The sequence below is a fragment of the Aethalodelphis obliquidens genome, unplaced genomic scaffold (genome assembly GCF_003676395.1).
Source record: "Aethalodelphis obliquidens isolate GAN/ISIS:26980383/991018 unplaced genomic scaffold, ASM367639v1 scaffold100, whole genome shotgun sequence".
NCBI classification, from domain to species: domain Eukaryota; kingdom Metazoa; phylum Chordata; class Mammalia; order Artiodactyla; family Delphinidae; genus Aethalodelphis; species Aethalodelphis obliquidens.
The window spans coordinates 2,465,221-2,607,204 of record NW_020838044.1 but is presented as its reverse complement, the minus strand read 5'-3'; the positions used below and the strand labels follow the sequence as shown (position 1 = coordinate 2,607,204).

Sequence of the window (141,984 nt, the reverse complement as noted above, 5' to 3'; positions counted from 1 at the left end):
ATGACTTAAATCTGCATAACAACCTTTCCCTTGTTTACTGTGCTTTTCCTGGTAACCTCCCATAACTGACTCTCACCACCCTCAACATCCTTTTTTATTTTTAGCTGGGGATGATATTTAAGGTGAGGGCTTTGGCCATTTTGGTGAGTTAACTCAGCTTTCCTGGGTCTCTTTCATGTATACATGTTATTAAACTTTGTTTGATTTCCTCCTGTCACTCTGTCTCATGTCAATTGAATTCTTAGGCCAGCCAGAAGAACCTAGAAGGGAAGAGGAAAATCTCTTGCAATTTCCCTGACAATCGGCCACGAAGTTGGAATGCAACTTACAGGTTGTGTTGCAGGAAAGAAAGTGGGGCCAGAGAGGATGGTCACATCCCAGGTCTCAGGCAAGTCCTTGGAACGGCCACCGAGTGTGGGTTCTTGGCTTTGCGCAGGAAAGAATTCAAGAGCGAGCCATGATAAAGTAAAAGAAGGTTTATTCAGGGAGATACACGCTCCATAGACAGAATGTGGGCTACCTCAGAAGGCAAGCGGCACCAGGGTGTGGGGTTGTTAGTTTTTATAGGGGTGGGTAATTTCATAGGCTAATGAATGGGAGGAGTATTCCAGCTATTTTGGGGAAGGGGTGGGGATTTCCAGGAATTGGGCCACCACCATTTTTTGACCTTTTATAGTCGGCCTTGGAACTGTCATAGCACCTGTGGGTGTGTCATTTAGCTTCCTGATGTGTTACAATACTGAGGCTCAAGGTCTAGTGGAAGTCGACTCATCTGCCACCTTGGACCTGGTTGGTTTTAACCAGTTTATGTCGTGTCTTCAATGGCTATGTCATTCTTTTAAAGGCTGTGCCCTGCCCCTTCCTATCTCAGCCGGACACTACACGCCCCAAAGCTGCTGCAGTTAAGAAATCCTAGGACACCTAACAAAAGCCGGCAGTAGGTAAGAATTCTTACCATGTCAATCAGTCTCCCGGATCTCTGCCTGCAGGGTCTGTTGAAAATAAGAGTGGCAAGAGTTTTTCTCTTTTTAAAATTAGATTAGTGGAAGAAAATATTTGTAGGGCCAATTCCTTGGACTCTTGGTTTGAAATCTGATAGAGTACCCTTGGTTTGTTGATTCTCCTCCTCCCAGAGATGGTCACTGTCTTTTTGTGTCCTTTGTCATAAAGAGGAAAACCATAGGTCTGATTAGGTTTTCCTTTCATCTTGTTATATGTCCTGGGAACTTGACTTGTTGACCAGTGAGGATATTATTCTCTCTGGTCTCCGCCATCTGGCAGGTGTACGTACTGGTGTGCATTTGGCAGTCAGTTGAATAGACTGGGATTCTGAGCCTACTATTCATTGTCCAACCATGTCAGCTCTCAGGGGAGTTCGTCACAAGGGATCTCAGTCCATAAGGGGCCTTTGTGGTCTCAACCTTTGTTGTTTCCACTTGTACATGGAAGGTCTTTACTGTCTTAGACTATCCTTGGGAATGAACTTTCTGGATCTTACGAGGGCTGCATCCTTTGCACTCTCTTGTGGGATGCCTCTTATGTCCTTGGTTAAGCCATAAAAAGGCTTATTGGTTTGAGTAGCTATTAAGATACTAGTTGTCAGTGGCCAGACAATGGATTCTTTGAATTGGAAAGACTTCTAAATTGTCAAAATTTTAGAGAATGATCATCTTAACCAATTGTACCTATTTTAATTGTTATGCAAAAGCCCCCAAAGGCTTCAAATTTTCAAAATAGCTTCATTGAAGGATTTGTTGTAGAAAGCTAATGAAAGATTAAAGATATAATAGGTACCTAAAACAAAAAAACTATAAGACTGATGTAACTACTGCTCCCCTCCATCCTCCTTTGCGTACTCATTCTAGTAATTCTCTGTCTGAACTGCCTTTCCGCTTTGAAGACTATTGAAAGGGTACCTTTAGAAATGGGATCATCTGAGGCTGTAGGTGATTCTCTTCAGGTCAAAGGCTAAACTGAGGACCATAGTTAAAGTCTTAAACCCAGGGAAGATCCTCAAAAATTTCTGTAAATGGATTACCAAGATGAGTGGCCACGGGTCTATCATTTAGGTGGCCACCCAATTCTTTGAGGAATTAAAAACAGCTGTCCTTGATTTTACAAATCTAGTCTTTACAGGACCAGAGGTGTGGCTCCAGAAACAATTTAAAGCCCACTATCCTTTTTACCACTCCCAAAACCTCCCCTGTTTATCTTAAGAGGCTTGTAAGTATTGAAGAAAAAAAAAAAATTCTGGACTTATGGGAACAAAAGTCCTCCTAGGAGGAACTTCTATTTCTCTCCCTGTACCTTTGAGATGTAAATGTTCTACCTGGTCTTCTCCAGGAACTCTTATTTAGGCCAGCTCTTTAAAATGCAAATTTCAGGAAGGTAATTCTTATCAAAAGAAACACCAAAAGGGGGATGTGTTATTGAAACTTGACTTGTCAAGGACAAATATAAATCTTATGTCTTCCCCATAAATGTTAGTAAAGAGGGTTTAAAAATCTAAACAGATGACCTTGATTTGTTCCATCTTCCAGAAATCCACCTTGAATTCAACCTCTATTGTAACTGATGGGTTTTGTATTATTGTATCTGATTCATGGCTGAAATTCTGGAATGGGACTGTGTGGTTTCTTTGCATCTGTTTGTGTGTTTGTATGTGTCTATATACATGTCTATGTACATGTGCTATAGATGTGTGGTAATTTATACCTGCAGATGGTATTGCCAAAACTAATTTGTAAAAGAGCTCTATTTTGTTGGCTTAAAGAAAATTAAGTGCCTATATAAATTCTCAGAAATATAAGAGAAACTAACCCAAATGAATTCCAGCTTCATGTGATCTGGGAAAATATTAAAGCTAGTTTAAGTTTCTTGGTTCAAGGCAGACATGTCTTTAGAGTCATCAACATTAAGTATAATACTTTTATTGTACCTAGGTTTACTGGAAGTCAGATAAGATCATGTTACCTCTGTTACAAAATTTGTCAGGAAGAAAAATAGCTTGGGATGATGGTTGACTTTGTCTAATGTCTCATGAAGTTTTTATGGGTAATCTAAACATAATTGTTGGGAAGAAATAAAATAAATAAATGTAAATGGGTTAAGAGTTTTTAGGTGAATTCTTTAAGAATAATTATGTTTTATGGTATGTCTACTTAAAAATAGTTTCTTCCCTTTTTGGTAACTTAAAACTTTACAGTTTGCTAAGTTAAATGATGGAAATTTGTTGAATGTCTAGATCATTTCCAAATAAGATAAAATACTGAAACATTAATTGCTAAATAAGTCTAAGTGTACCTATTTTTGCCTTATCATAGAAAAACTAAAGATGTTTGGGTTTATTGGAAACATGTCTTGTACCACACTGGAAAAAACATGCTATTGAGGAATGTATGGTTTTTAGAAATTATGAGACATATTCATATTGTCAATCAAGAAAAAATGCAAGTATAGCAGTTTACAATTGCTTACTTCTTAGTTTTCACTAGAAATTAATGTTTCTAAGGGTTAAAAATTCTAATTAGTGTATGTAATTAAAAGTACTAATTAATAAGAAAACATTCATATACAAGGAAAAAAAGGTAAAAGGAATGGAAATGCATTTTGTTAAGGGAAAAGAAAGTTTGTCCTATAGAGAGACTAATTAAAAAAAGAGAGAAAGGGAAAGCACAGGACAAAATCAGAAGGTAAAAAAGGAAGTTATAGAAGGTTTGTGAAAAAGGAACCCTGAGGAAAAAGTCAAGCTGGTTAAGACTGGAATGAATTTAATTGAGTGAGTGAATTTTTTTTTTTTTTTTACTTTTTTATTTTTGGCCATGCTGCACAGCACATGGGATCTTAGTTCCCTGACCTGTGCCCCCTGCCGTGGAAGTGCTGAGCCCTAACCACTGGACTGCCAGGAAATTCCCGAGTGAGTGAATTTTAAAATCAAAAGTAAGCTGGTGCAAAGCTGGAATTTTATTTTCTCTGTTGAGAGGACAAAGTTTTCTTGAACTATTGATCTGCCTTTGATAACAGATTGTAAAAGCTTCTTTACCTTTTAAGTAATCTGCTGTAACTTTCTGTACTTGCCTTTGAAATCTTTTGTCACTTGGTTGAATAGATAGCTAAGTATTGTTTAACAGTGACCTATGATCCTACTCGACCAAGTATTTTAAAACATTTTTGATATGTTTGACAAACTTTGAAGAAATCAAATTTTAAATGAAATGTTATTGACCTGGAAATAATTTTGAGTTTTTATAGAGGGTCCCTGAAACACCTCAAGAGATCTGTTTTCTCTCCTTATTAAAGAGATATTAACTAATTAGGCTTATTTGATATGTTAAATTACATGGGAAGCTTTGTCAAATGAATGATAATAAACCATCTTCGGTTATATTGTATGGGTAAATTTTATCAACATAAATGTTTTAGAAATTATATGAAATTTCTAAAATTCTTATGTCCTAGTTTAATGCTATCAGTCATAATTCTAGTTGTTATCTTAAAATGTTACATACCAGAGATAACCAAATTTCTTTGTCAACTGCATTATAATCAGATCTTTAACCATGCCATTTTAAGTCTTTTATTCAAGCCAAACTGAGGACTATAGCCCAGAGACAGATTCAAGAAGCACTTGAATTGTGTTCTACCAGACTACAAAATGGAGGAGGCTTATATAGCCCCAAACTGCAAGACTTACATAAATTGTCAGAAATTAGGATTGGAGCTGGCAAGAAGTAACAGTGCTTGTTAAGCAAGGCTTGGCTGGGGTCTGAAATGATGCATAGTTACAAGGGGACACCTTGAGACCATAAGGTTGCAGCTGGCAGCTGCTAGCAGATATTGTTTTGACAACTGCTGGTGGTATCCTTAAGTCTGATACAGTTTAGAAAATTCAAGTTCTCAGTGATGCAGGAATGTGTCTGAATCCACATCCACAATGGCTACTTGGCTTCATTTTGGATGACTGAACAGCAGTTACTCCATTCCAATTCTTAAATGCATTATTTTCTTCATGGTTAAAGCAGATATATAACACATGTTTGACAGGCCATAGGACAGGCTGTTCTAGTTAGCATAAAGTTCAAGTCCAATCATGTATAAGCCAGAATGACTTCCCTTTAACCTCAATATGTGAAAATTTCTTCCATCAAGGCCTATGGACCCTTCTAGAATAAAGTTTCTAGTGTATTAAAAAAAAAATACATAGGATTATATAGGAAGTCAATTCCTTTGAGATAGTTATCAAAAATACTTTAAATTTTTATCATATAATATATATACTTCATTACTATCAAACAGCGTGATCTAGCCTCAGATCTAATAACTAATGTAATTTTGCAATAGTGGTGAAATATATGCTATTTCAAGGCATCTAAAACAACTGTAATGTTGAAAATGATTTCTATTGGTGACAAAGTCACAGGTATTGCTAATACTTCTGTAACTTGTTGCCTACATCCACGGTTGAAGTAAATGCTAAATTTTGGTTAGTGGTTAGTGAAAATAAAGATGTAATAGTTTTTTCCCATTCAAGTTCATGGAACCCAGGTTAAGATCCCCTGCCCTAGGTCTGTGCTTCTCAAACTTTCTTGTGCATATGAATCACCTGGGGATCTTGTTAAAACGTAGATTCTGATTCTGTAGGTCTGGGGTGGGCCTGAGGCTCTGCATTCTTTAAAATGTCCTGCGATGCTAGGCTGATGGTTCCCCAGGACAGGGACACACTCTGGGTATGATGCGCTAGCTAGATGATGGTTACCACCCAGAACCATTATCAGGAATTCGAGAGCAGAAGCATCAGTTGCTCTGGGCCTGAGGGTGGGAGGGTGGGACGGTGGGGTCAGGGCCTCAAGTGATTCAGTGAATTATCACTTTATATATTCTCAGTATATCTCCTGAAGAGAATGCAGAGTATATTCTGCCTGGCAGAGCTTCAGGGAACCTGCAATCGCTTTAATGCTGGAGCCTGAACAGAAGACCTTTCACTTTGCCTGGCAGAAACCAGGCTGGGCCAGTTAGATAAGACCTGCCTAAAGGAATAACAAATGAAAATTAAATGCAGACAGTGAAACAGGACCATGCAACATGATTTCAAGATACCCTGCCCACTCAGGGATGGCCTTCAAAGACGGTCTTGTGCCTTCTCTCTGGCTGGACCTTTGGAAGTGAAAGCCCACAGAAGAGGCAGCAGTCATTATCCAAACATCCCCGGGGTTAGGTATGAATCTCTGAGTCAGATGCGGTGAGGCCTGGCCCCCTTACTACTAGTTTTGGAGGTCTGGAATTTTATTAAGGGAGATGGCAAGTTTTCCTGGTTCACTGGCCCTGCCCCCCCTTCCTGGTTCCCAGATGCTCCAAAATGGTGGATGCCATCTTCAAACCTACCTTCCCGGAGCCCACACCCGCACCCACTGCCCCACTCCCCAGATGGGGAGACCCCTCTGCATAAACCTAGGGTCTACCTCCTGAGTTCTGGTCTGAGAATCTTCTTGGCCCTCCTGACGGCTTCTTTCATGACTTTCACCCTACTGGGGGAGATCCTCTCTCTACCCACCCACCCAACCCACAGTCATGTTTGAATACAACACATTAAATTTAAATAACCAAGCAAGAGAATATACATATACATATACAGTGCAAGGAGACCTAATCTGCACCAATCTTGACTTTGCATTGTAATCTATACCTCTCTGAAGCCGTGGCTAAGAGCACGATCTTTGCAGCCACAAAGATCTGGGCTCCAAAAACACCACAGTCGAGCTGTATGACCTTAAGGAATTTGGTTAATTTCTCTGAGCTTCAGTGTGCTAATCTGCAAAATGGGGATAATAAAAATATCTACCTCACTGGATTGTTATATGGATTAAACAGAATGATGCTTGCAACCAGTACTCTGGCACACAGTAAATTCCCAATATTAGTTATCAATATGCTATCCTCACCTCCCACAGCAAAGTGGTTATCGTCAACATTTAAGAAAATTGTTTCTATCAGGGTGCGTATGATGCTTGTCACATAGTAGGTGCTTGATAAATGCTTTTTGAATAAATGAGGTAAGCATATTCAGTTTGGGAAAGCATCCCTTCAGGCTCCTGACTGATAAAGTCACCATAAGAACTGTGCTATTGTGATCTATAATGAGAAATACATGTTTGGTCTTTGTCCCATTACCTGGCACAAAGCTACTCTTGGAATTTCCTGTGACAAGAGCAATAAAGGTGTCTTCTGTTATGTTCATGGGGTGATTTTTGGAAAGCACCCGAGGAAAGGAGGCTGACTGCCAGGGAAGCCAACCACGCTTGTGATTAGAGAGTTGAAACCTTCAGTCTCCTTGTCCCCCTCATCTGCAGGAAGGGGAGGAGAGGGGCTGGAGATTGAGTTCAATCACCAATGCCCAATGATTTACTCAAGCATGCCTATGTAATGAAACCTCCATAAAAATTCCAAAGGACGGGGTTTGGAGGGTGGTCCCCTCAGAGGGCATGGAAGCTCTGAGCCTTTCCGCACACATGGTGCTATGAATCTCTTCCATTTGGCTCTTCCTGAGTTGTATCATTTTACAAAAAATAAACCAGTCATCTAGTAAGTAAAATGTTTCTCTGAGTTCTGTGAGCCACTCTAGCAAATTAATTGAATTCAAGGAGGGGGGTTGTTGGAACCTCCAATCTCTAGCAGTGTGGTCACAAATACAGGTGACAACCCAGACTTGTGATTGGCCTCTGAAGTGGGAGCTCAGGGGCAGTCTCGTGGGACTGAGCCCTTCTCGTGTGGGATCTGATCCCATCTCCAGGTAAATAGGGTCAGAATTGAGTTAAACTGTGGGAAACCAAGCTGGTGTCTGAGAATTGCTTGGACGTGTGGGAAACTCTACCCCCCCACACATTGGAATTGGTGTCAGAATCATAAGGACACAGTCCATTCCAATACATGATTGAGATAACACTTTATGGTCTCCCTTGATCCTCACATCTTGTGAGATCATTGATATCCCCATTTTGTCTCAAGGAAACCAAGCCTCATGGAGGTTTAGTTGCCCAAAGTAACACAGCTAGCAAATGGCTGAGCTAAGCCTCAAACAGACACCCAAGAGCACCCTGAAGCAACATAAAAATTCTGTCTGAGAGAGGGTGGCAAGGACTCTTTGTACCTAGGTGCTATAGAAAGATATTCCCAGAACCTGGAGCTTAAGTTATTTTCAAGAAAGTAAAACAGCTAAAATTAACAAAAAAGGGGATACGTTTAGCCATTTATAGAAAAAATCCATTCTAAATGATGCTTTGTAGATGTGTAATGAAGAGATTGGGAAATACTCAAGACCAAAAAATGTGACCAGGACTGAAATGTAGCTAAAGAGACTTGCAGCCCAATCAATAGTGCTGGAGCTGACCGAAAGAGGGGTATGCTAACTGAAGGTGTGATCTGCCTAGAGCCCTGGAAAGGGGGCAGTCAGTGTGGCTCCAGTTGCACCTTAAAGAGACACTGGCTCTGGATAGAGAGACTGCTGTGGGCCCGGCATAGTTCATTACAATTTTCTAATGCCTTGACAAAATGTCTCTTTGCTCTGCACTTACTAAGCAACCTTCTCTTTTTTTTCCCCCTTCCATTTTTATTGAGATATAATCGACACATAGCACTGTATAAGTTCAAGGTGCACTGCATGATGATTTGACTTACATATATCATGAAATGATTACCACAATAAATCTAGTGAACATCCATCATCACATACAGATACAAAAGAAAAGAAAAAAATTTTATTTCCCTTGTGATGAGAACTCTTAGGATCCACTCTAATTTTCATACAGAACATACAGCAGTGTCAATTATATTATCACGTTGTTATATCCTAGTACTTATTTGTCTTTTTTTTTTTTAGAGTTCCCTGTGCTATACAGCAGGTTCTCATTAGTTATCTATTTTATACATAGTAGTGTATATAGTTTTCTGGGTTAGCTTGATACTAGAAAGGGGATACTTGGTAGGAATGTCATCCTGTTTTACATTTGCCTTGAGTTTCTGTCTCTTAAGAATTTAATGATTGCGAGTCAATCCCTATTGAGCTCTGTTCCCTGTTTTTTTGTTTTGGTTTTATTTTTGTTTGTTTTTTTTTGCGGTACGCGGGCCTCTCACTGCTGTGGTCTCTCCCGTTACGGAGCACAGGCTCCGGACGCGCAGGCTCAGCGGCCATGGCTCACGGGCCCAGCCGCTCCGTGGCATGTGGGATCCCCCTGGACTGGGGCACGAACCCGCGTCCCCTTCATCGGCAGGCGGACTCTCAACCACTGTGCCACCAGGGAAGCCCTGTTCCCTGGTTTTATACTAGCCTCAAGTTCATCAGTGTCTTAGGAATTTACTGATAGTAAGTCAATGCCTCTAGAGCTTGAACAACTACAAACATGCTTAGAAATTTATTATCTGGAACTGCAAAGCAAAGCAACGGCCACCCCCTGGTCCACAGCAACCCTGCTAAGGTGCCTCTGCCCTGGGAGACTCTCCCACCCAACTTGCACACAAACCCTATCCCTCCTCCTTCAGCCTCTGGCCACATACCTGCAGAGTTGAGTGAGGGTCACAGGTCACTTCAGTGATGCTCTGCCAGAGTCCCCCCACCTGTGGCTGCACAGGGCTCCTTCAGCAGAACCGAGAGCTAAGGGAGGGCCAAAAGAACACAGACTTACTGGAAGAGAACAGTGTCACAGGCGCTGAAGTACCCAAAGGCAGAGGGGAAACAAAGAAAAGCTCTGATCTTTTTCCTATTTATGGTCAGACATGCGTGAGCCCTGCTCCTCCCCTTCCCCCCCCCCAAAAAAAAAATGGAAGCAGTGAGGCAACAGATGGAGTTAAAGTTTTGGAGACAAAGAAGAATTTGTAAATACTGGAGGCTGTCTCTCATGAAGGGAGAGAAGTCACACAGGTGGGGCAGGGTCCTTCAGCTGCACTCCAGGGATGACAGTTTCCTCTTATCTTTCTTCCCTCTGGGATTAGGGGAGTGATTGAGACATTTTACCATTTAATGTGGGCAGATGGCGTAATTAAGCTAAATCAAAAGGCATCTGCAGTGGCTGTGAGTGTGTGAATGACTCCAGGTGGGACCTGTCAGATGTGTTCTCACCCTCTGCTGGGTCTCCTGCTTGGTCCCAAGGCACTGGAGCGCAGGGTGCCATGCGTGACCCGCTTGGGAATTCAGGATCCTGACTTCGGAAGCAGGTTCCTCCTTCAGCCTCTGCCAGAGTAGCCTGGATGGGTCCCAGCTCACGTTTGAAAAAGGCCTCTGGCTCTGTGGGCAGCCTCCAGGTCTAGGGACACCGGCCGCAAACAGAAGCTAGCATTGGTGGACCCTCCAGAGGCTTCTCCTGAGGTTTCTGGGCGCTCAGGCACCCAGGGATTGAAGCCAAGTCCGGACTGAAGCCAAGTTCCTGCCCTCAGGGAGTTTATAGTCAGGTGGGGATTCCAAACTCCGGGACCTTTACAGGCAAGGCTGAGAGATTCTAGTCCTTCTCCTAAATTTGACAAATGAACACACGGAGGCCTAGACTGGGAAAGCAACTGGCTGACAGCGAGCAGCATAAAAGGCGTAAGAAGCAGCTCCCAGCTCCCGTGCTGTGAGCATGCGCAGGCTCATGGCTGCATGAGCGTGCGCGCACATGTGCGCATGTGCATGCGTGCCTGTGTTGGGTGATAAAACACCAAGGATTGTGGAATACAGAAATACGCCGCTTCTCCAATTCCTTCGCCCGCCCTGCTGCCTGTCTTCTTCAATTCATGGGATTCCTGCCTGAAGGCTGACTCCTTTCCTGTCTCTACAGTTATGTCTGAAGGGAGGGGTCGGAGCACCCCACAGGCAGTGAACTTCTAGTTTCCGCCAGCTCCAAGCCCCGAGATTTACATCCTTCAGGCACATGCTCAAGGGGGTGGCCGCACATCATTTCCTGGGTGAATGCTACTTCCACGGCTCATTAACCTATCCTGTCTGCAGTTGGCAAGTCTGGGGGAGAAACAATCCACCGTCCTCTCAATCCCCCACCCGCATCCTCGAAACACCTTAAAATGATTGTTTTGGTCCAGAGCCAGGGAAGTGATGAAGTTTTCCAAACAGTAAGGCAATGTTTCTTGGCTCATCACGTTGATTACTTTGCCGGCCAGAAGCCCCCTCATCACCCCCACAGGAAGCCTGAGTCTGCCGCCTCCCCTGGAAGGACCTGAGGGATTTAGGAAAGGATGCTTAGGTCCCTGTCCTCAGGGCTGCAGCTGACTGCTTCAAGGAGGGCTCCAGGAGAGGCTAAAATGGGGAAAGATCACCAGGCAGCTCTGGGCAGGCTATGTGACAGTTACTCAGGAGCTTCCACTGGGGGTGGTAGGGCAGTGGAACAGGGGATGGTGGACCAGTAAACTGGGAGATGGTGGGACAGTAGAACGAGGAATGTTGAGGCAGCCAGCCAGTAACGATGCTATCTAGTGGATAGAATTGCTACATAAAATATAGGATGGCCAATTAAATTTGAATTTCAGATAAACAATGAATAATTTCCTAGTATAAGTATATCCCAAATATTCAATGGGTCATACTTATACTGAAAAATTATTTGTTGTGATTTGAATCTCAGAGTTAACTGTAAAAATACAGGCCATCCTGTATTTTTTTTTTTTTTTTTTTTTTGGCTGTGTTGGGTCGTCGCTGCTGCGCGCGGGCTTTCTCTAGTTGCGGCGAGCGGGGGCTACTCCTCGTTGCAGTGAGTGGGCTTCTCATTGCGGTGGCTTCTCTTGTTGCGGAGCACAGGCTCTAGTTGCGCGGGCTTCGGTACTTGTGGCACGTGGGCTCAGTACTTGTGGCTCGCGGGCTGTAGAGCACAGGCTCAGTAGTTGTGGCGCACAGGCTTAGTTGCTCCACAGCATGTGGGATCTTCCCGGACCAGGTCTTGAGCCAGTGTTCCCTGCGTTGGCAGGCGGATTCTTAACCACTGTGCCACCAGGGAACCCCCCATCCTGTATTTTTATTTGTTAAATCAGGCAGCACTAATGGTGGGGGAGACAACCAGGACATGGTGGGACAGTACACCAGAGGGTGATAGCTAGTAGAATAGGGGATGGTGGGGCAGTAAGCAGGGCATGGTGGGGATGATGGGGCAGTAGACCAGAAATATAATAGACCACTCTGGACCTCTAAGTCGTCCCTCCGCCCCCAGGAGTTTCCCAGAGTTGGGTGCTAAGGATCTATTTCCTATCCAGGCCAACTCCATGGGACTGTTTTCTGCCTTCCCTAAGGTCTCAGGCCCTCAGCTGCTCCCCTGCCACTCCTTCCCTTGGGGTTTCTCTCTCCTCAAACTTGGCAGAGAGCCAGAACACCCTCTTCTCCCACCCTGCAGCCACCAGACACAAGCACTCGGACTCTTTCTGTTTGAAGGATTTGTGGTATTGGCTTTGCAAGCACACTGGCCTACTTACGAATCTGAGCTGAGTCCCCCACTAGCAGTGCATCTGGGCATGTAATTAATCACTCTGAGCCTTGGTTTCTGAGAAAAGGGGGTGAAAAGAGAACCGACCTTTTGTGATTGTCTAGTGGGTTAATGTTTATAAAGCTGTTAGAGCATAGCACTCACTAAATGATAGCTTAAAATACCTAAAGCTCTCTAATCACCACAGGAAAGGGATAATAAAAAATAATATATGTGGGGAAGCTACACAAGTACCAGATTCTTTCAAAGCTCTCACTTACACCTATTATCCCTCTTTTGGAAATAATGGAAACCATCATTCCCACAGTCCCCCTTTTTTCCAGAGAGTATTGCTCACTAAATCATCTTTCCTCCTTCCTTCCCTTCCTTCCCCAGGGCTGCTTTATCCAGCATTAGCCTAGAGCATGAGCTACAGATTAGAGTCCATTCACCCCTGGAGCCAAGCAGGCAGTGTGCATCTTAGGGAAACCAGGAGCTGGGAGGCTCTTCGTTCATTCAACAAACTTTTATTAGGCCACTCCTGTGCATTCTGAGGATAGACTAGTGAATGGAACAGACCATGTCCTTGCCCTCATGGAACTTACAATCTAGTTGAAGTTCTCATCCCCCTACCTTTGCTGTGTTTAGCCATGCTCCAGTTCAAATGGGAAAAGTTTTGTGATTGATTATTGATGTCTGCCATGAGTGCAGGAGGGAGAAGTGGCACCACATGTGCCATTGATATTCGCATTAAACATTTCCTTGCATTCTAAATCCCAGCTCACAGCTTGAGTCTTGATGCTCTCTTTAGGACTGTGAATCCAAGTCTCCAGGGAGAAGTGAAGAGCTTGAGTCCCCAGCTCAGGGGAAGGTGAGTCTTTAGAGCTGGCAGATCCTAGTCTTAAGGGGGGAAGAAATGGACACGAGACAGTGAAGTAAGATTGCACTCCTGGGTCCCTGGCAGGCATGGCTGACAGACAGGAACAGAGTTTACCAGATAATGAGGGAAATCTGGCAGTGAGAAAAGTCCAGTGACAAGTGTTAACCTAGCAGACTGATGGAGTGATGCCGTCATGGACTCTGTCCTTACCCCCATCAAGCTTCTCTAACTGAAAATGCCTTCTTTGACGATGAATGTTCTGCCGATGCTGGGGTGACAGATAAGATGGCAACAGATGGCCCTGGGTCTACTTAGCTTGGAAGGTGAACCCCAGGAGGTAGGGACAGAAGCAGGATGCCCTCCTTGTACTTGAGATAAGTGCCTTGGGCCTTGCCATCGAACACAGGGGGTCCTAATTACACATGCTTATGTCAGTTTTTAATACTCATGCAGAAGTGTAGATATTCTTATAGCTTGAAGGTAACTTAGAGATCATCTACTCTGGGGTTTCTCGACCTTGATACTTATTGACATTTTAGCCAAATATTTTTGTTGTTGTGAGGGGCTGTCCTTCCTAAGGAAACTTTGGTTTGGTCTTTGATGAGTCTCCCTGGAGAATTCTTTATCATACCTCTCACACAAAGAAAGCGCCTTGTAAGTATGCCCCTAGTGTGATCCTATAACTATAATACAACCATATAAAAATTTTTAGAGTCAGCCTACATTTGATCAGAGGTGGGCCCTCCTCCTGTACGCTCTCCCGGGGTTGCTGGAGCTGGGGCTCTTCACAGTATGGCTTCCTACTCAGACCTTCTCGGAATCTGGTTTAGAACAAAATGTACCAGGTTTTAGAGATGGAAACACTCACTCTCAGCTCCCATGGCAGTGCTGATGGCTTGACTGTCAGACTTAAAGGGGAAAGAAGGACCTAGGTTTTATCAGAAGGAAAGAACCCCACGGTTAGTAGTAGATGAGTTGTTAAAGGGGTGGATGAGGTGACCGACAAGGAAATGCGACGTGCTTTCCATTTCGCCAATAAATCTTATTTTCTTAAAGAAAAGAACATCTGTCTGTTAATTTGTTGGAGCCCGGAGTTGCCCAGGGCTTTAAAAGTGGCATAGGGAATAGCATTACATTTCTATTATCTTCCTAATGCGGGCATCATGCCGCTATGCTATTTCACATTCCCAGCTAAAAAGCAAGCCATTTCAAAGGCATTTTGCTGGCCCTGAACATTTTTAATGATGTGTTCTTTCTTGACTTCACTTATAATATCCCCCCTATCAAGTGAGTCTAGCCCCTGTGATTACTGACATAGTTGAAGGAGATGTCGCCAGCATGTGGGGTGGTAGGTGATGCTGAAAGCAGAAGCTTCAGAAGAGGACAGTCTACAGGTCCTTAGCAATTTAGTTAAACTTGAATCTCTAACGAATTAAAAATATGTGAGCTGTATTGGTAAATACATGGGACCCAGTCTCAGCACCTTGAGAGCTTATTGAGGGAACTGCCTGTTATCAAATCACTTTTGCAGCTTTCCCCCTGCCGTTCCACGTTTGTCAATCTTGAGTTTGTTTGTGGCTTGGTGACATGATGCACCATTTCTGCATGAGATATTAGGCTGCTGGGGCTGTTAGGATACTTGGTTTCATGCTGTGTTGAATACAAAATGTCCTGCTCTCTCTGCCTGGAGGTGATGCTGTCACATTTAGATGCACTAGAGGACTAACTCATGCCAGCTAACCTCCTAAGAGATTGATGGTAAGTCGGAACTGTCTTGAGAAACGTTGCTCCCAAACAGCCTGGAATCAGTTGTTTGGATGGTATTGAGGCAGAATGTGGGGGCAGGAGGTTGGTTTATGCTTTTAATGGTTAACATACCTGCCACAGGATCCAGGTACCTACGTCTCCGCTCTAGAAGAATTCCTGCCAACGAGCCCGGGTACCCATGGGGGTTGTTCAGGGCTCCCTCACCTCCTGCCAGAGTTAGAAACACTCATGTTCACTGGATTTTGTTTGCCTGGACACCATGAAAGCTACCCCATTTCTGCTAACTCATTCCTCATGTATACAGGTCATAAAGCATACATTCAGTTCTCAATGACATTTTAGTTCTGGGAATATCTCTGAATCTCACTACAACCCATTAGATTCTTAAGCCTGGTGACTCCCTTAGAAAACTTAGAGCATCCAATGAGCTTTGGAACAACTGGTTTTGCTACTGGCTTTATCTCCCAGATGAGTGGCTTTATCTGTATGTCCCGGGGGACCTCTCTACAGTACCACTCACCCACACCCAGAGGGCATGTATTTTGAGTTCTTTCCCCAACATGGATTTGAGTGGTTTTAACCACCTTCCCCACCCCTCTGAAGTGTCCTTTTGTGACCCAGGAGCACAGATTTCCAAGATTAGCAGGTCAGGGCCAGGGTCACCATCAGTGGCCATCGAGGAGCCATACAGTTCAACCCACACCCCAGACCCTGTAGTCAATTCTCCAATCACTTCCTGGGTGCCGGGCTCTGCACAAGTCTTGGTAGGGGAGAGAGTTGATAACCAAGGGTCCCTGTTCTTTCTGGACTGTTCATCTCACAGACAAGACAGACACAGAGATAAATAACTCTCACAGAAGACAGACCCTAACAAAGGCTTAGTTGCAGAACCAACCAACCAAGTGCTAGCACGTTTGCCTCCCTCACTAAACTCTGAGAAGAAACTGTGTCTTTATTTCTCTGTTTCCTCAGCACCAGACCCAGGGTCAGGCCCACATTTGTGCACAATAAATGTTTACAGAATGAACGAAGGGACCAAGCCAAGTCGATGGAAGACACTTTCCATCACTAACTAGATGCCCTCTTTTGGCTTCCGGGCTCATTTTCTCTAGGAAACTTTTTATGCAGTTATAGAAGTGGAACTTTCCTCCTTTCTCGCCTCACTCAGCTTCTTAATGGTCTTTCATTCTGCCAAGGCAATTGTCATGGGAGCTGTAGAGACTTAGACACCACCACCAACTCCAGGGCCATCCCTTGGAGATTTGGGAACGATCATTTTAATAATATGTGAAGTCAGATGACATGAAGATAAAGGCATCTTAGGATGGGTTTACTGGATGCAAAGAATGGAAAAGCACTCGTGCAAGCCAAAATAAAGGAGGTAATTATTATAAGGTTACAGTGCAGCTCATGGAAATAAAGCCCAGTCTCTTGGAAATTGGATCTGGGAAATCCGAGCTCTTAGAGCTCAAGGTAGACAGTCTCTTTGATTCTCTTCCTCTGAGACCTCCACGGCATCTTGTCTATTTACAAGTCTATTTTGTCCACTTCCCTCTCTGCAGCTTATTCAAGAAGCTTCTCTGCTTCCTGATACCTTCAGCCTGTGGTTTGTGGGTGAAGTCCCCACAATAATCTGAATTCCGATTGAGTTCTGGCTCTGTACTTTAAATTCTTGAGAGGGTGAATCTGATTGGTTATTGACCAGCGATGGGGTTCAGGGCAAGCTGCCCCCCCATATGCCACTTTGACATATTGATTATTTTGAATTAAAGTTACTTCAGCAGCCAGTGCAAGAAGGACACTCTGACCCTCCTTTGCTCCCTGAAAGCAGAAATAAATCTCCCATATGAAAGGTACCTTCCCTGTTCCGGGAGATAGAGGCATCCTTATTACCAGAGACAGGGAATTTAGAGCTGAGAAGCCTATACAGGTATCCTCTACTTTTGGAAAGTTCGCTTTGCACCACTTCACTTTTACGAAAGACCCACATTTGCATCTGTTTTTGCTAACTGGAAGAAATATGAAGAAGATTTTCGCCTTTATAAAAATGTGTGAGGGCTTCCCTGGTGGCGCAGTGGTTGAGAGTCCGCCTGCCGATGCAGGGGACACGGGTTCGTGCCCCGGTCCGGGAAGATCCCACATGCCGCGGAGCGGTTGGGCCCGTGAGCCATGGCCGCTGGGCCTGTGCGTCCGGAGCCTGTGCTGTGCAACGGGAGAGGCCACAGCAGTGAGAGGCCCGCGTACAGCAAAACAAAACAAAACAAAGCAAAAAAGTGTGTGAAAAGCAAAAACAGCATTCAGCAATTGTTTTGCAGTGGGCTGTTATAGAGGCAGCGTGCACCCCGAATGGCAAGAGTGGTACCGCCAAGCTCCTCCCCCAGGAAGTACATTCAGCATCTTGGAATCAAGCTGCCGTAGCTTTGAACTATGTCTGTAAGCATCTGTGCCTTATCTCCATTTATTTTGTGTATTCGTTAGCAAGATATGTCCTAAGGTAGTGGCTTCTTTGCTTTATACCATTTCCGTTTATGAAAGGTTTCATAGGAATGCTCTACTTTGGGACAGCAGAGGAACCTGTACGAACAAACTTTGTTACTTCTTCATCAAGTTACTACCCCAATCCCAAACTTCTTTGTCTTGTCAATTCCTCACAAATTTATTGTTTCTTTGTCTAAAAGGTATAAAAGCTGCCTGCTTTGGTCCCTTCTTTGTGTCTCATATTTCTATGAGCTCCTGTACATACAGAATTATAGTGTGTTTTTTCTCCTGTTAATCTGTCTTGTGTCAATTTAATTAATAGACCAGCCAAAGAACCAAGAAGGGAAAAGGGGAAAAGGTTTCCTCCCCTACACCAGCCAATAGATAGTTCAACATTGAGACAGGATCTGATTCTGGTCCAGCCAGCTGTAGCTGGGGGTGGGGGGGTGGGATGTGGAGTCACATGGGACAAATATGGCAGCTTGAGCCTGTCCCTTCAGTAGGTTTTATAGAACAAGAAAGAGCTCGACGTGGGGCGGGGCAGCGGGGGCAGAGGGGGAGTTCTCCAGAAAACAAATAACTATGTTAGATCTGTCTTGAGGTCATTAAAGGTCCACAACTTTAGGGAAAATCATGGCAGAAGAGGGGACATGTCCAGGTCATGGTGTAGATAATTTAAAGAAACGTAAGGTAATTGCGAGCGATTGTGTGGTTTGGCTTCAGGTCACTCTTAGCCTTTTATGTGTGAGCAGATCCTCCTCCTCCACCACCAGCTGCCTCCCTGAGTCACTGTACAACTGTCAGTGAGAGGGAAGGTTCCTGAAGCATGTGGCAGGGACAGTCTCCTACCTCAACCCATAACCCACCCCGCTTCTGCCATGCCCTAAACTAGAAACAACCCCACATGGTTGCCTGCTTTCTGGCAAATCTGGGCCTAAATATTTCCAGGAACAGCTAGCCCTCTTTTCGTTGCAATGTCCTCTAAAGAAGCAGAAACTCTCCCCTTGCACCACACTCGCAGGCTTAAACCCCTGTAGCCAGAGGCTACACAAGAGCAGGTATTTGGGGTAGGAATGAACCAGTCCAAACAGATCTGAGCTCAAATGCATTTTGCTTCCTATTTTTAGCTTTTTGCTCTTTAAGAGAAGTTTTCTGTACTGGATTTTCCTGATGAACAGGCAGGTTTCTGGATTCAAAATTCTCTTCTAAGAGTCCAGAGACCTAGGTTCCAGTTTTATCGCTATTACGTTAGTCATGTGACCAGGGCCAAGTCCCTTCCCCACCCTAGACATCAGATTCTTCATCTGTAGGAGAGGGAATTTGGAATAGATGATCTCTACGTCTCTTTTCTTCTTGACCATCAGTTGCCCAGCCTTTACCGGGACCACACATCAGTACTCAGCCTCCTTACCTCAGCGGGTCACCCTGAACTCACAGCCGCCCCACCTCTGAAGGTTTAACTGCTCTCTTCTCTGCTTAATTTCTCTGGCACCCGGGTGGCCTCTGACCCTTGGAGCCTGCACAAGGGGATCGAAAAGCCCTTGACTCTGGAGAGTTACTCTTTGTTTCGTTTTTCTGCCATTTCTACCCTCCTGCAGGACTGCAGTCCTCAGCATCCCTCTGCTTGCCCCCATGCCCTCCTGAAAAGATCCTTCAGGAGAGTTCCATTCAGCTCCCCGGTGTCTACACCTACTGAAGGGCTGATCTTCCGTATCAGTAGACTCCTCCATTGTCCCAGAATGTGTAACTGAACTGAGGCGACTGCAGAGCCGCAGAGTCTGCAGAGGATGAAGGATGCACTGCAGCTGCCAGGCGAGGCCCCGCATCCTGCAGTCAGGCCCTCAGGGCCCTGATTGGCTGCTGCCCTCTGATGTTGTGGGTGGATCAGAGGACCCAGGCCTGCTCTAGCAGGCAATCCCTCCCCCGCTTGCAGCCTTGGTCCCCCGTCACATAGTGCTTCTGCTTGTCTTCCTTCTTTCTCTGGGAGTGCATTTGCTCACACCCCCAGTTTGTGCTCAGACCCTCCAATGAGCAGCTTGTCTCACTGAAGAAGCCCAGTGGCCACACTGTGGGATGACTCACAGGACTCATGGTGAATGTGTGAATTCAGGGTCATCAGGCTGCTGGGCTGTCTCTCTCTCAGTCCACACTGAGGTATCAGTATATCCTCACCCAGCTCCTTGGCTTTGGTTTGAACTTTCCAGGCAGAAGCATCTGTCCTTCATTATAGTTCCCTCTTAATCCCACAGTCCTCATATCTCCCCAGTAGCTCGTCCTCTGGGGGACCCACTGGCCATACCTGGTAATGGAGGGTCTCTCTACATTCAGTTTATTCTCAAAGGAATGAGGCTAATGCATGGGCAGCACCCTAAGAGAAAGGGACCGGGAGGGGACTGTGTGGGTGGCATGACTTCAAGAAGGGTGAGGAAGAGGTGGACCAGGTATGGCCCCATCACTGGAGGGGACGTGGTCAAATCACAGTTTTCCAGGTGAGAGTGATGGAGCATCAATAGCTCTGTCCTCTAGAAACTTCCAAGCAACCTGGAAAGTGTTCATTCATTCATTCATCCATTCAAGGTTTACTGAGCTCCTACCCTGATGTCGTTTGTGTAGGTAATGTAGGAATAAACAGATCCCATCTCCTGCCTTCTAGGCTGCCACTTGAGCTCAAGAAACACAGAAATAGATGATTAAAGTACCATGTAGCACATCTTTAGCATGGAGGAGGGTGGGCTGGGGAAACTGGCAGTACCTAATACTGGTGAGGGTGTGGGCAACTGGGTCTTTCACACAACACTGGTAGAAATGCAAAATAATACAGCCACTTTGGAAGACAGTTCAGCCGTTTCTTAAAAGTTAAATGTATGCTTACCTTACAACTCAGAAATCCCATTCCTAGGTATTTACCCAAGAAAAATGAAAACATATGTCCACATAAAAATCTCTACATGAATGTTTATAGCAGCTTTATTCATAATTGTCTAAAACGGGCAACAACCCAAATGTCCTTCAGCTGACAAATGGATACACAGACTGTGGTACGTCCATACTTTGGAATACTACCTGGCATTAAAAAGGAATGGATTTCAGATACATGCAACAACTTGGATGAATCTCAAAAGGATTATGCTGAATGAAAGAAGCCAGGCTCCAGATTCCATTCATGTGACATTCTGGAAAAGGTAAACTAGAAGGGAAAAAATAAAGTCCACCCAGATTGGTGGTTGTGAGAGGCTGGGGGTGGGAAGTGTGGTTGACTGCAAAGGTGTACGAGAGAACCTTTTGGGGTGATGGTACTGTTCTGTATCTTGATTGTGGTGATGGCTACACAATCATTTGTGTTTGTCAAAAATCATACAACAGTACACTAAAAAGGGTATATTTTACTCTGTGTAAATTGCACCCCAATAAAACTGACTAGAAAAAAAATATGATATGGTTTAGATACTATGCTATAGGAAGGCCTAGCGGGTGTTTGCTTCTTCGGAAGGTGGGTGACCCTGTCCTGGAGTTGAGGTAGATGGGAAGTGTGTCAGGGAGGATTAAAAACGGCCACTGAATTTAGAGGGTCACATCCTGCTAACAGGAAGAGAACAAGGTCGTGGCTAATGGCATGACCGATCCTAAGAGAGGCTGAAATGAAATTTCCCTATTCAGAGAAGGAAGCAGGAGCCAGATTCTACATGTATTTAGGAGTGTGCTCCTGGGGGGCGCGGGGAGAGTGGTAGTATCTGGAATGTACAGATTTAGGGAGGACCCATGTCCATAAGCAGTGAGGGGTGGGCGGTAAGGATGGGCCTTGGATCAGCTGAACCCATGTGTGTGAGCACAGCAATGAGCCAGAAACGTACTTACGTGCCTCAGAGTTTACCTCTGCTTCAAAGAAAACCCCTAGACAGCACCTGCAGTATAAATAGCAAACAAGCAAACACAACATTCTTCCCCATCATAATGGAGCAAAGATGTTGGCACTGAAGCAGCCTGAAGGGGTCCAAGAGCAGCCCCACTCATCACCAACCCCTCCCAGTTGCCCCCTCAGCTCCCAAAAAGCTAGCGCCCTTCATCCCAGCAGACCCCACCCCACATGGGCTCCCGAGCCACCTGCAGCCAGACACGTGATGAATGGCAGCCCTGCCCAAGGGCGCTGCCAGCGGAGGCTTGCAGGCTGCCTGCTAAGCGGAAGCTTCAGAGGCCCCGGGGGCTGCTGCCGTTTGTTCTGCTACAGGCCCCTTGGTGGATGCTGTTTGCTTGGCCTGCCCAGCGAGCCAAGGAGAGAAAGTGGGGTGCCCTGGGGGAACTAACCAGGCAATGGTGAGGGGACCTCAAAAGGAGCAAATGCCGCCACGACAAGAGTGCATCAAGGCCTGTGGCCCTCAGGGGTGAGGGAAGCCAAGATTTCAGATATCTCCCAGTAGTGAGGTCCTTTGGGGTACAAATGCCAAGGACTTCAGGGGGAGAATCGGGGCCCATCACCAAGAGTGAATTTTAGCAAAGGGGCCAGTCAGGGCCAGGAATAGCAACAACAGCTGTGAAAGTCTCAACAATAGCTGAGAGTAGACTGGAGCTAGGCTGTTTGAGTTCAAACCCCAGCCCTGTCCCCTATGGGGTTTTTGCCCCTAATGCCCTGAGGCAAGTTGTTTAACGTTTCTGAGTCTCCGTTTTCCTCACTGGCCACGTGAGGATAGTCATAGTACCTACCATCCAGGGCGGCTGGGGAGACAAATGAGTTATCCTGTGGAAAGTGCTTAGAGCAAACCCAGCCAATAAGAAGGACCCGAGGAGGGTTATCCACAATGAAGGATGATGCTGGCGGAGGAGTTCCAAGCACATTCAGGGGTTGGATTTATTCGTGGGACCAGATTTGTTCTGCACTGTGGTCCTCCCATCCCTACCCCAGGCTATGAATATTTCAAGGTCTGTTTAGTTCAGTTCAGCCTGCAGCAGTGTGGGAATCTGGACGACACAAAGCCTGATTGGCTACTTAAATTTCTTAGCTCGTCATTTCTCCCCGCTGTTCCACAGGCTGGAACCGATTGAGTGAATTGCACTTAAGCATATGAGTGCCTGCTCCATGGTGCTCCTTCTGTCCTCACGCAGAGCTGGGGAGCCAGTCCCCATTCTGTCCCTAGCTAATACCCCTGCACCACAGCCTGGCATCACCATGTTTTCAGGAGGAGAGGGTCTAGTTCTGGGCAGGACCTAACCTGTCCTACCCACCTCCCAGGGCCTCTCTGAGTTCTTCTTTGGGGCCCAGAACAGGCTCCCTGGTGCCGAATGGAAAATGATGTTTCCTTGGGCTCTCTCCCCAAACCAGTGAAGGTTAACATTTTGACATATGCATGTCGTAATCCAAGGAACCAGAACAGTGCGGGGTGAGCATGCCCAGTGCTGCCTGGGGAGAGGGGACCGAATGAGCCTCTTGGGCAGCCCTGTCTAAAAGCCCCTTTGGACTTTTCCAGCAGCCGTCGGTCCCAATGGCTAGGGGCTGTCCTCCGGGTGGGATGGCTTTTTTTTTTTCCTGCTGCTGGAGACCCATCAAGACTGATCATTCTCCTGTTTACCCACCGGCCATCTACAAACCTGTTTTCCAAGGCTTCCAGCTTAGGAAGAGCCTAAACACTACAAAGGAGAGATTTTTCTAGGGATTTTCAAAGGGGTTGGGGGGAAGGCACAGGGTAACACAAGTTCTAGTGTAGCATCAATAAATTATATTTGGATACTGCAACTGTTTGTGTACTTATTTTCTTTTCCTCTTCTACTTTTTAAAAATTATTTTGGTCGAATCCTTTTTAGAATTTCAACCTGCCTCATTGTACTGAGTCCAATTCATTTGACCAGAAGAATGGGGTAGTTTTGTACTCAAAGGGGAGGCAAAGCCCAGAGGTAAAGAGATGCTTACAAAGTGGCCTCTTCCGTGCCTCCCCTTCCTGATCACCTTCCCTCACTCAAAGCTCCAAAGAGCTTGGTTTTGTTTCAGGAAGGAAGACTGTTCCCTTACCGACCTTCTTTCTTCCCCCAAAGTAGACCTCCTCACTAGAAGAGCTGTTTCTTATTCTATGCCTAAAATTAGATTTTGAACCTATCAGTCCCCCACATGAAATGTCCCCCTTTGGCTGGTCTCCTTTGTGTAAGGGCCACCAGAAACAACCATGGGTCAGATGATGGCCTGGTTTGGCGTGGCCCACATATTTCTGGGCGTCTGTCTGTCTGTGTCACCCAGACGTGCTCCTACTTACCCTGGTAATCCCTTCTGGACCAAGAGTGCCAAAGTAAATATCATTCATTCTATCTCCAGCAGCAATCTTAGATGGCCAAGGAAACGTCAGCCTTGGAAAATAAACAGCCCTAATATTATCCCAGACATGTGGACATGTTTCCCCAGCAGGGGTGGAAAAAAAAAAAACCCTTAAATTCTCATGTATTTTTTAAAGCATGCCTCCTGCACCCAAACCTCCCATGGTGCCACTAAAATGTATTTTGGCCCAAACAACAGTAACTCTTGCCCAAGGGACGAGCCAGCATCCAGCCCTCGGTTCCTTGGGCTGAGGGCAAGCAGCTGTCCCCAGAACAGGTTGAGCAGCTCACGTCTTCTGAACCCACATGTCCCCTCTGCTGGTGGGGGGCAGGGTGCAGCAATTCTAGGGTCATGGCACATGGCCTCTCCCCCCATCGTAGAAAAGTGTACAAGTGACAGATGAAGACAGGTCACTGTGAGGATCCCAGATGGCACGCTGTCACCAATGAGCACTCACTGCACACAACAGCTGTCATGCACAGTGAGTCATGAGGCCTGGGTGCAGCATGTGCCGTTGTTCACAGGGCTCTGTTCTCAGCACTGAGGCTCTATAGAGGCTCACAGCCCAGTGCTCACAGGTCTGACAGTCCAGTTGGAGCAGCAGGACATCCTCATCGTGATAAGAGCTGATAGTGCCTGACTGTGCACATAAGTGCTGGAGAAAAGCTCTCACAGGAGGGGCAGCCCAGGGAGGACTGCGGAGGCCAGGGCCAATGAGGTGCAAGAAAGAAATGGGATCTGAGTGGGGTCTTAGTGCAAACCTAGACCTCAAGTAAGTAGGGAGGAAGAAGGCGCCTAGAGCAGAATCAGGAGAGGCAGTTTTGGTGAGTCTGATAGAAACCAGGTAAGGCAGAAGCACAGCGCTACTCTTGGGTTGGCCCAAAAGTTCATTCGGGTTTTTTCCCTAAGGTGATATGTGGAAGCTAGACTTTATCGTGTGGACAACAGGGGATCAGAGTAGGTTCAAGAGACAGGTCTCAGAATGTAGGCTAGAAGACTCAGGCAGTCCCTGCTGACCTGAACTTGACGTTTGCATTAACGGATGAGGCACCTGCAGAACAATGGTAGGCACCAGGGCGAGGTGGAAGGAGAAAGGGGAGAGGAGAGGCCAGGAAAGGAGAACATGCATATAAGAAACAGCAAGCTTCCAGTTAGGTCAGAAGAAAAAGAGCACCCCCATGAGGTATAAGACAACCAACAGTATAAGGCAGTATACAATAAGCATCACATAATTGCTATAGTACCCAAAGTCTGCTCTTTTAAGCAAGCAGAAACACTTTTAAAATAATTTATTATATTTTTATAATTTTAATAACATGGAGTCAAAACTTATGGAACTTTCTTATTTAAATAATTTTAAAACAAGTTAGAAAATTCTGTTTCCAATTCTTTTTAAAGTGTACGGATACGAGAGATTTAAAGTTGTTACAAGCAGGGCTTTAGTCAAAATGGTGTAACAATGGAAACATCCAAATGTGTTTTCAAGTGCTCTTTCCTTAGCGTGAGTTTACTTTTTGAGACGATAAATCGTCACCTTTATCTTGAAGGGACAGATCAAGAGTGCTTATTAAAAAAATCTGACAGACATTTGTCATCCCAGAGAAGGGTAATAAAAATCGAACATCTGTCTGCATAAGAAAAACATGTGATCCATCTGTAAGCCTGGTAACTCTCTTAAGCAACTGTTTTGAGAAAACTGGAGAACTTCTATGTGATATGAAAGATCTTCCTGGTCACTCCATATCCCATTCCAAAGTAATGTAAAGACTCTATGACACTTTAAAGGCCTTAGTTTTACAAAATTAACAACATCAGTGATAACACTTCACCTTTTGTGCACATCTGGCTCTAACTTCTTTGCTGTTGAGTGACTGTCTATCAGGTGTGTTTCTATCTTTGTTAACATCGCCCCAGGTTCCACTTTTTATTCCAGTTAATAGTTATTATTACTAACAATTAAATAATAAAGCACTTTTTAAGGAAATCATTTACTCTTCTCTCACAGGTTTTTCCTTTAGTGGTTCAAAAATAGTCCTTTCTCCTGTGTTTCTAGTATTTAAACAAAATCTAGCAAATTCTATTAACTGAGATGTTAGAAATCTCTATACTTTTAATCAAACAAAAAGCAAACTTCCTATAAGGCATATTTTGCCTTAACATTTATTTCTTTTAAAATTTATTTTTAAATTATTTTTTATAGTTGCTTTACAATTAATATTTATTTCTTAAAATTTTCAGCAATGTTTTCTATGCATCTTTCAATAACCATATATTTTTTGTGCCGTATTTTTTTTGTGCATTATTTCAGTCTTTCTTCATGGTAGAAAAAACAAGTGTTTTCCTAAGGCCATGTGGGATTTTTGTGTTTTGCAATTACTAAGAAAGACCAAAAGACTCATATATGTTTATCATTACATTTAATGAAATCTGAAGTACCGGGGTAAGTATTGTAATAACTTTGAGCATCAATGAAATAATTAAGGAAGTTTATGTTCATGGTCTAGATGCTTAGTTTTTAAATAGCTTACTAATTGGATAGCTTTCTACTCTCATTAGCTAATATCTCAAGGTAAAAACTCTTAGGTCAATAACCTTTATTAACAATAATAAATGTCAAACATATTTCAGGGATTTATTACTTCATATCCAATTAGTTGTCATTGCTTTTGCCTTATAATATAACTAAGAAAGAGCTTAACCAAGAGGAGAAAGGCCATTCCAAACATTTTCTTATTGTTTCTTATGTTTGCATTATTGATAATATCTCTAATCAGGTTCCTCTGCAGGTATCTTTTAAAGCATTTGCTCATTTTGTGAAGATTATATAAATACATAGTAGGCACTCAAAAAGATGGTGGTTGAACTGAGAAAAATCTGACAGATGATACAGTCATCAAGTCATCATTTCCTCCTTAAAAAGCCTTAAGTCCTTACAGATCCCAAAGGGTTGAGATTCATGTTCGACGGAGCCATCAGTGGGGAGCCGTCTCATACCATCAATGGTTTGAAACAGAGAGAGAGAAGATTCTATCCCTGGGTTTGGGAAGATCAAGTTTTTAATTCTCAGGGACTTTTCAGCCAAGAAGCATTTTCCTGGATGCTATATTCTCCCTTGGGAGGAGTGAGAGCAGTTCATGAGACTTAATTCTTCACTTTCCCCCTGAGTGATATATACAGATGAACAATGGAGGAAGAGCTCGGCCGAGGCTGAGATGCACGCCCAGGCCAGCTGTGAGTTCTGCGGGGAGAATTCAGCCGCAGTTTCCCTCCCTGATAAATGGGGTGATCTGACCCGAGCTGACCCGGTTCTAACCCCAGAGGAAGTGAGCCTAGGGACAGAACCAAGACGGGAACTGCATATTGGTTGGCGAGGCTTCGAACACACAAAAAGGCACAGCCCTCTGGCAATCTTCAGGCATCAGTTAGGATTATATTCGCCTTCCTGTGTAACAGAAACCCATGTTAACAGACTTACCCAAATTGGGCTTTTATGTTTGTCATATAACAAGAAGTCAGGAGGTAGGGAGTCCAGGGATGATGTCAAGAAATTCCCAAAGGACCTCAGAGCATTCCAGCTTCCTGCTCTGCCATCCTAGCGTGAGGCTCTTCCTCCCAGAGTCATGAGCTAGCTGCTCCATTCCCACTCATCTCCTCATTCCAGGCAGGAAGAAGGGGGTGGGGACTGAGGCCCAAATGCAGTCTTCTCTTGGGCCCTTGCCTTCTATTAAGGGATGGACAGCCTTCCCAGGGACATTTACCTGTACTTTATTATCTGTCCCTGTGTAAATTTGCAAGTGAGCCTGAGAGATCAGATATTTCAACTGAGCACATTACTGCCCCCAAATAAAACTGGTGTTCCTTTAGCAAAGATTAAGTGGAGAATGGATTCTAGATACACTAGGAGGGTCTAGGCTATCTCGTCAGGGAACCACCCATACTTCAATTCCATACTGAATAGACCAACACTTGCTTTTCCACAGTCCCCTCTCTAAAATCTTTTCCTCATGCCTTGGACAACATATTACTTTAAAAATCTTGTCAAGAAGCATGAAATGGGGAGAAAGTCTTGCAGAGGGCTCCCTGTGAGTCCAGTCATGCCCCTGTGTTGGCCCGTAAATCACTCCTGAAATATTTCTGGGGCCATGGCAGGAGACGGGATGCCTGGACCCAGGCTTTGGTTTACTGTGGGCCTCGTCCGTGTCCCCGACCTACCTTGCAATTCCTTGAGGAGGACAGCTCCAGTTCACAGATAACCAGAGCCACCTGCGAGAGGCTGGGCAAAGGCTGAGCCTTGCTGGCAGACCCACAGGCTCACCCCTGCTGTTCCGCAGGCTCCAGGCAGGCGTGCAGCCCAGCAGCCCCAGAGGGCATTAGGTTTCAGCATCCAGGAGACTGTGTGTGGGAGGCGCTCCCAGACAAGATGAGCTGGGGGCCAGCGGCAGTGGAGGCTCAGGGCCGAAGGGCTAGCGTTGCATAAAGCTATGGTTTTCTCCAGCTCCTTGGTGGATTGCCGCTTCTACTCCAAGCCCCTTGCAAGGGTGATATCTGCAATATCTGTAGAGTTTGCTGTAACTGAATTGAATTGATATTAAGTTTGTTCAAACACTGTTTTAAGAATTTTTACTCTATCTTCATGAAAGTAGTATAACATAGATGACTCTGAGCCTGGCTAATAATCACCCGTGTGGATAACTAAAAGAGGGATGATGGGTAGTGGTTTTTTCCTCATTGTCAAATAAATATAGACACACACTGCTGAAAATTTAGAAAGTACAGAAAAGTTTAAAGAAGCAGGAAACAAAAACCCTTTATAAATCTTAGGACCAATATGTAGCATGTATACACACACATATATGTATATGTATATCTATGTGTGCGTGTGTGTGTGTATGTGTGTGTATAATATATATATATATATATATATATATATATATATACTGTTTGTGTGTGTGTGTGTGTTGTATTCCCATACAGTGCCTAGAAAAATTCTGCTTCCAATATCATTCTCCCATTCTTCATTCCTGCCATAACTCCAATGTTATTTAGGGTGCAATGTACCCAGGTAAAAGATGACATTTCTTAACCTCCCTCCTTTACAATTGGCAAGTGCTAATGGGTTATAAATGGAACTTAGATGGGCTTTCAAGAAGACCCCTAAAGGAGAGGTTATAAATGGAACTTAGATGGGCTTTCAAGAAGACCCCTAAAGGAGAGGACGGGGCAGACAGGGCTTGCATGCATGCCCTTTTGTTCCTTTCCTATCTCCCTTGTCCTGCCTGGAATGAGGATATAATGGCTAGCACTCCAGCAGCCATCTTGGGTGTTCTAGGATTGAACTGTGTGCTAACAACAGTGATGAAGAAAGCTAGAAGGAACCTGCACGACTGATGACCTTGTTGACCTATCATACAACCCTGGAATACCTGCTTCTGGACGTCTTGTATGAAAGAGGATAAACGCTTAGTTTGTTTTTTTTGTTTTTTGTTTTTTTTTTCAGTACGCGGGCCTCTCACTGCCATGGCCTCTCCCACTGCGGAACACAGGCTCCGGACGCGCAGGCTCAGCGGCCATGGCTCACGGGCCCAGCCGCTCCGCAGTATGTGGGATCCTCCCGGACCGGGGCACGAACCCGTGTCCCCTGCATCGGCAGGCGGACTCTCAACCACTGTGCCACCAGGGAAGCCCGTAAACGCTTAGGTTTTTTAAGTCACTGTTATCATGTCTCTGTTAACAACAACTAAAAGAAATTCTTAGCTGATCCAGTGCCTGACACAGAGCGAGCATCCTGTAAAAATTTGGGACAGCACATTTCCCTAGAAAGAGCTTTTGATGATGAGAAGCAGAGTGGGCAAAGAACCCTAGCCCTTGCTCTAGCATCAACTCTCTGAGTGACCAAGTTTCACACTCTCTCTGGGCCTCAGTTTATTTTCTGTGAAGTTCAAGGATCAGGCTAAATGCTCTCTAAGAACTTCTTTGGGCTCTTATCCCTCTGAATCTATGGACAGAACTGAGGGTTCTTCTGGTTCTACCTTTTACCAGTTTTGTAACTGTCTGTGGGTCACTTAGCCTCTTGTAGCCTCAGATTTTTAAATCTTGGTTGCCTAGCATATCTGGTACACAGGAAATATTTGTTGAATGAATGGGAAAATTGGGGACCATGCTACCTGTCTTGGCTGCCTCCCTGCATGATATCAAGGATAAAATAAGATAATCCTACACAGTGCCACTGGAAGAGTGGGTTACTATGATTCAACTGGCTCCAGGACTGGGTTAACCTGGCCTCCCCAAGCCCCACACAGAGCTTGTGTCTAGGTATTTGCCAGGACTGGCCTCTACTACAAAATGGCCCTGCCACCTTCCTCCCCAAGCAGCTTCCAGACTTCTTTGTGGATGGCCAAAGTCCTTGGGCAATGGAACACAGAGAGAACTAAATCAATCCTATGACAGGTGTGAGGGCGAAAGAGAATCAGTATCAATCCCTCCCTGAATGAAGTTCCAGACGCAGCATCCTCTATCTCCCAGCTAACCCCTTCTGAGGATACCAGGGACTCTGCAATCATTTGCCTTCAGGAGCAGAAGCTGTGGCCATCCATGGAGCTCCTTGACTCCCATTGGCTCAGACCTTTACCTGTGCCGCTGTTTCCCAACAGGAAGTTCAGTTGCCCTGCAGCTCAATCTCCATGGCAACCCTTGCTTTTGAGACACTGAATGGAAACTGCTGGTGTGGGGAGGCCAGTAGCAGAATACTGATTTGCCAAGGTGTCTGTAACAACGACTGCATCTCAATACCTTTCCAGATACCCAAAGAGCTAAAAATACATCCAGCTCTGTCTAGGGCTCTCCAGCCAGGCTAAGCATCTTAAAGTGCATCTGTGCTGACTCTGACCTGCTAACATTAGTTATCTTTGGTAACTTGGGCTTGGGGGACAGGGAGTGGAGAGCTGAATGCAAAATTGCAGAGCACAGGTCTGGGGGGGGGGGTATGTTAGAGAGAAAAAGGTGGAGGAGTGAGGAGGATCTCCTGAGAGGAAACCAAGGGGTTGTGGAGGGACAGCCAGCAGAGCACAGTGAATCCTGACTCTCTGCGGAGCGCCCGTGAACTAGATGGCCCAACTCAGATGATCCAGGCATTTGTTCATTTGCTCATTCAGCAAACGTACATTAAGTCATACTCTGTTCCAGATTCTGTGTCAGGCACAGGGCTTACAGGTGTGAAAAAGAATGCATATGCTCTCTGTTTTTAGCAGAATTTACAGAATGTTTTGAGATTATCCTGAAAAGTGCAGACATACTACACGTACACCTGGAGTGAGCTTCTTCAACTTGAAGATTATTTTATCAATACATATAACCTTAGCAGTGTTCCCAGCATATAGCAGGTGGTGAGCGAATACTGGATCGAATGTCACGGGATGGAATCTAACGGCATTGCTGCCGTGGCTGTGGCCTGTTTACCCCAGTGTAACAGCCCTCTTTGTGGGCCTCCCCGAGGCTCTGGCCCGCTCTGCAGTATGCACTCGGGCTATGGCTATGATGTACTGTATTGGGGATAGATGAGGTTCCTGCACCAGTCACCTGCTAAGGGAGCTCAGTGTAAGTGACAGGTTGAATTAATTCCTGGTCTCCTTGGCAGGATCTACAGACAGTCCTCCCCTCACCCCATTGCCATCCTGTAATCACTGCACATGTCATTCAGTTAATCCTGCATCTCCCAGAGCAGGAAGCTGTGCAAAGTTTCGAGCAAGCAGTTCATGCCAGGGCTGCTCTCAAAAAGCAGGTGTCACATACCCAGCCCTGGTCCCCGCTCCAACACTGGCTTCCTCCTCAAGGCGGATAAGCCACAGACGGAGAAATAGAAAGTGATCCCAACTCTTTGGGGCTGCTCTTGGATACACAGTAGGGGCTAAGCAGTCATATGAAGAGCCCACACATGATGCACCAGATCATGTGAGGATGCCCCCATGACCCATGTGAGGATGCCCCCATGACCCTTGCCGCCTTTCTAGCCTTAGGGAGTCAGACCTTGCAGCTGACTGGTTGGCTTGGAGCAGAGAGAAGGGGCTGGGCTCCTGGATGCCCCCCAGATCCTTTGGGCTGTCTGGCTGAGAATGTAACCATGTAACCTAATTCTCTTTTTTGGCAAAGCAGCTCTGGATATGCCCGATGGGAGCATCCACTGCCCGAGGCAGCAGCTCTGCTTCTGGTTCCCTCCTGCAACTCTGTGGGAAAAACCGCAGTGGCGTCTCCTTCCGCCTTATTTCCTCTTGCGTGTGAGGTGATAGCAGGTCTTGGGTGGTTTTCCTTCCCCACCCCCTGCCCTCTGCTGGAGGAAGCATCCTGTGGCTACCTGGGGATTGGTCTGGAACTGATCACCTGTGCTTACTGGTGGCTCCCTGCAGGGCCATGGGGTGGGACAGGGACTCTGCAGACCAAGACCCAGCATGAACCTTTGGGGGTTACTGGGAGGGTCCTCACTTGGACCAGGACCTCAGCCCTGCCAGTTGCTGGACTCACTGGGGGCTTCACCTGAGATGTTTCTTAACATCCCCCACTCTCTGACTCAAGCTGCCCCCAGGGCCCATCTGATAACACCCTCAATAAGACACCAGCAGGACCCTTCTCATGGCTGGGGTCCTGGGGTGGAGGAAGAAACAGTAGAGAAAACTCAGCTGACCAGGGATACCATTTCAGGAAACAGATGATCCTACATCTGTGGCCCGGCAGAGGAAAGAGCCCTCCACGTGGGAACAGAAAATCTGAGTTCCAGTTCTGCTCTTCAACTAACCAGCTAGTCACCTTAGCTACAGCTAGTCCCTCAGAACGTGTATACCCACCTCACAAGGTTCTCAGGAAAATTCATCAAGACAATGGATATCCAAATGCTTTGAACAGTAACACACAAATGTGTGGAATTTATTCAACACCTGTTTTGTGGTTGGCACTGTGCTGGATGATATGGTAGATACTTGTAACATCTAGAGTTGACCTCTCAGGGCTGGAAGCAACATGACATCTCAGATGATTGGTTGTTGCTCTTTATGAAACCGCACTCCTTCTACAGCGGGACTTGAACCCACAATCCCTGACTCAGGAGGAGACTCGAACCCACTGTGTTTTGTTTTGTTTTGTTTTGTTTTAACATCTTTATTGGAGTAAAATTGCTTTACAGTGTTGTGTTAGTTTCTGCTGTATAAAAAGGGAATCAGCTATACATATACATATATCCTCATATCTCCTCCCTCTTGTGTCTCCCTCCCATCCTCCCTATCCCACCCCTCTAGGTGGTCACAAAGCACCGAGCTGATCTCCCTGTGCGATGTGGCTGCTTCCCACTAGCTATCTATTTTACATTTGGTAGTGTATATATGTCCACGCCACTCTCTCACTTCATCCCAGCTTACCCTTCCTCCTCCCCGTGTCCTCAAGTCCATTCTCTATGTCTGCGTCTTTATTCCAGTCCTGCCCCTAGGTTCTTCAGAAACTCCTTTTTTTTAGATTCCATATATACGTGTTAGCATACAGTATTTGTTTTTCTCTTTCTGACTTACTTCACCCTGTAGGACAGACTCTAGGTCCATCCACCTCACTACAAATAACTCAATTTCGTTTCTTTTTATGGCTGAGTAATATTCCATTGTATATATGTGCCACATCTTCTTTATCCATTCATCTGTTGATGGACACTTAGTTGCTTCCATGTCCTGGCTACTGTAAATAAAGCTGCAATGAACATTTTGGTACATGACACTTTTTGAATTATGGTTTTCTCAGGGTATATGCCCAGTACTGGGATTGCTGGGTCATATGGTAGTTCTATTTGTAGTTTTTTAAGGAACCTCCATACTGTTCTCCATAGTGGCTGTACCAATTCACATTCCCACCAGCAGTGCAAGAGTGTTCCCTTTTCTCCACACCCTCTCCAGCATTTATTGTTTGTAGATTTTTTGATGATGGCCATTCTGACTGGTGTGAGAGGATACCTCACTGTAGTTTTGATTTGCATTTCTCTAATGATTAGTGATGTTGAGCATCCTTTCATGTGTTTGTTGGCAACCTGTATATCTTCTATGGAGAAATGTCTGTTTAGCTCTTCTGCCCATTTTTGGATTGGCTTGTTTGTTTTTTTGATATTGAGCTGTGTGTGCTGTTTGTATATTTTGGAGATGAATCCTTTTTAAGTTGCTTCGTTTGCAAATATTTTCTCCCATTCTGAGGGTTGTCTTTTGGTCTTGTTTATGGTTTCCTTTACTGTGCAAAAGTTTTTAAGTTTCATTAGGTCCCATTTGTTTACTTTGTTTTTATTTCCATTTCTCTAGGAGGTGGGTCAGAAAGGATCTTGCTGTGATGTATGTCATAGAGTGTTCTTCCTATGTTTTCCTCTAAGAGTTTTATAGTGTCTGGACCTACATTTAGGTTTTTAATCCATGTTGAGTTTATTTTTGTGTATGGTGTTAGGGAGTGTTCTAATCTCATTCTTTTACATGTAGCTGTCCAGTTTTCCCAGCACCACTTATTGAAGAGGCTTTCTTTTCTCCATTGTATATTCTTGCCTCCTTTATCAAAGATAAGGTGACCATATGTGCGGAACCCATGGTTCTTTTAATTGAAACCTCTCACCTGTGTCAGGACTTACCGAAGCTCAGGTTCTTATGTCTTGGTGCAGAAAGAATTTAGCAAGAGGCAAAGTGGCTGGCAAAGAGTCAGTTTATTACCATAGGATGCTCATGAGATATACCAGCGGGCAGGCGAGAAGGCTTTGCCCCAAGGACTGAGAGGACTTTATAAACAAAAGAAAAGTGGGAAGCAGGGAAGACCACCCTCTTCCTCATTCTTGGACAGACATCAAAGCTTGCATCATTAGTTCCTCCTTTGACCCTACATGGTTTGAACAAGGCTGTCACGGCGCTATTTAAATCATATGTATATCAGCAAAAGAGTGGTGACACGTACTAAAATACGGTAATTCATCTCAGGTTTTGGAATAATGTCCCCTTTCCCCCTTTTTTTTCCCTTCACCTATATTTCTGTCTTGGCTACATGCAGAAATGCTGCTCTTCAGGGACTATTAACTCCCTGACTTCACATTAACAAGATTCAGACCCCAACTTTATTGTCTTGTGTTTTAACTCTCAGGGTTTGTGGCTTGAGTGTGTCCGGCACTTGGATGCACCTGGTCTCCCTCCAAGGCAGTGTAGATTGTTGCTAGGTTACTGGATTCTTTTCTTGAGTCATCATTAGCTTACAACAGTCTCTGAAACTCCCTTAAAACTCCCTTTCTGTCCTTAATCCCCTACTGGGATTTCTAAACTGACTATTTCATTATCCTACTCTATCCCTATCATTTAGGGAAGGCAAGAGGGGGCAGGAACAAGGCCTACACGTGTGAAGTAAGCCAAAGCCATAATGAAGTGTCCTTATGTTTAATGAAAACAATGGGTGATTGGGAAGGAGAGAAAGGGAGAGATGGACATGGTCCAAAACGTCAGGCAAGGCTTTGCGGAGAAGCCCGTTTGAAGCTGGGCTGTGAAGATACTCAGTGTTGGCTTCAGCGAGCTGGAGGAGAGGATGGGGGTGGGAGAAGAGTGTGAGGGTGGAGAGACCTAGTGAGCACAGGTAAGGGTGCTGTGAGGGAAGACAGCCTGCCCAGCAGGGAGACAAGACTGTAAAGGCTGGGCTTCGGCTCTGATTTCAGGTCTCTCCGTCAGCGGTTGTTTGCCTTGGACGAGCTTAATTAGGCTTAGTCTCAGTTTCTCGACTGAGGAAAAAATTGCTACCAATACCTGCCTGAAATGACCAGTGTGAGGAGTGTGTTAGATCCAGGCCACGGTTCTGCGGCTCGCTAGCTGCCTGACCCACACAAGATCACTTCTCTGAACCTCAGACTCCTTGTCTTTAGAGAGGGATCACACCTCCTCCAGAGAGCGATGTCAGGACTAAAGGAGTTAATGTCATGAAATATTTGGCAGAATAAATGTCCAGTGAATGTGATAATACGCCAGATTCACTCCAGGGAGGTGAGCTGTTGGAAAGTTTTTGATCAGAGAGGAAGGGTTTGAGTCGAGCCCTCCGCCCTCCCCGCTATGACCCAGGGAGAGCATTTCTGAGTATCCAGGAGGGAAAGCCCAGTGGGGAGCAAAGCTTCTGTCCACCCCATCCCAGGCGGAAGCCAGCAAGTTAACCAGGCCAACCGCAGTCCTGCAGGGTGCACTCTCATCCCCTGAACCCAAGTGACCAATTTAATGACTGTAACCAAGGCAGGAAAGGAATTCAGAGCAGGCTGTCCTCTGGCAGTCACTGTTGGATTATGGGCCTCATTTCTTTGTTGGAAGAAAAAAGAAATCATTCTGGTGGATTTATTTTCCTGTCGGCACACTGAATCACAGAACCTGGACAGCCTTTCCCAGCCATGAAGCCACTGAGTTCACCGAGTGCCCCTACTGAGACCTGGGAAAAGCATTGCACTCAAGCTGCCGGGGCCACTGGACTCTGGGCACCTGGACCAAGAGTGGAGGTGGGGGCAGTGGGCTGCAGAGGCCCCAGGTTAATGCAGAGCCTTTCCCCCTCCCCCTCCCTTTCCTGTGACCACTCCTCAGAGAGCCACCCATATTGGGCTTGGTCTCAAAGCCCCCTGATGGGGGTTCCCCCCTTTCCCTCACTGGGTCAGGAGAGGCAGCCCGAGGTGAACAAGGACCCCGGACCCAGAAATGCTGATGTCAAATCTCCTTTACTGATGAAGTACGGAGTGGCCAGCGATAGCCTTAACCTTTCCGTGCCCCGTTTTCTTTGCCTGCACAATGGGATGCTGTCCTGCCCTGCTGGTCTCATGGGGTTGATATGGGGACCATTTGGGTTAATGCTGTCTGTCATCCTATCACCTTACAAATAATCTCGAATGACCAAGTCACTTAAGTGCTTCCTTCTCTCTTGGGCAAATAATCCCAAATCCTTGCCCTCCGATCAAATTTGAATCCTGTCTCTCTGCAAATCCTTTTCCTGTTTGTGGCCTGTGGAGCTGGAAGCCCTCTAAACAGACAGTCCTCTAAGCCAAGCTGGACTAGTGCACGGTTGGGGGTGGGGTGGCGGATGGCTTCACCGGGAGGTCCTGCCGCGACTCTGGCCTGGGCTCCCCTACCCTCTGGCTGCGGGCAGCTGCCACCCCAGATACCCGGCTCTTTCTCGCTCCTTGCCCACCGCTCCAGCTCCCTCCCTGCCTGTTGTGTGGTCCTCATCCACTTGTCCTGACATCAAAGACTGGAGTGTTAGCCAAGCCTGCAGGTGAGGCCAGCGCAACCTGACAATCCAGGGACTTGGCCTCAGGAGCAGCCCCTTACCTCCCTGCTCGTGGGCTGGGCTCAGCCTCCCCTTCCACCTCCTAGAGAAGCCCCGCGTCCCTCCCAGAGGACGCGGCTTCCCCTGGCCCAGCACCTCAGGAGAGGGTCCTACTTTCCTCTTTTCCCTCAGGTTCGAGCAGGGTGCCCAGGTGCGTGCCTCCCTCAGAGGAAGTGTGTGTCTGTGGGATGACTGGGTGAATGAATAATTGTGCTGAAGGCCTCACAAAGAATTCCCCCGCTCCTCGGGATTTCGTTTTCCTCAGACATGAAATCCCTACCAACACTGAAAGCCCCTCCTCCCCTTCCTTGGGCCAGCCACGTGGGCATATTTCTCCAAGAGGATAATTCCATTGCTTTTCCTGGGAGTTTCCAACCCCAAAATGGCTCAGGCTTGCGCAGTGATGCCAAATGTAGCACAAAAATTATTCTGAGCAACTCACAGCCTGGTCTCACGCAAACAGTGAAGTAGAGGAGGATGATTCTGGCTTTCTCTTTCTTCGCTCCTGTCTTCCGTACTGTCATTGATTGAGTGAATCACTCATTGAATCATTGATTTAGTTACAGAGCCCCAGGCACTGGTAGGTGTAGGTTATACAAAGGGACGACGGAAACTGTGCAGCCAGGAGGGAGTTTGTCTGTAAACCAATAGAACAAAGTTCAGGGCTGCCTGGTCCAGGGAGGCCCAGAAGCCCAGGGAAGCAAGGAGGAGGGACCCCTCCTGGGGGTGTGGCTGGGAAGACTTCTGGGTGGAGAAGAGGCTTTGGGGGGAGGCGGTCATGTGGGTCTAGCCAATGAATGAGGGAGGTCTGGTGATGTGGGAGGGGAAAGAGTGGGAGACCAGGGAGAGAGGAGCTGTGTCTGGGAACCATCTGGAAGACAGTGTTTCCTTTGACAGGACAAAAGGGGGAGTGATGACCCATTCTTCTGTCAGCAACTGATTCCCGCTAAGGTGTTAATTGCTCATTAAGGAAGGTGTTAAATGTTAATTAAAGGTGTAATTGTGAATTAAGCTTTAAGGTGTGGCCTCCTTTGTTTTCATCACCTGCTGCCTGGGAAGAGGGTGGCCTTGGAATCGAGCCGACCTGGGTTCGAATTTGATTGCAGTCACTACCTATAACCTTGAGTACATCATTTAGTTTCTGGAACCTTCACTTTCTATAAAGTGGAGACAATAGTCTTCACCCCATAGCGTGGTTTTGTGGGTTAAATGAGATGTCATATGGAACCTAGCTCACAGCTAGTACAACCCAGGTGCTCAGAAATCTTGCTTTTACCTCAGAAAATTAAATACAGAATTACTATATGATCCAGCAATTCCGCTTCTGGGCACATACCCAGAAGAACTGAAAGTTGAAGAGATATTCGCACACTTATTATTCACAAGAGCCAGAAGGGTGGAAGCAACCCAAGTGTTCATCAGTGGATGAAGGGATAAACAAAATGAAACAAAATGTGAGATCTCTCTCTCTCTCTCTCTCTCTCTCTCTCTCTCTCTCTCACACACACACACACACACAATGGAGTTTTTTCAGCCTTAAAAAGGAAGGAAATTCTGACACATGCTACAATATGGATGAACTTTGAGGACATTACGTTAAAATAATCACAAAAGGACAAATACCGCATGATTCCACTTAAATGAGGTACGCTGAGTAGTCAAGTTCATAGAGACAGAAAGTAGGATGGTGGCTGCCAGGGCTCGGGGGGGTGTGGAACGGGAAGCTGTTGTTTAATGGGTACAGAGTTTCAGTTTGGGGTGATGGAAAGGAGATGGATAGTGGTGACGGTTGTACCACAATGTGAATGTATTATACTTAATGCCACTGAACTATACACTTAAAATAATAAATTTTGTGGTGTATATTTTTTTTTTTGTGGTGTATATTTTATTACAATTTTAAAAAGAGCAATGTTGCTTTTACTCTTATTCTCCAGCAGCAGAACCTCTACCAACTTCTCTTTTCTTTGTAAGGAAAGTGGACTAGGACAGGCTTGGCGTGACACTTCTAGAAGGTCACCAGCCTGAGCTTGATGCCTAATTCTCAAGGGGTCCTGCCCAGACTCCCAGAAGGGATCGATGAATCAGTGTTCTGTCGAGGCTGAGGAGTCTATAGATCAGGCTCACTGGAAGGAAGCTGGCTGCAGGCTGGAGTAGGGCAGACGGAGGGGAGGCGGATTAGCATTCTCGGAGTGTCCACTGTGCGCTGGGCAGAGCGCTCAGCAGGTACTAGGCATGCAAATGACAAGCTTCTGCCCTCAAGGAATTCGCAGTCAACTTCCACCTTTACCTGCCAGCTGGACTTCCCCACCGTGGAGATGGCCAGGAGGGTAAAGGGAGACACGGTTTGGCAATTGTCTACCTGGACTCAGGGCCCAGAGATTTAACCAGGGCCCCCTGAAGACCTGGCTTCTGAGGCTAGAAGTCCTCTGTGTCCAGATCCTAAGGAGCAGTCAGAGTTGTCTGGTGGGATCTTCACAGTGCTGAGTCTGGCAGGAGCCCAGGCCATGGGGCAGCAAGGGAAGGGAAACCTACCTGGGCACCCTGCTTCCTGCAGCACTCTGGGTGGGTGGGGCTGGGAGGACCTCCCCTTGAGCTGACTGAAGGAACCTGCTTTGGCCAGCATCCCCTTGGGATCACAGGCCCCAAGAATCGAAAATCTTCGTGGAGATCACCTAAATAGTTCAAGGTCCTGGAAAGATCTCACCTTTCCTACATCCCCAGCTTCCTGGCGTATGGCAGATGAAGACCCTACTGCAAAGTGTAGTTGGCAGTTTAAACATAAGGTCTCAATTCTATGCAAGTGCTTTTTATTAATTCAACAAACATTTATTGAGCCCCTACTTAATACCCGGCATGTTAATAATTCCGTCTCTATACTTAAGCTGTACAAAAGATAAGAGATATAAGTATAATTTCCAAAAAGTTAAAAGCACAAGTCTCATACAGATATGGAATGAACATGTGTCAAAGACTTTACTGAACTCACTAACTAATGAGGGAACCAATAAGATGACAAAGCTGGTTCAAAGAGCATTGAAGGGACTGAGATTTAAAGGAAAGGCACACCAAAATAATTTTTTTTTTTAAGTTAGAGACAAATCTGGTAAATATCTTACAGGGTAATAAAACAGGGATTATCTCTCTTATTGGACAGATAACATTTGAATCTCTACCAGCAAAAATCTACAAGTTAACATGTATTTCACGGTCTGAGCCCTTCATTAATAATAGCAAATGACAGGGCTTCCCTGGTGGCACAGTGGTTGGGGGTCCGCCTGCCGATGCAGGGGACGCGGGTTCGTGCCCCGGTCCGGGAGGATCCCACATGCCGCGGAGCAGCTGGGCCCGTGAGCCATGGCCACTGAGCCTGCGCGTCCGGAGCCTGTGCTCCGCAGTGGGAGAGGCCACAATAGTGAGAGGCCCGCGTACCGCAAAAAAAAAAAAAGAGCAAATGACAAAGTCAAACAATGAACTTGTCCTCTAGAGCAGTGCTATCTGACAGTATGTAACGTGGGTCAGGTGTATAATTTAAGTTTTTCTAGTAGCCACATTAAAAATTAAAAGCAAATAGGTGAAACTAATTTTAAGAATATATTTTATTTAATCCAATATGTCCAAGATATTGTCAGTTTGACATGTGGTATTAGCCACATTTCAAGGGCTTCATAGCCATGTGTTGATAGCACAGTTCTAGACAATTAAATAATCTTCCTGTAGGTCTGTTATACAAAGCTTCAGTATGACACTGAAGGAACATACAGTCATCCCCTTGGCTTTATCTAAATTTCAGATAATTTTTCCCAACATACCTACTTAGGTCCCTGTGACCTAGTTGGCAGGGGTATGGGAAAGGTGAGTCCAAACCGTGGCCCTTAAAAGATGGCCATATAACCATCCAGTGCAACAAATGGTCTTGGACAGGTGTATGGGGGCCGTGAGGGCCCAAAGTTTTGCTGGTGGGATGGGATGAATCAGAGAAGACTTCACAAAGGATAAGTGGCTTTCACTCCAAGCAAGGGGAAGAGTGTAACCAAAAGCAGGACAGTGTACAGGTCAAAGAACACTCTTGCACAGGTGTATAGGCAGGGAGGGCAGGGACTGAGCCTCAAAGTTAGGCTGGGACCAGATAGATGGTCAAGGGTCTTGGGCATCTCACCTCTATCCAACAGGGAGCCATAGAAGTGTTTTCAGAAAAGGAGGGACATGCCCAGACTCATCTTTTAGGAAGACACCTCAAGGAGCTTTGGCCCTGTGGCTGGCAGAATCTTCTCCAATTCCCTACCCTCTCATTGCCCCAGTTGTGAATAGGAAAGAAGTCATGGCTGGTAGCTAAAAATATTTCCTAGGCTCAAGTTCCAGATATGATGCTAAATCCAGAGTGAAGAAAGCATTGGGGAAGGAGGCAAGGATGGAGTAAGACTCCTCTGGGTCTGGGGGAGGCTGCAAGGTGACTTTGATGGATTGGTGATTTAGTCGCTGATAACCAGGCAGCCTTTAGGGCGAACTTAGCACAAGCTAAGAGAGATCTCAGCGTGGAATTAACTCAGCCACTGGCCAAACGAGGCAAGAGAGGGCACGAGTTTGGCTGTTTTGATTCCCGTCATCTGGATGGAGATAAGAGCTGGCTTTGATTTCTCTTTCCCTTTACATCTTGAGAAGTTCAGAGTACTTCGTGGGCATGCCCTAAGATGCTGTCTCTCAGTCCTGCAACAGGCAGGTCAGACAAGGGCAGGGAAAGCTGGAACAGGCACGGATAGTACAAAGAACAAAGAAGAACTCTTGGATTTTCTGAAATTTCTTCCCTGGTCCCCCACCTCATCAATGTCAGAGAAGAGCGACCTGACTTCCCTGACTTCTAGTTCTACCCGAAAGGCACAGAATAAGCTACAGGAAGAGGAGAGGCAGTGTGGGGAAGGAGAGATTTGGGGATAGCTCTGCAATCCAGTCATCTCTCTTGGTGGTGTATACAGGGGCCGAGGGGTCTTAAATCAGCTTTTTTCCAGCTGATGTGTTTCCAAGTGACCGGTCTGAGAAGGCAGACAACTCTAAGGTCCTATTCCCACTGGGGGTTATATAATCACCATGTGCAGGACTAACCACCCAGTCACACAGGAAAATTCTAATCTAATCTCCTTGGAGATAAGGCTTCCCCTGGCTTTTTGCCATGAATCGATCACCAGATGGGGCTTCGTGTGAATGTCTTCTGATGAAAACGGAAGCCCAGAGCAGCAGAGAGAACTGAACTGGAACTTAGGAAATGGACCCAGCCCCCAGCCTCCTATTGAGAAATGAGCTGGACAAAATGTCAAATATTTGGTTAAAGCCAAAATCCAGTCTGATAACCAGCTGTGTTCCAAATATCAGATAGGGGTTCGGTTGCCCCTCTGCCACAATGGGGACCTTCTGCTTACTCAGACCTCCCTCTCCCAATCCTGCACCAGATCTAACGCTCCAGCTCCAGCTCCTCGTGGGCTGTGACCTACTGTGTTCTCTCTCTCCCCAGTTTAGTTCTCCTCAAAGGTCCTGTGGTGGGGCTTCCCTGGTGGCGCAGTGGTTGAGAGTCCGCCTGCCGATGCAGGGGACACGGGTTCGTGCCCTGGTCCGGGAAGATCCCACATGCCGCGGAGCGGCTGGGCCCGTGAGCCATGGCCGCTGAGCCTGCGCATCCGGAGCCTGTGCTCCGCAACGGGAGAGGCCACAACGGTGAGAGGCCCGCGTACCGCAAAAAAAAAAAAAAGGTCCTATGGTGGAGTCTACCTATTAAATGTGGAAAGAGCCTGAGAGTTCATCCAGGAAAGAAGGAAGAGAGGAAGCAAAGACATTAAGCTTCATGAAATGTTAGTTGCTAAGTCGTAGAGACATGGGATCTCACTTGAGCCTGTGAGGACCTAAGGTGGTCAGTATTATCCCCAAGTTTACAAATGGAGAACTGCCGCTCAGCCAGGTTAAGCAAGTCACCAAGGATTGCACAGCCAATGCTGGACGCGAGGCTGGAGCTCTGGCCCCCTCATTCCTGTCCACATTCAGTCCCAAGTAGAGCTGATCTGAGCTCGAGAGAAAACGGCGATGGAGCAAAAGTCCCAAAGCGAGAGGGACTCCTTGGGCCAGGCTAAAAAGCCATGCCCGGGGCCACCTGGCTCCAGCTGCCTTCACGGCCTGTGCTGGCCCAACCTCTAACTGCTAGACTAAGAGTTCTTTGTATTGGCAGGGGGATTGGCAGGGGTGGGGTGGGAGGTGGGTGCAAACTCCTCCGAGAATCTGATGAAAGCTCCGGATCCTGTCTCTAGAAAACGTACATTCACCCTCACACACATACAGCTTTGGCTGCAATTTCAGGGGGTTCCTGGGCCCCAGAAGTCAGCAATTCTCTCTCAAACCCGAGAGTCCCCATGGGGGCCAAGGTGGGGATAGAGGGAAAGGGTTTGGAAGCGCAGAGGAAGATGGAAACTCTGCTCTGCGGGGTGGCGGGGAGGTGAAGGAGCAAAGAGGTCGGGGGCAGAGTGGTCAGGGAAGGAGGAGCCCACAGCAGAAGTTCAGGAGGCCTGGGCACCTCCCAGGGGGACGTTTGCTACCATGGAGTGAGCTCATCGAAGGGCATGGTGGTGCTCCGGGAGGGCTGAGGGAGATGGGCCCCCAGGCCAGTCCTGACCCATCCCAGAGCTGGGTTTTGTTCTAATAAGGGAAGTGGGATTCTGTGACACAGCTCAGATTCCGAAACCTCCATTTGGAAAGTGAATTCGGATCCCTTCGCCTGAAGCCAGCAGCGTCCACAGTTAGAATAAAAACCCACAGCGGTCTTGGTCTCAAAGTAACCAAACCTTCCACCTGCCAAGGACAGGGTGGCGTCCGGCTAATGCAGCTACCAAGCCAGCCTGTTAAAAATACTGGTTATATAAAGAAAACATCCTCAGAAAAGAACCCCGACTAATCTGGGCTGGGCTAGAATAAACGTCTCCTGTTCTGACCTGCCCCCGAGGTGATGATTTATTTCTTCCTTGAATTGCTCCCCCAGTTCTGCACATTCACATGCTTGCTCAGCAGACCCCCAAACAGAGCGTTTTGGGTTTGCCCGGCTGTTCCATTTCCAGCCTGTGCAGTTCATGTCAGGTCCCACCGCTGGGCTTGGTCCCTCTTCTCCCCGCCCCCTCGGCTTCCCCTCCCCGCTTTTTCTCTCCCTCCTCCTTTCTCCCTCTTCCTCTCCCTCCTCCTCCTGCTCTGAGATCCCCGATTGGCCTCCCTTCCAGGCTGCCTCTCACCTTACTGCCTCCTTGGCTCCCATTCCCAGGGGCCCACAGGTGTGTGTGGAAAGGGGGCAGCTTCTGACCCTGGGCCTTGAAGGAGAGACGAGGAAGGGAAGGGGGAAGAGGCACCGGCAGCACAGGTGTAGCCTTGGCAGCAGGCTGCTCTCTGATTTCTCACTGCTTTGGGGAACAAGCACGCAGGTATCACTGTGTCACCAAGAGGGAAATGGCCACGCCAGTGAGTCATCTCACGAGCACCTATATCCCCAGCGCCTGCATCCAACAGGACACTGCCTCCATCCCATCATCCCACACTGAGTGGCCCTAGCAAGGCATTTCTGGAAAAGCGTTTCTGGTGCTTTCTGTTGTGGAAGTTAGCCCTGCCACCCCGCTCCCATCCCCCCGCCCCCCCGCGCTCCCCTGTTTCCCTACATGTAAATGGGGAAGGACACTTGTTGAGTACCATTCACCTGCCTGAGTCGGGCTAGCTCTTTCACGCATTCATCCTCCAGTGATTCCTCCTGGTAAAATTTACAGGAGACGTAGGATTATTCCCATACCCTGGATGAGAGACCACGCTCAGAGAGGTTGTCATTTGCCCAAGGTTGCACAGCTCATAAGTGGCAAGGCCACTGGCCGCCAGAATCAGCATTCTGAGTGTGGGTAGTAAATCGATGGCAGTGGTAGTCCTGGTGCTGAGGGGCCAGCTCCTACCTGTGACTGTGTGAGGCCATAGAGCCAGTGGTCAGGAGCATGGGGCCAGGGCCAGGCTAAATGAGTTCAGGTCAAACTCAGGCTGTGAACTCCACTATCTGTGGGACCTCTGTGCCTTGATTTCTTCATCCATAAATGGGAGTGTTTAAAAGAGCCCTTTCCTCCTGGGTTTGTTCCGAGGATTAATCCACATATAGGGCTTAGAGCAGCGCTTGGCCCGCATAAGCACTGGGTGTGAGCTATCGCTACTTCCAGAGGCACCAACGCTTTGATTCTGGAGGAATTCCCCAGCCTCTAAGAGAAGGTTGGAGGAATGATAACTTTCACTTCAGGTAGTGCTTTAGAGGATCCAGAGCCCCCATCCACCGACTTTCTCGTTTAATCTTTATAACTCCCTTGGATAAGGGCAGGGGTGGTTTAATTCCCATGTCACAGATGTGAGCTTGAAGCCCAGCGATATCATGGGACATGACTGGGCCCCCTACGGAAACAACTCCTACCAGCCTCTCTCTATGTGGCTTCTTATGTGGCAGGACTTGTGCCCAAGAGTGCACACCTGAGCAACCAGACTGGCACTCAGAGAATTGGGGAGGGCATGAGGCTCATAAGAGAACACCCTGATGAAGGCTGAGAAGAAGAAAGATGGAGAAGAAACCAGAACATGAGCCCCTGGCCCTTCCAAGTGGACTCCACTGCCAATCTAAGCCATTAATGTCAGGAAGGAAAAACCCAGCTGGTCACAACCAGGGAAGCCGAAAGGAGTGGATGGGACCCCTGGTGGCAGGGGAGGAGGTGGGGAGACTTGGCTGGCACAACCAAGGAGCCCAACATTCCAGGGAATTGTTCTGGACAAATTCTGAAACCAGACATGGGCTACAATGACAGGTGTGAAAGACAAGAGTCAGCAGTGAGCAGCTAATTCATTTGCTTTCTACCCCTTCCTCCCATCCTCCCTTCCTTCCTTCCTTCCTTCAACATTGAGCTCCTAAGCCCTGAGCAGGGGCTGGAGATAAAAGTGTTAAAAAGGTGAAGCATGCATAACTGAGTAAACAAGCAACAAGCTATACTGTGGTAAGTACTCTAATGGAGGGGCGAACAAGGAGCAGTGAGAGCATAAAGGAAGAATCCAAGAAGGGTTCTCAGAGGAGGTGACAGCAGTGTAGACCTTGAGGGATGAATAAGAGTTTTCCAGGAAGAGGACTCAATACTGGAATGTGGAAGGGGGCAAAAAAGAGAGAGAGGATCTTCTGTCGAGAAGCAACTCCTATTGCTTATCACTTCAGATTTCCCTTTTGTGTTCCATTTTCTTTTTTGTTAATCAGAGCCAAAGCAGAATTCCTTATAGAGCCCTGGCCTCTAATTTACCTCACACAAGAAGCTCCTGCTTTCTTTCTCCTCTGAACAAAAAAATCATCTACCCTGTTTGGAGCTCTCTGGTGCTAGGGTTTCCTATAACAGAGAACAAGGCTCTCATTCCATAAGTTGAGATGAGGTCTAGTAATCCTATATCCTGAGAAATAAAGTATATGTGAACTCTAATTTACACTAGAGTGTGGATGACTGATACAAGATACTTACCTATGCACAGATTAGAACACAAAGAGAGAGTGAAGAGAACAGAAGGACCCTGGAAGTATGCGTGTGTCATTAAAGGGGAAACAGTAGTGAGAACCCTTGACAAGGGTGGAGAAGAACCCGGGAAGAGAGGTGGAGAGAGTACTAGATTAACAGTCACAGTCCAGCACACTGAGACCCAGAGGGAGAGTGGTACCCTCTGGAGCCTTCTTACTTGCCCCCTACTCTCACAATCCCACCCCCAGACTCCCTGGCAAATGATCGCTACCTCCAGCGGGGTCCTGAGAGAAAGAAGGTCCCTAATTGACCTGCCAGGAGTACGGCATTGTCCCTTCAGGGGAGAAGACGGTCCCAAGGCATGAGGCTGGATGCAGGTGGAGCATTGGGAAGGACGCTGGTTCCATCCTGTTCCTTGGTCCTGTGTCTGCCTGGTGGACTGAGAGGACGGCACAGGCTGGCCCCCAGGCCGACCAGCCAGCAGCCTAGGAAGGGTTAAGGATTCCAGGCAGCTTCTACACCGTGCTGGTGGTAGCAGTGGCACAACTCTGCTCTCCACAGCACCTTGGGAACCACCACCCCTGGGAGGGCCACCATGGCAACAGCTAGTGTGGGAACAGGTCCTCTGGGTCTCCCTGCCTCCTGGGCTCGCCCAGGTCCTCCCGAGGGGCAGCTGGCCCTGCCTGGGCCATGAGGGAGAGGCAGGCCACCTCGTCTCTGAACCCTTCTGGGGCCGAGGGCTGAAGGCACGGAGGAAAGTCTGGTTTTGTTTGTTTCCCTTTGTTTGCTCTGAACTTTTGATCACTGATACTGTATTGGAAGTAACTGTCCTTGGACCTGGGGTCTAAAGATGAGGAATTGGGGGGGGGATTTAAGGGGGAATCTCTGGGGACATTAGGAATGGAGTCGTGCCACAGGTTGAGGCATCCCAGCCTCTGGTCCCTGCAGAGGTCACCTCCAGGAGGCCTGAGCGGGATCCGGAGGCTCAGAGTTCAGGAAGGAGCCCATGGGAGGTGAGGGGGGCACTGGCATGCAGGCCAAGCTGGGCCAGCAACTCCTGCCTCAAGGTTTTCCTTCTTTCCCTCCATCCCAACCTCCCTCCCTCCATCGGTCTTTCTTCATCACCCCTTCCTGCCTCTTGCTCCCCCCTTGCCTTCTCTTCTTCCTCACTCTTCTTCCTTTTCCATCCACTCACTTAAACATTTCCCTGAGCACCTACTATGCAGGGAGCGCTGGGCTAAGCCCTGAGGGGGCGCCGGGATGAATCAGCTCCCTGCGGTAGCTCACAGTCAGGGGAGGGGAATTCGACAAACATCCAAAACACCAGGAAAAGATGGTTAAGTTCTGAAAGGAAGAGCTATGGGAACTTTCCTCTCGGTCCCTCTCTTCCAGCCCTCCTCATTATTCTAACAGTTTCTCAGGCAGGAAATGCACAATGTAAAGAGCAGCGCTTTCGCGTTATTCCCCAAGGACTCCCAGGAACGCCCTAGAAGTGAGGCGCCAGCCGGAGACATTTGGGAGGGATAAGGGAGGACACAGCTGAGCACTTACTCATGCCAGGCCCACCTCTGCCCCTTCGTTCATTCATAAAACATTTATTTCACACGGTGCTAGGCCCCAGGTACTGACAGAAAGGCAGGCAATAGACAAATACAGTTACGAGGAAGAAAGTACCATGAAAAAAAAAAGGAGCAGCTGCAGTGACAGAAAACAACACAGAGGTAGTGGCAGGGGGCAGGGGGCGGGGGGGAATCACCAGGGAAGAGACACTTAAAGCCGGACGCAAAGAGTGAGAACTCAGCCAATCAAAGGGGTCGGGAGAGGTAGGGCACAGTGGTCCACATGAGGGAACAGCGTGTGTAAACTACTAAAGGGGGAAGAGGTTGGTATGTGTGAGAAAGTTTCCTGGGGGGGCAGAGGGAGGGGCAGGAATGATTTGCTGAGGCAGGAAGAGGCCTGATGCACAGCAGGGCCTTGAGGGCTCGCCTTTCTTTGAAGAAGTTTGGATTTTATTCGAAATACAGTGGGAATCCAGCCACTGACGGTTTTAGGCAGGGGTAGCACGATCTGGTTTCTGTTTTAGGAAGCGCTCTCTGTCTGCTGGGTGGAGCCTGGGTGGTAGATGTCAGTGGGACCCAGGGAGACCAGAAAAGAGGAGATGAAGCCCACCTTCAGAGTTGGAGGGGAGAGAGTGGGAGATGGAGAACGTGTGAAACACATTTCAGAGCTTGGAATGATAGAACTCGCTAATGGCTTGGAATGGGGGCGGGGTATTGTTAGATATTTTAATCTACTGGTCTTTTGGCCTACCTCCCCTATTAGAATGTAAGCTTCATGAAGGCAGGGATTCCATTGGTCTTGTTCACTATTGGTTCCCCAGGACAGAGTATAGGCATTTAATACAGATGTAACGCACGGCGAGTGAGCTGAATTAAGGAATGACAGGGCGGGATTAATGACGACACCTCAGTTTCTGGCTCAGCCTCAGGGAGAGGAGCCACCCCCTCTCTCCACACCAGGTATTGCTGATTTAAGAAGCAGAGACCCTAAGTCAGCAAAAAGCACAGCCCTGCAGTTCCAGGAGACTTTTATGGAATAGCCCTAGAAGTAGGCAAGTATGGCGGGCGGGGGCCCGACAGCGCTATGGGGAAAGGAGAGGCTTCCAGCACCAACAGCAGAAGGCCCCTCTGACCTGGAGCCCCAGCTGTCCTCCTGGCTCCCTCTCAGCCCATGATGCTGTGTTCAAAGCCAACTGTGGTCTCCCAGGAGAGAGCAGGTCCCAGAACCCCTGGCGGCTCTCGCCGGCCTCTGGAACGACGCAGGCAGTTACGGCGTGGGTGTGCTTACCACAGCCTGAGGTGACTGAGCCCGTTCGTGTGCCCCCTGTTGTGTGGGTGCCAGGGTGGGCATGCTCAGGGGCCTGCAGCTGGGAGATGAAGGCGGGTGCTCACTGTGGTGATGCTGTCGGGGACCCGGGGGGCTCTAGGGGTGGGCGCTGGGTGCATGTCGTCAACACCGAGTCACTCTGGACCGGATGCACCACAGATGCCGGTCTCTGCTCCAGCCTGTGCAGGGGGGCAGGGAAGAGGCAGACAGGGAGTCTTCTACCCTAGAGTTAAGGACTTTGAGGAAAATCATGCTGGGAAAGGAGCTTATCTGAGTCCTGTTCAGAAGACCTGGGTTTTGGACCTGTCCCCAACATTAACAGTTGCGTGGCCCCATGTAAGTCAGACCATCTTAGGACTGGAAGGGGCCTTCTAATTCCACCTTCCAGGCTGAGCAGAAATTCCTGCCACGAACCCCCAGCACACGATCGTTTGGGGTGTCTCTAAACTACCAGGGTGGGAACTCCACTCCAGGACAGCCCATTCCTTCAGGAGTTTTGCTAGGAAGCCTCTCTTTTCCAAGAGGCCTGGAAGGACCCAACACCAGAGGTTAACAGTGTCACCTCCAGTGGGATTGAGGGGGGTGACGAGGCTTCCCAGTTGCTTTGGTTTGGGACGCTTTCAGTACCACGTGTTAAATTTGTAATGGCAAGGAAAACAACAAAAAAGTCAGGTTTTTCTTGATTTGAAGCCAATCTGCCTTCCTAACATTTCCACCTACTGGTTCTAGGTCTGCTGTCTGGGATCAGAGAATAATCTAAACCTACTTCCCCTCTGATACCCTTCAAATATGTGAACTTGATCCCCATCAAATTTCCAATAAGCCATTTCCAGGTTGAGCTGCTCCTCACATAACTTGGTTTCCAGACCAGTCCCCATCCAAGTACCTCCCTTCTGAGCATCAGAAAATAAAACTCAGTGAGTTGCAGAAGGAAGGAACCAATCACTCCTTCAGTTGGGTGTTACCTTATGCTAATTAATTAACGAGGCTGAGAAGACACCCTTCTCCCTTTTCTGTGTGCGTGAGGCGGCATGATCAAATCTCTTATTTCCTCAAGCCTTGATTTTCTTACCTATAAAAGGGGGAAACAATACCTTTGCTATGAGAATCAATAGAGGTTAAGGAAATTAAAAACATTAAAAAGCACAAATCCATACTTTAGGTATGATGACCTAGAAGCCTCATTCCATTTAGACAGCAGCTAAGTGTAGGGCTCACAGAGCCAGATGGCTTGGGTTCAAATCCCGGCTTTACCGCTTATTGGCTGTGTGACCTTGGAGAGATGACCTAACATTGCTGTGCTACAGTTTTCTCCTCTGAAACAAGGATGATGCTAACACCAAGCTCAGAATGGGTGTTTAGGAGCATTAGGTGTATTGCCTGGCACTTAGTAAAGGTTAGCTGTTTGGTATTATCACCCCGACTCTTATTCCTTCACAGGGAGATAAGGGGCTCACCGAAATGAGGCGAATTCATGGCACCTAGCTGAAACGTGAGGCCATCAAACCCAACCGGTCATTCGTCACTGGAGAGAGTTGCTCCCCCAGCCGAATATCTGTAAACAATGTTTTGTGCTAGGCGCTGTGCTGAGGGTGTCACAGGCCCTGCCTCACTGAACTCTCCCAATAGCTGCGTGAGGTAGATACCATTATTGCTCCCATTTTACAGATGAGGAAATAGAGGTTCACACAGATTAATTAACTTACCCAAAGTCACATAATCAGGAAGTGAAGGAGCCATGAGTCAGACTCCCAGAGTCAGTCTCCATCACTATAGCTTCCTGCTCTTTTAACCAGCTCCCTAGTTTGGGTCCCACTCCAGCTTCGGGGACCAGAGGGAGCCAGAGCCTTTGCTTCCTTGACAGCATTGTCTGCTGTTTCTGTGAGGTGGGGAGGAGGGGCGGTCCCCTGCTTCTCTCACTGAACTCTGCCCTCCTGCACACTGCCCCCTCCCCTTCCCCCTCCAGGGGTCTGAGGGTGTCACCGGGGACCCCAACTGCATCTCCTTGGGTCCCCTCAAGCCCCCCTGGCACTGGGTACCCTTGGGCTGCCTGCTGGGTTCTCAGCCCCTGACCATGAAACGGTTCCACATTGATCAACAACAACAACAAAAAAAGAAAAAGAAAAAAACCCCAAAATACCCAAATACCATTTTGGACATGGGCCCTGATGTGTAATATCATTATGGAGTCAGCAGTGCATCCCATCCCCTTATTGCCAGGTCAAGCTTCTCTGAGGCGAGCCTGGCTGCAAATGGCTTTCTCCTGTCTGGGGGAGCCGTAGCCTCTATTTGCCCTCCACGGCTGGAGGAGAGATTTTATCTTTAATTGACAACTGGCTGCCTGCCATCGCCTTGCCTCTGCTGGCCCAGGCTCCAAGCGCGATTTTCTCTTTGCTTCAGGGACAGGCTTCCCCTTACTTCTGCCCTCCCCTCAGCCCTGCCGTCCTCACCCCCTGCTCCCTGGTGTGCTCCTGTCCTTTCCTGGTGTGACCGGACCAGGCAATCTCAGAAATCTGGGGAGAAAAGCTGAGAGCAACAGGAAATGGGTGAGGAGGGAGCTAACACTTACCGTGCATCTGTCTGCATGCCACATGCAGACAGATGACACTGGGCCAGGCCTTTACACTCACTGGCTCTGAGACAGGGGCTATCATTAGCCCCATCCTACAGGCAGGGAAACTGAGGTTTGGCAAGTTGCCCCAAGTTACCCAGCTAGGAAGTGGCAGATCAAGACCCTGAACTGAGGCTCCTTTGACGCTAAGTTTACACCTGGGATAAAGAGTAAAGAGAGCACACATGTGCCCAGGCCTGGCTACATAATCCGCGGAGCCCAGAGCAAAATGAAAACACAGGGCCCTTCTTCAATAATTATCAGTAACTTCAAGACGGCAACAGCTGAGCATTAAGTCGGCTGTGGGCCCTTCTGAGTGACGGCACAGGTGGCACGGCCCTGAAGCCAGCCCCGCTCATTCCCCTGTGTGAGTGTGACAGGGACAACAGCGAGGGATGACGTCTGAGCATCACTCACCCCCCCCCATCCTATCTAGGCCCAGGACCATTCGCTCCCCAGCCCTAAGTGGTCCCAGTTGTGCTCCCAGCCCCTTGTCGGCCTCAGTTCATCAGCCATCCATCCAGTCATCACGACTTCGGCATCCCCAGGGCCTTGGCCGACATAGAACTGGTGCAATTTCAGGGAAGAGGAGATGCCCCCTGCAAAACAAGCAGGGATACAGTGGGACCCCTAAACAAACAAGTCTCTCCTTCCACGTTACTGCTGGGGGTGGTGGTGGGGCGGTGGCAGCAGTGGAGATCACTGCCCAGAAGCCCGGGGTCCCAGGTTAGTCCTCTGGGCGCGACCTTGGCCAGATCACTTTTCATCTCGAGCATTTCACGTCTGGCTCTAAATGCAGGGGTTGGGCTGCACTGGTGATTCCTGGTGGGGGCGGGTTAGGAGTGTGTTGCATTTCTCAGGTGTTGGGGGTGGGGGAAGCCCGGGGAGGTCCCCACAGATACAGAAAGGAGAGGCGGAGGCAGTCACTCACACAGCGAACACGGCAGGACGCTCCAGATGTCTTTATTGGGGCTTGAGCACAGCATGACAGTCAAAGGCATGCAGACAGGGCGGCAGGGCCCAGCCTAGGCACGCCTCAGACACACGAGGGGACAGCTTTAGAAAAGGACGACCAACACTAGGGAGGGGCAGGGCGGGCTGGGAGTGGGGAGGGAGGGCCGACGCAGGGGCAGAGGCCAAGGTCGAAGGGGGCACCTGGCCTCGGCTATTGCACGCATACTCTGGCCACTAGCCAGGAAGTACTGTATTGCAACTGGTCTCCGCTCGCCCGCAGCATTCCCTTCTCGGACCCCTGAGCCAGGTGGGCAGACAGACCCCTTCCCTGCCCGTCCGCCCAGCAGCATCTTTGGAAACAAATGGACAAAGGCGACAGGACAAAAAACCAGAAATAAAAAAAGACGAAACACCCCCTCAGTCAAGGACACAGGGAAGGTGGAGAAAGGAGTGGAAGAAGGTGCAGAGGAGCCCCGGGAAGTCCCCCAACAACTGGGGCGTGGGGTGGGAGGTAGAGCCCCAATCTGGGATGGGGTGAGGCTAGTGGAGCAGTGACCCCAGGGGGCAATCTGGCCTTCCACAGGCCTCTGGACCACAGGGGAAACACTCCCAAGAGGGAGAGTCTAGCCGGGGACCACCCAGCTGGACTGGCAGTTCCCAGGTACACTTTTCCTGGGATATTCCACACACATATTCAGCAGAAACAAGGAATCAGTGAGGGGGAAGGGAGTGAGGGTGGGGGTGGGGCGAGGGCCTGGGGAGACACAGCCTAACGAAGAAGACAGACCACCAAGAGCACATGCACTACACACAGTAGTATAGTATGTATGAATATAGACACTATATGTGCATATATATCTCTTCAATGTACAACAGAACAAGAACATCAGACCCAATGGCTCTGGGCCCCGAGGGTCACATGGGAGGTTTCCCATCAGTCCTGTGCAATCAAGGATATCTGAGTCTTTCCCAGCGAAAGATTCTTGCCTGGGTTCCAGAGCTGCCCTAAGCCTCTGGCTTTCTGTCTGTCTGCCTGTCTGTCTCACGTTGGTGCCGCTTTAAGAGAGGGTGAGGACTTCAGCCTGGGCATAGTTGGACGAGAGGGCATCTTGGCAGGTCTCTGTGTTTAAAGAGCACAGGTGTGAGACACTTGGACACACACTTTCGGCTCAACATTGCCTTCTTGGGGGAGGTGGTGGGTAAGGAGTTCAGCAAAAGAAAGGGAGAAACAAAAAACGAGATGTTAGAAGGAAGGCAGCTGCTGACCTATAGGCAGTGGGTTGAGGAGTAGGCCAGGAGCGGAGCTGGAAGGTGTGGGGCCCAGAGCTAAGAGTCCAGGAAGAGTGGGGATAGGGAGGAAAGGGGGTGAGCCCTTCATCACCCCTCTGCCAACCCAGCACTGGGCCACGGTGACCCATAGGTGATGTTACAGCTTATCTCCGTGCCTGTTAGGTAATGAGCTCCAGGAACCAGGAGACCTTAGGCCCTCAAAGCTGCAGTGCAGTGGGAAGAGGGACCACAGCTCTGCAGCCTGGCATGGAGGCAGTGGGAGAGGTTCCTGGTAGGGTGGTGGCTCACAGCCCACAGGCCATCACCTGGGCTGCTGCCTGCCCAGCCTGTGCTCCCCCCTGACATAGCTCCATCTGCTGTCACCACCTGGGGCTAGTCCATTGTCCCAGGGAGCCGGTGAGGAAGGCTCCTGAGTGTGCTGCCGTGTCATGCCCAGTCCCCTTCCTCAATCTGGCAGGAACAGAGTCCCAGCAGCTGGAGGTCAGGAAGGACGACTGTGCCCATCTCAGGAGAGACAGCAGGAAACCCAACCCCTCAGTGAGCCCTTCTCGGCATCTCCTCCTCAGCCTGGGACGGCAGTGGTCTGGGCCTTCCCTTCCCCTACCTTCTCAACTGGGGCACAGGTAGGGCAGGCAGGAGGCTGCTGTGGGGGCAGGCATTATGCCAGAGAAGGCGATGTTCTCTGGCCAGGGCAGAGGGTCCCCCGTCTCCCAGGAAGCTCTGCGAAAGGGCAGCCGGAGCTGTTATGCAGACTCCCCTCTGACTCCCATGCAGTCTGGGCTCTGGGCGGAACAGGTACTTTCCCCTCTGGCTCCAGCTCCCAGCCACCCCTCTCAGAAGCCCTGGGGGCTGAGAAGTGGCCTCTAGGCTTGTCAGCAGCCCTGGTACAAACTGGAGGGGTAACAACTCCTAAGCGGGCTGCTTCCCTGATCTACAGGGAGCGATCGGGCCCCAGCTGCAGGGGAAAGGCTGTTAGAAGCCAAAGTAATGGGTGGAGGTCCAAGTCCAGATCCAAGGTAAAGCAAACTGCACTCTCAGATTGTGGGTGGGAGGGAGAGCCCTCTCCTGAGGAGGGAGGCCCAAGGCCTGGGCAAGCCTGAGGCCCTCCCCAGGCAGGGCCTGGTGTACAGTGGGGCTCTGTAAACTCCAGGGCTCACTTTGCCCTTTCTGAGGGCCCTGAGAGGAGCTGGGGCAGGCAGCCTACTCAGCTCTCCCGTCAGCTCACGCTCAATCCTGTGTCAACCCTACAGAAGCCAGAGAGACAGGAGGGGTGTGTGGGAGCCCACCTCCCAAGGCACTAGGGGCTCCAGCCTGGCACTCCTGCATCATGTCGCCCGGAGACATCTGTGCCCACCATGGGGGTGCCGTGAGCATGCCCGTCCCTGTGGGAGGGAAGAAAGGGAAGGAGGCGGTGGGTGCCGTGGAAACTTGGGCTCCTGACAACTTGAGGGCTGCCACAGAAATAGCCGCCTCAGTTCCCTGAACCAGAAAGGCAAGTGAGAGGAGAAAATAGCTGTGGTGCCCATGCTACACCGGACACCCAGCTCCTTGTGTCCGTGTCAGAGCCAGGACCCCTGCACCAGGGAGCCCGGCAGGAGCAGGACCGAACCCATCCTCCTAGAGGAGAAGGGGTTCTCAGACTGGGCTGGAAGGGTAGAAGGTGCCCTGCTCCCATCCTGCTCTCCAGGGCTTCCCTGTCCGTGTCCCCTTCTGAGGGGCAGTGACATGGATGCCCCTGTATCTTCTCAGCTCTTCTTCTCGTCATTCTGAGAGCAAGCAGGAGGCAGGCTCCACAGACCACAGCAGCGCTGGGGGAGCCGAGGACCCACCTTGCACAGACTTTTCTGGAAGGGATACTCCTGTGTCTGCCCAAGGCTGAAGAAGGCACTGAAATGGGGATGCTCCTGGAACAGGCTCTTCATCACCCCCCCAACTCCATGAAACGGTCTGACCTTTCTGCCCAGCTCACCTTCTGGGGTGGCCTCCAGAGTCCCCAGCCTCCTGCCAAGTCCCAAAATGCTGTCTGGCGGTACCCATCTCTGCCCACTCTGGAAGGAGCAGACATGGACCTTCCTTAGTCATTCCCTCGACCAAGTTGCATAATCTGACTCTAAAAATTGCCAGGCACACGGCTCCGCTGCCAGGTCTAATTCCCATCAGGTGAAACAGGCAATGCCTCGGCTGAGGTGTTCCGAGCTCCCGGGCTGAGGAGGTCCTGGAGAGCCTGGCTGGTGCACTGGGGAGGGGCCCCCTGCGGCTCGGCCCACCCTGGGCGCGGCAGGCTGCCCGTCAGGGAGCTGGTGGGGGCAGGACGGCTTCAGTCCCTACACTTCCCCTCAGCTGCCCCTGCCCAGGGTGCACCCCTGCTCACTCAATGACTCACAGACCTGTTGTGCTCCCTGGCTCGTTAGGTAAATGAATACACTTAATTATAGAAATTAGATGAGTCTCCGGTTCTGGCAGCGATACAGAGCACAGAGGCTGGGTGGGAGCGGCAGGTGACTCAGAGGCAGGGCTGGGAGCTGGAGGGAGCAGCAGAGGAAGAAGAATTGTCGGGGAAGCAGAGGAAGCAGCGTGGCAAGCGATACTGCAGCTCGGGGTGCAGATGGGATGCTGGGCTCCGCTGCTGGGCGCCACCCCGAGAGGAGGACATCCCCGCGCCTACGCAGCCAATCCTTGGGCTCTGACTCTAGGAACTCCCACCTGCACCCCACGGCAGGCCTGGAGAACATCAGGTGGCACCGCTCCCCCAAGGAGTCAAGCCCTCACACACCGGCAGAGATGTCCCAGGGGACAGCCTTATTCCTGGCCGGTCTGGGTGTGGGATTGACAGACAGACAGACAGAGATGTTCAGTTGCAGGCTGTTTGGTTCCTGGTTGAAGGCCCCGAGGGATGGAAATGCATTTGCTGTGATCTAGGTGGGACCCTGCGGGGCAGGCTGGGCCCAGAGACACAGTCCTGGGGGTGACGGCACCCTCAGCTCAGGACGGGAGCGAGCGGGATAGAAGGCCTGCAAGTAATCTCTCCCTCACTCTCAGGTCCCAGAGCTGGACATTTTGGGGAGCTGGGTGCTGTGGAGGAGAGGCCTGGGGGCCTGAGTTCTCCTGAATCCTGCCTGGCTTCCGCAGGCCCCAGGAGGAACGAGGGCTGGAGGCATGTGAGTGTGCCTGTTTGCGCGCGTGCGCCCAGGGGCGGGGTGAGCCGAGGGTGCAGCTACGGGGCTGAGTGTCCAGGGGGTGGGCTGGTGAGGGCGTGGAAGGGGTGGGCGAGCAGAAGCTTTCTTGGAGGGTAGGGTGAGCTGTACCGCGATGCCAGTTGAGATAGCCCCAGACTGGTTCCAGCAGCTCCTGTTGTGCTGTTTAGACTCCGGGACTTTTCACAGCCTTGGTGAAGAAAAGGCACGTGGGTCAGAGGGGCACAGCTCCTTGCCTGAGATGCTCGATGGGATCCACGTTCCGGGGACCCTGCAGGGCGGGCAGCCCCGGGACTGGGTGGAAGGGTCTGGTCCCCCTGGGAAAGGCTCCCTGAGTTTCTCTGGTCTCTGGATGGACCCCTGGGCCCCACACTCAGCTGACCTTTGCCCTATCATTGTCCCCAGGTAGGTTTCCCTCCAGTTGCATGAAGCCCCTACAGCCCTCATTACCCTCCTTGCTCAACCCTAATTGCCCTAATTAGCACTCACCACCTTCCTCCCAGGGAGTTCACCTTCAGTCACATGCACCTACAGGGTCACGTGGGGTCTGTGCTGGTGGCCGGAGGAGGCCCGGGCCCACTCACTCCTGGGCCTGAATGTAGCCCAGGTGCAGAGAAGTGTGGCGTGGTGTGGCACGGGGAAAGTTGCCGAGCGCGCACTGGGAGTTTGGCGATGCTAACTGCCACGCTTGCTTAGCAGGGCCTGTTTCCCAGCAACCCACCTGTTCCCTCTCGAAGGTCACTCTAATTGGCTGAGCTACATGCTTGTTGCCAAGAAGCAGTGTGGAGGCATCTTGAAAATAGAGCAGCCGGGCCCCACAAGCAGCCAGAGAGATACGACGTGGTGGGACGCAGGCTCCCCAGCCCCATGCGTGCACACACACAGTCTCCTCCTCAGATGGGACCTGTTCCCCAGGCCCTCATGGTCCCTGTTCTGACTTGCAATCTCACAGCCTCCTGCGCACCACTACTTCTACTGAGCCCCTCACCACTCTGGATGAAAACAGGGGTGATCAGGACTCAGTTCTGTTTGCTCAAGTCCTACGTGGGGGGTGGGGTCCCCTTCACCCCACCTTCTACACCATCCACTTAGCGTGCTCCAGCCAGAGCAAGACTCTGGGTCTGAACTAGGACACAATGGAAGCCACAGCACGTTTGGGGTGGGGCAGGAGGGAGAGGCACATCCAGAGCCCAAGGAGTGGGCTACACAGAGGCCAGGGTTGACCAGAAGAACACAGAAGAGGGTGTAAGAGTCTGAGCACCGTCCACCTGCAGCCCTTTAGCTGAGCCTCCGGGCCACCTCCAGGTTCCAGGTTGCTGCTCCTGCTTCTGCCACCCAATAGGACACATGCCCAGCAAAGCAGGACGCATACCTCTCAGGTCTTGGTTAGGGTCAGGGTGCCCTGGGGATCCCTTGGGGACAGTGGCGCTGAGGAAGCCAGGGAAAGGGACTGGGAAGGTATCCCTGGAGGCTGCCTGGGCTGGGCAGGCCAAGGGACATCCCTGGGGGGACAGAGACATCACAGGCTATTCCTACAGCAGCCACTGCCCCGCCTCACTCAACCTGCCTTTGGTCTGGGGTTTGGGGATGGCGGGAAGTGGCGGAGGGGTGTTGGGCTGAGAGAAGGTTAGTTAAGAAGGGAAGAGCTTTTTGCGGGGAGAGTTGGGGTTTATCCTGAAACTAGGCAGGCTGTTTAGAGAGATCAGGTCACAGCGACAAGGCAGGAAAAACAAAAAAGTGACAAGGAGCTAGGCAGAAGGGACACTTGGCCTTAAGAGCCCTGGCTCTCAGCCACCACTGGCTCTCAACCATCCCTAATCATTTCGGTCCCACTTTTTCAGGCCAGGAATCCCTAGCTCCACTGACCAGCTTCTGCATGGGGTCTGCTGATGGCATTTCAGCCTTCCCTTGAACTTGCCAAATCCTTCAGAACGCACTTCAGAGGGGAACCACTCTCCCTGTCCACCCCTCCCCCTGGTCACCCTTCTGGCTCTACCCGGAGTGAACAGTTCCATCTCAGGGGCTTGCAGATTTCGGCTGCAGAACCCCCAGTGCAAGACGGAGGAGGTGGGCCTGAGCCAGGCTCTCTGAAGACCTCACACCAGCACCCCGCTCTTACCCTGACTCCTGAGTGTGTTGGCATCTCCCAGGACTACTTACCTGGGGAAGCCTGAGCTGTGTTTAAGGGAGGCCTAGGGGAAGGCTGGCAATGGCCATGAGGAGCCAGGCCTGAAGACCACAGCAGGAACCGGAGGAAGAGAGGCAATAAAATGGAGGGGGCGGCAGGAGCCTCGATCTGGGGTCCCCTCACCCTCTAGCACTTGTCTTCCCCTGGGGGAACCCAGGGGGCTCTGTGTATCTTCTGGGGATGCTGCAGGCCTTTCTAATCCAGGAACTGGAATATCAGGGGACCCATCCTAAAAGCGAGGGTGCATCCGAGGGAGAGGAGATGGTGTCCATGGCCTCAGAGGAGGAGGAGACCTCAAGCTCCATGGGGGACACTGGGGAGACTCAGCTCCATGGGGGCTAACCCCCTGCCCAGCCTGGGGAGCCATACCTTTCCGGACACTACCATCGGCACAGGCAAAGTCCCCAGCGCTGAGCAGGAAGCAGGCAGCTGCCTTCTTGTTTCTGTCTCGGGTGCCGGAGCGTCGCAGGGCCCGGCGCTCCTCCGGAGTGCGGGCGGAGGCCAGGGGCTGGGTGAGGCCGGCTCCCTCCTCGTCTGACAGCACCGTGCTGGCATCGCCGTTCTGCTTGGAGTCTAAAGGGGCAGACAGAAGGAAGGCTGCATGAGGGCTAATCCCAGACCTAAAGCATCACTTACCCAACCCGAGGGGAGAGTGTTGCCGGAGCCAGGGAGTGGGTCTGGTCCTGGGGGGCAGGGGACAGGATGCGGGCTTCCCTCCCAGCCTCGGCCAGGGCCACAGATACCCTAAAAGCAGGGATTCCCCAAGTTGGCCCTTTGAGATCAGTCCAAGGCAGGCAGCAGAGTCGGCTTCTGCCCTGGGTCTGGCTCAGGCTGACACGCGGATGAGTTTGCACTCCCTAGGAGAATGTCTGGCTTGTTGGGGTGAGGGTAGCACTGCCAGGGCTAAACTGTTAGTGTGGCGTCCGCAGCTGTCTTCCTGGACCACCCGAAGGCACTTGTTCACCAGGCATCCAAGCCAGAGTCAGTGCCTGAAGGATTTAAAGCCCTGTGCTCTCGGGGCTCCCCTGTGTCTGGGGAGGACCCCGAGGGGAAGAGGCTGCAATTCAGCTCCTACTGCTGTGGGCTCTAGTCCCACCCCTGCTCCGCCAGGCACGCAGCAGCACAGATGAAGCCGAGCCCTGGGATCTGGAGAAGGGGCGCTCCTTGGTCTGAAGGCAGTGGCCAGGGATGCCCTTTCGTGACCGAGCAGTTAGGGTCAGGCTAAGGTAACGGCTCGTGGCGCCGTAGGTATTGCGGAGCCAGCCTAGGGACTTGAACATTTTGATATTAAGTTACCCTCTGAGCCCTGAATGGACCTCAGGGTAGAGCTGAAATTCCCTGGGGTACTGGCTGGGAGATTTATGTTCAGGTGACTCAGGTAGAAGCAAGCTTTCCTGGGGTGGCCTTTCTCATCCTTGAAGAGCACGATTCAGACCCTCAGGTCCTCCCGTTCCAGGATGCAGCTACCAGTTTCTTCCACCTCTCCTCTCCCCTCTCCCAACACTGCCTGGGCTGCTCCCTCTTGGTTCCCTTCCGTCCCATGTTAAACCCCGAGCCCAGGACTCAGTCTAGCTTGTGCCAAACAGAAGGCAGACTCCCACTGCCATTACGTTATCACATTTATCAGGCCAAGAGACACTAGACTGGAACGTTTGGAAAGAAATGATTCATGTGTTGACTCTCCTCAGAAGAACAGCTGCCCGACTCTCCAGCTAATAAAGACAGCGCCCGATATTTGTAAAGTGGTTTTAACTTCTTCAGGCACTTTCATGTCCATCATTCGTTTGGGTCTCGTCAAAGTCGGGGTAAGACATTGACAGCATTCCCGTTTTACAGGTGAGGAGTCTATGCCCAGAGAGGGTGAGTGACTGGCCTGTGGCACACAGCACAATGGCCAAGATGGGATTAGAAACCCAGGCTTCTAATTTACAGCCCCACGCACTGCCCAGAGCAGCCTAAATTTAGGGGGATACTCACTCCACAGAGCCTGATGTTCAGGAAGCTATCAGAGAATAGATACTCAGCCTCCATACTGTGCCCTCATAAAGGCACGCCTTATATTTCGGGAAGCCCAGAGCAATAAAAGCACAATCCCAAGTTCCAAGGGCTGAGTTTCACCTGGGAACTCCCCTGGCCACTGGGGGAGAGGTGGCTTTCCTTCCCAACCCCCAATCTCACCTGCCCGTTTCCTCTCAACCACACCCTCTTCTGGGGCAGGGGGGCTGGCATCACTGTAGGTACTGTCCCTGGGCGAGGTCTCCTGCGACTTGCAGTAAATGGGCGACTCCAGCTGGGGCGGCCGAGGCACGTGCTTCTTCCGTTTCTTGGGCAGCTTCTGCTTGGCCATGGCCAGAGAGTAGTACATGCCGAAGTTGTTGACAATGACAGGCACGGGCATGGCAATGGTGAGCACGCCGGCCAGTGCACACAGCGCCCCCACCAGCATGCCTGACCACGTCTTGGGGTACATGTCCCCGTAGCCCAGCGTCGTCATGGTGACCACGGCCCACCAGAAGCCGATGGGGATGTTCTTGAAGTCGGTGTGATCATTGCCCCGCGGGTCGGAAGGCCTGGCGCCGATGCGCTCCGCGTAGTAGATCATGGTGGCGAAGATAAGCACGCCCAGGGCCAGGAAGATGATGAGCAGCAGGAACTCGTTGGTGCTGGCGCGCAGGGTGTGGCCCAGCACGCGCAGCCCCACGAAGTGGCGCGTAAGCTTGAAGATGCGCAGGATGCGCACGAAGCGCACGACGCGCAGGAAGCCCAGAACGTCGCGAGCCGCCTTGGACGACAGGCCGCTCAGCCCCACCTCCAGGTAGAAGGGCAGGATGGCCACGAAGTCGATGATGTTGAGCAGGTTCTTAACGAAGTCCAGCGTGTCGGGGCAGCACACGATGCGCACCAGGAACTCCAGCGTGAACCACAGGACGCACACTCCCTCGATGTAGGTCAGGATGGGCTCCGTTTCCACCTCCCGCCGGAAGCGCACACTGGTAGTATTCCCCACTCTGTGGATCTCCGTCACGTTGCGGTCGATGTTGAAGGCCTCGTGCGTCTCCAGGCAGAAGGTGGTGATGGACACCAGGATGAAGAAGAGAGAGGCAAAGGCCACCACCTATGGGCGGGGAGGAGAGTGAAGGCAGCTGTCACGGACAGATGCACCCAGCAGGGACTGGGCCCTCGGCCCGTATTGGGAGGGGCCGTGGGTCACCAGGCAGTCTGTTAGGTGGTGAGAGGTGGGATTAAGGTACACAGTCAGGGGCTGGAATTCCCTCCCCAAAGGGTCTTCATCCCTCTGCTTGTGTGCTTTAAGGCAGTACGTCCCAATCTTTGTCATGGTGCACAGAAGTTAGAGGCTGCCTTTAGCTGGAAGGAACTGACCAGAGGACTATAGCTGCCTGGCCCTGCCTATTGCCTAGCTCTGCCCACCTCTAACCTGATCGTGCTTTGAGGCTTCTCAAACTGTAATGGCTGTATAAATCCTCCAGGAACCTTGTTAAAATGCCATTCTGATTCAGGAGGTCTGGGGCAGGGCCTGTGATTCTGCATTTCTAACAAGCTTTCAGGTGAGGCTGCTTGCCCACAGACCACACCTCAAGTAACTAGGCTTTAAGGCAGTAAAGTGACCTGGACCACCAGCGTAAGCATCACCTGGTAACTAGTTAGAAATGCAAAGCCTCGGGCCCCACCCCAACCTACTGAATGACAAATGCTGGGCGGAGGGTCCAGTAATGTTTCAACAATCTTCCAGGTAATTCTGATACACACTAAATTGCAAGGGCCACTACATTAAGGGATATGCCTAGAGGCAGGGGGCTGGCATTCTACCTATTAAGCTCCGGCCATGACCCACCGCCTCAAGCCCCAAGTCCCAGCCCCTCCTGCCTGCCTCTCACCCTAGGATGTCTGAGCCGACTGCCCAGACAGTGAGAAGCGTCTGAAGAAAGACAACCTGCTCCGGGGCAGGAGACAGGGTAGTCTGCCCAGAATAGCCACCCTCCCCTTCCCGAGAACTGACATTTCCTGGGACACTGAGCGCCAACAAAAAATAAACTGCACCCATTGGGATCAGAGTGTGGCAACAGCTGATCTGGACAGCTGCTGGGATCTCGGCTAGAATGATGACAGCAGCACTCAGCAGAGGAACGGCTGGGTTTAAGTGTCCAATCATTATGAATGGAGATGAAATGCATGTGTAATAACACCAATTACGGAGCCTTCATCTGTTATTCATGTGATGCCATTCACCACTGTCAGGGTGCTCCTTGCTGGAGTCCATGCCCCCTGCTGTTGTCTGTCCTGCTTGGTGGGTGGGGATGGGCTTCCTCCCTGAGCAGCGGGCTGAGCTGATAGATGAGGGAGGACTGTGGCCCCACGACCCCTTGGCGACCCCCATTGCCTGCCCCACTCTGATTTCCACCTGGCCATGGCATTGCCCCGTCTAATGATGCCTCTCAGAGATGCTTTCCTCCCTGGGAGTCTGCACCAAGACGGGTGAGGTGGGTGGGCACAACTTCTTCTTAGTACTGCAAAACACCAGTGGAGAATACAGGGGGATCTGGGAAAATGAAGCAAGAAGTAGCACCTCCAAGGGCTTCTGGAGCAGGAGCGAGTCTGAGGAGGGAACTTTGGGAATGAACATTCATTACCCATCTATTCTGTGCCTGGCATACTTGGGCACTCTGTACGTGTTATCACCTTCAGTCCTTCCTGTGAGGTAGGCCCCATTATCCCATTTTCCAAAGGAGGAACTGAAGATCAGAGAGGTTATATACTTGCCTAAGGTCACACAGCCTGGAAGGGATGGAAACCAGACTTGAACTCAGCACTGTTTAACTCAGGGGCCGTACCTTCTCTTCTCCCAGGCAGGGTCAATTCACAGACCCAGGAAAGTCTTCTCTGAATTATCAATACTGCTCCCAGCCAGCTCCCTGATGACTGCTATTTCACTCTTAGGAATGTGTACCTTTGGCTTGGGACAGACACCCGCCACACAGTAAGACTTATTTGTACTTGAACACGGACAGGTTGATCAGATAACGGCAAGTTAGGAGAAGCAGGGTAGCAGACCACAGACACGCTTTTCCACTTGACAACTCTGCCTGGAGCTTCTCTTGCCTGCTTCTCCCCCCACCCCCAACCCCTCCCGCCCCCCCCCCATGAAGGTGAATTTCAAGTTCCCTTGCTGGTTTCAGTTTTCTTCCCCTGAGAAATGGGCTGTCAAGACAATACAGGTTGACATGGGCATTAGGCAAATAGCTCCAGCCTATGGGCTCTCGAGGGCCATCCAGAGATGAGGCGGTGGAGGCACCTGTCCAGTGGCCACGGTGATGCCGGGAACCCCGAGTCCTGGCACCGCCCTCCCACGCAGAGGGCATTGGGGTCAGGGGTGGGGTCAGCACATCCCAGATCTGCCAGGAAGCCTGGGAAGCAGAAGCTGGTGCTCTTCTGAGGAAAAGTTAGCCAGCAGAGTTGGCCCACCTGGGAGCCCAGCGTGAAGTTAATTGGTGATTTGGAAAAACAAGTTCAGGAAGAGCTGCCACGGGGCTGAGTAGAGGGCACAGGGAGGGGAGGGGAGGGGAGGGGAGGGGAGGGGAGGGGAGGGCGGGTGCTGTGACCAGGGCCACTCTCTCACCAGCAGGGCCAAGGTGCCTTCCTCAAGTCTACCCCAAGGGCTCCTTCTGCAGCAGGCCCAGTGGGTGCAAACCACTCCTCCCTCCTGCATTAGGGAACAACCCCCTGAATTCCTGCAGTGTTCACTCATTTTTTTTTTTTTTAAACGCAGAACCATCCCATCTACTTACTTCTACCCCTCACTGCCACCCTCTCAGAGGATGCGGACAGGGAAAGGGGAGCCACATGTGTCCATTTCTCAGGAGCAACAGAGGCACGAGACAGGGCAAATGACTTGTTGAGGATTAAACTGAGGCCAGGTCTCTTGATGCACAGCTCAGAGCTCTTTCCTCTTGGCCTCTCTGACCAAACAGATGGGGACAATCCACTCCTCCCTGATGAAACCTACACGGGGCCTCAGTCTCCCTTGTGGCCCCTCCAGGCTGGTCCCAGGAAGCCCTCACTCCCTAAGCAGACAGGTAGACCTAAGGCCGAGCGGTGATAGATGCAGGTACCCCTTCAGGGCCCTAAATTATTCCCCAAGCCAAGTTATTTTGTAAGTGGTGGCCCTGCTTGCAATCGGTGCCTTTCACCGGGGCTTTTCCCTTTCGTGGCAGGGATACTGCTTTCATTCTGCTTTCAACCCTTGACTGGGACCTGAAAGGGACCAGCGAGGAGGCGGCGGCTGCAGCAGCATTGCCCAGCTCAGAGGTCAAGGCCTCACACCTGAGCCTCCTATCCAGTGCCCCCACCCCCCAACGCTGGCCCATCCTGCGAGGCTGGCAGGGCCCCTCAGAGCGCTCCCCATCGGCCCCTGCAACACATGGGGCTGTGCAGCCTCGGGGAGCTGAGACTGAGGGCAAAGGAGAGCTAAGGAGCCCTGGAGTCAGCTGCCTGGGTGCCTCATCCCGGCACTGCTACTCAGTGAGGGAAACGGTGCACTCTGTGCCTGTTTCCTCGCTACAAAATGGGACACTACTAGTGCCCCCACTAGTGTTACTGTAGGATTAAATAAGCTCCTACACAGCAAGTGCCTGGCATACAGTAAGTGCTCAATAAATGGTGACAGAGCTGAGGAGGTGAGGGGGCCTCCATGAACACCCGCGCGCAGCTTCTGAGGACGAGTTGGATCTGGAGCCCAAAATATCACAAAGCCTTTGCTTCACAGAAGAGAAAGGGACTCGGAAGGTCATTGAATTCAGTTCCCTTTCTGCTGTTTTATAGGTGATGAAACTGAGACCTGGGGAGAAGTGACCTGCCTGGTTCCCATGGCCGAAGCTGTCCGTTCTTTCCACTGTGTGGGGACAGAGGCATGGATTCTGCTGGAAGTCAACACTGCCCAAGCAGGGACTTCCCTGGCGGTCCAGTGGCTAAGACTCTCCGCTTCCACTGCGGTGGGCGTGGGTTCGATCCCTGGAGGGGAAACTGGCATACCGCATGCCGCACGGTGCAGCCAAAGAAAACAAAAACCGAAACTGCCCAAGCAGAAGACCGCTTGTGTGGACTAGTTCGGCCAGCAGCAGCCCCTCTCCTGCCAGCTGGGAGGATACAGGAGGGTCCTAGCCTCTCTGAAGGACAGTGCTACTCCTTCGAGCTTCCTGCTCCCTTGGGCCCCTCACACTGGCTGGCTGTATCCTGTTGGGGACCCATCTGTCTCCAGAGACCCAGGTGTTTCAGCTGGTGAGCCAGCCCCATGACCAGCCTCCTTCACTGAGCTCATCCCACGACTGTCTTTGGCGGTAATGTAAAGTCACACACTTCTGGACGCAAGTCCGGCTCTGCAACTTACTGCCCAGACCTTGGGCAAGTTACTTACCCTCTCTGAGCCTTAAGGATCTTTGTTCATAAAATGGAAAACTGAGTACCTACTATGTGCCAGACACTGTTCTGGGTGCTGTGGAACAGTAGGAAACAAAACACCCCTGCCCCTTAGACCTTCCATTCCAGTGGAAGGAGACTGTCAACAAATAAGTAGAGTATGTCAGATGGTATAAGAGGGAGAAAAATAAACAGAAAGGAGGCTAAGAAGTGTGAGGGTGGGGGAGCTATTTCAAATAGGGTGGTCAGGCAAGGCCTCAGTGCCAAGGTGACATCGAAGCAGAGACCTGAAGGAGTGAGGGAATGAGTTATGTGAAGATCCAGCAGAACTCCAGAGGCAGCGGGAACAGGCAGTGCAAAGGCCCTGAGGCTACCAGCATACTTCATGTATTGACGGGATAAGAGTACCTATCTTATAGGGTTATTTTGAGGATTAAAAGAAATGATGTTTGTAAAACTTAGCACCGAGCCTAGAGTGGCTCAGAAATCTGGCAAAGGCTGGGTTGGGGGGGGGTGGGGAGGAGGTGACAGACACCAGTCATTGGGAACTGCATACAATCAGCAGGCGCAGGGGAGGGGAGCCCAAGGAGGAAGGGCCAAGGAGACAGATGGACAGATAAACATAAGAAGACTCATGCCCAAAAACCTATATTAAGGATGAAGTGTAGGAGAAGAGAAATTTGAGAACACAGCCAAAGACACTTGCAGAGGAAGATCTGAGGGGATGGGATGAGGAGCTGAGCCTTCTGGGGAAGTGAGATCCTAGTGCCCAGGTGGTGCTGGAAAGGGAGTGGGCAGCCCTGCGGGCTGAGAAGCAGGGAAGGAGAGGAAGTCTGCCAGGCAAGGCATCTCTAAGCTGTCCCTGGGCTCCTGGGTGAGGACCTGTACTATGATGCCCAGGTCCCAGCCGAGGGACCCCAGCTCCTCTCCCTTCATGGGCTGCCCAAGAGCAGAACCTGGCTGGCCCTGGGCCTTCCCATCCTGAGCCAGGACCCTCTGGTTCCGGTGTCAGAGCCAGCCTCTACCATGCCCAGCCCCTGCCAAGCTAGCACCTGGGGCCTCTCAGGGCCACGTGGCTGCCTAGAGCCCATGAGTCCCAGAAGGAATTCAGGCCAGTCCACGTCACCGGCCGAGAACTTATCCAGAAAAATGCAATTCCAGGTTCTTGCCTATCTGTCGAAACACCCCTGCCCCTTAGACTTTCTGTCCCATGCTGTCCTCTCTCTGCTCTGGCTGGTCGCCTGGCCAGGAAATTCCCTTCTTCACTAACTCTGCATGGTTAGGCACTACCCACACTGAATATTTATTTATATATTTATTTATAACTGGCTTCCTTCTAAAAATTATTTAAGGAAGCTAAGTCACTATCACGCAGGGCCTACCCAGTTTAACTTCTGTTTCCTTGTTGAAGCTTCCCTGCATACCAGCCCCCCTCCAAACAAAACCTCATCGCACACAGAGGTGGGACTTATCACTTCCCCCTCTCACCTTCCACTGAACTTCATGTTTTAAGACTACTGTGGCCCCTCTCCTGATCTACCTTGTATTATTATTACCATTTCTTGTCACTCAGTTTTCCCCAGCTGCCACCTACTCCACCTGATGTGGTTCTCTTTAGGAACAGGGACCACCTCTAACTCGTCTTTCTATGTATAGAGGCCAGCCTGGCGTCTGGCAGGTAGTAAGTGCTCAATAAATGCTTCCTGAATGACTGAAGCCAAGGTGACTGCCTGCCCCCTCTCCTGGTCCTGGGGAGCCTGTCACGAGGAGAGATCATCTGTCTCACTCACTGGGACTAGAGGTGACAAAGGGATGCCTAGGAATCCCTCCAGGCACCTGGGCTCTCAAGACTCTGCGGCTCTCAGGGGTGGGTCAAGCCAGTTGCCTGATGGGGACCCCTGCCGGGGGCCAGTAACCTTCACCCAGCCCAGAGAAGTCTCCAGCAGGGAGCTGGGCCAGGTCGTGGCAGGCTGGCTGCCGAGGAACAAAGTTGGCTTGAGTACCCTTGCGCTCAGCATCCCAGGCTGACGCGGACCACAGGTGGAGGTGAAGGGCCTGGGGGCTCCCGGTTCCCAAGGCCCAGCCGCCTAACTCTGTTCCTGCCTGCTCTTCCCCCAACTCTCCAAAATAGCCCAAGTTTATTTTATCCCTTCCCCCACTTTACACCCCACCCCAAACGGAGACAAACAGAAACACCTCATCATCCAGAGACAAGATGTTCAGAGACAAATGTTGGTCTGTTCAGAACAAGAGAGGAAAACAGAAAACAAACCCAGGAGGAGACTGGGAGGCTGCCTCAGGGCAGGGGTGGGGGAGGCCTGCAGCCCTCGGCCTAACATTGCTCCTGTTCCCGGGAAGGCGGTAGAGGGGCTGCCCTGGGGCATGCTGGCACTGCGACCCTAAGGGTGCCGCGGAAGCTGGGGCACCCAGTCTCCTGGGCTCAGGTTCCTGGCCCTTCCTCACCCAGAGGGCATGGGACTGCGGGTCCTGGCCCTCACTCAGAAGCCTGTCATGCCCACCGACTGGCTGGTCCCAGGCAACACCCAGGCCGGAGAAGCTGGGGCCTTCAGATGGGGTGAGCAGGAAGCGAGCTCTGCATGTCCTTCTTAGAAGGCCTCGGTTTCATTCCTCTGCCTGGGCCACGGAACACCTAGTCTCTTCTCTTAACCAAGCCCCCTTTCTTTTTGTCCTATAAAAAGCCCCACAGTGAGGGAAAGAAAGAGAAAGCAAGCTCAGGTGTGAGCAATTCTAGGGAGCAAGGAGACAGAGCCTTTAGTTTGGAGGGAGAAGCGAAGGAAGAGATGGGAGGAGAGCAGAAGGGCCCTCCCCTTCCGAAGGGCCCTCCTGAAGTCAGGGGCCCTCTCCAAGCAGAAGCCCCAGGAGGCGGCCGAAGCCGGGGACAAGCACAGACGTGGACGCACAAGATCTGGGCTTGGATCCTAGTTCTACCACCAGCTATGCGACCTTGAACAAGCCCCTCTGGGTCTCCGTTTCCTTCTCTGAAGGCTGAGGTTAATAATCCCTGCCTCACATGGGTCAGGTAAGATATTAGAAAAAAGTGCAGGTGTGCCAGCACCTGACAACTGGCACAGCATGCCCAAGCAGTGTGAAACCCCAGCTGCAGCTGCCTCTTGGGGCAGTGGGATCCCGTGGGGTCACCTCCTCTACTCAGAGGGGAAACGCCATGAGAAAACTCAATCTAGGTACTGATTTAGCCAAAGGAGAGCTATCATCCTTAATAGGGCTGATAACTGGACTAAAGCCAGCTCAGCCCCTGGGACCTCTGGAGACTGGGGATGAGGAAGGTGAGTGTCCCAGGGTCCCATTCATCAGGCCTCCTGTCTGCCCTCAGAAAAGGAGGAAGGCCTGATCCTAGAGCTCCGGTTGCTGCCCAAACCCTGACTGGTCCGCCTCAGTCTGGGAAGCCACCCTTGCCATTGCTGAGCCCTCCCTCTGCCTGGGACCACGGGCAGTGGGCAGAGGGGGACAGGACCAGCCTGCCTCCTGTGCTTGCTCCCAGGTCAGGCCATGGGAACAGAACCACAGCAGCAGCTGTCCATGGACCCAGCCGCTGTGAAGGGAGCAGGGCGAGCACCCAGGCTGGAGCCTGCCTGAACAGGAATGGCTCTGCGGGCCAGGCCGGTAGCTAGGCAACAGGCTCCCATAATCAGCTCAATTCACTTTCCGTTTGTATCTGTTTTGTTCCTGTCATAACGCACTACTCAAATGACCAGCTGCTGTATGCAAAGAGATGCCCGGGGCAGCGCCCCGCTCCTCTGCCCTTACTGGCCCTCAGTGAGCGCCCCAAGCCCACCGCAGTGCTGCAGGCCCCTCCCTCTTCCTCCAGGGAGGCAGAGGGAGGAGGCCGAGGGAGGGAAGGTATGTGCACAGACCCAGGGGACAGCACAGGGGCAGGGGGTATTATTGGCCTGGTGTAAACAGAGCAGGGCGGGCATAGCCCCAGAACCCCAGCACCTCAGACCCTCAGGCCTGGAGGCATAACCGAGTAAGTGTCCCTTCTGATGTCCCCAACTGCCCCTGGTTTTCTGATGTCATCCACGGGAGGTACAAAACCTCAGGCCACCTCCCAGACCAGAGTAACGAACGATCCACCTCAAAAAACAGCCGCCTTCAGTGGCAAGAACATGTTATCACCCGAGGAGCAAGGGCTGGGTAGCGAGGGAGCCCTGGCTTTGAGTCACAGCCCACAGCTCTCTAGCTGTGCGACCTCAGGCAAGTTGTTTACCCTCTCACAGCCTCAGTCTATTAAATGGGGATAATACCTCCGCTGTAAGTTTACTGGGAGGATTAGAGATTAACGCAAAGTACCTGCATGGTGCGCTAAATAAATGGTGGTTGTTTATCAATGAATTTTTTAAACTTTTGTATTCTCCCCTGTATGTCCCAGGAACAGCCGAAGGCTTGCCTTTGCCTGTGCGTCTCAGCAGGAGGCAAGCCCCTTCTGACACGAGTGCCACCAAAGCTCCATATGGCTGTGCACACCAGTATTAATACCCAGACGGCAGGCTACTTGGGGTGATTTGCCGGCTCTGTTATTTATTAGTTAAGGATCTGTGACGACACTTAACACCCCTGAATCCTGGTTTCTTCGTTAAGTGGGAAGAATTTACCCAACCCAGCCCCAAACTTCTGACCTCAACTGGATTGCCCTGGCTGCTGTGATTCCACATCCAAAGGGCCAAGTATCTTGGGCTCCTGGAGGATTTCCAGGGGCTAACCAGGCTCTGAGCTTACTCAGAGAGCCCCGGCTGGACCACTCTGCGGTGAGTTGAGGAGAAAATAAACTCACTGATGGTGCAGTCCTTTGGAATCAAAGGGGGAGGAACCTGAGCAGATGAAAAGTCCTCAGAGGCCCCAGAATGCTCGGTAATAGGGCCCCTAACCACCTCATCTCATTCCTGCCTCCCTGGCTTGCCCCCTTTGCCCCACTCCATCAAGCTAAATCTGCCTTCTCCTCCCCCACCCCCAACTTCGAAAGAGCCTGAAGGATCTGCACTTGTCTCTGCCCTCCTGCACACAGCCAAGAGCGAACATGTAGCAGGGTTAGAGGACTGCATGAGAAGCCCATGGGACTCACAGCCAGCCAGGGCAAACAGAAGCGGCACCCTAGCTTTGCTCTCAGTCCCAGAAAAAGGTCCCCACCTTCCAGTGGCTGCCCTGGGATGGTACGCCTCAGCCACTGAGCCCTCTGCTCCTCCCTCCTCTTCCACGCAGGAGATGCATGTGCCCTGGTAGAGCATTTATGCCAGCCTAGCCCCTCCCTGCAGCCCCGTTTCCCAATCTCCTGCCCTCCCCTGGGGGAGTGAGGGGAGTGTAACTTTTTCTGCCATGACTGGGTTGAGGCCCAGCACAGGAGGTGCTGGGGAGTGCGGCAGGGCTCTGAGACTCACTAACATGACGACTTGGGATGCCAGAGGAAACTACCAGCTTCCACAGTAGGGGGCAGTCCCCAGAACCAACACATCACGCAGCTCTTTCCTGTCTCCCAGACAGACCCCAGCCAGGCTTCAGGCTGCCATCCATGAGATCAGACACCAACCCCCAGGGGTCTCTTTTTTAAAGAATCTGAAGCCATCCTTCATGGGTGTTTTTTTCTTTTTAGATGCCCAAGCCTACCTTCCCCTCTACCCGCTTCCACCTAAGCGGGTTAGAGGAAACTGGATTGACTTGGGGAGGGAATGGTGGGAAGGGACTAGATCTTGCCTAAATCAACCTACACTTCTCCCCCCTGCCCCCATCCCCATCACCTATTTCAAGCAGTAACCTGAACCAGGGCTTTCTGGGAAGCCAGTTTGTGCTGCAGTAGAAAGAAAGAAGCGGCAACAAATCTGGGACCATCACCAGGCAGCCTGTGGCTGGCCACTGGCCGCGGGAGCCCCAAGGGCCCGCAACATTAGGCTCTTCCTGTCTGACTCTCCCCTCATCCCCGCAGAGGCCAGGATAACCCAGGTGTCCAGGAAGCCTCAGGGGCGTGGCGTGGGGCAGGCATCTTGACTTATCTTCCTGGGAAAAAGAAGGGCTCTCCCAAACCTGGATGAGAGGCCTGGGTTCTGGTCCCAGTTCTGCCTGTTACGGCTGAAGAGGCTGAAACCCGGGGCCCCTTCTCTAGAACTCATAGTTCCCAGCACACTGAGCTGCTGGGAGGATTTCAACGAGATGGGACACAAGGAACTGCCACAGTAGCCACTTACACTCTAGTTTTTTCCCCCAAATCCTGCCTGACTCCAGCACAAGGCCCCACTCCAGTTCTCCAGGACTCTGTCCTTCAGAGGAATTGGGGGTAGATGTAGAGAGGCCACCTGTGCAGGAAGAAGGGGGTGGAAGAGCTCAGCTAAGAGCACCCCACTCGCTGGGAGGGGGATGCCTTAAAGCAGGAGCTGGGATTAGGTCCAAGTAGTAAGTCAGGAGCGCAAAAGTGTGCAATCTCCTGATGAAGCGCTGGGGGCGAGGATGATTCCCCTGGGGGCCCATGGAAAGCAGGGGAATTTGGGAGAGAGGCGGTGGTAAAAGTCGGCCAGTCTCGGTCCAAGAGAAGACCCAGGCTCCTGCCACTCACCCTGGCCGCCCGGGAGGAGTAGGGATCCTCGAAGAGCGCCCACATGCGGGGCTGCCAGCCGCGGCAGCCCCCGGACCCGGCGCCGGGGCCCGCACCTCCCTCGTGGGGCCCCAGGCGCTGCAGGGCCAGCTCCCGCTCATCGTCGCCAGCCTCGTCGCCGGGCCCCGCGCCCCCGCCGCCTCCGTCTGGGCTCTCGAAGATGTCGAGCGCCTCCTCGGCGTCGCGGTGCTGCCGGTAGGTCATCCAGCAGCAGGGCTCCACGTCGGTCTCGTCGATGCCCCAGAAGGTGAGCTCCTCCTCAAACAGAGGCCCGCACACGTCGGCGGGGCAGTGCAGCTTGCCCGTGCGGTAGTAGTTGAGCACGTAAGCAAAGACGCCCGGGTGCCGGTCGAAGAAGAACTCGCAGCCACCGCCGCCGCTGCTGCCTGCACCACCGCCATCGGACGCGGGCCGGCCTCCGCCGTCGGGATCGGCCAGCCAGGCGAGGCGGGTGCCCGGTAGGGTGCGCAGGGTGCTGCGGTAGGTCTCATGTCGCGTGCCGCCCACGTTGATGATGATCTTCTCCGACGCCTCGCCCTTGGCCATCTCCTCCTTCAGACATGTTTTGGACGGAGGCTTGTTCCCCGACTTGCGCCCGCGGTAGGAGGAGACACACACCGAGCTGATCATAAGAAGCGCTGCGGGGCTTCGGCTTGGGGCGGCCGCTGCCCTCCAAACACCCTTCCAGAGGAGGCAGCGTCAGACGGGGGAGGGGGAGGAGACCAGGAGGAGGCAGGAGGCCGCGGCGGCCCCCTCTGCGGCGTGGCCCTGCCCCTGCCTCCCCCCCGGGGCGCGGAGCGGGAGGAGTTGGATTTCTCGCGGGCACAGGTGGTTGCGGTTTGGGCTGGCAGCGCCGGGGAGGGAGGCAGGAGGGGAAAAGGAGAGCCGAGGACCCAAGCGAGGCGCCCGGGAGTCAGGGCTAGCACACACACACTTCCCCCGCTAGCACTGGACACCCAGACGCTCGGGGCCCGGGACACGCCCCCCTGCACCCCCCAACAGACGGGGAAGCGCACTGTCCAGGCGCACTGCGCGCGCTCACACTCACACGGGCCACCCTCTGGCTCCCAGTCCGCGCCGAGACCCGGGAGCTGCGGCGGCGGCGGCGGAAGCAACGCAGCAGCAACAAGTCCTCCAAGCGGCTGCCGGGGCTGGGCCGGCGCTCTCACGGCAGCCGGAGCTCCGCGGGCCCGGGCTGCGTGCGGTCAACACAAGGCGGCGGCGGCGGCGGCGGCATGTGGCCTCTTCCCCCCATTCATAAATCCAGCGCAGGGCACGGATGGCGGGCGGGGCGGAGCGGAACGCGGCGTTCGGGCGGGCGGGTGCTGCGCAGAGCGAGGCGGCACAAGGAAAACAAGCGCGCCCGCAGGAGCGAGCCTCTGGTCCTGCGTCCGCGGCTCGACAGCGGCGGGGAGCTGCGCTGCGCTGGGCGCTGCGCTGCGGGGGCCGTGCCGGGGCGGGGGGGCCTCGGACGGGGCGTCCTGCGCGGCGCCGAGCTTGGGGGCGGGGCAGCTCCCGGGAGCAGGGCTCTGGGCACTGCGAAGGAGTCTCCCGGGCGGTGGCCGAGTGGCCAAGGACACCTGCAGGCTTCCTGGGCTGCGACAAGCGGGAGCCTCAGCGCAGCGCCCCGGCGCCTGGCTCCTGCGATCTGGCGGGGCTGAGAGCCACGCCATCCACGCGTCTACCCATCTCCGGGAGGGGCGCTGGCCTTGGCCCGCAGCAGGGGGCGGGCGAGAGGTGGCCTAGGGTCGGGGGTTGCCTCCACGCCGGTGGGCTGCGGCTCTGGGCGCTCTCCGTCTCCCTCCGGCGTTGGTAGCGGACGCCGCTCTCTGCTGGCGCCTTTTCCTCCCGGCGCCGCCTCGCCCGGGTGCGCCCTCCGCGGAGCGGAGTGGGCGGGGCGTGGCGTGGGGCCGACCCGGCTCGCTGCAGGGCCCCGGCGGCCGAGCTCTGCCTTCCTCCGCGGAGCCGAGCGGAGCCAAGCTAAGCCAGGCGCGTAACCCCCTCGCCGCCTGCACGCCTTGCGCGCCTCCGCCGCCGTCCCCTCCCGCCCCCTTCGGCCCGGCTCCCCGCCTCCCCCGAGCCCAGAGCTCCTCCCACTGCAGTCCGGCTGCCACCTAAGCGCTCTCGACCCCTGACCTCTGACCTGCTCCCGCCCCTTCTGGCAGCTCCTGTTGCCTCGTCCCCACCAAGCTGATCGCTTTGTTGCCGGTTAATTGTGGCTGACTGGAGGCCGGGGAAGAAAGAGCGGAGAGACAGTGTCGCTAGGAGGAGGCTGCCCCCTCCTCCCCCAGACACTGTGTTAGGGCCTCCTGACGACTCCGCCCCCAACTGGGCCCAAGATCCCCGTGGTCTCTATGCTTGCGGCCTCTGTCACAGTCACCGAAGCCCCCGCGGTGGAATAAGGGACCCGGCGGCCTTGGGCAGAGAAGCATCTCCTGGTTTAGGCGGGCGGAAGGAAACCGTAGCCTTGGCGCTGTTATGGGTGTGGGGCAGGTTGCCCTGAAAGATCATTAGGTTAAAGCCGTGGCTTATTAGGGAGCCACGGCTTAATAGGCTTAATATGTTGCTATTAGGGAGCAACCTCCTGGTTCTACTGTTTCACTCACTGCAAGCTGACTTTGCCCTTTTCCTATCTCATCTCCCCTCTCTGACCCTGAGCTCTTCCAGTCCGGACTGCTTTTTCACCTTAATAGCTCCCACAGTGCCTGCCTCTGAGAACCTGTTTGCTAAGTGATTGAGAAGCTGCTGTACCCAAAACATTAGGCACTAGCCCGACTTCATTGGCCTCATCCCAAGAGCAATGTCCAGATTCATTTTTTTAATTTGTTTTTAAGTCCAGACCTCTTCCACATCTTTAAATTAATCCTCTTTGTTTTTAATTAAAAACAAATTTTTTTTTTACAGTTTCAGGCAAGCCTCCATGTCTGTCCAGATCACCGTAAGAAGGATTTTAAAGCAGAAATGCAAGGTGATTAACACACCTTCCCTGGACACCTGTGCATCATCAGTTTTCCAGATCAGGCAGTACCTGGCTATATTGGGAGAAACAAGACAGGGGCTTGGGGGTGCTCTGAGGAGAGGTTAGAATAGAAGCCCAGTACAAATATGGGGAATTCTTATAAGCAAAATCTTGTCATTAATGAAGTCAGAAAACCAAAATAATGATGACGATCTGTGATCTGTACTAACATGCAGAAGAGGTAAATAGCGTCCTGACCTGTAGTCAGAAACGCTCATTCGCTGGTACCCATTTTGTGTCCAGTCTCCCTACCCCTTGGGCCTGATGTCTGCATTTCAGAGTTTAGCTGGCTTTGAGTTTGCTGCAATAGAAAACAGATCTCCCACTTGTGACTGGGAAGAGAAGACCCAGGACTGTCCAGAAGCTGGAGTGAGGAAGGAAGGACCACAGCACGGTTATTAAAGAATTGACTGTAATGAATAGCTTTAAAGCCCCATCTGGTTGTGTCCTGGCAAACTCCCTTGGGGTCTCTCCCCCACTTTCCATTCTTCAGGCTGGCTGAACTCAGTCATTCCAAGAAAAGGGAGAGGTTGGTGGGGGTGGGTGGGAGAAGTGAAAAATACCATCCCAGCATCCCACTCCTAAGTCATTTGTTCATTCAGTAAATATTTCTTGAGTACCTACTATGTGCCAGAAGCTGTTCCAGGCCCTGAAAATCAACAAACAAAACAGAGCCCCTCCAACCTTGCCCTGGTAAATCTCCACCCTCTTGGTGCTTTCACTCTGTGCTGTTTGTAGATGGTGAGAAGCATGTGGGGAGATAAGTGGAGGGAGAAAACTGCCAGAGAAAAAGGAGGACTGATCAGGAGGTCAGAAAGCTGGGGTCGGAGTAGGGGAACCCAGGAAGAGTCACTGAAAACAGAGGGCCCAGCCTGGGAGAGGCAGCGGGGTGAAACTGCACTGGGTGGGAGGCCCCTGACTCAGCACACTGCCCGGCTCCTGGAGAAGGGAACTCAGCCAGGCCAGAGGCCTCCAGAGAAGACCTCACCACTTGCTGAAGGCTTTATCCTGGAGCTCTGGGCTAACCTGTTACCTGGGCCTCTGTGGAATTTTCTGGAGGATTCAGCATGCCGCAGCTGGCCTCATAGGGCTTGTCTCCATCAATTCTGTATGTATGAGGTCCTGCTATTTCCGAAAAGCTCAGAACCCAGGAAGGAGAGAGCCCCCCCCCCCCACCAGACTGCCATGTGACAACCTACTGTGGATGGGTGGGTGCTGCCCCCTGGTGGTGCTAGGAGACCCTGCTCCAGACCTCACTGGGCTGCCCTCTTGGGAGAAAATGGGGCTGATAGGCTTCCGGTCAATTCCAGGACCTCAGGTACCTTTCCCATCTGGGACTTGGCCTGATCTCTCCCTTTTCATTTCCTCCAAGATCTTGATGACCAACAGGCTTAAGCAAGACCACGAAGCAGTCACAGCTGGAAATTCCGAATTCCACAAACTTCTCTCCCTTTTCTCCACTTTCCTCCTCTGGATGCCCAGGTTTCTTCCAGCTGTCTGGAAAGAACATCCATCTGGGAGCCAGTTCATGCTGAAGCATCAGTCACAGTGGGTTTTCCTCAACAGGAATAAAGGTATAGCAAAGAAAAGGAAGAGAGCAATGTTTGATCCCAGAGTGGAACGGATGGGGGCTCTGTCTAGCCTTTCCAGAGCCCCCTCATATGAGGCCCTTGCTCTCTGAGAGCTGAGGCTGATCTGGCCAGTGGGAGGCTTGAGAGCCTGACGTCAAAGCCATTTACCCTTCCTGTTTGCCCACTGGGAGCTTGGTGTGGGGCTCAGCCACTTAGAGGTGACAGAAGCTAGCCAATTTCCTCTCCATTTTTCTTCTGTGGACTCTGCTTGTTTTGAGGGGCTCCAGGCCTAGGAGCAGGCCCAATGGCTGCCCAGGCAAAGTCCTAGCCATTGATACTCACACCTCCCCCTTTTGGTATTCCAGCTCCTGCCAAGAACCAAACCCTCTTCCCTCAGGTCCGGGTCAAGGAGCCAGCATCCTTTCCCAGCCTTCCCTGCTTCCCAGACTGGTTAATTGAATTGCTTTATCAGTCATCATCTTTGGGGCAGAGGGTGATAGAGCTTTTCCCCTCATGGAGAGAGAGCAGGGAGGGTGAGAGGAGGCTGAAACCTCCCATGTGCTTATCACTTCACTTTATCCTGCCTCCCACCCCCACCCCCAGGCAGCCTGTGGAGACTTGCAGTCTCCAAACCAAATGCTGAGAGCCTTCCCATGAGGGGTCTGGGAAGAACCCAGACACAGAGGACAGCCCACGGGGCCTTGCAGAGGTCAGCTAGCAGGGCTCGGCACAAGGGACGAAGGTAGGGCTGAGTTGCTGTGAAAATCCTCGTGAAGGTGTATTTGGGGCTCTTGGGGAACACCAGAGATGGACTTTGATGGCCCAACTCTTAAAGGGAAATGACCAGAAGGGTACAGGCTACAAGCTCAGGACTGGCCAGGACTCAGAGCCCCATAAACCATGGACTTGGAGTCAAAGGGCTAGAAGGGACCTGACTGTCAGCTCACAAGCACATTCTCCTTGACAGATTCCAGCCCTGTGGAGCCGCAGTGAGTGCTGGGAGACTGAGCTGGGCCTGGGCTTGGGCCAAGGGTCAAGAAGGATATTGGGCCCACATGGCCTCTGAATGTAGCACAGTGTTCATGGGATCACAGGATCAGGGCAGCTAAGGGGACCCCCAGAGCCCTCCTGGCTCAAGGCTGCTGAGATAGAGACCCAGGCCAGGTGCAGAGAGTGGGAGCACGCGTGCACACACGGTAGCTCAGGGCCCAGCTGGCAAGACTCCTTGACACTCAGTGCTTCTCCATCTAGAAAAGTACAGCTTCCTCCCACCTGGGCTAAATTCCAGCAAAACTGGCTTATTCCATTAGAGTGGTTAATTAGTCCTGATGGGTCCGGTCCCCTCCAGCGGTGTCCCAGGGAAAGGAAAGCAGTTGTCTGGAGAGGGAGACCAAAGTCTGGCTCCTCTTGGATACTCACGAAGCCCAGGGATTCTTCCCTGCTTGGGGCAGCCCTGGGAAGAACAGACAGACCCAGAAGCCAGCCAGCTCCGACCCAGGGAGCCCCAGGGTGGAGCTCTGCTCTACAGCTGGCACCGTGGCTCGCTTGGAGTAATCCTAATAATGGTTGGGTGGTTGTTGAGCGACACACATGGTCTTCTCCCCATTTCCCAGGGTTTCCTCCCATGTAAGACCATGTAAGTAAACGCAGCAGTGTGCCTGGCTCCGGTGAGTGTGACAGTGACAGGACATGCCAAGTCAGATTATTACTGCTTCTACAAGGCAGTAGAAGTACGAGGCAAGAGACCCCTGCCTGACCTCCTTTGTATATTCCCAGTGCTTAGCACAGTCCTAGGCACTCAGAACACTTGGTTTATACTTGATGCATGGAATCAATGAGGCAGTGGGGTGAGGGTGGGATGAGGGTGGGAGAAGGTGGGAGCCCTCCCTGTCAGCATCTTGCTCTACTGGAGGGTGCACTGGATTGGGAGAAACCCAGTCTTTGACCCCAATTTTGCCCCCGCTTGGTTGACGCTCAGATCGCTTCCAGCCCTTTGACTCCAACGCCGTGGTGTATGAGGCTCTGAGTTTCCCATCTCTGGGCCGGTTTCTCCAACTATTCTGTGAGGAGGCTGGGCCAGATATGCACTAAGGTTTATATTCCGGTTACTGTCGCTATGAAACAAGTTACCCGAACTTCGTGGTATAAATCCAACAAGTGCTGTATTTTGCTCATGATTTTATGGGTCAGAAGTTAGGAAGGGCTGTCAGACGGTCCTTGCTTAGAGTTCTTCACGCAGCTGCAGGCAGATGTCAGCCGGGGCTGCAGACGTCTGAAGCTCAGCTGGGCTGAATGTTCACCGTGGTGTGTGCATGTGGCTGGCAGTTAACGCTGGCTGCTGGCTGGGAGCTTGGCTGAAGCTGTCAGTGGTACACCTGCAAACACTCGGCCTCTCTGGCACAGGCTAGTCTCAGGGTAGTTGTACTTCTTAGATGGTGGCTGGGTTTCCCCAGGACTCCCAACGGAAGTGGCATGACCAATTCTAATCTAGCCTCAGAAGTCACATAGCATTATTTCTGCCATACTCTGTTGGTCAAAGGAAGGTTTTGCTCACCCAGATTCCAGGGGAGGAGCATGGACTCCATTCCCTTGAAGTGTTAAAGAATTTGGGGCCTTTTTTAAAAATGCCTCCGTATCCCTATGGTCTGTAGAATCCTTCTCCTCTAGCCCAAGGCCCTGTGGCTGGAGCTGGCTCAATCTGTGTAGCTGTTTATGGCTGTTTGTTGGGGGGAGCATGATGGTGTGAGGGATTGGGGAGACACCCACACTTCTGATACTCCCTTTCCTTAAAACAGTGCCTTCTCTCCCCTCCTTCCTTGGCTTCTTTGCGTTTTAGGCTTTCAAACTAGCTCTGGGAGAATGACTCACTGCAAGGGTGATGGGGCCCCCAGAATGAAGCAGGCCCCATGGACTTACTCCAGTTGCAAGAAGGAAGGAAACTAATATTTAATGAGCACCTATTATATTCCAGTTTGGAAAGAATTCTATACTGGATTCCAGTAGGTTTTCCAGAAAGAGTTCATTTTTTCCTCCCAACATCTCTGCAAGGAAGCGTTGTTATTGTCATTCTCCCTATAGAAAGTGGAGGTTCAGAGGGTTCAGGGACTTGCCCCAGGTCATAGGGTTGGTGATAGAGTCATGATTCAAACCTACTTCATGCTACCTGCCCCGGGCAAGCATGCGTCAAAAGAAGTTGTCTCCGGGGCTTCCCTGGTGGCGCAGTGGTTGAGAGTCCGCCTGCCGATGCAGGGGACACAGGGTTCGTGCCCCGGTCCAGGAAGATCCCACATGCCGCGGAGCGGCTGGGCCCGTGAGCCATGGACGCTGAGCCTGCGCGTCCGGAGCCTGTGCTCCGCAACGGGAGAGGCCACAACAGAGAGAGGCCCGCGTACCGCAAAAAAAAAAAAAAAAAAAGTTGTCTCCCATGCCCCCCTCACGCCCTCCTCTTCCTCCCTGTCTGCTCTCTATACCCAGGGCCCAAGCTCAGCCATTCACTTCCCCATCAGAACTTAGCTGTTTGTGCCCCACTCAGGCACCAGTGACTGAAGATCTCTGGCACCCTGGAATAGGCCTGTTTCATGGGCAGCCACAAATTCTTTGGCCCCTTTCCCATCAACAAGCGGGATCTGTATGTCCTCCCATTAACTCTGGCCAGATGCTGTGACCCACAGAATATGGCAGAAGTGTCACTATGCCATGTTCCAGGCCCAGGCCTTAAGAAACTGACAGCTTCCATCTCCCATCTCTTGAATCGATCTCTCTGGGCACCTTGAGCCATCACAGACAAGTCTGGCCACCCAGAGATGAACTGTGCTGTGGAATCCACTTGTAGATGCTCGTCTGGGGACAGTCTGAGCCCAGGCTGCCAGCTGTTCTCACTGAGGTGCCAGCCATTTGAATGAATGTGAGCGAGGCTGCCTTGGACCCTCCAGACCAGCTCATCTGCCGGTTGAATACCACTGAGTGACCTCAACTGCCACTAGAAGAGCCACTCAGACAAGCCATACCTGAATTCCTCACCCCCAAAATCATGAGATATAATAGAACGGTTGTTTCAAGCCACTAAGCTTTGGAGTAACTTGATACACAGGAACATGCATTATCTCATTCAATCCATTCGTTATACCTGTCTTACAGACTAGGAAATTTAAGTTCAGAGGGGTTAAATAACTTGCCCTAGGTCTTTCAGGAAGCAGGAAGCCTAGCTGGCATTTGAACTTGAACTTGAGAAGTCTGACTCCATAACTCCCTCAAACCCAAGCATTTGTGATATCGCTTTTTAGTGGATCTATGTGTCCCTCCTGGTGGGAGCGTTGGCATTTCAACCCAAAACATTACTTTAAACAAATAATTGAATTCATTTTCAAGGAGTGATATTTTTAACACCAAGACATTCCCTGTTTAAGAGATATATGGGGAGATTTGAAGATGGGGGGGGCGGGGGAGGAGGGGTTCCCTTCCCCAAACTCAGGACAGTGAGCGCTGCTGATTTATTTATCTTTGTGTATCCATAGCTGACACAGAGCTTGTTCATGGTGGATACTTAATAAATGTTTGTTCAAGAATAAATTAGCCCACAAAAGAATAAGTGATGGAGTTGGACTAGACGGGTAAGTGGACCAAGACCTGGAGAGAAAGGTTTTCCTGCCATCTGGTGGCTATTCCTGGAACAACACTTTCTTCTCTGTGGCAGGAGAAGGAAATGGAACGTTCCTTGGGGGACTTTGGCGGTGTCAGGTATCAGGTAGCATCTTTCTAGACTGGAGTAGAGTGCCGTGTGGTGGGGCCTCCCCCAGGATCCATACTTCTTGTCTCTTCCAGTGTCTGTGCTCCTTGAGGGTAAGCAAAGAAGTAGTGCTTCCCTACCCCCAGGTCATTCTGTTCTCCAGAGCTAAGCATTCAGTAGGTGCTCAATAAATACTTGAGACTGAAATTTGTGAAAATAGGCAATGAACAGTCTCATATTTCACCTTTACCTTCTACTGAAGTTTGCAAAAAAGATAGCTACCTTGAAGAGAGGGGCCGTTCTCCCAGAACTTAAGTGGCCTGCTCCTGGCAAACCCTCAAGTCCCCGGCCATCCCCCACCTCAGTCTCAGGCCTCTGGACACTGGCGTCTTCCCACCCTCAGCCCCTCCCACCTCCCCCCTTGCAGAACTGACAGGCCTAGATGGCTGTCTTCCTGGCAGTAAGACAGGGTCGGAATTTTCCCTACGAGGTCCCGTACACGGACACAAAACACCATCCTCACATCAGACGAAGCCTCATTTGCCTCATCTGGAAAAACTTGGACAACAGCATATCTCCCTCAGAGAGCTGTTGCTCTGTGACCACACGAGCTTAGATGTGTGAAGTACTTGGAATCCGTAAGGCTTCCTACCAGTATATGCGGTTACCTGTCCTGGACAATTCCTAGAAAAATAAACACATGCCCCTCTTCATCCTACTCAGCCAGACAGCCAGACAGCCAGGCAGCCCTCAAAGTCCCACAGCGGTCCTCACCAACCCATCCCATCCAGGCTTTCAACCCAAAGCTGCCCTCGGGATCCACGGCCTCTCCCATCCCCTCTCCCTGATCCCAGAGCAGGTCAGAAAGGCAAGAGGGGTTTGGTAAGAACAGACACTTTATTGTACACCATGGGGGGTGTAGAGAGGAAGGAGGGGCTCCAGGGGTGACAAAGCCTCATCCCCTCCCCTGGGCTGAGCGGTCTGGACCCAGGGCTCTGACCAGCATGGGGCACGTGGACTAGAATTTTTCTGAACTTGCGCCAGAACCGAAAGTGACACCTGGCATGTGTGCATAGGATGAGAAGGGACGCTGGGCCCTTCTCCCCCATCCCCAGTCATTAGGCTCTGGTGAAGGGGCAGCAGCCCCCCCCCCCCCAGTTTGGGGGCCTGGTGGGCGCTCAGGGAGTCGGGTGCGTCCCAACATGTACTCCAGTGGGAGGGGGGAGGTGCAGCTGTGAAGAAGCTAGAGGGCAGCCCCCTCCCCGTACTAGTGCAGGCCTGCGTGGGCCTGGGACCACACAGCTTCTGGCCCCCAGCCTCACGGCCCGTAGGCTGAGTCAGGAGGGCCTCTCCTAGCACTAGTCCCCACGGACTTTTTGCTCGAGGGCAAAAGCCAACCTGGCTGACATCAACCTCTGTGCCCACCCGTCCACCCATCTGGGCCTCAGGCTTCACATTGCCTCAGTGGAGTGGGCTCCCTGGGCAAGAAGCTGGTGACTGGGGCTGGAGGGCGGGCAGAGGCAGGACCAGCCACCAGGGACTCTTTCAGGTACACCCCTGGCCTGCCCTGCTCTGCCCCGGAGTCTGCTCTGTCCCCTGTGGGCACTGCATGGACAGCACCGAAGTCAGTGGGGTGGGGACCCTGTGCTGGAACATAGGGCCTGCCCCTCTCTGGCCACGTCCTGCTCCTCCAGGGAATCTGGGGCTGGATCTCCCTCCGTCAGATGCCCTACCTGCTCTTGACCCCATCGGCCCCATCCACTCCCAGCTCCCCTGAGGAGTGAGCAGAGGTGTGTGTGTGTCAGAAGCACAGGGGAGGGGCGGCTGTTCCCCCTGAACACTGTCAGGGATGTCTCAAGGACAAACACAGGACAGAGGCGCGGTGAGATGATGCCCTCTTGGGGTCTCACCATCTTAAGGAACCCAGCACTTTCCCCGGAGCTGAAGACATTGTGTCTCCAGTGGGCACAGCGAGAAAATAAAATAAATGTGGGGACTTCCCCCACTCCCCTAAGATGCCTCATTCTCTGTTTCTTGCAAGCCCAATGGGGGGAAGGCAGCGAGTCACCAGTGAGAGGCATGTGCCTTTCCCAGGACGCGGGTTTCCCACGGAACCCTGCCCTGAGGCCTCGCCTGACGGAGCTGAGAGGAGAAGGAGGTGGCAGGAGGGCAGCGTGGCCTTCAGGAATGTGGTGAACACGGGGATCACAAGTCAGCACCCTACGCGCACCCACACCCACACCCACATACGTGTGCGTGCACACACACACGCACACACCAAGCTCGGGGCCCTACGTCTAATGGCAGAGATGCAGCAGGACAGGGCCCGGCCTACGGCAGCCGGCTACGAGCACTACCCAGCCCACGAGGACCAAGCTGACGGCCCCAGCTCAGCCGCCCTGTCACAGGCTGGCGTGATGGGGCCTGGTCCAGCCACACGCTACAAAATTAAAAATATATCAAATATACAATGAAAATAGATCTTTACAGCACTGAGGATGAAAATAGTCCACCAGCCACAGTATAATATTGGGTTTGTCATTTAACAGCATTTACACCCACATGTACAGATTGAATATACAATAGAAATAGAATATATAGAGTATATATAGTAGTGTCTCTCCTGGGGCCTTGCTTTTCCTGTTGCTATTTCTGCTTGGGATTAGGCACAGGGCCAGGTAGGAGGTGCTGTCAGGTGAGGGGGCCTAAGGCGTGATGTGGTGTCCCAGAAGCTCATGTCTTTGTGGAGATGTGGGACTCCCCCTCCCCCCACACACTCAGGAAGGATGGGTGGGGCTGAGAGGGCTGGAAATGGGAGCACGTGTGGGAGGAGGATGAGGAAGGGAGGTGGTCAGTGGACCCCAAGGGGGGCGGGGAAAACCAAGGGACTAAGGGGTGGAGGAGGGACCCCTGGGCCTAGTGTGTCCCTCCCAGGGCTGAGAGCAGTCAGGGGCACAAGAGTGACTCAGGACCCTTTGTGAAGGAGCCAGGCCTGCCCCTGCCCTGCCCACTGCAGCTCGCAAAGATGGAGGTTTGCTGTCCCAGCCAGTCTTCCTTCCTCCCCACCCCTCCTTCCTTCCATCCACCCATCCTTGCATCCTTTCATCAGTCCATTCATCTCTCTGCAGACTTCTGACCTCCAATCAGGTTCCAATCCTCTTAGCCTGCACTCCGAGGGCGGCCCTCTTCCGGGGAAGGCAAAGGTAAGCATGGGTGGGGTGCCGCAGGGCTGGGCCCCAGGACAGAGGCCCGGCCCTCCCCCTGGGCAGCTTCCAGTGGCCACAGCACGGCCTGTGCCCCCCACACCCCACCACGGGCCGGGCGGCTTGGGAAAGGTTTCCGAGGTGTCCACACACGACGTGCACACCGGGTGGCTGTGCTTGTACAAGGAGAGGGGCGGCGGCCCAAAGGGGCAGTGAAATTATCTCCTTCCCAGGTGTGAGCCCCTGAACTCCAGGGACTGCCGTTCCAGGGCAGAAGCTGCCGCTAGCGAGAAAGTCGGGCCCCTGGCGAGAGGGGAGGGGTTGTGCTTCACAGCTGTGCTCCAAACCATCTGATTTGTGCTGTGAGCCATCAGGTGTGCTCTAGAGACCTCTCCTCTCTCGAGGACAGAGGCAGAGGCCACGACTCTGGGCTCCCGGATGGGGGTGTGGGGAGAGGGCAGGCTAAGCTCTAATGGAGGTGGGAAGGGCTCTGGGGCCAGTCACTGCCCTACCAGGCAGGATGCGGGAGCACATCCCCCCACCCCAGGCAGGGCCAAGAACACTGGAAGGTCCACCTTGAGCCTGAGGCCAAGGAGCCCCCTCATCCCACCACCCCCGCTGCCAAGGCTCATGCTCTAAACCAGAGGGCACCGTCTGCCTCACCAAACAGAACTTGGGGATTTCTGCAGACTCCATCCCAAAGTCTAAGCCCTGAGTCCTGGCATCTCTGCCCCATCTCCAACCTTAAATTGGGCACCTCTGGAAAGGGACACCCCACCCAACCCATCCCTGAGCCACCACCACTACCTGGCAGCACAGACCTAAGGGACTCCAAGACCTAAGAACTGCAGGAGAGAGGGAGTGTGGAGTGACCCCTGGAGTGGCCACTTGGAGTCTCCCCTGTGCTGGGAATCGGGACATCTGGGCGGTTCCAGTAACTCAGATGTAGTTTGGTAAGGGGGTCTCTGAAGGTTAGCTGGGTTGGGGGCCTAGACTGGGGGACAGAGCTTCTCCCAGCCCCCACTCAGATCTAGGAAGCAGAAGTCGGCTGGGACTGGGGTGGAGGATGAGGCAGGGCAGAGCCCCTCCCCTTGGGCAGAGGGCCTGGCCTGGAAGGAAAAGCCAGGCTGGGACACGTGGGCTGGCTGGGTGTGGGAGGCAAGGCGGGCAGGGCGGGGCAGTGGTCACAGCTCCGACTCAGGGGTGCTGGCTAGGAGGTAGCCACTCCCATAGCGTCCATTGGGGTTGCCACTGGTCTCCAGGGGCGATGTGCTGCCGGGCCCCAGGTAGGAGCGGTGAGTGGGCATGGGGGAGGGCGCCTCGCTGGGCACCTTGCTGAGGATGAAGCGGGTCTCGTCGTTCTCCTCCAGGTTGGAGATGTCCTTCATCATGCGGCCCTTCTTGTAGGACACGGAGAGGGTGTTGGAGCCGTCGGAGAGCAGGTGGAAGTGCCGCAGAACGAACACCACGGGGATGGGCAGGACAGCCACGACGATGAGCGTGATCAGGAGAGCCATGGCCCAGTTAGGGAAATACAGGTAGCGCTCGGCAGCCTAGGGGTGGACACGGGTGAGGGCTGCTGCCCGCCCTGCCGCAGCCTCCCCCTCTCAGACTCCAGGACAACTTCCCCGCCGCACTCATCCTGGCCAGGCACTGGCAGAGATGGGGTTCATCAGGGGCTGCTCCTTGGGGGAGCTGGTCCCCTTGGCTAAGGGCCTGAGCCTCCCTGGGTCTCAGTTTCTGCACTTGTAAAAAGTTGGGGTGGTTCCACTCCATGGACTCCACAGGGAGAGAAAACATGGGTTAGAAAGACTGGACAAGTGCGTTCACCTTTCTGACCCTCAGTTTCCCCATCTGTGTGACAGCGATAACACCACCTCTCTCTTTGGGTTGTTGTGAAGGTTACAGATCAGCTGTGCAAAGCCTCTGGCAGGGTCTGGCACCGAGTAGTTGCCCTATAAGGGGTTATCTCTACCACCTGTGGCATTAAAGGCCTGGGAAGATGCCAATGGCCCTGGGGTTTCAGGCCCCCGCCTCTCACCTCCTCCTTGATCCAGGCGCTGTAGCCCGGGGGCGTGACCCCCAGCTGGATGATGCTGGCCGTGGTGAGCACAGCCATGCACAGCGGAGACACGAACTTCCACATGTAGAAATAGAAGCGGTAGGGCTGGAAGCCCAGCATCTCCGTCAGCTCCTGCATGAACCTGCCAAGCACAGCGCAGGGTCCAGAAATTGGCACCCCCACTATGCCGGCACATGCCCCCCAGCCACCTCCTCCAGGAAGCCTTCACTGACCAGTCCCTCCCTCCCAGGCTATTACACTCTTCGCATTCAATACATTATTCTGTGGCCCCACTGGCCTCTGAAAAGGCTCTTTTGTCCTCCCCTAACTTCCTCTGACTATGTCACGTCACACCTCACCCAGGGATATGATACAGCCCACAGGACACGCCCTGGGCAGGTGGACAGGCTCCAGAGGGCTTTGCTGGGCACCCGGCCCACCTGGTGCTGGCCTGGCTCTAGACTCCCCCTGCTGGAAGAGAGGTAGAAGTGCACATTCCTAGTGTCCAAAGGCAGAAGGCCGTCCTGACTCAGGGATGCCTAACCACTGGGCATGTGGGTGAAATTCCGGGAGGCTGGCAGGCTGTGTACATGAATAGCATTAAAAAAAAACCATCTTTACCTCAGTAACACCTAGGTGAAATTTGCATTTCTTTCTGTTATAAGTGCAAGCAACAACAGTAGTATTAAGAGTACCCAAGATGCTGTAAGCAATTGATTAAATCACAGATATTTCCCTATCACATTACAATTGAGATACCGACAAACATCATTTGGGCTCATCACTGCTTTGAAATTACCATTGTTATTAGACCCACAGCTAGATCTTGTAACTTAATGCAGTAAAAATAAAGTACACGTATACTACTGTATCACAGATTTTAAACATTATTATGCTAATTTTCAATATAACTAGTTTCCTATATAATCTTATATATTTTATCTTGTGCATTAAAAAATAACAGTCTGAGAAGGGGTACGGGGCTTCACCAGACTGCAGAAGAGGGAGAGCCTTTCCAGCAGCATGTTCTAACCCCGGCTCACAGGGTCGCTCTCTGTCTTATCAGCCCGTTCCCTCCTGCACTCTCCTAGGAAGTAGATGGCTGTAGCAGGGCCTGTGAGAGTCTGATTCTGAGACCAGGTCTAGACATCGGGGTGGGTCAGGCTGAGTGGGTTAGAGGAGCCCCGGGCGTTGCTGAGTGAGTGAAAGGACTTCCTGGGGACACAGATTTGTCCTGAAATGAGGAATGAGGCCAGGGGCTGACAGTGTGTATAGGTTTCCCTGAGGCTCAGGCTACGAGACCCAATCCTTTCATATTGCTGAATTCTCTTACCCCCACCCAACCCCAAACTTAGGGCCCAAACCACACATTGTCTCACACTCCTTTGTAGCTCACTCTAGAACTATGAGTCAGGCTGCTGAAGTCAATGGTTTCTTCGAGGGCAGGGGCCTCTTGTGTACCCACCAAGTGCTTAACGAGCTTGACAGAGTTCTGAAGAGTTGGTACCCAGGAAAGATGCTATGGTAGTTTAAGCCCATTCAGGATGATGCCAGTGCCTGAATCCAGAAGACTCATGTCCTCAGCCTGGCTCTCTCTCTCATCAGCCCAGTGGCCTTGGACAGTCGTGTCCTCTCTCTGAGACTCAGTTTCCCTAAGTGATCTGTAAGGGCACTTTCTGGCTGACATTCTGACTCTGTGATCTCCTGCGCCACTCATGAGCAGCCCTGGGAACACAGCACTCTCCAGGGAGTCATGATGGGTGGGATAGACCCCTCCTCCTGTCCCCAGCTCTCCCCCATGTCCCCCTTACTTCTTGGTTCCATAGATCCAGGCCACAGCGACGTTCTCAAGGATGACGATGACGGTGAGTGGCAGGGTGGCCGAGTAGTCATCAAACATGGTGACAAAGTAGTTTCCGGAGCGCTGGACGAACAACAGCCCCACGAAGAAGGCAAAGACACAGCAGCCCACTACAGAGAGCCGGGAGGCCGGTATGGGGCCAAAGGTGCAGGGTGGGTGGTGCCCCAGGGGTCTTAGGGGCACCCAGGTCCCTCCCCATCTCACCCCTCCTCACAGCAGGCCTGCAGCCCACCCTCTGGTAGGTCCAGCCCTGCATGGAGGTGGGGAGGGGGTCCAGATGCTGAGGTTCTGAGCTCCTACTCTACTAGGCAGGGAGCACCCTGGGGCTGGGAGTGACAGGGATGGAACAGGGTGCAGGGCCTGCATGGAGGAGGCCACCCCTGCTAAGACACCTCAGCAGGCCCTTGGGGAGAAGGGCAAACAAACCAAGAAAGAGGCCTATCTCCCAGCCCAGGTTTGGCACAGATGCCCAAACAGCCTTCTCCCTTCCGGCTCTGAAGTGCTCTTCTCTGGGTGGCGTAGCCAGGCTCCAGCTGTGTGCCGGGTTGGGTGGGGGGTGGGGGGGGTGGAGCTTTCTAAGTATGGAGTCATGAATAACCCAGTGGGAACCCAATCTTTCTACAGTCAGAGTCACAACCTGTTCACTGTTCCCCTGGACAGCCCACAAGCCCAGTGGGGGCTGCCGGGAGGAGTTACCTGTGAACATCTCCTTGGGCACCTTGAAGGTGTCGATGATGGGCGTGGTGATGCCCGCCATGGTCCCGATCATACTGCCCAGGCCCAGGTTGATAAGCATCAGGAAGAACATGACGGACCAGAACGGGGAGGCGGGGAAGTGCGTCATGGCCTCCGTGAAGGCGATGAAGGCCAGGCCTGTGCCCTGCACGGACTGAGGGTGGGTGCGGAGGGCGCGGCTGAGTGAGGGTCCACGCCCACCTGGGGGCCCCCTGCTTCCTTATCTCTGCCCTCAGAGCTTTAGGAATATAGCTGTTCCCTCCTTCACAGAGATCCCCGCCCCCCTAAATCCTCTTGCTTTCAGCCAGTGGGTCTCAAATGTGAGTGGGCATCAGAATACCCCCCAGGGAGTAAAACATTAATTCAGGACTTCACCTGTGGGGTCTGGAATCTACGAGTTGTCCAAGGACCCCAGGTGATTCAGATGAAGATGCTCACTTTTAGAAACACACCCAGCTCAAGACTCTCCTCCTCTAAGCAATGCAGCCGCCCCCAGCTCTGAACGCCAGACTTTACCGAAGTGGTCTCAGCCTCAGCTGCCCAATGGACTCATGTTGGAGCCTTTTAAAAACACTGATGCCTGGGTCTCTCCACGAGGACAATGATTTGTTTGGCCTGGGGGTAAAGCTGGGTATCAGGGTTTTATAAAGCCCCCAGGTGACTCTGATGGGCAGCCAAGGTAGAGAACCACTGCTTTAATGCCCAGGTCCCTGCTCACAGGGAACTGACCACACACTGTCAGCTGACATCACTTCTGTGCTATCCTGTAGTGTCTGCGGACTGAGAGGGAACACCTCCCCAAACTGTGAGAGTGTAGTTCTTGTCATTTAAATGTTATCAAGATTGTATTATGTAAAAAAACTGCTACGGGGACTTTCCTGGTGGTCCTGCGGTTAAGACTGTGCTCCCCATGCAGGGGGCCCGGGTTCTATTCCTGGTCAGGGAACCAGATCCCGCATGCCGCAACTAAAGATCCCTCATGTCGCAACTAAAGATCCCACACGCGGCAACGAAGGTCCCACACATGGCAATGAAGATCCCACACGTGGCAATGAAGATCCCGCATGCCACAACTAAGATCCTGCACAGACAAATAAATAAATAAATGTTTTTTTAAAAAGTCTGCTACCATCCTACTTCTTCTTTTTTTTTTTTTTTTGCGGTGTGCGGGCCTCTCACTGTTGTGGCCTCTCCCGTCGCGGAGCACAGGCTCCGGACGCGCAGGCTCAGCGGCCATGGCCCCCAGGCCCAGCCGCTCCGCGTCATGTGGGATCCTCCCGGACCAGGGCACGAACCCGTGTCCCCTGCAACGGCAGGCGGACTCTCAACCACCGCGCCACCAGGGAAGCCCTACCATCCTACTTCTATTCAGAGGACCCGGCCACGCCTGTGAGAATGGGGCAGGGTCTCAAGCAAGGGCGCCGTCCTTTATGCTGCCAGTTACCTGGGGAAGAAACCAGGGCAGGGGTGCCCAGACATGGCCCTTTCACTCTTGATCACATGGGAAGAGCTCACAGGCGACACAGTCCCTCAGCATTAGGCTGGCGCCAGTAGAATGCAGCTGACTTTTTCACGAGCGCAGGGAAAGCGTCATCTTCCCTGGCTCCACGGAGAAGGGGAGGGTTGATCGAGGCTGACTGAGAGGAGCTGGCTCAGCCCCATGTGAGCCCTGGCACCAGCTGGATCCCAGGACCCCGTGGGTATGTCTCTCTCCTGTTACCCCTCCTAACAAAACAGTCACTTTGAAAGTTTCCAGCTGTGCAAACGGGGATAGAAGCAAGGTGTCCAGACTTGGGCCTGCACGTTAATGAGGGGCAGCATTGCCCTGCCCTCCCCAGGGGCTAAGGGTCCCTGTGGCAGTGGGAGTGGGGCAGCTGGGGGAGGGGCAGAAACATCAAGATTTGAACCCTGGCTCCCCTACTTCTTAGCTGTGAGACCTCAAGCAGGCTCCCAGCTTACAGGCTGCTCGCCTGTAAAACAGGAGACAACGTTAATACTCGGCTCACGGCTCTGTCACGAGGGCCCAGGGGATAGACAGCAAAGGGCAGACGCTAATGTAAACACTTACTTTCTGCGTGCTGTGTCCAAGGCACTGTTCCAAACGCATTACACGTGGCAGAGACGGGTGCGCAGGAAACCCATTCAAGACACGTGAAAGCCGTCCCCGTTCCCGTTGATTTCTGGGACTTGTGCACCTGCCTCGTCTTCTCAGAGAGACTCAGCCTACCTCAGGGCAGGGGTTTTGGCCAACACCTTCCCTCTGTGCTTCTCTGGGCACATAGTAGGTCCTCACTTATCAAGTAAAAAAATGAATCCCTGGAGGCTTTCTGCACCCAAGCTCCAGCCACCCATGGCTTGTCTCTGGGTCTTGCACTCCCACACCTGCCTTTCTGCCCATCCTGGAAGGACAGCCTGACCCATACCTTGTCCAGCTCATCCTCCAGAAGGCAGGGGTCGAGGCCCAAGGCTGAGAAATGGTCCTCCTTCACGGTCTTGATGACCTTGTACATCTCCGCGTAGTCCTTAGTGGTCAGGTGAGAGAAGTTGACGTGAGGAGGGATGAGGGCCCGGCTCAGGACGTCGGTGTTGAGGTACCCCAGGATCTTCTCGGCATTCCTGCAGCACAAAGGAAAGGGTAAAGTCAAAAGGTTTAAAACAAAAGAATTGAAAAAAAGGTAAAAAAAAAAAAAAGTTCAGGTAAAAAGGCAGGACTGGGCACCATCCTGGGGGTACCTCCTAGACACCCAGGCAGGATGCCATGGGCATCGACGGAGACATCTCTGAAGCTGTCCCTGTGGTCCAGGGCTGGGGACAGAGAGCTCCTCTGATCTCCATCGCCCAGTGCGGGTGGAGGGGGACTCTCCCAGGGGAAGGTGGACGGCGAGAGAAAAGGACAGGAGGAGAAAGGGGCCACCTACTCGACCACACACTTCTCGTTCATGATGTTGGCCTTGAAGCCCAGCACAGCGAACACCACGAGGGTGGCCAGCACCGAGGTGAAGAAGTTGATGAAGGACACCAGGGCGGCGTCGAAGTGGCAGTTGTTGTCCTGTTTGTTGTAGCTGGAGAAGGCGATGACACCCCCAAAGCCTAGCCCCAGGGCGAAGAAGACCTGTGTGGCTGCCTCCCGCCACACCTGGGGGTCCAGCATCTTGTCCAGCTGTGGTGGGGGAGGGGCGACCATGGCAAGGGAAGAAAAGAGACACAGAGATCATGGCTTAGGGAGTTCCCTGGCGGTCCAGTGGTTAGGACTCGGTGTTTTCACTGCCGTGGCCCAGGCGCAAACCCTGGCCGGGGAACTAAGGATCCTACAAGCAGGCGGCGCAGCCAAAAAAAAAAAAAAAAAGATAACGGCTTTATTCTCGTGCAGTGGAATTCCCACCACACCCCAGTTCCTCAGCCTCACGGAGTCCAGAGGCAGCGTGGCACAGTGGTAAAGAGCTACGTGCGGCCTGGGCAATTCCTCTAACACCCCCTGAGCCTCAGGTCTCCTATGGGTAAAACACAGATAGCGAGAGCATCAGGAATCTAAAAAATACAACAAAGTAGTGACTATAACAAAAAAGAAACAGACTCACAGGTATACGGAGAACAAACTAGAGGTAATCAGTGGGGAGAAGGAAGGGGGGGCAAATAGGGGGAGGGGATTACGAGGTACAAACTATTGTTTATCAAATAAGCTACAGGGATATATTGTACATCACAGGGAATATAGCCAATATTTTATAATAACTATAAATGGAGTATAACCTTTAAACATTGTGAATCACTGTATTGTATACCTGTAACATATAATATTGTATATCAACTATACTTCAATTAAAAAAAAGAGTATCAGTTTCAGATGATTGTTGTGAGCCAGGTAAGATAAAATAAACGCTACATGCTTACACAGTAAGTTTTCGGTTAATTTTAACTGCTATCGTTGCTTACCATGGAGCTATCATACCAAGGAACATCTTCAAGGCCATCAGGAATGATGTGTAGGGCAAACTCTAGGGAGTGACATTCACTTAGACTATAGTGTGAATGGTGCCTCCTGGAGTCGGGCAGTATACAGCCTGCACAACTGTACAAGACAACTAAGAACACAAACGTCTCCCTCCTCCACCTCAAACCATGAAAAAAGATACCAACCTCTCCCTCCTGCCCACCCAAACTCCCTTTTCCAAAAAAGAAAAAAACCTTAAGTTCATTCATATACATCTACAGGCCCTAGATCACAGAAGAATCACCCCCAACCCACCCAGCTTGAAGCACAGAACCCAGACACTTCCTGGAGAGGGGAGCCCCGACCTGACCTGTCCATCTGCCTTCAGACCCAACAGGCGCCAGGACGTCCACAGTATCTAGATGGCTTGGGGCAATTTCTAAACGCGTTTCATGTCTGTTTTCCTTTTACTGTTTGTTCCTCAATGCAGGGACTAGGGCTTGGGCCCAGTGTAGGGTTTTAGAGTCAGAAAGACCCAGGTCTAAGTCTGACTCCCTCTTTAAAGAGCTGAGAAGGCTTAGGCAGGTGATAGTGCCTGTTTTATGAGCCTCCTGAAAAATGGGAATAATAACAAAGTCTCCCTCCAAAAATGATTCTGAGGACCAAATGTACAGTCTCAAGTAATGCCTGGCTCATAGGAGCATTTAATCCTGACAAAATGCCTCTGACCTGCTCAGGACAGAGGTGGGTTTTGGGTTCTTTGGGGGTTTTTTTTTTTGTTTGTATTTTTTGGTGGGGGAAGGAATTGTTATCTACATTTAGAAGAGTAAACTAAGACCCAAAGGTGAAATAACTCACTCGAAGTACTGGAGCCAGCCAGCTGGGGCAGAGGAGTTACTAAAACACAGATCGTCTGACATCAGGCCATGGCGCCCTCCTAGCACCATCTCCTGACTCAGCTGGTCTGCCGCTATACTCCTCAGACCACTTTCCCTTTGGACCTTTGCTGCTGAGGTGGACCCAAGTGACTTCACTCCAAACAGAGGAGGGAGGCAAGGAGCGAACTAGAGAGTCTACTACTCACCCTGTGGGCACAAGCCCCAAGTGGTCCTGGCCCGGTTGCCCCTTACTGCATGCCTATAAGAGAGTCTGTTCCTTGTGTGTACAGTAAAGTGATGGGCTTAGGGTCCATCCAGCTCTAATATTTCAGTCCTCACATCTAGGACAGAGGCCCACCATCTCACCAGCTTCCCAGGCGTGTCTGAGCACCAGGAGTCACTGCCCAGCTGAGAAGGCGTTGGCAAGCTTGGAGGCTGGCAGAGCGATGGGCTAGGGGAGGAGGAGGGAGATGCATTCCAGGGGAGATTACAGTCCCTCAGTCCACACAAAATAGGTAAAGCCATCTTTGGCCCACCAAGAAAGCCCCGAGCCCAGACCTTAAGGAGCCAAGAGCCCCTTGTCATTCATGAGGAGGTGACACCCTCCCACCCCCTCCCCCTCGCTGTACACTCAACAGCTGTAACGTGTGTGGGCTCCCTGTGGATACGACATGCAGTCACTCGTCCATCAAACCCTGAGCACCTGCTGTGGGCCAGGCCTGGTACTGGGTGGTGGGGAGCCACGAGGAGCAATAGGAGGCAAGGTCCCAGCTCGCGTGGAGCTGACATTCTGGTTGGAGAGATGGACATTGGTCAAATGACCCCATAAATAGATGCTAAGTTGCAAAAGTGACAAGGGCTGGGAAAGCCAGGTACCTAACGCTGGGAGATACTGTGATAGGGGGATTTGAGTGAGTTAGGAGGTCAGGGAAGGCTTCCAGAGGAAGGGATCTTTGAGCTACCCTTGCTAAAGGGAGGGAAGAGCATTCAGGCAGAAGGAACAGTGTGTGCAGAGGCCCTGAGGGGGGACGGAGGAGGACACCCTCCTCACACGGGGAGCTATGTGTGTAGGGAAGCAGAGAGGACAAGGCAGGAGTGGCACAGGCGAGGCTGGGAGAGTCAGAGGAGTCACAGCAAAGGCCCATAAGGATCCTTGTCTTGATCCTAAAAAGGCACTTAACCAGGGAAAGCACGAAGGGGTGTGAAGGAGGAGGGAAACAATCGGGATGGGCATTTCTTAAAGAAACCAGTGGATGCAGCAGATCTGCGAGGAAGCACATCCTGGGATTCAGGTGGCAGGTCATGGTGGTGTTGCCTAGGGTCAGGGTGGTGAAGACAGAGAGGGTATAGCAGGAAAAAACAAGTCTACCTTAGTGACGGACTGGAGTTGGGGGGCGCTGGAAGGGGAGATGCCAGGGTGACGGCCACAGCTCTGGCCTGCAGACCTGAGCTGGTGGATGTGGAAACAGCGGAAGAGGGGTCAGTGTCGAAGGGGTTAGAACAGGGAAGATCAAAGCATCCCTTCTAGAAATGCTGAGTTTAATGCGTCCGTAATGTAAGGTGGATAGCTAGTGGGAAGCAGCCGCATAGCACAGGGAGATCAGCTCTGTGCTTTGTGACCGCCTGGAGGGGTGGGATAGGGAGGGTGGGAGGGAGACGCAAGAGGGAGGGGATATGGGGATATATGTATATGTATAGCTGATTCACTTTGTTATAAAGCAGAAACTAACACACCATTGTAAAGCAATTATACTCCAATAAAGATGTAAAAAAAAAAATGATATCTACAAGGAGATGTCAAGCCAGTAGTTAGACAAATGAGTTTGGAATTTCGAGGAGAGCGCTGAGCTGGAGGTATAATGTGTGCGTAGCAGGTGTACAGGCAGTGATTGCCCTGAGGCTGTGGATAGAGTGAGAAGAGGCAAGAGCCTGGGGCAAGTCAACATCTGCAAGTTTAAAGCAGGGAAGAGGATCTTACAGGGAGGGAGAGGAGGCCGGAGGAAAAGCAGGAGAGGGCTGGATCAGGAGGCCATGGGAAGAAAGGCCGCCAGGGAGGAGCGGGGACCCCTGCTATGGAGTGAAAGATGCTACAGCCACGAGGTCATGGGTGAGCTTAGTCGGAGCTGTACAGGGAGCAATGGGGCCAGAAGACAGAGAGGAATGAGGAGAGTTGAGAAGCAGAGGGGAGGAAATGGCGGACACTCTGGAGAAGCTAGGCTTGGAATGAAAGGCAGGGCAGTATCGGGGGAAGCCTACGAAATCTGGAGCGTTGCTTTTTGATTTGTTGTCTCGTTTTTGTTTTTAATGCAGTGACTTGACGATACCTAAAGCTGATGGAGGGCAGCAGACCTAGAGGAGGGAAGAGGAGCTATCTGCCATAGGGGACCCTTGAGCTGCTCACCTGGGAGACGACAGAAGGAGGACAGGATGGGGCAGCTGTGGGCAGGGCTGTATACATATTCTGTTTCTGTCTCCACCATCTAAGGGAGTTTTCGTCTTGGTGGCTTCTGTTTTCCCCATAAAGCAGGAGGCAAAATCAACTGTTGGGGGTAAGGTGCACTGGGAGGAGAGGTCAGAAGATTCAGACAGTGGAAGGGGTTGAAAATGTTCACCATGGAACACAGGAGAGAAAGATGGCCAGAGAAATGGCGCAGGGTCATTCCACACTGTTGAGGGCCCGCTTGCAGTGTCATCTTCTTTACAAAAGTGGTACAGACCTGCATCTCCTCATCTAAAAGCCTTGGGACCAGACTGGTTTTGGAAACCAGTTTTGTTTCCAATTTTATCGTCGAAAGGTAATATGGTGCATATGCCACATAATTACATAACACCCCCCATGGGGTCTGGGGCAGCACCCTGTAATCAGACACATTAGTATTTCTGCAGCAGAATATGAATATTCACACCAAGTGAATCGATAAAGACTATAAATAGTCTCACATCTGTTCAGGTCATTTTGTCGCCAAATGAGTTCTGGGAGAAAGAAAAAAAATTTTTTTTGTTTTTCAGGGCTATTTGGATTTTGGAACTGTGCATAAAGAAATAGGCGCCTATACACGCTCCTAATAGAAATCTGGAGATTATTTTAAAAGGGAGAACAAAATAATCATAGTTCCACTGGGAAAGGACTTCTGTACCTCCCTTCTCCTGGGTGGGTTTTTGTGTTTTTCTAAATGATCCTCTCAGAAGGTTCCAGAAATGGGTAGATTACTTATGTCTGGAAGGCGTGCTGGTATTCACTGAAGTTCACGGATGTCAGTCATGACAGTCCTACCAATCCGCTGGAACCTCAGGCTAAAAAACCTGGACCTAGTGGGAGGGCTCTGGGTAGTTTGCAGAGTTCCAACTAGGAGGAAGCATAAGATTTTGTAAGAAAGGGCCGGTTGAAACGGGCATAGCGCTGGCAACGTCGTTTGCATGTTGAAACATCTTTCATGGTTCCCCCGCTGCCTGCTGGAAAATGTTTTTCCATTCTGTGTTCTGAACATCCTAACCACTCTTCAAAAGCACCGTGGTCTTATACTTCTGGCCTTTGCCCAGGTTGTTCCCTCTGCCTGGAATTCCCTTCCACCTACTCACTTTCTGGTGAACTCCTATTTATTTCTCAAAACCCAGCACAAATATCACCTGCTCTTTGAAGCTTTTCCTGACTGCCTCTGGCAGAGCTACTCGTGGTGCCTGGACTCTCACAGTTCTTGTCCATACCCGCATTTCAGGTTTATGTGTCTGTCTTCCTTTCCACACTTGGTGCTTGTTAGGGGTGGAGCGCATCTCCTGTTCATCTTTGTGTGAGCAGTGCCTGGCACATAGGAGAGAAGGAAAGAGTGGGGGGCAAGAGAGAGACAGACAAAGGCTGACCTGTGTCCTCGAGGTGAGCTGATCAGGAAGGACCACACCAGGGGCTATGAAGTTCTATAAGCCTTTTTGTGCTAAGATGCAGTCTTCTTGGACAGGAAGATCCTTAGGACTTTAAACTTCTACTTTCTAAAACAAGCCTATTTTAATGCTGGTTTCCTTTCCATCTCCTTTCCTTCTCTTCTCTCTCTCTCTCTCTCTCTCTCTCTCTCTCTCTCTCTCTCTCTCAGTTTGAAGTAATTATTTCCTTTCTGATCTATGTCAGTCATTACCAAAGTTTTTACAAAAAGGTCTGGGCCGTTTATGAGACTCAAACACATGTCATCATTAGGATTTTCACCACTTCCTAAGCCTAAAACTAAGATGTGGATAAATTCCTAGGCCCAGGCACCATTAGGGCCCATTTCATAAATGGAGGCGGCCACTTCAGGGAGGACACCATAATCCCAAACTGTGCCTGAGAGCTGACCCTACAGCATGCGGGATTTCTCAGAGGACAGGGTAGGATTGCCTTACATGCAATGATTTTGGACGGAAACAAAAACTGGTTTTTGTTTGTATGTTAAGATGGTATTTAATTGCTGTTATTTTTCCACTTTTAAGAATTGTAGAACATTGATTACAAAATGTACAAAAGCGGAGAGGATAGTGTTATGAACCCCCATGTACCCATCACCAGCTTCAACAATTATCAACACACGGCTAATCTTGCTTCCTCTATATCCCCACCCTTCCCCCCACCCACCTCTAGATTATTTTGAAGTGAGTTGATGGATCCAAATCTGACATTAAGAAGCCCCCAGGAAAGCAGCTGAGAGGGCCAAGGCTTGGCCTTCGTGTGAATGGTCCCTGGGCATCCCCCCTTCCAGCCTGCAGTGTGGATGGGCACTCTTGCCAGTGGAGAGGACCGGAAGCCCAGTGCACATCTGGGGGTAAAGAGAGTCAGGCACCTTCAGTACTGAACGCCTGCGTTCCCTGAATTTAAAGGGGCTCTTTGAGGATTTCATGGATGATAGTGCCTGATCTCCACAAGGTCCTGATCATAGTGTCAACGGAGGATGAACCCAAGACCAGACCTCAGGAAACCCAGTGTCCTTTCTGGGCATCAGGATGTGACCGCAAGAAAAGAGGTGGGAAACGGGCTTTCCCCACTGAAAACAAGGCTCAAACCTGCCTCAGGGTGCCCACCCTGAAACAGAGCAACGGCGTCCTGCCTTCCCTTGGCACACGGCTGAGTCACTCCCTCACGCAGGGAGCAAGGTGTTCCACGGCATTTGACTCAGCAGCATGAAGATGCTTTTCGAATCGCCAAGCAGCTGCTGCGCCCTAGCACGGGCTGGTGCATGACAGGAGCGCACGTCGCCCTTGCTTCCCAGCACAGATGGGCCCGCAGACACCAGATGGCACTGGGGCACCTGGTTCCCACTGCCCAAGAGCGGTGTCACCTTCATGACGGAGAAGAAAACTAGCTAATGCTCACCATGCACTCCCTGCACCCCGAGACAGTCCTATATGCTCTCCTGACGGTGTGGTGAGGGAGCTGCCGTGGTTCACCCCATCTTGCAGCTGAGGAAACTGAGGCCACAAGAGGCCAAGGAACTTCTCCTCCCACGACTGAGTGATAAGCTGGGATCTGAGCCAGAGTGTCCAGCTCCAGAGCCCACCACTGGGAACAAGGCTGGGCTGCCCTCACCGCCCTGCTCAGAAGCCTTACGCTAGTTGCGGGGGTCACGGAGTTCCTCCACTAACCGCTACACCTGGGCTTTTGCGGGGACCCCACTTCTCCTGTCTGAGGGTGAACGCACACCCCTGACCCTGCGGCCTGTCCTCACCGGGCAGGACCACTCACTCGTCTAGACCCCAGAGGCCGCAAAGAAGATGCCCGCAGCTCCCACGCGGCTCAGGTTGTGCCAGGCCCCGCCCTGAAAAACTGGTGCGGCTTCCATCTTACTGATTATAGGTAACGCGGTTACGTGGTTTAAAACTCAAAAGGCAGAAAAGGGTCTCCTTTTTCTCACCCCTGTATTCCAGATACTCAGTTCCTCTTCCCTAGATGTAACCACAGTACCAGTCTCTTCCCTACCTTTCTAGGGATATTTTATGTGTATACCAGCAATATAGATATATGCACGCACACACACACACATATACCCATGCACACACACACAGGTCACACACGTGCATATCTACGTGTGTGTGTATTCCTCCCTGTTTCTTCCCTACTGTCCACCAGAGATGTCGCTCCCAGCCTTAACACTCCCTCATCCTGCTGAGTTGGGAACCCACGGGGTTCTGGGGCTCCTGGTAAGCTGCCCCCCCCAGCCCCCGCCCACTCATAGCCTCGTCCTCACAGTTGGCTTAAGGGACCACCAGGCCAGGTCCTCGGTCCCAGGGCCCAGTTTAGCTCCGCTGCTGCAAGATGTCCACGACTCCAGGGTCATCCTTCATCTGGCCTTCATCCCGGGAGGGCCAGGTGTGTCCCCTGCTCTGGCTCAAGTCTCTGCGCCACTGCCCACAACTGCCTGCACCCTACCACTGGGCCCTGTTATCAGCACAATCCCCCTTTACTACAGCGCATCCAGTTCTCTTCACCTTCTTGCTGTGACTCAGCAGCTCTCCATCCTGGCTACACATTAGAATCACCTGGGGCCCTCTGACGCTCTACTGCCATCTGGACACCACACCCAGCGATCCTGATTAACGAGTCCGATTGCTGGATTCCCATTAGTCAAGGGTGGGCCTGAGCACTGGTCGTTTTTCCTAGTCGTTACAGCTCCCAGGGGAGCCTGATGTGCAGGGAAGGGCTGAGCAAGGGGCCCTGCGGCCAAGGCGGGCCCTGCAGCCTCTCAGGGGGAAGGCTGTTTTCTTGCACACTTAGGAGCACTGGGCCTGAGTGGACAAAGTGCTGTCCGCTCTCCCGGCCGCTCCCCACATTCCACTGCACACTGTCGCTCTTCCCAACACTACTGCTGCTGTCATCTTAGTGATTTCAATATCTCCATCAATGTCCCCTCCAACAATCTGCCTCTGGGTCCCTTTTCTTCCTCCCTTCTGAGACAAGAGCAAAGGGGGCAGGGCACAACCTTTAGAAGAATGACAGAGCTGTTGAGGATACAACGAAAACTGGTTAGAACGGATTAGGCCCAAGATGGCGGAAGATTTGACATCCAGTGGACTTTGAGCCTCATGATACATTCATGTCATAGATTAGCTACATGACACACCCACAGGCGCCAGGACAGTTCCCAGGCCAAGCATAAAAGGCCAAAAGGTGGGTGATGGCCCAGTTCCTGGAAATCCCCGCCCCTTTCCCAAAATAGTTGGAATAATCCTCCCACACCTTAGCCTATGAAATTACCCAGAGCGTAAAAACTACCCACCTCACCCCTCGGGGCCTCCTGAGACCCACTGTGTACCTCAGTAAACCTGCTTTCACTTTAGGATGGCTCGCTCTTGAATTCTTTCCTGTGTGAAGTCAAGGACCCTCCCTTGGCAGCCCATCCCAGGGACTCACCCGAGACCTGGGCCATGACCATTCCCTCAGGCCCCATTTTCCTACAACACTTCCAGTACTCTTTGAACTCCCCCACTCCTATGGTCATGCCATGGCCTTTGTCATGACTACTGGCTGTGCTCCAATTAAACCTCCGTTTTTAAGGGTCCCATACTCCAAAGCACCCCATCTTTCCAGCTCACCTCTAGTATCTAAACTCTAAAAACTCTTCAGCCCTGCTGGGACCTCCAATCCTTTGGCCTACGTCCATTTCACTGCCCCTCACCCTGTTTGTATCCTAACTTTCCTTCGTCACTGGCTTAGTCAACGTCCATCCTTCTCGTCACTCCTTGCTTACACTCATCTCCCCTGCCATCTCTCCATTGTCATCGCTTGATAAGCTCCTGACCCTGGGGATGACCAACCCCCCATCTATTCTGGGCCTGCCCCCAAGCAGCAAGTGCAGCCGGACACAGCGCACACCTTGGGCCCGGACACATGGGACCTTGAACTAATTATTTAACTTCTCTGTGCTTCAGTTTCCCCATGTGGAAAACGGTGATAATAATAATACTTCTAGAACTGTCATGAGTTTAAATGAGTTAATATACGTAAGGTGTCTCACATAGTAAGCACTGACTGCTGGAAAACATGTGATTGTTCTAAGTGTCTCACTGATGGTGAGAACAGCCTGCCTTCAGAGATGATAAAATACTGTCCACCGTGGAACTGGAACCACGCTGGCTGCCTTCCCTGCTCCCCCGACCCCTGACCTCCAGCTCCTGTCCCCTCCACCCCCGTGTGCATGCATCCCCATCTCGTCACAATTACGTCACACTCACCCCTCCTTAGGCCTCCAACCCCTCCCCCACCATCCCTACTCTCAGCTGATGACCTTGCTGCCTACTTTACAGCGAAAAATGACCCAATGAGAAGAGAGCTCCCACAGTGAGAATATCCTCGCCATCGCTTCTCAGCTGCCAGCATGTGTGCCACAGGCTGGCCCATCCCTCCTGCTCCTACGGGGACCGTGTGTGCTCCAAGCTAAGCCCAACTCCTCCACCTGGGCACTGGGTCCCATCTCTCCTGCTTATTCAAGGACTTTGCTTCCCTCCTCTCCTATAGCATCAATTTCCCTCTCTTTTTTGGATTTTTTTAAAAAACTGTACAGTTCAATGGCTTTTAGTATATCACAGAGTTGCACAACGTTCCCACAATCAATTTTGGAACATCTTCATCACCCCAAAACGAAAGCCCATACCGTTAACAGTTACTCCCCATTTCTCCCCCAACCTCCCCACAAGCGACCACTAATCTGTTTTCTGTCTTTACAGAATCACCTATTCTGGACACTTTATATAAACAGAATCACACAATATGTGGTCTTTTGTGACTGGTTTCTTTCTCTCAGCATAATGTCTTCAAGGATGAATTCATCCATATTGTAGCACGTACTTCATTCCTTTGTATGGCCAGCTAATATTCCATCGTATGAACACACTACCTTTTATTTTTCCATTCATCAGTTGATGGACATTTGAGTTGTGTCTACTTTTGGCTCTTATGAACAATGCTGCTATGAACGCTTGCGCACAAATTTTTGAACGTATGTTTTCAGTTCTCTTGGATGTGCGCCTAGGAGTGGAGTTGCCGGGTCATGCACTAACTCTGCGTAACCTTTTGAGGAACTGCGAGACTGTTCCAAAGCGGCTGCACCATTTCACATTCCCACCAGCAACGTATGATGGATTATTTTTATCATGATATAAAATTCTTAAATAACACCTTTGATCCCATGGTCCTCTCTGGTTACCACCCCATTTCCTGTTCCTCTGCTCCCCTTACAGCAAAACTCCTGAAAATCAGTGGTCTTTATTGCTCGCCTCCAGTTCCTCCCCTCCCATTTTCCCTTGAACCCACTGTTACTAGACTTTGTCCCCAGCATGCCACCAAAACAGCTCTTGCTGAGGTGCCAGTGACCCCGCTGCTGCCAAGCACATTGGCCATTTCTCAGTCCTCATCACTGACCTCTCAAAAGCTTTGGACTTGGCTGACCATTCCCTCCTTCTTACAGCACTTTTTCCACTTGGCCTCCGGGATGGACCTCTCTATCTCTCTCTCTCTCTCTTTCTCCTCCGCCCTCATTGGCGATCTCTCCCCCAACCTCTAAACACTGGGACCCCAGTGTTCAGTGTTTAGTCCTCTTCTCTATGTTCACTATGTGATTGTAACCAGTCCACGACTTTAAATTCTCAGACTCCCAAATTTATACTTCCACGTGACCTCCAGACTCATCTATCCAACCACCTACTCAGCTTCTCCACTTGGATATCTCTTAGATGTTTTAGACCTGCCACGTTCAAATCAGTACTCTCGGTCTTCCTCACCAAACCTGTTCCCCCCAACCACATCCTCCTGGTTGCTCAGGCAAAAGGCCTTGCAGTCACGCTTGTCACCCTCTCTCTCACATCTCACATCCAATCCAGCAGCAAATCCTGTTGACTCTGCTTTCTGAATATAGCCTCAATCTGACCACTTCTCATCACTTCCATTGACATCACCTGGGCTCCAGCCAGTCACCTCCCACCTGGATGAATTCTAGCACCTGGATGGAGGCTTCTCCCTAGTCTACCCTTGCTCCCTCAGACTCTCAATGGCAACCAGAGTGATCCTCAGAAGACGGAAGTCAGATCATGTCACTCCTCTGCTCAGAACTGTCCAGTGGCCCCCATTTCACCCCAAGGAAACACCAGAGTCCTTACCTGGCCTACAGGACCCTCCTGCTCTGGCTCCCCATTGGCCCCGTGGCCACAGGTCCTATCTTTCTCCCCTCCCACTCCAGCCACAACAGCCTCTTTGAGAATGACAGACACGTACAAACTTAAGGGCTCTTCATTTATTGTTCTGTCTGTTTAGAATGGGATACTATCCAACTATCCACATGGCCTGCCCCCTCACCTCCATCGAGTCGTCACTCAAATATCACCTTCTCGGGGAGGCCTTCGTTGAGCACACTAGTAAGCAACACTCTCCCCAGTGCCCCGAATCCTTCTTTCTCTGCTTTATTTTTCTCCTTAGTAACACCATCCAACAACTCCTTTGTCTTACATTATCTGTCTCCTTTTACTAAAATATAAGCTCCAACACGGCCAGGAAGTTTATCTGCTGGATCCCAGAACCCACAACAGTGCCAGAACATAACAGGAATTCAATGAACCTTTATTGAATGAAGAAATAAATAAATGATGGTCTTTCAGGTTGTTTTCACTCTTTTGCTACGAAAACAAATGCTGCAATGACCAATATTATGCACAGATCATTTTGTTTGTGGGTGAGTACACCTGTAGGACAAACACCTAGAAGTGGAATTGCTGGGCCAAGGGACGTGAACAGTTGTAATTTTGATAAATATTCCCTGGAAGTTTCGGCGGTTACAGAATCTACCATAATCCATTTTATACCGAGCAAAGCACATGGTTAGTTGTATGGGACTCCATAGTGACTCGGGTTTTTAACTGGATGGAAAGAAGAATCCAGAAAGTAGCCCAAGGAATTCAAGAAGTTCGTTAGCCATTAACATGAGCTACTGTCCCCATCAAAAGTGCTAGTGGGGGCTTCCCTGGTGGCGCAGTGGTTGAGAGTCTGCCTGCCGATGCAGGGGACACGGTTTCGGGACACGGGTTCGTGCCCCGGTCTGGGAAGATCCCACGTGCCACGGAGCGGCTGGGCCTGTGAGCCATGGCCGCTGAGCCTGCGCATCCGGAGCCTGTGCTCCGCAATGGGAGAGGCCACAAGAGTGAGAGGCCCGCGTACCACACACACACAAAAAAGTGCTAGTGGGTCATCATGGTATCCTGGCCACACTGCATTCATCACACTTAATAACTGCTTGAAGGCATGGACTGAGAGCCCAGGTCCTCTAGCTTGGATTATTTCTGATGTTGGAAGATTTTATAGCAGGGGACATCTTCCTGGTTATTCAGGATACCCACGGAGGGCCTATGCTTCTTTCAGGTGGATTCTGAGATGCCCTGGACAAAAATCTGCTTGGACTGTCCCATGGCTGCCAAGTGGCATGACCCCTGGTGATGTCATTTACATTTCGGTCAACATGAATGGAGCAGTGCACAGGCTGGGCAGCTGTGTGCAGCGACCCTGGCACTCGACAGCACTATACTAGAGCCAGGACTTGAAAAGGCTCCCGGGTTCCTCATATCTCACCAAGCCCATGCTGAAACAGTCCCAGCCCTTCAACAGTAGCCTGCCATGTATGGACAGTCAGACATTTGTGTCTGAGAGTAGGTCCACACTTTTTGCAGATGACTTGGAAGGATTTGTAAACAGGAACTTCACCCCAGCCATCACTACTGGGCCTCATCTGCCTAAAACAAATGGTGACACAGGCTGTGAAGGAGATCCCTGATGGAGGGGTTTGGCCTCTGAAGCCCTCAAGCCTCCCCTTCCCTGCTCAATACATCCCTCCAGGGTCAAGGGCAGGAGCTGCCCCATGGCACTGCTCCGTGGACAAGGTCTCAAGATGGGCCCCATAGGCTCTATCCATACCTGAAGGTCACAAGAGCTAGACGGACCAGGGACCACACCTGCTGGTTCTTGGTGACCTGGCTCCTCTAGGGCCTTCTGGATTTAAGTTTCACCTCATGAAGACTCGGGGCCTCTGCAAATGCTAAAGTGGAACCACACTGTTTCCTGAACATCCAGGAAAAGCTTTGGGAAAGGAGTGCCCCTGCTATTCAAAGTGTACATCAACCTTTTTGCATCCACCTGATTGGCAAAAATTGCAATGTAATACATGTGGAGCAACTGGGACTCTCACATACAACTGGTGGGAGTGTTAATATCGATAGATGCAGCCACTTTGGAGAGCAACTCGGCCAACACCTAGTAAAACTGAAGACACGTAGACCCTTTAAGATGGCAATTCCACTCCAAAACATATACGCCCGAGAGAAATGTGTGCACATGAAGACCTGTGTCATAATGTTTATTAGCAATGGTGAGAACTGGACACAACTTAAATGACCATCAACTAGAGAATGAATAAATAAATTTTAGTTTAGTGCCACAGTGGAATACATTACAGCCATGAAAATGGATGCACTAGACCTCCATATATCAATATAGCTAAAATCTCAAAAAAGAGTGATTAGCAAAAATAAAAGCAAGTTGCAGAAGGTTGCATATGATACAAAAAAGATTAAAAGTACGCACATAATGCTATATCTTGTTTAAGTATACACATATATGTATTACAAAATTTTAAAAATGTATTAGCAGGTTAAACCCCAAATTCAAGAGAGTGGTTATTTTAGGGAAGGGAAGAGAATGGGATGAGGGCTGGCTACACGGGCACTTTTATGACACCTGTAATATTTTATTTCTTAAGAATGTTTATTATATTATTATATGTGTGTTTATATGTCTGAGATGTTTCACTTAAAAAAATGTTTTAAAGAGTGTCTGAATCAGAAGGGGAGCAGTATTGTGTGTGCTGGGACTGGCAACTGATCTTATGAATCGGTTCCACTGGCTTCTGAGTTACGTACCAGGCTCTCTTAGCACCACCCAGGGGACCGTTTGGAGACCTGTGTGAATCTCCATGTTTATTAACATCTCCAGAGTATATAATTTTCTCATAAAGCTCAATAAAGTATAACGGAAAGACTCAAGTGAACACATTAGACTGATCACGGTTCTAGAAATACAGTTGAATTCATTCATAAAAACCATCGGCTTTTGTCTCACGGCTGTTTTCCCCCAAAGAAACCAGGTTTGCATTTTTCTCTTCTTTGTCAGACATCACATGTTCACAACAACCCTGCCCCAGCCAAGTGGCTTGGTAGTCACATTCATGCCTCGGAAGATTCACTAAGTGCTCCATACAGCGGACCTCCGCGCTTGTTCACGTAGAAACCTCGGATGTTACATCCAAGAACGCTGAGGGCCCTTTATGCTCTGTCCAGTGGATATGGAGGGATCTATGCCCTGCCCGTTGCTACCCACCTTCGCCAGCCCCAAACATCAGGGGCTGTTTGCAGCTGCAGAGCAGGGCCATTGGGAGGGAACAGGGATTTCAAACCCCACGAGATCTGGATTCTTCTCCCTGTGCCATTTGTATGAACCTTCTGTGTAAGCATTAATGCGTGTGTGTATGTGTGTGTATGTGTGTATGGGTGTGTGTGTGTGTGCGCACACATGAGTGAGATGGCACTACTGAGGGACAGTGTTGAGGGCCTTAAGCTGGCCTGGCAGGGTTCTGACCCTGTGCCTGTGGACTGGAGCCTCACCAGGCCCCCGATGCTGCTTACTGATCTGCTGGCATTTGGAGGTGGACTTCCCAGCCTGCCTGCTGGGGCGACTAATGTACTTTGCTTAGGGTTACATTGAAGGGCATGCCGTTTCTGCATCTGAAATTCTCTTATTCCTCAGTGGACTGGCTCATGCCAGTTGTGCCCAGTGGTCTGGAGGGCAACAGAGAGGCAGGGCTACCTGGTGGGCAGAGACCATGCTTAGGAAACTGGCTGTTTCCATTTTCCTAAGGAGTATAGGTGTCCACCTTCAGGACACCGTGCACCATGGTCCTGCTCATCCCTCACTGGGCTACCGGGAGGATCTAATGAGAGATGTGGATAGCTTTGGTAAGGGTAAAAATCTCTATCCACGTGGTCTTTTATCTTTAATAAGATCGTAACCTCATTCCCCCGATTGGGGTACAAGTTGGGATTCCCAGGGAGCTTCTTCTCTTAGGCATCTCCGTGGTTCCTGCTGTCACAAATCTACTCAATGAAACCGTGCTCTACCCCCCACACCCGAGCCAAAACTGACTTCACACCATGGCCCCAAGCACGCCCAGTGCTTTTCCACACTGTTGCTCATACAGTTCCTTTGACTGCAACGTCCTACTGCCGCCCACTGAAATCCTATCTGCTCCCTGAGGCTCGTTTCGGATATCATCTCCTCCCTGAAGCTTCTTCTAATTTCACCCATACTGATGTGGTGTCCCTGCCCTGTCCCTCTCCCTGGAACCACACGGGCAGCCTCCCTGGTGCCTCCCTCCAGCGCCCACCACAGTGCCCGCCACACAGCACGTCCTCAGGCAGCGTTAAACTGCGTGAAGCAGACGAGGCCCAGAAGAGCTGTCCGTGTTCCTGGGGAGCCCGAGGCCCTTACCTTGGGAGTGAACATGTGTAGGATGCCGTCGACGGCCCCCCGCAGCAGCAGCCCCCGGACCAGGAAGCAGGCCAGCACCACGTAGGGAAAGAGGGAGCTGAAATACATCACCTGCAAGAGAGGACAGGGACCCACTGTGGGCCAGAGCCCCTCCTGCAGCTGGCATCCGCCTCCCTGCTCGCAGCTGGGGTACACGCGCCTCCTCTGATGGCAGCAGAAAGCAGAGCCCCGGGACCCCTGGGCACGGGGCCAAACCCACTGCACGTCTGGCATCGAGCCAAGGCAGAAGCAGCCACACAGACGAGCTGGAGTCAGCATGGCTGTGCCTGAGGCTTGTTTCCTCCTTTCAAGGGCTGGTGGGGCTGGGCTCACAGCCTCCGCGCCCCCAAGGGCCCCCAAGGGGGTGAGGAACCCTTTTCTCTCCTCTCTTCGTCTGTTCATATCTCATGCCTGCTTTTCTGTCCCTGACTCCAGTGGACCCCCTAAAGATCTCCCCTGTCCTTAGAGCCCCTTTGACAGAAGGCATTCAGGAGGTTATAGGCACGGCTCCCAAGCAAAAGCATCAGAAGAAGGTCCTGCCTCTTGTGATTATAAATTAAATGTTACTTCCTAGCACATGCATTTCTTGAACATTTCTATATCTCCATGGGCCTGGCACAGAGCCTCCCACAAAGGAGATGCTTACAAAAAGTTGGCTGCACTGAAACAAACCAAGAAGGCTGCTCAGGGAGGATGGTGTAAAGGTTAAAAGCACGCAGGTCCAGAGCTAGACCACCTGAGTGCTGATCCTGACTGCCATTTTCCAACCACATGACCTTGAGCTATTTATTTAACTTCGGGGTGCCTCCCTTTCCTCATATATAAAGTGGGTAAAATAACTCCTAACTCCTAAGATTGTTGTGGCCCAAATGCACTCATACAGGTGGCAGTGCCTGATCAGTGCCACGATGTGCCAGCTACTATCTTGGCCTTTGGAGACAGAAGAAGTGGTGGCTGAGACCACGCCACCTTTCCAGGGCTTAGCTTCCCTGCTCGTCAAATCCGCCAAAGAGCCTGGAGCCTCAGACAGACAGCCAGGATTCTAGTTCCAGCCCTGGGGCTGACTGGCTGCCTGATCTCAGGTGAGATATTTCCCCCCACCTCTGGAACCTCAGTTTCTTCATCTGTAAAATGGGTGGATTGGGCTATAGGATCTCTAATATCTTTTCCAGCCCTGGCAGTCCACGAATACGGGTACACATGACAAAGAAGAAAGGGCCCTTATTTGAAGGGAATCTGACCTACTGGGAGAACGTGTGTGTGGGGCCTGGCTGGTCTGCACCCTCAGAGGCCCCCAAAGCCCCCTTCACTCACAGCACCCACCCGTTCCCAGAGCTCATTAGTTGTAGATACATTGAGCTGTTGGTTTTCACCAAATATTGCTGAGCAGGCTCTTCCAGGGCTCTTGCTAGGGAAGCTGAGGGGCTAGGGTCTAGCCGAATGTCCTAGCTCAGTACTCCTGGTTTTCCTTCTCTTTAAAGTCTGTGGGAGCAACCCGGAGTTATGTGAGCACGGAGGCAGCTGGGGTCAAGGCAGTGATCTTCCACAAGCCCATCCCTGGCGGGCTGTCCACAGGGAACAATACTGTGGCTATGATGCTCCCATCACCTCCTCAGAGGCCTGTGTCCTCATCCTGAGCCATCCAGAGGCCAGGCCCACCCAAAGAACCCTGCAGGGGCGACCCAGAGTTCTCCACCCCTGCCTTCCACACTTTTCTGCGGCACCCCCTCCCCCGTGTAAGTGTGGGTGCCCCCCGCAACCGCTCACCTTCCCCGAGGACTGGATGCCCTTGACGACGGCCATGCCCACGATGCCCCAGGCCACGAGGAGGCACAGGGTCATCTTCCAGTTGAGGCCCCCGCTCTCTGAGATGGAGTTGGAGATGTCCAATGCCTCTCGGTACCAGAAGTAGGTAGTGGCCGAGCTCTTCTCACACTCCGGCTCCACCACTGAAACGGCAGCAAAGGCCACAGGGCCTCGGTGGAGGGGCCTGTGGGACCACCTCCTCCACTTGACCCCCACCCAGGGAAGCAGGGAAGAATGATATCGTTCTGGGTTAGCCAGGATCTGGCAGACCCTGAGGACTCCTGGGCTCTCAAGGGGCCTGGGAGGCTTCAGGATATACTGATCTGACCGAATTCCCACTCATGGCATCCCCCTGCCCACATCCATCCATGGAGGGCAGGAAGGATTAGGCAGAACTGGCCTCAAGTTCCTTGGGAACGGTTCTGAGCGAGGAGCTGGAGACCTGCATTCTCGTCCTTGATCCCTGGTTAAATCAGTGGTGTGACCATGGGAAAGTTGTTTCTGGGCCTCAGTTTACCCATCTGTGGGTGGGATAAGTCAGCCAGCCCTTTAGGGGACTTGCATGCAAATTAAGGTTGTTTCCAGATAGGATGGTATTAGAGTAACATAGGGTAGTTAATAATAACTAAACGAAAGTCACAGTCTCCGGAGTTATACCTACACTCACTATTTCATTCAATCCCTGTAAGAACTCTGTGGGATAGGCTGGCAAGAGATCATCAGAAGGGGAAATGAGCATCAGAGAGGGTAGGTGGCACAGCAAGTCAATGAAATCCCAAATCTGTGCCTTAGCCTCTTAGGCTCCTTCAACTCCTTCCTGGGACAGCGCTGGCTGGAATCCCCAGGTGGGTTCCTCAGAAGAACCATACTTGCCTGCCGCGGTCCCATTCCTGGCGACAGGGCACTCACTCCAGGGCAGCGGGTACTGGAAAGACTTGAAGAAATAGAAGATGCTCCACCCGATGATCACATTATAGTACAGCCCAACGAAGAGGCAGACCTGCAGACGGGGGTCTATGGGGGTCACAGAGGCTACAGGCAACTCCACCCCCACCCCCTCCCCACGCACAGCCTTGGAGGAGGAGGAGAAGGGATGGGATGCTGGAACAGTGGCAGCTGAGGGCCTGTTCCTAATCCTCCACTCATCTGCTATTTGGGGAATCCACAGAGGAATGTTTCAGATATTAAAGTTCTCTCCTGTAAGCAGTAAACTCTTAAAATGTTAATCCTCTCCAGTTTGAAATTCTTCTAAGATGCTTGAAGCACTTCCCCATCATTTCCTGATGACTCAGGATTACAATTCAGAGCTGCCCTCCAGGGCGATGGAGGCATGTACAGCTACTGCCGCTACAGTAAACGGCCCCAGACGGCTGTGCTTTTTGAGGTTTTGTAAATGCTTCTTATTGGCTTCCCATGTCTTTCCTTCTCTCAGGATGCTACTTTCTCTTTGGTACTGTCAGCAGTCTGTCTCTAGAAAGACATCACTTCTCGTTCTTGGAAATGTGCTAACCAACCTTGGTAGAACTGTATTGAAAACAGGAGCACATGGATTCTGACTGAGGGTCCGAGGGGTTTCTCTGAAAGCAATGCTTTTACATGCAGAGATCTGCTGCATCCACTTTGGATGTCAAGAGATCCCTTCTACCTCCAGGGGCCCGACTACATGATGCATCAGTGACACTGCCGGGCAGTGTGAGAGCTGAGAGCCCCTCGTTTTATTAATTTCACCCAAGCCCGGGTATGCACAAGCAGACACTCCTACGGCGCACCTTATGTGGAATACAGAAGGAGAGACACCCACCATCTTAACTTGGATGTCTTTAGTCCAAGGGGCAGACCACTCACACTCATGCGTATACACCCTGGCCAGCCCCAGCCATGTCAACCTGTGTAGAGGTGATCTCTCCCAGGCGCTGAGTGAGGCAGGTTTGGACTGGCCCTGCTGCCGGGGCTGACAGATCCTCAGTCCCTTCCAGAAGCAGATTCCAGTTTTTATCCCAGGTGTGAGCATGGGCACCTGCGGGCTTTGCCCTTAAGGGAGGCTCAGTTTCCTCACCTAGAGAGCTAAGCAGGGCCTCGTCTGCTGCCCCGTGGATCAGCCTGGAGCTCTCATGGAGTTCCCCATCCAGGCCAGTGGGGTCTCCCTGTCTCCCACTGTTCCAAAGCCTCACCCCTCGTGGGTCAGCCCCAGGCTCCTGAGTCCTTCTCCAGTCTGCTCATGCGCACGGCAAACTGGCAAGGAGACGCCATACCCCGGGGCTGCCTTTCCTCGTGCCACCCACTTACCCAAATAAAATACTCTTTAACCCAGGAAAAAGGACGGGCCTCCCTCACAGAGAGCTGAGGGGCTGGTAGGCAGAAAGGGGAATCTGAGATGGTCCACATGTCCCCAGAGAACTCTGGCGGAGATGTCCCAGGCCTTCCTTCCTTCATAATAACCCCAAATATTAGACCATCAGAGAGTGGTGCCGACTTCCGGTTTAGGAAATATGTGGCCCTGAGACACCAGCTGGACGCAATTCTCATGATGAGAGTCTCCCTCCCTGCCCTCACCCCCGCCCAGGACTCTGGTCTGTAAACCCTGTGCCCAAGAGCAGCCCCTCTGCCTCCTGGCTAGTGCCCGCCACCAGCCCCCGACTCACTATGCAGCTGGAGAAGCCGATGCCGCCCAGGCGGGGGCACACATAGTGCCACACGCCGATGCTGCCGCGGCGGATCCTCTGGCCCACAGCCAGCTCCAGGAAGAAGAGCGGGATCCCAATGATGATCAGCAGCACCAGGTAGGGCACCAGGTAGGCACCTGGGGAGGAGGGAGGGATGTCGGAGGGTGTCTGGAGCACAGCAGCAGGGTAAGGGAGGGGTGGCAGCCAGGTCCCATAGCATTGGCCACATCTCCAATCATCCTCAAACCGTCACCAGTCCCTGTGCTCCTCCAGGAACGGTCTGGCTCACACGTGCGACCTACCACACGCTGGCCGCCCAGACCTCCTTCCAGCCCTTGGCTCCCCTGACCCGAAACACTAAAGGAGGATCCAGATGTATGGCAATGCCTCCCACTCATGAGGCTAGACTCAGAGACAGACACAGTCACCTCCTGACATATTCCGTGGACACCTGTCCCTCCAACATGTGCCCAGACTGCCAATGAGTCCAGGGGGTCGGGCATCTCCGGGGCGCACAACCCGGCACTTGGCAACAGTCAGCTGTTATCTACTCTGTACCAGGTGTGTGCAGTGGGGCTATCAGGCAACAGAAGGCACAGACGCTATCCCAAGAGAGCTGCGGGACCTTCAGGTTCACACGAGCAATGTCAGTGCATGCACACACATCACACACGGCCAACTGAGCACGTGTGTCCTGAGGGAGGGGTGTGAGTCCCATGGAGCTAATCAGGAGAGGCTTCCAGGTGAGCAACCTCCCACACCTCATATAACAGCATCTAATACATTAAACACACAGGTGCACAGGGTCACGTGCACACATAAATTCCACTTGTCACTAACAACCTGCTGTATCACGATCCTAAAAGGAGGAGGGCCTGAAGGACCCCTGGCTCTGTCTTTTAACCTAGTTCTGTCTCTTGGTCTCTGGCTCAGGCATGCAGAAGAGGAGAGAAGTGACCTGCAGGAAAGGACAGGGACACATCTCCCTGCACATCTTGCCCGACCTGAGGACTTGCGGGTGAAATACAAAACCCGGGAGGCTGCGTGACATGTCTATACATGTCTCGCTTCTTGCAAACCCCAAGGTTATTCCTGGGCCTTGAAAGACCATCTCGATCTCAACCTGTTGAGATGCACACTGAGTAGGGGTTAAGATCCAGACCACGGAGCCAGACCTCCTGGGTCTGAATCCTGGCTCTGCCACTTACTAGCTGTGTGACTTTGGGCAAATTGCTTGATCTCTCTGTGCCACTGTTCTGCCATCTATGTAAAGAGGATGAAAATATTAAGTAGAACCATATGAAATTGCTGATATTTGATCATTTTTGACTTATGAAAATGGCCATTTCATATGCTTCAACTGTATACCTACTGCACAGGGCTGTTGTGGGGATTAAATGAGTGACTTACCCATAGTAACCACCTGATGACCATTTGCCTCCTTCTCATAAAAATAAAGAGAAAAAAAAGCAAACTGAGAGGATGCAGAATAAACTGTCAACATCTGGCAGAGCTGGGCAGAGTTCCAGAGTTTCCATCCAAAATTAAGTAATTTTGACTGGATCACCCAGGGCTCAAAGCCAGAGTTTTGACTCTCAGACCAATCATCTCCTTCCTGTGATAATTTGCCTCCTTCCAAAATACATTTAAGATGACTTACTATAAAAACGGTAAAATACTGGAGAGTTAAAGGTAGAGATAAAGAGGGATTCCAGGAGTCAGAAAGGATGGGAAAATGAAGGTAGGAACATGGGATGGGGAGCTCAGAGTCCTGAGACCCGACAACGCTTTTCTTCCAGGGGTTGTTCGTGATGTCTGGTGCCGTGGCAACTGTCTGGTGACACTGGAAACTAACAGACTTTGGCAAGAACGCTGCCCGGGGGAGCGGCGGCGCGGGCAGAACGTGTAGTGGGGAGAAGGACTCTGTGATTCAGCATCAGTGCTCAGGCAGACTGATTATCTCGGCCACAAAGGACAAGGTTGCAGGTTGCCAGCCGGAGTCCCCAAATATAACGTGTCCTCCAAAGTTGTTTCGGGTACTCTGAGCTCTTAACATCTCACAGCACTTAAGGGAACCACACACTTCCATTTGTATCTTTGCTTTGGGCTGGTCTTATATCAACTCAGCCACCTGGGCCTGGCCATGCCATACAGACTGAAAGCTCTGCTCGGCAATTATTGATTGGGGGAGAAAAAAAAGATCCTTCAAAGCAAAGAGAGCATAGGGGGAATAGACTGTGCCCTGGTGGCGAGATGGAAGTTTCTGGCCTAAGTCAGGCGGGCATTCTCACTCCCTGCCCTTCACTAGAAACCGCAAAGGAGGGGAAGCCTCCAGCCAGACTCTGCTTTCTGGACCAGGGAGGGTGTCCCAGAGAGGAGGGAGGGTCCCTGAATAGGGCTCCATCACTGGGAGGAGAGTCCCACGGGGCAGCGAGGGAGTCAGCAGGGTTAAAATGCCTGCAAAGTGGCAGCCACACCTTCAGGCTGGAGTGTGGCAGTCCCAGGGCACAGGGACTCAGGGGCATGAAAGCTGTCTTCTGACTCAAATCACTTTCCCAGGACCAGAGGTCTGAGCTTGGAAGCGTCATTGTTTTCAGTCCATTGGGTTTTGCCTTGCTTATTTTTGGTTAGTTTCCCCCCGGTTTCGAAGCAAGTTGCCTTTGGAACTTTCTAGCCTGCATTCAGGTGCTGGGGGATAAGGCCTGTGGGCTTCTACCCTCCCTGGGAGCTAGAAATATTGAGTAGAAGGGGTTTGATACTACGGGCAGGATCCTCTGGGGGGACTGAAACTCAGGGGGCAGCGTGAAGACCCTTTCTACCTGGGAGGCTGCGGGTATAGTGATTAAGTGCTCAGGCTCTGGGGCCAAGCTGTCCAGGTTTGAATCCTGACTTTATCACTAGCTGTGTGACTTGAGCAAGTGATCTAACCTCTCTGTGCCTGTTTTGCAGTTTCTAAAGTGAGGATGAGAATAGTTCTTCCTCACATAGGCTTTTTGGGAGGATATGATGGTTGAACCATATGAAATTGGTGCTTTGGCTGTTCCAAGACACTCACATATCAGCAGTTTCATGTATTTCAGCCTAATATCCAGGAAGTGCTCACAACAGTGCCCAGCAGTAATACGCATTTAGTAACAATGGCCAAGAGTTACTGTGTCAGATACAGTGGTAAGCATTCTACATGTAAAGCTCATTTAATTCTCCCAACTGTCCTGTGAGGCAGGAACTACTATTATTCCCATTTTACAAACACAGAACAGCAAGGCACAGAGAAATTAAGCAACTTGCACAGGGTCCCAGTGGCTGCACTGGGATTTGAACACAGGCTGTCTAGGGCCAGAGCCCACATTCTTATCATCATGCCTGCAGCCTCTTGAGAGCTGTTAGCCATTAGCTCTTCCTGGGGGGGGTCTCACTCGAGTTCTGAGCTCCAACCTACGAGGGCTCTGGTTCTGCCTCACAAAGGGGTGTTTCTTTTCTCCCCTCAGCCCGGCCCATTGGCAGGGCACCCCCAGGGCAAGCAGGGCTGCCTCTTACCTCCTCCATTTTTCTGGCACAGGTAGGGGAACCTCCAGATGTTGCCAAGGCCCACAGAGAAGCCGATCTGGGCCAAGATGTACTGCAGCTTGCTGTTCCAGGCCGGCCGGTCCTCCACGTCCGCCACCTTCTGCTTGCCGCCTGCTTCTCCGGCCACATTCAGGATGCTCTGTTTGTAGTCCACAGGCTCCTCAAGGGCCAGCAGGTCGGCCACCGACTCCGTGACATGCTCACTACTGTGCTCGCGCTGGGTCACCTTGCTGTTCTTCGGCATTGGGCCACCTGGGCGACGCAGCCCTGCTCCCCAGCACGCAGAGAAGGTGGGACTCGGCCGCTGTCAGCTCCTTCTCATCCAGGGACCTCTGAAACCAGATGAGCAGGAGAGGATTAGCTGACCACGCCAGAGAGGTGGGGAGCCCAAGTGGACACGACCCAATCAATTCATCAACTCCCCGTCATTCACTCAGAGGCTGCTCAGTGGCCTTGGACATCGAGCTCGCTTTCCTCCCCATTGAGGTGCCCGCTGAGGAGCTCGAGGTCTGCACACTCAGTTTCCCCACTGGCCTTCTTACCTGAGCATCATCAGAAAGGCAAGCCTAATGGGACGAAAGAAGCAACATCATACACCAAACCCAAATAAGGGGTCGTCCACGACAACATTGACCCCTTTCATAACCACAGATCCTAGAATGTTCAAGAACATCTGGAAGCCTCCACTGCCTTCCCTGCCCAGGGCAGCACAGGGTATAGCCAAGTCCTAGCCCTCTTGTGTTCTATTTAGTCAAACCACCTGGTGGGACCCAGGAAGCCAGCGCCTGCATTCAAAATGCAGTTTTGGGGCCAGTGGCATCATGGGAACTTGTCAGAAACACAGACTCTCAGGCCCACCCCAGACCTACTGAATCATTCTCTGTATTTCTACAAAACCTTTGGTGATTCAGAGGGACATTAATGCTTGGGGGAAAAAAAGCCTACAGCTCTTACCATGGAGCCTCTGGACACCAGCATCCCAGGCAGGAGCACCAGCCGGGCTCAGCTAAGGATTCTGGCAGCAGAGCCCTAGAGATGTTTGCTCAGTGCCAACAAATCCTGGGTCATCACTCAGCAGTGACATTATCTGAAGGCCACCACAGCCAAGAGCCAGTTCTCCATCCTTCAGTGACAGTTTTACAGCAGATAATGTCTGCACAACGTGGGCGGGGGAGGCAAAACCCTCCCTACTCCTGCAATTCCCCATCGTGTATCATGCTTTCCCTTAAACAAAGAAAGCACCAAGGAGATGAGTCCTTTGAAGGATCCCAACATTCTGCTTGTTTTGAAGCACCTCCTCATTAAGGGAAGGTTGGAGGATTTAAAATTAAACCACATACACCCCGGCCGGCAGTTGCCCTGCATCTTTCTAGGGATGTAAATTATCCGGCTCTGCCATTACTAAGGGAAGGAGCTGCCTCTGTTCTCCTCGCACGTGCCACCTGAATTCTTGGGCAAGGTCCCTCTGTAGCGGAAGCGTGCAGGGATGCCCGTCCTGCTGGGCTTGACCCAGACCTCCTGGCTGACTCCAGCCACAAGGACCTTCAAGGAGACCTGGCTGGCCAGATCCCGTTACACACGTAATGAAGCTGGGAGGACTGGCAGATGGGGACAACTGTCCACCCTGGTCTGTGGGGTTAGCCAGCCCTCCCCAGGCCAGGCCTCGGACTACACAAGCAGGTGACACTTCCCTGCTCTCCTCATCTAAGGGGGACAGTGATTCTTTAGGGACTGTCCCCTTCCACCTCAGGCACAGCCAGGGTCTTGGGCTTTGGAGTGACTGGGACAGAGCCAGCCTGCCTGAAAGACCTCAGAATTCCCTACAAGAAATGTAGCTCTCTGTTGGGACTCAACTTTACAGTGGGTCAGCTGAACACTCCATCATGTCCTGGAGGGTGCTCCAAGGTGGGACTCTGTGTCTGTGGCCCCTCCAGCCCTCAGCCTCCCCCCGGGCTGCTACGGTGCCTGTGCTACAGAAGCCAATGGTGCCCCCAGGAGTTGTGCAAGGGGGAGGCCTGTGCTCTTGCCTGGGCCGCCAGGACAAGCCCCTCCCCCTCCCCAGTCAGTAGGGCCCTGTCCCCAGGCTCTCAAATGGAGGACAAAACCTAAGGCACATGCAGTGGTTGCTTGTCCAGCTACCCCATCTCTCCTCAGCTTACGTCAAGAGTTTTATTAAAAACTAGAGATGGGGAGCAGGGTGAGGGTGGGTCCCTCCTGCAACCACAATCACCAGGTACCTTAGCCCGGAGCCTCCCTACAGGTACCAGCCTGCAGCAGGATCCGATCAGAACAATCTGCTGTGCGTGAGATATGACGTACTGTTCATCTTGCCACGACTGGAGAAAACCGAGGGGGATTCCTGCAAGTCTGCAGAATTTATCTTGAGGCTGACCAAGCAGAGAACATAAATTCTCTAATTTCCCCATAAATAGATTAGTGAGTGGCAGCTCTGGTCACCAGCAGGAGAAGCAGGGGGGAGGGGAGGAACGCATCATTTTAAACTAAGTGGGCTCAAGGACAAAATGAACACCTTCTGGTAAATCCAGAGAAGGATACCCGCAGCAGCATCACGGAAACCATAGGCATCAGCTCAATATAAGCTTCTTCCTCCTTCCCAAGACATCACTGATGTGCACGAACATCCTGCACTGCAGGATGGGGGCCCGGGGTCCTCCCAGGCCATTGGGTTTGCAGGAAGCAAAGTGCTGGTACAAACTTGCAAGCTGAGACACTGGGCTGGGTTTCAATCATGACTAGAACCGTATGTGCCCAGTGAATATGCTCATGTGACAGCAGAGTCCAACATTTGGAATATTAAAGTTTGAGGGATCCTAGCAACATTCTCATTTTATATATGAGGAAACTGAGGCCCAGAGAGAGGAGGTGAATTGCCCAAAGCCACTGGGTCAAACTCAGCAGCAAGGTGGGTGGGACACTGGAAGAAGACAGTCGTCTCTCATGGTAAAGGACAGGGGCTTTGAAGTCAGAGAGGCCCGGGTTTGAGAGCCCATTTCATTCACTCATTCATTCATTCACTCACTCATTCATTGACTTGACATACATTAACTGAGTGCCTTCTCTGTAGCAGGCTCTGTTCCAGGTGTGAGGGATACAGCAGCAAACAAAATAAGCCAAGGGCTTCCTCTTGCAGAGGTTATATTTCTAGTGGAAAGGCCAGATACTAGAGAAAGAAATACACAGATAAAAGAGCCAGGGGTGATTTTTGCTATAAAGACAATAACATGGGGTAGAGAGTGGGGTGGCTCGCGAGCTGGAGGGTTGCTATATTATGGTCTGGAAAGGCGTCTCTGAGGAGGGGACATCGGAGCAGAGGCGTATACATCAGGAGATGTATGTTAAGTGTGTGAGTGAATGAATGAAGTGTCTGTCTGACGTCAAAGCCCCTGCCCTCCACCCTGGATGCCTCCACCCCAGCAACTGTAAAGACAGTCTCTTCAATAAGTGGTGCTAGGAAAACTGGACAGTTACATGTAAAAGTATGAAATTAGAACACTCCCTAACACCATACACAAAAATAAACTCAAAATGGATTCAAGACCTAAATGTAAGGCCAGACACTATCAAACTCTTAGAGGAAAACATAGGCAGAACAGTCAATGACATAAATCACAGCAAGATCCTTTTTGACCCACCTCCTAGAGAAATGGAAATAAAAACAAAAATAAACAAATGGGACCTAATGAAACTTAAAAGCTTTTGCACAGCAAAGGAAACCATAAACAAGATGAAAAGACAACCCTCAGAATGGGAGAAAATATTTGCAAATGAAGCAACTGACAAAGGATTAATCTCCAAAATTTACAAGCAGCTCATGCAGCTCAATATCAAAAAGCAAACAAGCCAATCCAAAAATGGGCAGAAGACCTAAATAGACATTTCTCCAAAGAAGATATACAGATGGCCAACAAACACATGAAAAGATGCTCAACCTCACTAATCATTAGAGAAATGCAAATCAAAACTGCAATGAGGTATCACCTCACACCAGTCAGAATGGCCATCATCAAAAAATCTAGAAACAATAAATGCTGGAGAGGGTGTGGAGAAAAGGGAACACTCTTGCACTGCTGGTGGGAATGTAAATTAATACAGCCACTATGCAGAACAGTAATGGAGGTTCCTTAAAAAACTACAAATAGAACTACCATACGACCCAGCAATCCCACTACTGGGCATATACCCTGAGAAAACCATAATTCAAAAAGAGTCATGTACCACAATGTTCACTGCAGCTCTATTTACAATAGCCAGGACATGGAAGCAACCTAAGTGTCCATCGACAGATGAATGGATAAAGAAGATGTGGCACATATATACAATGGAATATTACTCTGACATAAAAAGAAACGAAATTGAGTTATTTGTAGTGAGGTGGATGGACCTAGAGTCTGTCATACAGAGTGAAGTAAGTCAGAAAGAGAAAAATACCGTATGCTAACACATATATATGGAATCTAAAAAAAAAAAGGTCATGAAGAACCTAGGGGTAAGACGGGAATAAAGACACAGACCTACTAGAGCATGAACTTGAGGACACGGGGAGGGGGAAGGGTAAGCTGTGAAAAAGTGAGAGAGTGGCATGGACATATATACACTACCGAACGTAAAATAGCTAGCTAGTGGGAAGCAGCCACATAGCACAGGGAGATCAGCTCCGTGCTTTGTGACCTCCTAGAGGGGTGGGATAGGGAGGGTGGGAGGGAGGCAGACGCAAGAGGGAAGAGATACGGGAACATATGTATATGTATAACTGATTCACTTTGTTATAAAGCAGAAACTAACACACCATTGTAAAGCAATTATACTCCAATAAAGATGTCAAAAAAAAAAAAAGGAAACCATGGCAAAAAAAAAAAAAAAGACATCAGCTGGTGCCGAGTGAGGGGGCAGCCACCTCACTTGAATTATGCGAGCATCAGGCTCCCTCTTGGGTGAAAATGTTCTATCTAATGACAGTTCCTGCCTCCCGGGCAGGGCTGCGTGAGGATTCCATGAGCAGATGCATACCAAGTGCCTAGTGCAGGGCCTGACACCAGGAAGGACCCAAATGACAGAGGCCGCTACCTGGAAGCCTGGTGTTGTTTGCCTTTATTCATTTAAAAATATGTAAGTTCCCCTATTTATACTTTGTTACATAAGTGCCCTGTTTCTCCTCAGGAAAAGCCAAAATGAGTTTGCGGGGGGGAGTGGGGTGGAGAGTGGAGAGCATTTTGCAACACCACCAGCTCGGAGATGTCTTTTTCTGTTTGCGAGAAGTGACAGCACCCTGAGGCTGGTGGCGCAGCACCCCGCGAAGCCCAGGCCCACTCACCTGCCCCAGGGTCAAAGGGAAGCAGGTACAGGCCATGCGGCGCCAGATCCTGGGCCCAAAGATCAGTAAGGTTATTACTGATAAAAACACGGCCGCATAGTAAAGTCTAGTAGTGTTATTACTCAAACTATAGCTCAAATCTGCAATAGTTTGAAACCATTTAAAAACTTGTTTTACACGGTCTACGGGCACAGTACGGGGTGATTCTGCTCCAAAGCCGAACTGCCTGGGTTCGAATCTCAGCTTCGCTCCTTACCAACTGCCGGCCTGGGAAGCTTCTTCACCTTACTGAGCTCGTTTCCTCAGCGTCAGCAAGGACAGCAGTGCTCACTCTGCAATGTCATGAGGAGGACAGGTTGTACAGGTCTCAGAAGGGGACCGGCCCCCACCAAGTGCTCACAAACGTCACCTCTTCTTATCATCTCGGATTCACAGCCCGGCCCGGGAAGTGAGCTGGACAGCTATGCCCCAGGGTGGGACAGGGCATGGCTCACATCACACAGCTGTCAGCACCCAGGCGTCCTCACTCCTGTGCTCTCTCCGTGCCTTTAAAGGGAAGGTGGCAGCAGTGACTCAGAACAACCCTCCCTCCCTGCACGCACTAGTTCCCTGAAGCCTGGAGGCCGTCTGTGGGGAAAGGTGAGCTTTCAGACCAGGGCCCAGGAATCCAATGTGTACCAGCCAGGGACCCCAAAGCACTGCTGGGGACAAGCGCCAGGATCAGAGAAAACCCAGGGGTGGGGGCAGATTCCTCTCTGCCCCTGCCTTTGCGGACCGTGGAGCCAGCCGAGATCCAAGCAGTGGGAGGCTGGCTCGGTGCTGGTCTTGACCAGCCACCAGCCAACCGTGCAAATTGGCACCATCACCCTGACCTCTCTGGACCTCAGTTTCCCTGTGTGTGAAATGACTTGGTCTGGATGATCTCTGAAGCTCTTTCAGCTCTGCATCTATCCAGGGAGTGCCCCTCCTGCACGTGCGTGTGAGCAAGGGGTGACCAGCCCCAGGCACTAGACACTGCAGGTCCTTGGGCTGGTCTGTCAGGCCACCCTCTGCCAGCTGAGAGCTCACCGGTGCACTGTGGGGATGCTTTGACGGCCAACCGAGTCGTACTCAGATCATCGCCCTGTAGTAGTTGGGGGGGGGGTTATAAAGTTGCTTTCCCGAGCGGCGCATCCGTCCATGGTACTCTCGGAAAGGAATGCCTCCGTTACTTAAAGCAGAATGCAGAGGCGCTCGAATGCCAAGAAAGCGCCTGGTGCCAGATCTGTTGCTTAGCAACAGATGCAGCTTACGGCTCAGAATAACACATGTGAGAGAAGCAGGACCAGGGAGTGAACTGTGAATCTTCTTAAAGAGAGAAAAAAATAGTGCCACTAGGAGGCAGACAGGTAAAAATATCTCCTGCCCGAGGACTGACGGCTCCACGACTTTTCAAGCACAGCGCTCAGCAATTACCCCAAGGGGGTGGCTGCTCACCCTGAAACCAAAGCCAAGCCAGAGGCCCCTCCGCTCGACAGCAGCCAGAGAGGGGGCGGGGGACCCTCTGAGCACCTGCCTCCTGGGGTCCGCAAGTTTGTATCAGATACCTCAAGGGACAAGCTCAAGGGAGCCACTTATTTTCCAAGGGAGACCCCGGGGGAGCTGAGTGGACAAGCTGCCATCTTGGGGATATAGGAGCCAAGGGGACCACAGATCTCGAGTGCTGGCTTCACTGAGCCCCAGGGGGCGTGCCCAGTTTTGCTGCTCTTGGGTCGGGGGGCTCTGGAGAGAGTGCTGCACATTCGTAAATGTAAACCTCCACCACAGGAAAGCCGTGAGAGCCCCCAGCAGAGGAAAGCCGTGGAGAACACCCAGCTCCCCGCACCATATTGCCAAGGTCCAACTCAGGACTAGGCGGTGGTGAGAAGGAAGCAAGGTCGGGCCCCTTTCTCTCAGGGAACTTGACAGCTTCCTGATTTCCAGGTGACAAGCGGTGGTGGCCCACACAGTTGTCCTAATTACCTCAGAGCCTCTGGGCTTCCACTGAGCCCGAAACAGGTCAGACTGTTATCAGAGACCCAAATTATCCTCCAAATTATTTTTAATTGTCTTACTGGAACCTCTGGCAGTCACGTGGGGCAAACTGGTCCTGATGGGCCTGCTGGCCACCCGCCTTGAGTTTTCTCGCCCAGGACGCACGGGCAGGGACCCAGCACCATTCCTGGCCTCTCCCTCCTTCACCCTTCATGCCCACGTCGCAAATTCCTGTCAGTGGGTTCAGATCTGTCCTTTCCCACCCCTCATGCTCTAGCTCAGAACTTCTCTCCACTAGAGGCCGGCAACAGGCTCCCAGCTCACTTCTCCTCCAGGCCTTCAGAGGCGGCTTCTTGGGTACCACGTCCTCTGCACCCACTGCCAACGCACTGCCCCGGCCAAGACATGTGCAGCTCCTCCTCTGGGCCCCCTTCCACCTCCCCTGCCCACCCACCACTCCCCATCCTCTGCCTCCTGGACCTTCTAGTCTTTGACGGCCCAGCTCGAGGCCCACCGTCTCACCTGTGACACCTTCCGCAGTCCTCTAAGTAAGAATGAGTATCCCTTTCTCTCTCCTCAGCACGCTCTTTATAAGACTATTTTACACTTTTACCGTTTGGCTTTCTAGCATAGCTAGCTGTTTACAGGCCTGATTCCTTTTCTAACCACGAGGCTCCCTGAGGGCAGGACCCAAGGTGTATTCAGCTTTGTGCCCCTCCTGCCTGCCCCGGGCCCAGCAGGGCCTGGCACACCAGACAGAATGTGGTATTTACAGATGCTCCAGGGTCTCTGCCTGCCTACCCTCCAAGAACAACCCGCTTCCTATGTTGAAATCTGAACCACTGCCTTTGCCTTTGAAACAAAGAGGCCGGGGCGAAGAGCTAATAGCTCTGACTAGAGAAGAGGCGGTAAACCTCCCAGAAGTCGCCTGCCCAGCCGGGGGCTCTAATCCGGCACAGCCCTGCAGCACATGTCAGGGGGACCCCAGGCCTTGGAAGACAGCTTTCTGTTCCTTATTCATCTGGAAAATAGGGAACAGCGCTTACCTACCAACTGCATCTGGTTACCACATGGATAGAAGGAGAAAGAGCAAGAAAAGCTTACTGAGAAGTCAAATCAATAGGATGGTTACTTCTGACTCCATTTCACAGATTTGCTGGGTTTGTGCTGTGGTCTCCTGTCCTTATCCAGATTGACAGCATCTTTGCTTCTGCAAGGCCAAATCCTGGTGACTTACTACCACACGTGCTCAACAAATATGATATGAATGAAGTGAGTGCGTGAATTAATGAATTCAAGTATTTTGAACTCCCCAAATTTTCTAGGGTCTGATGTAATTTTCCAGCTTCAAATTTTCCCCATTTTCTGACAGGACATCCTGATCCCAAGAGCATCTGATGCCCCAAGCAGCACTTTAAAGCTAAGGTAAACTAAGAAGCCTGACCGTCGCTCATTGACTTTTTGCCTTTGATAAAGGAGCCATGATTTGTGCCTCCTTTTCTCCCCTTTGCAGACAGGATCCACCCTCACCAGAGAGAAATAAACACTGGACGGGGACAGTCTTGGCATGGAGCGTTTCTGAGGCTGGTGGACCATACCAGACAACAAACAGGCAAAGGGGCCAGTGGAATCTTCTGCAGCCCGTCTCACCTTCCTGTTGCATTTGCTGAGCGAGTTCTCTGCAGCTGGTATTTTGTTTTCTTAGTCAAGGAGGAAAGAAAGCAGGAAAAGGGGCAGATGGTCCACAGGGGGAGGAACTGGCACTGGAAAATGTGGGCGGGGCCAGTGCCAACAAAATCTTTTGGTTCGGTTCTACCATATCAGGTGAGGGGGAAATGCACGCCCCGAGGATGTCCAAGCCAAGAGCAGTACCACGGCTGCCCCACAGACGCCTGAGCCTTGCACTAGAATATAGGTTGCTGAGGGCAGAGCGGGGTGGTGATAATGACAATGGCAACAGCAGCACGCAGGTGATACTTCTCGAGGGTCACCTCCACAGCAGCCACTGTGTAGAGCAGACATCACCTCCTTTAACCCCACCAATAACTGCATGAGGCTGGTGCCTCTCTTATCCCCATTTTACACATGAAGAAGTAGAGGCTCAGAGGGATTCATTACCTATATCTCATTGAACTTAAGATCCTCTGGTGCTGGTACTTTCTTGAACTTACCAGAAAGTGTCCATGGAAGGTTTTCACCCAACTAGGCCACCACTCCACCTGACCAACAGCCAATCTGAGACGTTGTTGACTGCACATCCTGATTTTAAGATGTGACACTGTGCAAGATTCCACACCTTGGAATTGATGAAATACGGCACACCGTCAAACAGTGGAGGCCCGGAGTCCCAACCAACACAGGATGACTCCAGAATCTCCCAACCACCACGCTGTCCCAGAAAGATCGTGGGTTTTGGACCCAGGGAAACCTGGGTCGGAGTTCTGCTGCCACTTACAAGTTGGGAGTCTTTGGGGAAGTACACCTTCTCCTTTGGTTGCAGTTTCTGGACCTGAAAATATGGGGATGAGGCTCTGACTTCACAGGGTTGTCATGAGGATAAAATGATAAACGCAGGGGCCACACCATAAACCCACACCAGCTGCCCCTCCTTGTGAGAACATGGGGGAAATGGGTCCAACCAGGAACAGAGGCCCAACCACCCACAGTCCCGAAATGGCCAGGAACTGGTGTGGAACAAGCATGCAGGTACCTGAGGACATGTGGGGCTGGTGGGGGATGCAGGTGCTTGGAGCTCCGACTGATTCCCCACTCCCCTCTTGGGCTGAAGGAGAACGGAAAAGCGCCCAGAAACTCCCACGAACTAGGGATACTGCTGAAATATGGGACTTTAAAAATTCCTCTCTATATTTTCCCTCCCTCTCTCTCTCCCTCCTGTCCTTTACTTCCTTCAACAGATATTTACTGAACACTAACTATGCACCACGTCCTGTCCTAGTACAGCAGAGAACAGAGCAAATAATGTGCCTGCCCTGGGGGATGTATATTACAATGCAGAGGACAAATAAAAACCAGACAAATGTGTAATTAATATTGTATATATAGGCATAGACTGTATCCATAGTGATAACAAGTAAATATATAATACAGCAGGGATGGAGTGAGGTAGGGATGCTACAATATGTAGGGGAGTTAGGAAAGCAACTCTGATAAAGACCTGATAGTGTGAGAGAATAAGCCATGTGGATATCCTGGGAAAGCATTCAGGGCAGAGGGAACAGTAAGTGCAAAGGCCCTGAGGCAGGAGCAGCACTTGGTGAGTTCAAAGACTAAAAGGAAGAGCCCTGTGTCTAGTGCATCCTGAGCCAGGGAAGAGTGGGAGGTGCTGAGACAGGAGGATAACTGGCATCCCGAGCAGGCAGGACCCGCAGGCCATAGAAAGGAGTTTGGGTTTCCTCTCAAGGATAACAGGAAGCTGTTGGCAGTTTTCGAGCAGGGGACTGATGTCACCTGACTTTTTAAATAGATCAGTATAGTACAAATTAAAAAGCACATGGATTGGGACTTTGAGATTAGCAGGTGCAAACTATTATATATAGAATGAATAAACAATAAGGTTCTACTGTATAGCACAGGGAACTATATTCCATATTCTGTGATAAACCATAATAGAAAAGAATATGAAAAAGAATGTATATATATATGTGTGTGTGTATAATCGAAGCACGTTGCTGTACAGCAGAAATTAACACAATGTTGTAAATCAGCTATACGTCAATAAAATAAATTTAAAAAAAAGAAAAAGGGGGGGTGGTAGGTTAGAGATGGTGATGACCTGGGCTGGCAGTTGGATAAGGTTTAGGTTTTAAAGAGAGAGGGAAACAGAGGCCCCCAGGGTGCTGAAGTGCACACAGGCCCTAAACAGAAAATCCATGAGACTGTCCTGATTTGGAAAAAAAAATTTTTTAAAATCAGTTGTGAAAATAAAAAGTCCAGGAGCAACGAGTGAAGGCCTCACTCCCTTCTTTTCTTATTCATGGGAGGCCCACGGTGGTGACAGATGGGTCCTCACAGCTACTGCCCAAATCCACTGACCTGGATTTTCTTAAAGTCACTATTTTCTCTTGTCTCAGAGAGAGACAGAAGGAATCAAGGGTGTCCAATTACCTGAGTTACCCACCAGACTGTGAAGAGCACTTGAAGGAATAGTGATCAGAAACCCTTAATTACACTCCCAACATGATGTCTCTTTCCTGAGAACCAGAAACGTTTGTGTCTCTTTCCTCACCAGGCTTCAGTGCGGCTTTGTGGAGGGGTGGGCAGAGAAGCACTCCCAGCAGGACACCTGAGATCACAGCGGAGGGAGCACACATGTTTGAAGACCTACTGTGCTTACATATGTTATTTACCGCCCCCCCAAAAAAATAACTTGGGATAAAATGGAATTCTCATTTTACAGATGAAGAAGCGTAAGCTAAGGGAAGCTACCTACCATGTACAAGATTACTGAGCCATGCAGTGGAGGAGAGGGAATCCAAACTGTGGTCTACCTCACTCGATAGCCCATACTCTTTCCAATACACTGGTGTTTTACACCCTTCCACATGTGATGACACACAGAGAAGAGAATACAGCTGTGGCACACTGGGGTAAATGGAGGAGGCTTCACCACCCTAGGCCACTCAAGGCTATTCCAAGGAATGAAGGCATCATTATTTCTGGGCCTCATGCCACCCCTCTGGGGCCCTGGTTAGGAAGTTCTCCAATGCACCATGCCACACTGCAAAGTGACATACGTGAACCTCATTCAGCAAGTCAACAATGGAACAAGTCCATCTACCATCATTCCTCCCTGAGGTCAGGAGCCCTCATTTGGCTGGGCCCTTTCCCAAAGCTAGAGTCATAATACAATTTGGGGACTGGTCAAGGAGATTCCTTCCAGCGGTTCCAAAGGAGTCCCTGAATTACTAGCAGGCAGGTTGTCTCAGAGGTGTGCCAGGACCGTGGACAGCACCCACCAGGCCATTCTGGGAGCCAGTGCCTGGTTGCCCAGCAGAGGAGCACGCTTGCTCTCCGCCCTGTAGACCCCCAGGGAGAGGAGGTCCACGTCCTCCCTGAATACTCACCTGGCAGCACCTGCTGGAGCCATTCCACCAGGTGACTGCTCACATCTCCTGAATGGTAGCTTTCTCAAACAGCACTCCTGACCTGGAGTTGGATTTAAAACCACAGAGCCCAGAAGTCTTATAATTAAAAAGAAAATGCAACCAGCAGGAATTTGGGGTGGGGACCAACAGATTCTATCTGCAAGTGAAATAATAGGTGGCAAAGCAGTGGTGCAAAGAATCCAGTGGAAGTTCTAATTAAACCAGTAATTAAATTAGAAATGATGGAACACCTCGCGAGGCAACTTGTTATCTTCAAATGAACTGTGATCAGGTCCTGGAAGACAGAGTGGCAGCTCAGTGGGTCAAATGCAGCTGATGCGATGACCCCCGGGCCTGGGAGCTGGAGTGTTACTTCCTCTGGCCCTGCTCGCCCCACCCTCACTCCACAGGAGGCCTCGGAACAAAAGCCCTTTCGGTCTCAACTCCCAAGTTGGGGACTCAGGCTGCCCAGGCCTCACCTGACCCAAAATTATTCTCTAACAATATATACCTGGCTTTAAATGTGAGAATAATTTGGTACAGTAATCCATCCTGCATCTGAGTTTATGTTCTCACATGTGAGTTTTCTGTACACAGTGAATATCTAATTATATTTTTCTTAAATAACTGGATTTATCCAGAGATGAACCATGTTTTAATTTTTAAAATTATTCATGCGGGATGGGAGATGGGGGGAGAGAATTACCCCAAGGCTGTATCTCCTCAAAATGGCTGCCTGTGGAGCAAGGGTTCCTGGGAAGACCTCTTTGTCTGCTGGGGGCGGAGGAGATGCTTACATTCTAACTATCCACCCTCACTTTCAGAAACTTCCCCACGGTGATCAAAGGTGGTTTGAAGGTGCCAGGCAGGCTAGGACTGTATGGGCCTATTCCTCCAGGTGATTTCTCAGAGAGAGAGAAGAGATGGAGAGCCAGGAGGATGCCAAGTTTCCCAGAACAGCCACGGATGCAAGTGGTGGAGCCCCAAGGATAAAGAGAGTGGGCTCCACAGGACAGGACCAGGTAGCAAGCAACATCCCTCTGGGCAGCCCATGCCGCAGCTGCTGTAAATAACGTTGGAGTGTTAGCAGTTTTGCTCTGGGGTCTGGGACCTCACCAGAAACTGCTGCAGGTCCCTAGCACACCCTGTCCAGCAGAGAAACCTGACACATCAGAGCTCCCACCAGCGACTGGCTGTCCTTGATTCTGCAGACACAGAAATCCTCAGGGCAACCTCCAATCTGCTCTGACTCTACCCTCACTGCTCCCAGAACCAACCCCAGACTTGGACAAACTTTAAGGGAATGAGGTCAGGGGTGGCAGAGGTCAGAAAGAGAAAGATGCACAGGACGGGACAAGATGGAGTCTGGGATGTTCTCTGGATTCCAATCTACCTGGAAGCACATACTGTATTCCCCCAAACTCAGAAACCGAGATATGTTCATTCTCTACCAATTTCCCATTAGTAGAGGCTCATACCCCCTTCTCAGGGCACCAGCTTAAAGAACCAAACTCACAGGTTTAGACAAGCTCATCTGGGTAAATGCCTAGGTTGTCAGCAACATTTATTAAGAAATTATTACAGAGACACATCACATAGACATCAAGAGCATGAAGTCTGGAATCTGACAGACCTGAGTTCAAATTCTCAGGTTGCCATTCACTACTGTGTGACCTTGAGCAAATTAGTTAACCTCTCTGAACCTCAAGTCCCACATCTGTAAACTGCTGAGAGCAGTAATATGCCTCCTGGGACTGTAGCGAAGGTTAAACGAGACAGTGTATGAATAAAGCACTTAGCACACGCCTCAATAAAAACCTGGATGTTATGACTGTGTGCCAAGCACCGAGTGAGCTTCTGGAACCCAGCACCTGGCCCTCCTAAAAGCAGGCCAAGTAGGCATTTCCCCACAGATCACCATCCCACCTGCGTTCGGGGCAGCGCACTAACACAGATCTACCTGCAGTTCTGTGCTTCTGACCTCTGGAAGCCTGGGACAGCAGTCAGGAGAGCGCTGCTATAAAAGGACTTTGTACGGGCTGACAGAGTTTTTCCATTCTGGTGCCCCGGATATTTTGTTGTGAGGACTTCTTGCAGCCCAGCCTGAGAGCAAGCAATAACTCAGACCTGGTTTTCAGAAAAAGAAAAACACGAAATCCATCTTCCTTTTAAACTGTTCTGCTGCTTATCTTAGCAGTTTTGAAGGGATTTATGATGAATTGTTCTGCTGCAGCAAACCTGGACAGGAAGGAGCACAGGGAAGGGATGCTGCACAGGCAGAAGGAACTTGCTTCTTAGGAATTCTCCCATCTCTGTATTTATCATCCTTGGAATTTGCTCCCAGATCCAATCGGGAGGGCAGTGATTCCAGGGTTCCCGTATCACCCACACACACACAAACACACGCACATTTCCAGAAGCAGACTGGAGTCCCCTGGGTCAGCATGGCTTCTTTCTTGCTGCCCTGGGGATCCTCATATTTCCTTTGCTCTTAAGGTGCACACACCTTAGCTCAACACCAGGTCTAGACATATTACAGGAGGGAGCCAGTGGCCCAGGATCTTTCAGGAAAGGCAGGAGATATACTCCTTTCCTCTCCAGGAAGGCCAGCCTAGCCTCCCCTGGACTGTTCTTCTGCAGCTCCCAACTCCATTATGGACAGGACAGGTGCGGAGGGGGATGGCAAGACCTGATCAAAGAGCAGGGACCCGTGAAGTTTAGCGAGTGCTGCAACTTGGGTGTAGGCCACAGCCATGAACAATCTCAGGAGTCAAAGCCTGTGCTAGAGTCTCACCCTGAAGCAACTGCAGGCAACCAACGGCACCCAGCAGACCCAGCACAGCCCCTCACCCCCCACCTTCCACTCCACCCACCACAGCACTGCTCTTACTCAGGCTTCCCCATTCAGGGTCTCCCAGGGGAGACCTGAGGGTTGGAATAGGTCAGTTTGAAGCTGAGTTATGCGTCCTTCTTAACCCCATGGAAAGCCCTGCCACTTTCATTTGTCTCCACGCCCCCTCTCACACCAAGAAACAAGGACAGGAAGAGAAAGAATCACTTCTGATTAAGGCCCATAAGGAAAGGGGTGGGGAACTAACATTTAACGAGCATCTGCTACATGTCTAGCACTGGTCTCAAAAATAAGCCTGCAGAAAAGGTACCACTGCGGGGCTTCCCTGGTGGCGCAGTGGTTGAGAGTCCGCCTGCCGATGCAGGGGACACGGGTTCGTGCCCCGGTCCGGGAAGATCCCACGTGCCGCGGAGCGGCTGGGCCCGTGAGCCATGGCCGCTGAGCCTGCGCGTCCGGGGCCTGTGCTCCACAACGGGAGAGGCCACAACAGTGAGAGGCCCGCGTACCGCAAAAAAAAGAAAAAAAAGAGAAGGTACCACTGGCATCCCTGCTTCACAGCTGAGGAAACCGAGGCTCAGGAAGTAAAGGGACTTGCCCAAGGTCACCCCACGCTGGCACATGGCAGAGCACTGGGCCAAGTTCTCACTGAAATCACAGGGCCCCCCCCCCCGCCAAGCCTCTCCTCCAACATCCCCCCAACCCGGCCCTGCTCACTTTCCCCACAGGGTCAGAGCTCCAGGACCCTCGCCCAGCAGCCAGGCAGCCTGAGCTCTGCTTAGCTCATTCTGGAGACTTGCTCACCTTTGGTCAGTGACTCCAAAACACTGAGAGCTTGGGTCATTGCCACTCACAAGTCCTGGTAAACTCCATTCAACTCACAAACAGCTGACACATGACTGTGTGTGACTCAGGCCAAACACACTCACTCCAATCAGAGCTGGTGGGCACAATTTGCCTTCTACACTGAGTCACCCTCCAGGCTGAGATGCAGAGATTTCCTGAAATTCACCACCTACTTAGCCACAGCTGCTCTATTAGACAAAAAGCCAGCAGAGGAGCTGAGCTTCTCATGGTCCCATGGATGGGCCATGGCCAAGGACAAGCAGGTGTGACCTCAAAGCTCTTCCTGCCCAGGTGATGGGTCCACCTCACCAGACCATGGGATAATGCAAGCAGAGCATGAGACGGAAGAAGCCCTCTGTTAACCTCCACACACTCTGGCCTTGTCCTTCAGACATCAGTCGGCAGGTCCAGCACAGCATAACTAAAGTTTTGGTTGAATTTTGGGGCGAGCCATTACAGGATTTTCTTAGTTCCTGAAAGTTCCTGTTAACAGGCAGGGGCAGTGCCCTCAAAAGAATCTTCCTTCTCTACACCCCTGACTTCTCTCCCCAGCCCCACCCCACCTGCCTCATGCTCACAGCGGAATTGCCCCAAAGGTAGCTCTGGTTAGAAATTTCCTAATCCAAAGGGTCCGTTAAATTTTTTCTCAATGAATGAAAGAGGAGTGGGAACAGTTTTTTTTTTTAACTCCGCGTCTCAGCGACTGGGTCCTGTAAGGTGAGTGGCCTCGGGATTTCTGAACACTTGCAGCCCTGACAGGGCTGTTTGAGCTTTAAAAGGATAGAGCAGGAGACCGCGCCCCTGCAGGAGCGGCCCTCCCCAGAGCACTGTGCGCTAGACACACTAGCATCGCTAGAGAGCACGGTGCGCACAGGTATAAACGTGGCAGAGGCCTCTCTCCCGAGGCGGTGCCCCCTCCAGACCTGCACCCCGCGCACGCCCCCCATATCCGCCATTCGGTTCCCAGATGCGCTTTCCTCGAGGGAGGATGGGCTCCCCGCTAGCTCCGAATTCAGCGAGGACCAGCCCCAAGACTGAGAATTCAATATTCATCTCGCGCGTGAGCGCTCTGCTTCTCTTGCCAATGTTACTGTCAAGGTCACGGGCCTGAAGCCGAGCGGATGGGGCTGGGGTCTCCTGCAGCGCAGGAGCCTCCCCGAGGGAACTGCGCCCTGGGCGCGCAGCTCCAGGCGGCGATTCTGGCCGGGCCTCCTCCCCGGTCCTCCGCGGGCGCTTGCCTCTGCAACTCTGCCCGATTACCTCCGGAGTTCTTGGGCCCTCTTAGCCCCGGAAGCTGGAGTCCGGTGTCCAACCGTGAGCGCAGCGCAGGGCACCCCCGGAGCGCCCGAGAAGCGCTGGCCCCGGGGCTCCGTCGCCAGGCAACGGCGGCTGGAGTGGCGGGAGGAGCCCGGGGCCCTCGCAAGGCTGGGTCGATACCCCGGCAGCGCCGCCTCTCACCTCGGTCCTTAGGCCTCCCTGGCTGGGGCGGGGCCGGAATAGCTGAAGTTGCGGTGGCTGGTCCCATAAAGCCAGACGGGGCGCGGCCGGCGACTCACCTGTCCCGCGTGGCCGTCGCGCGGTCTCGGCCGCTGCACTCCGACCGAGCAGCTGCGGTTCCCAACGGGTCGCGGGCGCACAGCCCCTCCCACGACGGGCAGTCCGACTGTGGCGGCGACGGGCCCCGGCCAGGGCTGGGAGGGGACCCGGGGCCGCGCGCCGGCGCACGAGACTCTGCTCGCTCCTCTCTCCCTCTCCTCGCCGCTTGTCTCTGCCCGTCTCTCGCCCGCGGCGCGCTCGGCCCTCGGGGGAGCGGTCCGGGAACCCAGGTCCCGCGGCGGAGGCAGCGCGTGAGGCTGCAGGCACCGACGCCGAGGGCCACCCTCCCTGCGCCCTGGCCGCGCCGGCTCTGCGGAGCGGAACGGAGCGGGGCGGAGCGCAGCGCGCACTGTTCCCTCGTTTTGCGAAAGGCCACCCTGGCGGCGGGGCGCCGTGACGCAGGCTTGACTCACGCACGGGCCCGCGTCAATGCGAGGCTCTGGGGCCGTGAGCAAGGCTCTGATGGACGACCCAGACAGAGGGGGTGGGCAGAAGAGGCAGGGGGCTGCCCTGGGAGCAGCCTCTGGAGGCCCCTGACCCAGGGACCCAGATTCTGGAGCATTACCAGGTTCTAACCTCAAAGAGGAATGGGAGCCCCATGGCCGAAGCCCTCTGAGCCCTGGGCCTCACTTCCTTCATCTTTCCAGGCGCATCTCTTTCAGCCTCCTGGTATGAACTCAACGCCCCACAAAGTGGTTATTCCCCTGCCCTAGCCACTTCCACCTCAATGCATTTGTTCACTCTCTTCTCCACACTTTTCCACTCCACTGTCCTTCCCTCCTACCATTCTGCAAGACCCTTCCCTGTGCCGTTCAACTCCTCCATACATCGCTCATCTATTGAGCTCCTACTGTATGCCAGGGGCTGCAGGAGTTGTGAAGATCACCGCTCTGGGAGATGAAGGCATGGAACCTCGGGGAGAGGCAGAGTGGGGTTTACCCAGGAGGCCACAATTCAAGACAGAAGGATGGGAGGACCCTACAAGATGAGTAAAGTGAGTGAAGCTTGGAGAGTGACTGAGCTCTGGGCAGGCCTTATGGAGGAGGTGAGACAGGATCCTGGCCGCAAAGGGTGGACAGGATTTCAGTGGAAAGGGTGAAGGATGACCCTTGTGGAGGGAACAGCATGATAAGGGCAAAGGTGCAAGAGAGTGGAGAAGGTGTGCAGTTGGGATGACTGCCTGAGCTGGAGCAGGGGTGGGCTGAGCGGAGGTGCAGTTAGGGAGGTAGGAGCCATCCCTCAGCGCCTGGGAGGGCTGTGTGGGGAGTCTGGATGAATTATCTGGGCTCTAGAGGACACTAAGGGGACCTTGGCATTAGAGGCAAGTGTCTGGGAGGGATGGGAGGTGGAGGCCTTATCAGTTGCTCTACTGAAAGGCAGTAGGACCATTGCCATGAATTCTGAAGGCGCTGAGATTTTACCCTTGCATCTCACTCCGGGTCCAGAGACAAAGGACTTTCGTTCTCATAGCACAGCAGGTAGCATGAGCTTAGCATTCAAATCAGTTTCTCTAACCCCCAAGTCCCATGGGAGGGATGTGCGGCTGGGCCCAGGTGATACTGCACATGCTGAGGAGCTCCAAGCTTAGGAAACCCCAGTCTTTTTATAATGCAAGGAAACCTGCCAGCCTTTGCTCCTGAGGGAGACATTATCTTTATTATACTGGACGGCAAATATACCTGGCCTCCCATGGGGGAGACACTATCTCTGTCTTTCAAGGCTGTTTGCCATGCAAACCTCCTCAAAAAGATAGTCTGGAACAAAAAGCCATCAATGCCTCTACCCATGAGACTTGCAGAAACTTGAGTCACTCATGGAGTGACATATCTTCTGATAGACACTTATCTCTTGACTCAACCACTACTTAGTGTTAGCCTAGTGTTTGCCTACACTGTTTTAGGCCCTGAGGATACGGCAGAAAACAAGACAGATAATGATCCCTGCCCTTGTGGAGCTTCCACTCTGGTGGATCCAGCCAGCGATGCAGAGCCGGGGTGGAGGGGCATGGCAGGCAGTAGCAAGTGATACAGGAGGCTTGACAGACGTAAACCAAACGGAACGTGATGACTGACCCTGTGTAGGAGGGAGGAAAAGGAAAGAATCCAATAGGTGGTTATAAGGCGGGGAACTTGAAGGTGGTGCAGTGAGGAGAAAGGGGAAGGACTTTGGACTCATACAGACCTAACTTTTCATCCTGACTGCCATTTACTAGAAACATTGAGGAAGTTATGTAACCTCTCTGAGCCTCAGTTTCCACATCTGTAAAATGGGTAACACATACTCCGTAAAGTTATTATGGTGATCAGAGGAGATGATTCTTTTAAAACATCTGGTATCACATCTGATATCACCTGCTTAATAAATTACTGTTATTACTGATATTATTGGGTAATTGTATTGTTGTTAACCAAGGTAAGGAATCTAGAAAGAGGAGCAGATTTGGGGAGCATTGGGGAAGAAAGTAATGAAATAATGGATTTGAGGCATATTGAGAATGAAGCATCCGGGGATATCAAGACATAAGCAGGTGTCCTTGCCTCTCTGCCTTTGTATCACGTCTACCCAGTAAAACCCCAACCTTGAGTGAACTCAATACTTGGTTTCTCTAGACCAAGTTCTCTAGAGAAAAACACACTATGGGGGTACATGGGTCCCCCTCTGACTTCATGGTTTCCAACCTCAGGTGGGCTGCTCCTGCTGCCTGATCACCTTCCTATGACTCCCTGGTCGACTTACTTCCCTACTCTGATGAAGGTCACTCCAACCCTCTCCACGGTCCTCTAACACCCATCCTGCTCTTTCTAACCCTAACCCTTTCTTACTCCCTCACAAAATCTATCACTAAATCCTGGAGATTTTATCTCCTAAGTACCTCTAGAATCTGGCCAGTTCTGTTTAATTCTGCTGCCACAACCCTAGTCCAGGCAAAGTCACCACCCGCGTGAACTCTCACAATCGCCTCCTGACTCAGACTTAGTCCCGTCACCTTTTCTCCACGCAGCAGCGAGCGTGATCTTTTAGAAGCACAGATATGCTCACACCCTCCTCCAGCTTGCAGACTTTTGCCCACATCTTTAACATGTCCTTCAAGGCCCCTCATCATCTCCAGCCTCATTTCACACCCCTCCCCCCTCAGCCTTCCCTGCAGCCCACTACCTCCACGACCTTCTCAGCTCTCATGCTTACTCACCCACTCCTTCCTGACTCAGCCTTCAGTCCCTGTGCCCTCTCTGCCCCAAGCTGCTACGTCCCACTCCTCTTCCCCCCTTCCCCATCCACTCCCCCGACCTGGAGAAGAATTCAGTCCACTTCCCAGGTAGACATGGCTTCTCCTTTGTGGCTCTCATCATGATTGTAACTGAGGACTTAGTGGTGTGACTGGGGGCTGAGTGATGGTCTCCTTGGCTGGGGTGTAAGCTTCGTGGGGCAGAGACCGTCTTCAACACAGAGCAGACACTCCATAAAAATTTGCTGAAAAAATAAAGTGTGGTTAGAAATATGGGCATAAAGTCCAGGAAAGAGGGTAGAGATGCCGACTGGGAAGTCATAAGCATAAAAAGGGTCGTTAAGCGGAGGAAAAGGTGGCAGAGGAAGTACATAGAAGACAGTCAAGAAGATAGAATTTGGGGGATGCAGGGCAGTACTCACTTCTAAGGGGCAGGAGAAGCAAGAAGGGTCAAGAAAGAAGACAGAGAGGAGGAGTCAAGAGGTGAGATGACAATGTCTATCACAGAAGAAAGACATTTGAGCCTGAAAACTTGGTCCCTGCAGTCGAGGTGTCAGCATTCATATTCACCCCATTATGACTAGCTTGGGAACTCTCAGGGCCGAGCCTCCTCATCTGTGAAGTAGGGAGAATAATAGTACCCCTTCATGGGATATTGAGTGTTAAATGAGATTTTTTTTCCCCAAGTAACACGTTTCTAAGAGCAGCCTGGACCATAGGAGGACTCAGTACATGTACCTGCTGCTGTGTTGATGATGATGATGGTGATGATGGTGTGAAGATACACAGTGAGGAGCTGGGCCAGGGGCTTGGAAGGGGGGCTTCAGGTCAGATCTCTTTGTCCTGGGGTCCCATGCAGATGCAATAGCACCTGGAGCTCTGCCTTGCAAACCAGGCCATCCAGGAGGTCACCTGTCCAAACGAGTCATGTGTAGAGGGAGCAGCGAGAACCTCAACGGGGAAGGGATTTCCCTGGGCAAAGTCAGGACATGCAGGCAGCTGTCCCTCCTCTCCTGCCTCACCTGGTGCCAACCTTGGAGGACGTCAGCCCTTCATATAGCTCTGAGCACACCTGCTCCTGTCTACAGGCAGTGATCTGGTCTTCAAATCCAACGACATCGTATGTGGGGAGAGCTAGTCCATGTCGGGCACTGTACTAAACTCAGTAGCTCGTGGCTGAATTCAGAGGCAGGTTTTATACAGCCAGTCAAGGACAACTTGGAAGGTGTTAGGAGCTAAACAACTTTCCTCTGCCTAGGCCAGAGCCTAACAAAAGCCCCAAAGCAGCCCCAGATGGGAGAAGACAACCATGAAATTCATCTTATGTCCGTAAGAGGAAGCAAATGTTTCCTGAAGCAGTGAAAAAGGGACTTTGTTAGCACCTAGGGGTTTGTGTTGAGTTCAGTTTTTGCTCTGAGTATTATGTTGTTTGGAAAAGGGAAGAGGACTCTATCTCTTCCCCCCCCCAACCCTCTCTGTCTCTGCTTGGGCATGTGCAATATATATATGATTCATGTAAGAATCTTTGTAGAAACAGCACAGATGATTTCATTCCCTTTTACATTTCTGTTTCATGTTTCTTCTCAAAATCCATCCTTCTCAGTTCCATCAGAGTTTATATGAAAATAACTGGAGTTTTATTTTATTTTAAGCTATAAATATGAAGCAGCCATGTGAAATGCTGCTAGAGCAGCTGATGTTAAGTTTGAGCTGCACTAATAGAATCATCATTTTCAGATGAAAGGATGGGTATAACCAGTCTATCTAGCTTCCTCTCTGGAGCTAGAGGACCACTCTAAAGGAATAGAGAGCAACCATTCCTCCTCAGTTTGTGAAGGAATTTACCATGTCTCCAGCCTCACAGACCTAGGTCTGGATCCAGCCAGGCCATTTAGAAGCTGTGGGCTTAGGGGACAAGTGAGAAATAAAGCCAGAAGGCAAGCTGGATTTGCTAATGTGGAGGCCTGACATGCCAGGATAAAAAAGCCTCTACTTATTTCAGAAGGTAATAGGGAGCCACTGAAAGTTTTACAGCATGATAGTGACATTATAGGGATGACTTCCTGTCTAGACTTAAATGGGAGGTGGCAACCCCAGAGCCCTTCAGAAGCATCACTGCTCCCTGAAAAGAGACTGCAATTTCTATTCCCAGGTCCCACCTCACAGCAGCTCTGAGAGTCTCTTCGTTCTTGACCTTAACTCCCCAGGCTGTAAAGTGGAAGCCTCACTTCCGGGCCTGAGAGAACCCCAGAGGTGAGCAGGGTTGGGGAAATATGAGGAGAGAGAGAGGCAGTGAGAGGTCAGAGTCCCAGGAGGACCGAGGGGACCTCCAGATTTTTCCTGCACCTCCACCTCATTTTCCCCACGTGTGACTCAGCTGAGCCTGTGAGCCACTTGTTCCTCACGTCCCCCACCCCCACCCCCGGCATCAGCATCGCAAGGTGGTCATGTGCAGTGCTGGAGGAGAGGAATGGACAGCTCTTCACAGGAACAAGAGGTACCATACAAAGACAGACCAGGCCCCACTGCCCAGCTCCAAAGGCA

General features: G+C 51.4%; 2 protein-coding genes across 8 annotated transcripts; both read right to left on the bottom strand.

Annotated features, from left to right (window-relative positions):
• Positions 1-26,101: 26,101 nt before the first annotated feature.
• KCNC4 (potassium voltage-gated channel subfamily C member 4) lies at positions 26,102-75,850 on the bottom strand. 7 transcript variants are annotated; one of them, XR_003430688.1, is made up of 5 exons: positions 73,839-75,849; positions 62,009-62,945; positions 60,200-60,403; positions 28,061-28,420; positions 26,107-27,290 (listed from the first exon to the last, which is right to left on the bottom strand). XR_003430688.1 is itself a non-coding variant. In XM_027096254.1 (4 exons), exons 1-4 carry the CDS (start codon positions 74,505-74,507, stop codon positions 28,365-28,367), a joined length of 1,866 nt encoding a protein of 621 aa, XP_026952055.1. In that variant the 5' UTR covers positions 74,508-75,849; the 3' UTR covers positions 26,102-28,364. The 7 variants fall into 7 exon arrangements, 6 of the variants coding, with proteins under 6 accessions (XP_026952055.1, XP_026952053.1, XP_026952051.1 ...); XM_027096254.1 differs by having other exon boundaries at positions 26,102-28,420; XM_027096252.1 differs by lacking the exons at positions 26,107-27,290; positions 28,061-28,420 and adding an exon at positions 34,627-37,814.
• A 9,842-nt stretch (positions 75,851-85,692) lies between these two features.
• SLC6A17 (solute carrier family 6 member 17) lies at positions 85,693-136,480 on the bottom strand. The gene is made up of 12 exons (XM_027096236.1): positions 136,175-136,480; positions 118,445-118,806; positions 114,887-115,044; positions 113,118-113,244; positions 112,206-112,387; positions 110,400-110,510; positions 93,973-94,214; positions 93,478-93,670; positions 91,016-91,208; positions 90,270-90,429; positions 88,438-88,600; positions 85,693-87,949 (listed from the first exon to the last, which is right to left on the bottom strand). The coding sequence occupies exons 2-12, from the start codon at positions 118,716-118,718 to the stop codon at positions 87,581-87,583; spliced, it is 2,172 nt and encodes a 723-aa protein (XP_026952037.1). The 5' UTR covers positions 118,719-118,806; positions 136,175-136,480; the 3' UTR covers positions 85,693-87,580.
• Between the last annotated feature and the right edge of the window lie 5,504 nt (positions 136,481-141,984).

Bases quoted from the DNA above. Each gene is read 5' to 3' on its own strand.
- KCNC4 (XM_027096249.1), bottom strand. From the start codon at position 74,507: ATGATCAGCTCGGTGTGTGTCTCCTCCTACCGCGGGCGCAAGTCGGGG. The intron at 60,404-62,008 runs GTGAGATTGGGG...CTGCCCCTTTAG, and splicing joins GGTTGAGAGGAAACGGGCAG to ACTCCAAGCAGAACGGCGAT. The intron at 57,833-60,199 runs GTATGGCTCCCC...TTCTTCACCAAG, and splicing joins CGATGGTAGTGTCCGGAAAG to GCTGTGAAAAGTCCCGGAGT.
- SLC6A17 (XM_027096236.1), bottom strand. From the start codon at position 118,718: ATGCCGAAGAACAGCAAGGTGACCCAGCGCGAGCACAGTAGTGAGCAT. The intron at 94,215-110,399 runs GTAAGGGCCTCG...CCCCCACCACAG, and splicing joins TACACATGTTCACTCCCAAG to CTGGACAAGATGCTGGACCC. The intron at 91,209-93,477 runs GTATGGGTCAGG...ACCCACCCTCAG, and splicing joins TGGAGGATGAGCTGGACAAG to TCCGTGCAGGGCACAGGCCT.